General features: G+C 45.0%; 7 protein-coding genes and 1 long non-coding RNA gene across 8 annotated transcripts in view; all 8 read right to left on the reverse strand.

Moving 5' to 3' along the window:
* dnah9 (dynein, axonemal, heavy chain 9) overlaps positions 1–9,737 on the reverse strand; it is a gene marked incomplete at its 3' end in the record, with an annotated part of 115,670 nt that extends 105,933 nt beyond the window's left edge. Inside the window, exons 1-8 of the mRNA XM_079510771.1 lie at positions 9,689–9,737; positions 9,180–9,367; positions 7,962–8,102; positions 7,159–7,289; positions 6,620–6,831; positions 3,433–3,657; positions 2,318–2,485; positions 962–1,081 (exon numbers count right to left, since the gene is read on the reverse strand). Of these exons, the coding sequence (XP_079366897.1) occupies positions 962–1,081; positions 2,318–2,485; positions 3,433–3,657; positions 6,620–6,831; positions 7,159–7,289; positions 7,962–8,102; positions 9,180–9,367; positions 9,689–9,733 (1,230 nt within the window). The 5' untranslated portion in view covers positions 9,734–9,737. The remainder of the gene's footprint in view (positions 1–961; positions 1,082–2,317; positions 2,486–3,432; positions 3,658–6,619; positions 6,832–7,158; positions 7,290–7,961; positions 8,103–9,179; positions 9,368–9,688) is intronic.
* An 18,044-nt stretch (positions 9,738–27,781) lies between these two features.
* Positions 27,782–29,200, reverse strand: LOC306930033 (eukaryotic translation initiation factor 2 subunit 3-like; the record flags this gene model as incomplete). The annotated part of the gene is made up of 1 exon (XM_079510772.1): positions 27,782–29,200. The coding sequence occupies one exon, from the start codon at positions 29,198–29,200 to the stop codon at positions 27,782–27,784; it is 1,419 nt and encodes a 472-aa protein (XP_079366898.1).
* Positions 29,201–37,377: 8,177 nt separating this feature from the next.
* On the reverse strand, positions 37,378–38,796 carry LOC306929135 (eukaryotic translation initiation factor 2 subunit 3-like; the record flags this gene model as incomplete). Its single annotated transcript, XM_079509555.1, has 1 exon — positions 37,378–38,796. The coding sequence occupies one exon, from the start codon at positions 38,794–38,796 to the stop codon at positions 37,378–37,380; it is 1,419 nt and encodes a 472-aa protein (XP_079365681.1).
* An 11,100-nt stretch (positions 38,797–49,896) lies between these two features.
* Positions 49,897–86,879, reverse strand: LOC306929473 (cytosolic phospholipase A2 gamma-like). Its single transcript, XM_079510013.1, has 8 exons — positions 86,799–86,879; positions 85,828–85,939; positions 85,053–85,193; positions 84,894–84,938; positions 84,441–84,506; positions 51,397–51,542; positions 50,734–50,902; positions 49,897–50,045 (listed from the first exon to the last, which is right to left on the reverse strand). Exons 1-7 carry the CDS (start codon positions 86,811–86,813, stop codon positions 50,819–50,821), a joined length of 609 nt encoding a protein of 202 aa, XP_079366139.1. The 5' UTR covers positions 86,814–86,879; the 3' UTR covers positions 49,897–50,045; positions 50,734–50,818.
* Positions 51,945–56,002, reverse strand: LOC306928996. Its single transcript, XR_013790742.1, has 3 exons — positions 55,876–56,002; positions 55,705–55,749; positions 51,945–52,034 (listed from the first exon to the last, which is right to left on the reverse strand). It is a non-coding gene; the product is annotated as an uncharacterized lncRNA (long non-coding RNA).
* Positions 86,880–97,638: 10,759 nt separating the features above from the next.
* LOC306929472 (cytosolic phospholipase A2 gamma-like) lies at positions 97,639–108,597 on the reverse strand. The gene is made up of 11 exons (XM_079510012.1): positions 108,446–108,597; positions 106,007–106,111; positions 103,599–103,741; positions 102,950–103,136; positions 101,885–101,999; positions 101,469–101,609; positions 101,289–101,369; positions 100,371–100,445; positions 98,909–99,072; positions 98,404–98,569; positions 97,639–97,830 (listed from the first exon to the last, which is right to left on the reverse strand). Exons 1-11 carry the CDS (start codon positions 108,542–108,544, stop codon positions 97,658–97,660), a joined length of 1,449 nt encoding a protein of 482 aa, XP_079366138.1. The 5' UTR covers positions 108,545–108,597; the 3' UTR covers positions 97,639–97,657.
* A 5,805-nt stretch (positions 108,598–114,402) lies between these two features.
* On the reverse strand, positions 114,403–127,924 carry LOC306930034 (cytosolic phospholipase A2 gamma-like; the record flags this gene model as incomplete). Its single annotated transcript, XM_079510773.1, has 11 exons — positions 114,403–114,587; positions 116,205–116,373; positions 117,865–118,028; positions 119,400–119,474; positions 120,531–120,611; positions 120,705–120,845; positions 122,662–122,776; positions 124,088–124,274; positions 125,126–125,268; positions 125,684–125,788; positions 127,820–127,924. The coding sequence occupies 11 exons, from the start codon at positions 127,922–127,924 to the stop codon at positions 114,403–114,405; spliced, it is 1,470 nt and encodes a 489-aa protein (XP_079366899.1).
* A 4,968-nt stretch (positions 127,925–132,892) lies between these two features.
* Positions 132,893–144,179, reverse strand: part of LOC306930035 (cytosolic phospholipase A2 gamma-like) — a gene marked incomplete at both ends in the record, with an annotated part of 14,718 nt that continues 3,431 nt past the window's right edge. Inside the window, 8 exons of the mRNA XM_079510774.1 lie at positions 132,893–133,053; positions 134,696–134,794; positions 135,845–136,003; positions 136,170–136,391; positions 138,929–139,075; positions 140,164–140,280; positions 140,399–140,497; positions 142,663–142,783. Coding sequence (XP_079366900.1) covers positions 132,893–133,053; positions 134,696–134,794; positions 135,845–136,003; positions 136,170–136,391; positions 138,929–139,075; positions 140,164–140,280; positions 140,399–140,497; positions 142,663–142,783 — 1,125 coding nt within the window. The remainder of the gene's footprint in view (positions 133,054–134,695; positions 134,795–135,844; positions 136,004–136,169; positions 136,392–138,928; positions 139,076–140,163; positions 140,281–140,398; positions 140,498–142,662; positions 142,784–144,179) is intronic.

Consider the following 144,179-nt stretch of genomic DNA (forward strand, 5'->3'; position numbering starts at 1 on the left):
GTAGGAAAATATGCAAAATAATCGAAAATATGAAAAAGCTACTACTGTGGAAGGGATATCATGTATTAATTTACTTTTATTGATCCTATAAACAATTTAATATAGGGTGTAGTTTGCCCACCAATTTTGGAGCTCTGGCTCATGGACTAAGAACCAAAAAGAACTGAACCGGTTCCCATTGGGAACCAACCGGTGGAAAAGAACTGAACCGGTTCCCATTGGGAACCAACCGGTGGAAAAGAACTGAACCGGTTCCCATTGGGAACCAACCGGTGGAAAAGAACTGAACCGGTTCCCATTGGGAACCAACCGGTGGGAAAGAACTGAACCGGTTCCCATTGGGAACCAACCGGTGGAAAAGAACTGAACCGGTTCCCATTGGGAACCAACCGGTGGGAAAGAACTGAACCGGTTCCCATTGGGAACCAACCGGTGGGAAAGAACTGAACCGGTTCCCATTGGGAACCAACCGGTGGAAAAGGGGTCTCAGAGTTACAGACCTGTTATGGTCATTCAGGGCTAGATCTTTATCTGTATTACTTTCCGCTCATTTTGTATGTCCGTGGCAGCATTTTCATTTTGACAAAAAAAAAGTGTCCGCCACAAGCCTGCATGGCGATGACCCCTGTACAACGTCATTAGGATGTCATGGCTGGACAGACTCATCCTTAATTCCATCCATCCGTCCATCGGATGGACGGAAGGATGGAATTAACCCATTTTGACCTGAGATCAGATTCTAAAAAATGTCTTCTACATCCTGATTTCTGAAAAAGCTATGTTTCTATGTCAGTCGTTCTTCGATTTTTCACAAATAGCAGACCTACAAGCTCGTAGCGCGCCACTCGGTGGCGCGCTATGAGCTTGTAGATCTGCTATTTTTTCAATAGCTAAAGCATAACATAATGCTAACACCAAAAGGGATTCCCGCCCAGAATGGGTTAAGGATGTGTCTACTAACCCTGAAGGCGTGCTCCAGTCCCGAGGCGTCCAGGAAGAAGGCCTGGCGGAACATGGACCCCAGACGTCTCTCTGTGTCCTCCACCTTCACCGTGAACCTCCTCGCATCCTTCTCAAAGTCCTGCAGGGGGAGACATTTCCCCCCGTCAGTCAGCCAATTCAACCACACACACAGACAGACAGACAGACAGACAGACAGACAGACAGACAGACAGACAGACAGACAGACAGACAGACAGACAGACAGACAGACAGACAGACAGACAGACAGACAGACAGATATCCTTTTTGAGTGGTGCAACCACTCCAAGGAACAGCAATGTCCGTGTTAACCTATGTTTGTGTGTGACTATGTTTGTGTGTGACTCATGTGTGACTCATGAGTACCAGTAGGGGCGCTGTTGTGCCAGAAACAGAGAGAGAGAGATAGTGCTGCACTGTTGCCTGCTAATGAGAGAGAGAGAGAGAGAGAGGGGGGGGGGGGGGGGGGGGGGGGATTTGCACCACTCAGTTCACACAGGTGTGATTTTTATTATCACATCAAACCAGCAGTGGTGTAAAGTAACAAAGTACATTTACTCAAGTACTGCACTTAAGTACAATTTTGAGGCATTTTTACTTTACTCAGAAGAAAAACGGTATTTTGCGCAAACATATCAGCAGTCAAATCTGCATAAGAGTACTGCGTAGATTCAGTTCTTACCCTAACACATCCCAGCTAAGAAAACATTGGTGTATGCCAAAATCATCCTGAAAAGTGCATACAGTAAGTGGTTTTGGAAATGTGGTCCTATTAAGAACAACTTTCACCTTAAGAACGGTACTGTAGGTGAATGACGCCCAATGCCATCTCTGGCTAATGCTGTCCCATAGCCCAAGGGGATTGGACCTTCTGATTGGTTCAGAAACATGCAGGCTAACCATTTCAGACTCAAACTTCAAAATGAAACCCATAAAAACCCATTTGACCTTATAAGGACTTTAAATGTATATTCAGTGATTTGACTTAATTCAAATATCATTTATTTTTTATTTTTTTCTGGATCCTCCCTACTATAGAGTGTGTTGACCATATAAGGAGTTCCTCCCTGTCCCCAGTGAGCCCCTGGGGTCAAAAAACCCTAGTTTCAGTTTTGGTGGCGGGTGGCAAAGCCTTCATCCAATCAGGATGAGAGGGGCCTTCCTCCAATCATGATCGAGTGGGGGCGGGCCTTGGTGCACATGCTGTTGGCCTGTTGCACTTCCCCCCACTGTAGAGCGTGCATGTGCACATTTTGTTACCGGGGCGGACTGGGTGGTTTTCCAAATCACCCAAATCACTGAATGCTCCTTTAAGAGACAGTGTGCTGTTCTGTACCTGGTTGCTGACGTCCAGGCAGTCGTAGGTCTTCTCCGTCAAGGACCTGTAGGTTTCCAGGAAGTCTTGGTACAGACACTGGACCTGTTGGCCCAGGCTCCGCCCTGCCACCCCGCCCACCTCCACCTTCTCCAGCCTCGTCAGGTCCACCGCCGTGCACAGGATGTCCTGAGGACGCACGGGACAGACAGAGGACAAAATATACTGAGGACACAGTGTCTGAGGACGCACGGGACAGACAGAGGACAGAGATACGGAGGACGCACGGGACAGACAGAGGACAAAATATACTGAGGACACAGTGTCTGAGGACGCACGGGACAGACAGAGGACAGAGATACGGAGGACGCACGGGACAGACAGAGGACAGAGATACGGAGGACGCACAGGACAGAAGAGGACAGAGATACTGAGGATGCACGGGACAGACAGAGGACAGAGATACTGAGGATGCACGGGACAGACAGAGGACAGAGATACTGAGGATGCACAGGACAGACAGAGGACAGAGATACTGAGGATGCACAGGACAGAAGAGGACAGAGATACTGAGGATGCACGGGACAGACAGAGGACAGAGATACTGAGGATGCACGGGACAGACAGAGGACAGAGATACTGAGGATGCACAGGACAGAAGAGGACAGAGATACTGAGGATGCACGGGACAGACAGAGGACAGAGATACTGAGGATGCACGGGACAGACAGAGGACAGAGATACTGAGGACACAGCCTGGCAGGACTGTGACATGAATGAAGTGTATATAATACAACAATGTGCACATTTCTAAAGTGACAATTTATTTACGTGTGAGACATTTTTAATGCCGAATTTGGCCCGAAGAGGGCAGACATCATGAAAATAGCTGATCTACAAGCTCAGCTATACTTTCACAATATTTATCTGCGGAACAGAGTCAAATTTTTTCATTTAATCCAGTAATTCAAAATATAATTTTTAAATATATAAACACCTACATCCAACGTGCACGCTTAATAGTCCCTTTTCTCCTCAAAATGAGACAAACTGCGATCTTTGAGACCTTATGGGGGGTCGCGGTCTGAAAGGTTTGAGAACCCTTGACGTATGACATAATGGTGGTGCTCAGTCACCTTGATGGTGTGGACTCTGTCGACGAACCGGTCCAGTCCAGAGAAGACCAGGGTGGGGGAGAAGTCCCAGGAAGAGTGGTCCTGGTGGTTGAGGCTCAGGTGGGTTCTGGTCTGGTGGTACGTGCTCCTGAAGGTGTCCAGGACGTCCAGGCTGGTCTGGACCTTCACCAGGCTGTCCGACACCTCCCCCTTCAGAAGCTCCTCTGGGTTCAGGTAGACCCGCGCCTGTTGTTGTTTGTTGTGGTTCAAGAGGGAGCAGAGCATGATTTAAAACCCATTCTGGGCGGGAACTCCTTTTGGTGTTTTAAGGATTATGTTATGCTTTAGCTATTGAAAAATAGCAGATCTACAAGCTCATAGCGCGCCACCGAGTGGCGCGCTACGAGCTTGTAGATCTGCTATTTTTGAAAAATCTTGAAAATGTGGTGCAAATCTTTGAATATGTACTGTATTCTTTCAGAGCTTTTTAACTCAAATCTTTGCTTCTGGGGGGTCCCTGGAACGACATATTTTCAGATGTGGTCGGTGGCCAATTACATATATTTTTGGGGGTCCTTGACATGAAAATGTTTGAGAACCACTGACAAAGAAACATGGGTTTTTTCAGAAAACTTAAATGTGTTAAACCAGGGCTCCTTAGTTTAGAGCACTGGGTTGGGACCCAAGGTTGGGTCGCGGACCAATTTTTTATTTGTATGGGTGGGCCCTTTAATTTATATTTTTTGTTTCCTACATGTTGTTTTTATATTATTACTATTTCGAAAGATTAAAAAAAGAAAAAAAGCACCCCCCCCCCCCCCCCCCCCCCCCCAAAAAAGCTAACATTTTCATGAATTAAAAACAGAACGGAATAATTACAGGAAGAAATCAACGAAATTCCATACATTTGAAGTAGTGAAAATAGCCGACCTACAAGCTCACAACGGGGCACAGAGTGACGCGTTGTGGGCTTATAGATCTGTTGTTTTCGCTATAGTCTGGGTCCCGGGGAGACACGACATTTCTCTTTTTGTTCACGGGCTAAAAGGTTTGGGAAGCAGTGCTTTACAGAGCAGGGGATACAGTAGGTCAGGGTTCCCCAATAGGCGCTCCGCGGGCCATTTGCGGCCCGCGGAGCGCCCCCTTGTGGCCCCTGGAAGAATAAAACTAGGTAGACTCGTCTTCTGATGTGATGATTTGTGACCATGAAGTTGATTCAGCTGGAGTTTTTGTCCGATGTGAGGTATTATATAAGGTAAGGTATTATATAGCCTGATCAGCTCTGATCTGACGTAATGAAATCACACCTGGATGTGATTTCACAACTGGCTTTTTTTGTGCAGAGAAAATGACCACGGTTGCTACGGTCATCCAGTTCACCCGGGTGTGATTTAATTACGTCAGAAATTATTTTGAACATAGCAACCATGGTCATTTTTTTATGCACACAAAAGCCAGTTGTAGGAGTGGTTTACACCACTCAAAAAAACAAGATATAAATGGCATTAAATGGGGGTCAGTAGCCTATGCATGTCAAACTGGGCATCCTTTTCAAATGGGGTCTTGCCCTGAAAATGAATTTTCAGGGCAAGACCTCGACCTCGTGCGTGCGGACTCGGCCCCCAGCCTGGTACCCTAGTCAAAATATGGCCCTTGAGGAAAATGTATTGGGGAACCCTGCAGTAGGTCTTCAACGTTTTTCAGGCCAAGGAGCTGAGAGAGAGAGAGATGAAGTAGGGACCCCTCACTACATGGTGGATTCATGATGAAGCAGGGACCCCTCACTACATGGTGGATTCATGATGAAGCAGGGACCCCTCACTACATGATGAGCTGAGAGAGAGAGATGAAGCAGGGACCCCTCACTACATGTGGGATTCATGTCAAATCTGTTCAGACATTTAACCACTTAAAACCCCTAATACTTTGTAAACTTGACATTTGGCTATGTAGTTGGTCTGCTCCTTTTTCCTGTACACCAATCTCTTAATTCCTGCTAGCTAAAGCTTTTACAACAACACAAAATTACATCATTCATCAATTCACTTGTACGAGTTATATTAGTGTGGTGGTCTAACCTGTTGCATGAGCAGACTGCAGATCTTTACAGACGGGCAAGCATGGAATAAAGCAAATACAATCTCATGACTGAAACATTTTTTGGAGACAAGAGACACTTCCCTGGGGGTTTTTATGTGGGTAAAGGGCCTTGCAACGCACACGTTGTTGCCTGGATCAACGACAGGTCTGCTACAGGTCTGCTCAAGAGGGGCGCGACAACGCAAGCGTAAAAAGAAAAAGCAAAACCGAATCCAGGTCTGGTGAGTTGCGGGCGTGTGCACGCGTGCAACAAATTCACGGGACCGACCGCGCTCACGTAAATACGCTTGCGTTGTCGCACCGCAACTTCTCCGAGCAAAAACGCAGGTCTCATTGAAAATGAACTATAGGCGCGTTTTATCGCTCCCCGTTTGCAAGGCCCTTAATACATCGTCAAAGTCGCCCACCCCTGCAGTAGGTCACCTGTTGTACGAGCAGAGTGCAGATCTCTACAGAGGAGGGGCTATAGGTTAGGAGCTACAGTAGGTCACCTGTTGTACGAGCAGAGTGCAGATCTTTACAGAGGAGGGGCTATAGAGCGTAGCAGTCCCGCCCCCTTTCATGACGACGCCAGGACCAGGAAATAATTCCCAATGCATTTTTCCCATAGACATTTCAAAAAGTATTTATTTAAAGACGGTTACGCTGCAGACAAAGCCAACTCTTGTCGTGACAAATCATGACAATAAACACAATATTTTGGACCAAACAAATAATTACAAAGAAGAAGAACAACAACAAAAGTATAACCTTCCGTTTTCTTCTTCTTTCTAATTATTTTTTCGGCCCAAAAAATGGTGTTTGTTGTCATGATTTGTCACGACAAGAGTTGGCTTTGTACGAGGCTTAAAAGGTCTTTAAATAAATACTTTTTGAAACGACTATGAGGAAAATGAACGGAGAATAATTTCCTGGGCCCTGGTAGGGGGCGGGACTGCGACGCTCTATAGGTTAGGAGTTACAGTAGGTCACCTGTTGTACGAGCAGAGCGCAGATCTTTACAGAGGAGGGGCTAGAGGTCAGGAGCTACAGTGAGTCACCTGTTGTACGAGCAGAGCGCAGATCTTTACAGAGGAGGGGCTAGAGGTTAGGAGTTACAGTGGGTCACCTGTTGTACGAGCAGAGTGCAGATCTCCTTCAGCAGCGTGATGATGCGTTCGGGGGTGTTGTAGTGGGCGGAGTGCAGCCACACCAGGCGCAGCGCGTGCATCACGGGGCCCACGTGACCCTTGACCTCCGGGAACTCTGCGTTCTCCATGTCCTCGAGCAGACGCTGCAGCGGTCTGAGGTACGCACACACGTCCATGGCCTCCGCCAGCGCTGCGTGGCAACGACAAACACCGTTCGTTAGAACACCGACCGACACCAGTGTTGTTTTTGTCGACTAAAACTAAGACGAAAAATGTTCGTCGACTACCTTTTTTCACTGACGAAAACTAAATGGAAACTAAATGAAAACTAAGCTATGACGACTAAACATAAGACTAAATGTATTACAAATGTATAACAAATAAAAACTAGACTAAAATGTTAGGACGGGACTAGTGGACAAGAGAACCAGTATAAGTCATTTTACACTTGGTTGCATGCTGAAAATAGCAGATCTACAAGTTTCTAACTAAGGTTCTAACTAAGTGGCGTAGTCACCTGCAGAGACGTCCTGCTGCATCTTGCTGAAGGGCTGCAGGTAGCTGCTCTGGATGAGCTGCAGCAGCGCCGACATCTTTATCACCTCCAGGGACTGGAACTGAGCCTGGACGCTCTGCAGGTCAGCAAGTCTGCAGGCAGAAGGAGAACATACTGGACTAAACACAATGCTCTGCAGGTCAGAAAGTCTGCAGGCAGAAGGAGAACATACTGGACTAAACACAATGCTCTGCAGGTCAGAAAGTCTGCAGGCAGAAGGAGAACATTACTGGACTAAACACACAATGCTCTGCAGGTCAGAAAGTCTGCAGGCAGAAGGAGAACATTACTGGACTAAACACACAATGCTCTGCAGGTCAGAAAGTCTGCCGGCAGAAGGAGACACTCAACTATACATGTCTAGGGAGATGAATTACAATTTACAATGTAGGCATTTATTAAAAAGGGTATCTTTGAAAAACAAAGAAAAAGGTTGATTAGATCATCGGGTCCTGATGAAGGTCTAATCGACTGAAACGCCGACCTAATAAAGAGCAACATTTTGGTCTGTGTCTGACAGTGTGCGGGACCTTTTCTTTGTTTTTCAAAGATACCCTTAATGTATGCTCTATTGCCCTACGCACCTGTCACTAGCCTTCTGAGGTGTGCATCGGCCTTTTGCTAAAAAGCCAATGTAGGCCTTTAGCAGACAACTCTTCATCCAGAGCGATTTACAGTTAGCAAGGAAAACACAAGGTAATACGTTTATTTTTCTTTTTTTCTTTTTCTGAAACATCCCTTTACTAAAATGCTTGTCCTGTCACCTGTTCCTCCAGTGCAGCAGTTCGGTGGGTCTGCTCTCAGAGCCGTCTCTCTTCAGCACCGCGTGGATCTGGTGGCTCCACTCGATCACCACCGTCTCTACCGAGTGGATCACACTCTGATCCACTGACATCACATCCCCTCTGGAACCGTTCACACACACACACACACATGGAAAACAACAGGAATTTAATTATAATGCATCAAAAGAATGATCATTTTGCACAGTGTATGTGCCCCTGTTTTAACTGTGTAACATAATGATAGTATGCACGCATGCCATGCCCACACTTTAGTTAGTGGTTACTTTGTGGATTTTTATTATTATTACAAAACATACCGACTTCAGCCCTATACACATTTCAGCCATTTGAAAAATAGCCGAGCTACAAGCTTGGCTATTCACTATCCCTTGCCTAAAGCTAGATATTTTAGCCCCTGCCTGACGAAGATCCATTACCCATTTTGACCTGAGATCCGATTCTAAAAATGTCTTCTACATCCTGACAGTTTTCTGAAAAAGCTATGTTTCTATGTCAGTGGTTCTTCGATTTTTCAAAAATAGCAGACCTACAAGCTCGTAGCGCGCCACTCAGTGGCGCGCTATGAGCTTGTAGATCTGCTATTTTTCAATAGCTAAATTATAACATAATGTTTAAAACACCAAAAGGGGTCTTCGCCCCAAAATGGGTTAAGTCAAAGTCAAAGTCGTACGATTTGTCACACACGTTACCGCAGCGAAATTTACTCTCCGCATTTGACCCAGATTGAAACGTTGTAGTTTTTTCAATAAAGTAATCCTTTACCAAAAGGTAAATGATTAGGTAAGTTAGGTAATTAGGTAAATTAAAAGGTAAATTCCATGATTGCTTTATTGGCCCTGCACCCACTGTCGAGGTGCGTGTAAATAGGTAAGCCCCTCATAACATTCTCTACACATCCCTGGATAAGAGTTTACTGATTTGTAATCATAGACTGTCTACTCAGTGCAAACAAAAGCATACACTGTGCAAAAGGATCAATCACACGCACGCACACATGCACGCACACATGCACGCATGCACCCACGCATGCACCCACGCATGCATGCAGGACACACGCTTGCACACACACACACACACACACACACACACACACACACACACACACACACACACACACACACACACACACACACACACACACACACACACACACACACACACACACACACAGTGTACCTGTTGAGTGCAGAGAGCTCCAGTCGGTCCAGCCCCGGGGGAAGGGGCAGGACGGTCTTTCCTCTGACCCGTCCAGACACCATCGAGGCGTGTCTCTGCAGCGAGTGGACGTGACGCAGGAGGTCCTGGGAGACCACCTGGGGCGTGGCGCTGTGGTTCTGGTGGTTGGACAGCAGTGGAACCACCACCTGTAAGAAGGAACAATTCAATATATATGCATTATAATATGCATTTATAGCGTCTTTATCCAAGGCGCTTTACACACCCATTCACAAACACATTCATATACCAATGGCGGCGGAAACCATGCAAGGCTTTTGTAAATTTGAATAAATAAAATGTATCTTTTTTTTCTCTCTGGGGAAGCCCGGGTTCGAACAGTCACTCTACCCCTGAGCCACTGCTGCCCTGTGTGTGTGTGCGTGCGTGCGTGCGTGCGTGCGTGCGTGCGTGCGTGCGTGCGTGCGTGCGTGCGTGCGTGCGTGCGTGCGTGCATATACGTGCATTACCTTGTCAAACAGAGCCAGACATTGGTCCAGAGGACACGGGGACATGTCTCCGTGGACCACATGACTGTACTTGCATTACCTTGTCAAACAGAGCCAGACATTGGTCCAGAGGACACGGGGACATGTCTCCGTGGACCACATGACTGTACTTGCATTACCTTGTCAAACAGAGCCAGACATTGGTCCAGAGGACACGGGGACATGTCTCCGTGGACCACATGACTGCGCATGGACTCGGCGGTCAGCGCCGCTCCTCCTTTCTGCTTGACGAAATACACACACTTGTGTTTGTTGCAGTTGCTGCCGGCGGTGGAAGGGGGCGGCGCGGGAGCGGCCGGGAATCGAACCGCGGGCAGCAGGTGGTTGCCGCTGTCGTTCAGGGACAACACCAGCGTGGTGCGGTCGGCTCGGTCCAGGAAGTCCTGGATGAGACGATGGTTGTCCTCCACGGAGACGCACTGCTGCCACCTACAATTATACCGTTTAGACAGACAATTTACAATTTACAATCATTTAGCAGATGCTCTTAATCCAGAGCGATTTAAATTAAGCAAGAACAAAAAGCATGGCAATACATCACATACATAAAAAGTAGTTATCAGTTATCATGAAACATGCGTACATAATATGCTATACATCTGTATCAAATGCTATGTAAGTCTACAAAAAGTGCTATCTAAGGGGGTAGACACTTTAACCCATGGAGACTAAAGTGCTATCTAAGGGGGTAGACACTTTAACCCATGGAGACTAAAGTGCTATCTAAGGGGGTAGACACTTTAACCCATGGAGACTAAAGTGCTATCTAAGGGGGTAGACACTTTAACCCATGGAGACTAAAGTGCTATCTAAGGGGGTAGACACTTTAACCCATGGAGACTAAAGGCAAATACCTTCTGAATCACTAGTTCTTAAACTTTTTGGGGCCAAGGACCCCCAAAATGATATGTATATTTGGCCGTGGACCTCCCATCTGAAAACTTTTTGTGCCATGGACAGAAGAGAAGATTTGTGGGGGGGGGGGGGAAGCTTAAAGCTAAAATGAAATGGTTTCCCGGTTTTAATGGGTAAATTAAAAGTAGGCCTATCAATACTTGCAATGTAGAAACACTCGGAATTCAACGTATTGGTAGGTAGCCTATCAAAATGTAGGAAGTACCAAAAGTAGAAAATACTTATTATGCAAAATGTCACGTTTCAGAGGTTGTCGAATGTATACAAATCTTTTGAAAATACCAAGCTATTTTAAGCTAGCAACAATTGAATCTAGCAATAGTCAATCTACATTAAGCTTGCAATGTGTCGCATTGTGACGCATTGAGAGCTAGTGCTGCACAATGAATCAAAACATTAATCGAAAAAAGATCACAATCTAGATTCAGACCCCTATGCAATCTCATTTTGTAAAGAATCGTGCAGCTGTTGACTCTTATAATGTGTTTTCTACAAGAGAGGACTTTAAGAGAGGTTTAAGTCTAGCGTTGATGGTGTCTGTACCCATTTTGACCTGAGATCAGATTCTAAAAATGTCTTCTACATCCTGACAGTTTTCTGAAAAAGCTATGTTGCTGTGTCAGTCGGTCTTCGATTTTTCAAAAATAGCAGACCTACAAGCTCGTAGCGTGCCGCGCTACGAGCTTGTAGGTCTGCTATTTTTCAATAGCTAAAGCATAACATAATGCCAACACCAAAAGGGGTTCCCGCCCAAAATGGGTTAAAGCCACAGTATAGTTAGGTCCAGGTGCCACATTTTAATGTAGTAATGTTCAGCAATACAGTCAGACTATTAAAATACAATAAATATTTTCATGGAAATATTTTCTAAATAGCAGATGTACAAGCTTGCAGTTTTAGCGTGGAAGTGACGCGCTGTGAGCTTGTAACTTGTAACAAACGTATTGTGACGCTGTATTACCTACTTTTGCTGGTGACCCCCCTGGGTCCCCATCAGGTGGGCCCCAATCTTTGACCAATATGGCTGCTGTACAGAGCCTACGAGTACCTTATATTTATGTAGCCTATTTATTTATTTTTTTGCTAGAGTCCCTGGCACTCCCTGCGTATCGGTTTCCAACAACTAACAAGACATGATCATCACGAGGCCGCGTCTATAGGCCTACTCCTGTGTGGTGCAGACAGGTACAGGCTGCACCTGCTGCCATCTCTCATTCTCTCCATCACCTGGCAGTGCTGCCACTAACCCAGGTGGTGCATGCATCACCAGTAAGATTGACAAACATTTACACTTCACTGGCGCCATCCTGTGGCACTCTTTGGCAACTACATGTTTCTGTACCTTTTTACTTTTCCTGTAACTGTTGAGAGTGTAGGAATGGAACCAAATTAACCCTTCTTTGGTTCCATTTGTTTTCTCCAGAACATGGTGTGTAACTATATGATAAACCATGAGCATATCTGTCTAAACAAACTAGTCCGCCTATAGCTGTCATAGATAAATCGAGTCGGACATAAAATGTACTGTATCTAAGTCAGACTGAATTAAATAGTCAGTCTTTTTGATCCACCTACTGTAGGTACAGAATGAACGTCTGTCTACAAACACTAAACAAAGTTATGTAAATAACTTTCTGTAGCCTATAGCCTACATTGAAACTAAGAACTATTCAGTTCTCAACACAATGTGAACCTTCACCAGGCATTGTTTTCATACGACAGGGTAGCTCAGCCTCTTGACTTTAGTAACAAATAAATAATACACTTTCGCTACTCACCAAAACAAACACAGTTTTAAAGTCTTGAAAGCCTGCTGTCCTCGGTGGGAACCCCCTGAACCCCCACATGCTGTCTAAAACACTCTGTTTTGGCCAGAAAAGAAAATATTCCACCCCGGAAGAAAACATGTTTTGTTTTAGTTACTCCACTGCGCCCCCTACAGATCTGATCAATAGAATATTTCCATTGACTAGATCTATAACATCTGTCTTGACTGTCTATAAACAACAGCGCGTACTGCATTATATTATCTAAATTACTTTCTGTAGCCTATTGAGACGGCTAACGGTATAAACAATAACATATGCTGCATCTCCATGCATTGTTTCAGTGATTCTCTGAAAGTGCATTTTATTTGTAGGCTATTCACTCCTACTGTTGCAGTCTTAGTTTAGAGTAGACAACTAGACAATAACACACAGTGTGGCTGTATAGTAGCCTATAGGACGTACCGTTCACTAATATAATAAAATAATATAATCTATATTTTATGGATTCCTGTAGTTTTTTAGGACTTATTTATATTCAGAGTATTGTCTTGCACTTATAATATTATTATATTATGTCTTGCACTATATTTATTATTGTATGAGCCTGTGCTGTCTTTTAACTAGGAGAAACGTAATTTCGTTTTTTTCTGCTGCTGCAGTTGGAAAGAATGACAAATAAAGCAATCTTGAATCAATCTTGAATCTTGAATAATTTACTTCTGTATTAACTCTACCTGTCCTGTTGCAGTCTCAGTGAAGAGTATAGACAACTAGACAATTAACACACAGTGGCTGTATAGTAGGACGTACCGTTCACTAATATAATACAATAATATAGCTATTATAATCTACTTCTGTATGAACTCTATACCTATCCTGTTGCAGCCTCAGTGAAGACAGCACGCAGTCCTTGATGAACGCACAGCGCATGTCCACCTCCTCCTCCATGTCCTCCTGCACATCATCAGGATGGGAAGAATAGTCCTCCATGTGGTGGTCCGTCATCATCACCGTAACCGTTCAATAATAAATATGATCTACAATGTAATCTACAGGCATGAATCCATAGCGTCCGTCACCACGTCCAGGGATTAATCCATACCGTCCGTCCGTGATCGTCCGAATTAATCTACCCACCAAGTCAACTTTTAGCTACTCGTCTAACAGATCATTTGCTACTTTTGCCTAGCTATAAGTTATAAATGTTGAGTGACGGTCTGTGAGTAACTTCTTCCTCCTGTTAGTCTGTCTAATAATGCTCCTATAGCTGTCCTGTTGAGGAGCAGCATGTGTTAGAAGTGATTGTGTCCGCTGGTCGCCATGGTAACCCGTGTGGGGGGGGGGGGGGGGGGGTGTATTAGAAGTTAACCTCGCAGCCTTTATAAGTGAATGTGTCCTGTGCCCGTGGTATCCATGGCAACGCGTATACGGCTTAATTGCTAACAGTGGCTAACAACAGTAGCCTACTCAACACAACCCAGTAGCTGAAAATCAATAGGCTATACTGCTATACTCAACTATAGTCAGTGGTGAGCTGTGGATTTTTTAACTAAGGGGGCTATAATTTATGACGTCACGTGCACGTGAGTCAAAAGTACACATTTTCTTGTTCTGAAACTTAGACCCCCCCACACACACACACACGCACGCATGCACGCACACGCACACACACACACACACACACACACACACACACACACACACACACACACACACAATCATAGCCTACACAAAAATAATAATTACATACAAATAAATAGTGAAAATAACTAATCTACAAGTTCACAGCATGTTTTGTTGTGATGTCCACTGACTGCAGTCCAATATAGGCTACAACATGATTTATCTTTGAAATGGACCAGACTATAGTGCACGTATCTTATCTACCGCGCTGCGTCCTGAGCTTGTAGATCTGATACTATACTGCTTTTGTGTGATGCCGTAGTATGCCTATACAGCCAGGGAATTAATTTACAAAATAAATAAATGAATGAAATAAAATAAAAGATGGAGATAAGAGGTTTATATAACGAATATAGCAGGGTCTGTCTGTCTGTCTGTCTGTCTGTCTGTCTGTCTGTCTGTCTGTCTGTCTGTCTGTCTGTCTGTCTGTCTGTCTGTCTGTCTGTCTGTCTGCCTGCCTGCCTGCCTGCCTGCCTGCCTGCCTGCCTGTCTGTCGGAGGTGTGAGCTAGGTTTGTGTTGTTATTAAGTGATTGTCCTCTGGTTACCATGGTAACACAGTGTTTGCATTAATGAGCTTGTTGCTCAGAGGTAGTAGGTACATGATTGACCTCTCACTGACCCTGTCCCGTCTGAGGTCGCTCAACTTGGTGACCAAGTGCCAACCAAGGTTATAATAGTTTTGTTTTTTTCATTATAGTTTAGTTTTAGTTAGTTTTGGCTTTTTATTTTGGTGAAATGCTTAGTTTTAGTTTAGTTTTAGTTTTAGTTTTAGTTTTAGTTTAGTTTTAGTTTAGTTATAGTTTAGTTTTAGTTTTTTAAACTAAAAAACTATAACTAAAACTATAAAAACTAAAACTATAACTAAGGGTATTTTTTCTATAATTGTCTCCACCAGGCCGAAGGCATGGGGAGAGAGGATGTTTTGCAACCTCTGCCCCAAATATTCCTCAACGGCCTGTTATAGCGCCACCATGAGGCCGATTTAGGCAAAACACATTTCTGTAGATAACTCGTACACATTTTATCCATACATCACACAATTTGGTATACACTATCTCCATAGTCATGTGATCAACACGGATCTGCACAATTCCCCATCTTCCATCCTGATTGGCTAAGATTGGCTTCCAAAGCTCACATGATTGGTCCGTTTCGAACAAAATGCCACAAATCACAAACACAGTGTCCAATTTCCATGAAATTATACACACACATTTCCATTAGGCCGAGGACGACATGCCATTATTTTCCCCCCAAATCAGCCTCACGGTGGGGCTAGAACAGGCCAATTCCTGTTTTTACCTATAACTGCATCGATCTGTATACAACTTATGTATGCGCACTCCCTAGAGGCCATGGAAAAACATTTTCCATGCCCCCCACATCTGCCGGTTATAGCGCCACGATGAGGCCGATTTCTGCAAAACACATTGTTTATGTTAGTCGCACAGATTTCAACCAAATCTCACGCAAATCGGTACACATGATCTCTGTATTCTTGTGATCAAGACGAGCCTGTTGGATTTCTCAAATTCTACAATGATTGCCTAAGATTGCCTTCCAAAGTTTTCAGGAGTAGCCCGTTTTGTACAAAATGCTGCACATGTCCTGCTCATCCAGAATTCTATCCTCAGAGATGCTATGAGTGATCTGGCTCTGCATTTCCTCAACAAACAAACAAAAAAACATGTTTATATTACTCTTAAACATTTTGCCAAACATCTCACACAGTCCTATCCTCCTGGTGGAGACCTGTGCCCAGAAGGGCACTTTTTCTAGTTTCAGTTAGTTTTGTGAACACACAATACAGTTTCAGTTTAGTTATCGTTTTTAGTTAGTTTTAGTTAACTATTATAACCTTGGTGCCAACACATGCATGGTGGCATGGTGCCAACGTGTTTTAACTGAGTGCCAACCCATGGTGGCATGTGGTGCCAACGTACATGTTTTAACTGAGTGCCAACCCGTGGTGGCATGGTTTCAGCGCGTGTTTCCTTAATTGGTCAGGTAAATCAGGGGTGGGCAACTTTGAAGATGGAGAGGGCCACTATTTCCACACTCAATCCAGAGGGCCACGTTGCATGCATATTACTGTCGTAGCAAAAATAGCTGAGCGTCGCAATGCGATGCGTTTTGAGCTTGTAGATCAGCTTTTTTTGCTATAGGCCTGAAATCCTGAATATTTTTTTGCTATTTTTCAATTGGAATCCAGATTTTTTTAAATTTCAAATGCCTTTAATTAGGCCTATAGTTATGTTAACTTGATGAACTAAGTACAAATGCATTGGACATCAAAAAGCCAATAACCTTTTCATACTACTCATTAAGCTACTAAAATAATTAAAGTTATTAAAGTCATGTTTGCACGTTTGGAATTGTAACAGCTGAAATCAATAATATATCAGTATTCCGATATTAACCTGAGGGCCACATTAAGTGAAGGTGGGGGCCGCATGTGGCCCCCGGGCCGCCAGTTGCCCATGTACAGTATGAGATAAATGCAGTGGTGGATAAAGTGCTCACATATTTTACTTATATTAAGTAAAAGTACTATTGTCAGAGAGGCTTACTGTCGGTATCAGCCAGGGTGCGGGAGTCTATCCCCGTTTCAATGCGCTGCAAGAGCAGTGGTTTTCAGGGACGGATTAACCACCACCAGGGCCCGTGGGCTGGTACATTTTACAGGGCCCCCATAGTGCGCGTGCGCGCAACATTTTCGTGTTTTTATCATATTTTTTACTTAAATTTAACAAAATCAATGGACAATGAAGGGCCCCAGGAGCCCTTTTCAGGGCGTCAAACCCAGTACCGCACGGTTCAATTTCCCCGAAGGGCCCCTGAGAGCCCAGGGCCCCTGGGCCATGGCCCCACTGGCCCAATGGCTAATGTGTCCCTGGTGGTTTTCAACCTTTTACCATTATTTATTCTGCATTTGAGTCCATGCTGTATAGAGCGCCGCAGTCCCGCCCCCTACCATGGACCAGGAAATGATTCTCCGTTCATTTTCCTCATAGACATTTCAGAAAGTATTTATTTAAAGACGTTTACGCCGCGGACAAAGCCAACTCGAGTCGTGACAAATCATGACAACAAACACAATTTTTGGGGCCGAAAAAATAATTAGAAAGAAGAAGCAAACGGCAGGTTACAACACTTTTTTTGTTGTTTTTCTTCTTTGTAATTATTTGTTTGGTCCAAAATATTGTTTGTGTTGTCATGAGTTGTCACGACTCGAGTTGGCTTTGTCCGTGGCGTAACCTGGTCCATGGTAGGGGGCGGGACTGCAACACTCTATAGGTGTGGTAGGTGTTACGCTCGAAGTGTTAAGTAGCCAAATGTGCCGGGGACCCCAAAGGCAAAGACACGGAGACAGGAGTAACAAAAATGGAATTTATTTCAAACTTGATTTGTTAGGAGCATGAGGGGAATCCTGGAAGGAGCGGTGGAGCTGGGAGACACTGGGTTTGTGGAGGGAGCCTGGAACAAAACAGAGGAACAAGGTTAGCACAGAAAACAGCAGATCTACCACTGGAACAACTCAAAGCAAAAATAGCAGATCTACAATATGCACGCTAATAGTACGCTAGGAACTGGAACTAAACTGCCGGTAACACTAACCACAGTAGTCAACGTCCAAGCGTCGGGCGCCGGCTCTCAGCAGTTTATATTGGCAGCTTCTGATGTTGATTGTGGAGCAGCTTGGCTGATTGGAATCAGCCCCACCTGTGCTGGCTGCAAGCTGAGGAAGACGCCCGGCCCTTGCCCTATGATGTCGTGCAGGGGAGGGACTAGGAACGTGAGGAGCTTGTGGCACAACAGTACCCCCCCCCTGAGGGGAGGCACCGGACGACCGTCCCGGAGCACCAGGATTGTCCCGATAGAAGTCGGGGAGGGGTCCGCAAGGTAGGACCGGGGCACCCAGCTACGGTCTTCAGGGCCGAAGCCCTCCCAGTCCACGAGGTACTGGAAACCTCTTCCCCGACGACGGACGGCAAGTAGCTTCCGAACTGTCCAAACAGGGTCACCATCAGCCAGGACTCGAGGGGGCGGAGGAGCTGAAGCCGGGGGAGACAGGGCGCTGGAGGCCACCGGCTTAAGCTGGGACACATGGAACACAGGATGAACCTTGAGAGCGGGAGGGAGATCCAGACGGACTGCAACAGGGCTGATTATATGGCTCACGGTGTACGGGCCAACAAACCGGGGATTTAACTTGCGGGTAGACGTCTGGGAGGTCTGGAGGGGCAGGTCCCGGGCCAACAGCCAAACTTTCTGGCCAGGTTGGTAGACAGGGGCACGCACCCTCCGTCGGTTGGCATTACGCTGAGAACGCGCAGAGGCGCGGAGCAGCGCAGCCCGGGCAGCCTTCCAGATGCGACGACACCGGCGGAGGTGTGCCTTGGTGGACGGAACAGCCACCTCCAGCTCTTGTTGGGGAAACAGAGGAGGTTGGTAACCCAGCGAGCACTGAAAAGGTGACATACCGGTGGCAGAGTAGTTATCGTTTTTAGTTAGTTTTAGTTAACTATTATAACCTTGGTGCCAACACATGCATGGTGGCATGGTGCCAACGTGTTTTAACTGAGTGCCAACCCATGGTGGCATGTGGTGCCAACGTACATGTTTTAACTGAGTGCCAACCCGTGGTGGCATGGTTTCAGCGCGTGTTTCCTTAATTGGTCAGGTAAATCAGGGGTGGGCAACTTTGAAGATGGAGAGGGCCACTATTTCCACACTCAATCCAGAGGGCCACGTTGCATGCATATTACTGTCGTAGCAAAAATAGCTGAGCGTCGCAATGCGATGCGTTTTGAGCTTGTAGATCAGCTTTTTTTGCTATAGGCCTGAAATCCTGAATATTTTTTTGCTATTTTTCAATTGGAATCCAGATTTTTTTAAATTTCAAATGCCTTTAATTAGGCCTATAGTTATGTTAACTTGATGAACTAAGTACAAATGCATTGGACATCAAAAAGCCAATAACCTTTTCATACTACTCATTAAGCTACTAAAATAATTAAAGTTATTAAAGTCATGTTTGCACGTTTGGAATTGTAACAGCTGAAATCAATAATATATCAGTATTCCGATATTAACCTGAGGGCCACATTAAGTGAAGGTGGGGGCCGCATGTGGCCCCCGGGCCGCCAGTTGCCCATGTACAGTATGAGATAAATGCAGTGGTGGATAAAGTGCTCACATATTTTACTTATATTAAGTAAAAGTACTATTGTCAGAGAGGCTTACTGTCGGTATCAGCCAGGGTGCGGGAGTCTATCCCCGTTTCAATGCGCTGCAAGAGCAGTGGTTTTCAGGGACGGATTAACCACCACCAGGGCCCGTGGGCTGGTACATTTTACAGGGCCCCCATAGTGCGCGTGCGCGCAACATTTTCGTGTTTTTATCATATTTTTTACTTAAATTTAACAAAATCAATGGACAATGAAGGGCCCCAGGAGCCCTTTTCAGGGCGTCAAACCCAGTACCGCACGGTTCAATTTCCCCGAAGGGCCCCTGAGAGCCCAGGGCCCCTGGGCCATGGCCCCACTGGCCCAATGGCTAATGTGTCCCTGGTGGTTTTCAACCTTTTACCATTATTTATTCTGCATTTGAGTCCATGCTGTATAGAGCGCCGCAGTCCCGCCCCCTACCATGGACCAGGAAATGATTCTCCGTTCATTTTCCTCATAGACATTTCAGAAAGTATTTATTTAAAGACGTTTACGCCGCGGACAAAGCCAACTCGAGTCGTGACAAATCATGACAACAAACACAATTTTTGGGGCCGAAAAAATAATTAGAAAGAAGAAGCAAACGGCAGGTTACAACACTTTTTTTGTTGTTTTTCTTCTTTGTAATTATTTGTTTGGTCCAAAATATTGTTTGTGTTGTCATGAGTTGTCACGACTCGAGTTGGCTTTGTCCGTGGCGTAACCTGGTCCATGGTAGGGGGCGGGACTGCAACACTCTATAGGTGTGGTAGGTGTTACGCTCGAAGTGTTAAGTAGCCAAATGTGCCGGGGACCCCAAAGGCAAAGACACGGAGACAGGAGTAACAAAAATGGAATTTATTTCAAACTTGATTTGTTAGGAGCATGAGGGGAATCCTGGAAGGAGCGGTGGAGCTGGGAGACACTGGGTTTGTGGAGGGAGCCTGGAACAAAACAGAGGAACAAGGTTAGCACAGAAAACAGCAGATCTACCACTGGAACAACTCAAAGCAAAAATAGCAGATCTACAATATGCACGCTAATAGTACGCTAGGAACTGGAACTAAACTGCCGGTAACACTAACCACAGTAGTCAACGTCCAAGCGTCGGGCGCCGGCTCTCAGCAGTTTATATTGGCAGCTTCTGATGTTGATTGTGGAGCAGCTTGGCTGATTGGAATCAGCCCCACCTGTGCTGGCTGCAAGCTGAGGAAGACGCCCGGCCCTTGCCCTATGATGTCGTGCAGGGGAGGGACTAGGAACGTGAGGAGCTTGTGGCACAACAGTACCCCCCCCCTGAGGGGAGGCACCGGACGACCGTCCCGGAGCACCAGGATTGTCCCGATAGAAGTCGGGGAGGGGTCCGCAAGGTAGGACCGGGGCACCCAGCTACGGTCTTCAGGGCCGAAGCCCTCCCAGTCCACGAGGTACTGGAAACCTCTTCCCCGACGACGGACGGCAAGTAGCTTCCGAACTGTCCAAACAGGGTCACCATCAGCCAGGACTCGAGGGGGCGGAGGAGCTGAAGCCGGGGGAGACAGGGCGCTGGAGGCCACCGGCTTAAGCTGGGACACATGGAACACAGGATGAACCTTGAGAGCGGGAGGGAGATCCAGACGGACTGCAACAGGGCTGATTATATGGCTCACGGTGTACGGGCCAACAAACCGGGGATTTAACTTGCGGGTAGACGTCTGGGAGGTCTGGAGGGGCAGGTCCCGGGCCAACAGCCAAACTTTCTGGCCAGGTTGGTAGACAGGGGCACGCACCCTCCGTCGGTTGGCATTACGCTGAGAACGCGCAGAGGCGCGGAGCAGCGCAGCCCGGGCAGCCTTCCAGATGCGACGACACCGGCGGAGGTGTGCCTTGGTGGACGGAACAGCCACCTCCAGCTCTTGTTGGGGAAACAGAGGAGGTTGGTAACCCAGCGAGCACTGAAAAGGTGACATACCGGTGGCAGAGCTCACCATGGCATTGAGGGAATACTCCACCCAAGCCAGGTACTTGGCCCAGGAAGAGGGGTTGCTGGCGGCAACGCAGCGAAGAGCCGCCTCGACTGCCTGGTTGGCACGCTCCGCCTGTCCGTTGGACTGCGGATGGAGAGGCTGGCTGTGGCCCCAATTCCCTTGCAAAAGGCCTGCCACACCTTGGAGACGAACTGGGGACCACGGTCGGAAACAATGTCAGAGGGAATTCCGTGAAGGCGGACGACATGGAGCGTGAGGAGGTCTGCCGTTTCAGCAGCAGAAGGGAGTTTGGGGAGAGAGACGAAATGGACCGCCTTAGAGAACCGGTCGACCACCGTCAGAATGGTGTCGCAGCCGTGGGACATGGGGAGCCCTGTCACAAAGTCCATAGCTATGTGAGACCAGGGCCGACTCGGAATGGGAAGGGGTTGCAGGAGGCCTGCCGGAGGGCGATGGGAAGCCTTACTGCGGGCACAGACGGTGCAGGCGGCTACGAACTCCCTGACATCCTTCTTAAGGGTGGGCCACCAGAACCTCTGGCCAATGAACACTGCTGTCCGGCGCTCTCCGGGGTGACAGGCAACACGACTGGAGTGACCCCACTCCAACACCTGAGGCCGGACTGCATCAGGAACAAACTGCCTCTTCTGAGGACCATTACCCGGGTCTGGCTGGGCCTGCAAGGCCTCCCTCACCACCGAGTCGATGGCCCAGGTGACAACACCCACCACCCGGGCAGGGGGAAGGATGGTGTCGGAAACCTCCTGGACAGCAGGGCTTTCACCAGGGAACTGACGGGAAAGAGCGTCAGCCTTGATGTTCTTGGAGCCCGGGCGGTAAGTGAGAGTGAAATCGAAACGGCTTAGGAACAGGGCCCAACGGGCCTGTCTGGAGTTCAGCCTCTTCGCCGTCCTCAAGTAGGTCAGATTCTTGTGGTCCGACCACACGATGAACGGCAGCTTCGCTCCCTCCAACCAGTGTCTCCACTCCTTCAGGGCGTCGTGGACTGCCAGCAGCTCCTTGTTGCCCACGTCATAATTCCTCTCAGCGGGGTCGTAGCTTCTAGAGAAATAAGCGCAAGGATGCACCCTTTGGTCCTCCTCAGACCGCTGGGAGAGGATGGCTCCAGTGCCCGTATCTGAAGCATCCACTTCCACAATGAATTGCCTCGCCGGGTCCGGGTGGATGAGCACAGGTGCCGTAGTGAACAGGCCCTTGAGCTTGGAGAAGGCTGCATCGGCTTCGGGTGTCCAGGAAAAGGGCCGTGAGATGGAGGTTAGGGCATTGAGGGGGGCAGCGATTCGACTGAATCCCTTAATGAAGCGACGCACAAAGCCTGTGAAACCCAGGAAGCGTCTCAGCTGAGTCCGGTCAGTGGGACGTGGCCACTCCTCCACTGCCATGACCTTGGCAGGGTCAGCACGCATCTGTCCAGCTTCCACAATGTTGCCAAGGTACGTCACAGAGTCAGAGTGGAAGACACACTTTTCTGCCTTGACAAAGAGGCGGTTCTCCAACAGCCGTTGGAGAACCAGTCGGACATGCTGCTGGTGGTCGTCCAAGGACCTGGAGAAAATGAGGATGTCATCCAGGTAAACCACCACAAAGATGTTTAGCATGTCTCTTAGCACATCATTCACGAGGGATTGGAAGACTCCCGGGGCATTGGAGAGGCCAAAAGGCATAACCAGGTACTCAAAATGGCCGAGATGGGTGTTGAAGGCCATCTTCCATTCGTCGCCCTCCCTGATCCGGACTAGGTGGTAGGCGTTGCGGAGATCAGGCTTAGTGAACACCCGGGCGTGAGTAAGTGGCTCAAAAGTGGAACTGATAAGAGGGAGTGGATACTTATTCTTCACCGTGATGTCATTAAGCCCGCGGAAGTCAATACAGGGCCTCAGGCCGCCATCCTTCTTTGCCACAAAAAAGAAGCCTGCCCCAAGGGGAGAAGACGATGGTCTTATAATGCCTGAGAGCAGGGACTCTGCAATATAATTGCGCATCGCCTCCTTCTCCGGAAGGGAGATGTTGTAGAGCCGCCCCTTTGGATGGGACGCTCCAGGGAGCAGGTCGATGGCACAATCATATGGCCGGTGAGGGGGAAGTGACAGGGCTTTATCCTTACTAAACACCAGGGCAAGGTCATGGTAAGCAGGGGGGACACCAGTGATATCAGGAGGAGAGGACACAGGCCTGGGACCACTGGGAGGAGACAGGGCGGAGCGCAGACAGGTCGCATGGCATGCTGTGCTCCAACCCAAGATCCGACCAGAAGCCCAGGAGATGTGAGGTTCATGCCTCTCCAACCAAGGTCTACCCAACACCAGGGGGGCCGTAGGAGCGTGAAGAACGAAAAAGCAGATGGACTCAGAGTGGTTACCAGAAAGAGTGAGCGTGAGAGGCTCAGTAGAATAGGAAATGGTACCCAAGGAGTGCCCGTCGATAGCCCGGGGAGACAGAGTGCGGTCTAAGGGAACTAAAGGGATTCCCGCCTGGTGAGCTAAGGAAATGTCCATAAGGCTCTCGTCCGCACCAGAATCAATGAGGGCACTAACAGACAGTGTCTCTTGGTCCCAGGCCAGGGTAGCGGGGAAAAGACGGTTGGGGCTATTCTTGGGCTCAGGGGAAGTTGCTTTGCTCACCAGTATAGCCCCTACAGGCGAGCTGGATCTTTTGGGCGGGTCGGGCAGGTTCGAATGAAATGTCCTGACTCTCCACAGTAGAGGCACAGCTGGTTGCTCCTCCTATGATCCTTCTCAGCTCGTGAGAGCCGCGAACGGTCAATCTCCATCGGCTCCCCAGCCCCGGAAGAAGAAGGAGTCGGGGGAAACATAAGCACTTGAGAGTTAGGAGTAGCTGTGAAAGACGGTGAAACAGGAGGCACTGAAGCGGAGCGGCTGGGCATACGTTGGGCTCGGTCTGCATGGCGCTCCCGAAGTCGAGTGTCCATCTTGAGAGCCAGGGATATGAGCTCGTTAAGGGTCGTCGGGCTGTCACGGACAATGAGATCCTTAACAGAATCACTCAGCCCCTTGCGATAGACACTAAGGAGGGCATGGTCATTCCAACGGCTTTCGGCAGCAAGGATCCGGAACTGCAGCGTATACTGAGCCACTGAACGTGACCCCTGGCGGACAACTAGCAAACGGCTAGAGGCATCTTGTCCATCAGCAGGGTGATCAAACACAGCTCGAAACTCACTTCTGAACTGTGAGTAGTCAATGGCAAAAACAGGGTTGTTCTCTACTGCTGCGATAGCCCAGTTGAGGGCCTCGTCAACCAGGAGGGACATGATAAGAGCGATCTTCGACCCATCTGCGGTGTACTTGGAAGGCTGATGAGTAAACAGTAACTCACACTGTGCCAAGAAGCCCTTGCTCTGATCAAAATTTCCATTGAACGGCCTAGGAGTGACTAAGCCAGGCTCAGGCTGAGGTTGATGGGGGGCAGGAAGAACAGGGTTAGCAGGCAGGTTGGGAGAACTGGGGCCAGAAACGGGAACAGGATTAGGATTTCCGCTGACAGGGAATTGGGTCCTAAGCGCATCCAGGGACTGTTGTATGCCTGCCAAGGCCCCAGATATGGAGTTAACCTGGGCAGAAAGTGTAGCCACAGAACCGACAGTGGTTTGTGATGTCTGCTCAAGAATAGCAATTTGGGACTGGACAGTGGGAAACGCCTTCTTTAATTCCTCCTGCAGTACGGAAAGTTTAGTAGCCTGGCCCAACACTAGCTCACGTAACTCTGGGGATGTCTGCTTCTCTGCCCCTGGAGGCCCGGCTTGGCTCATTTTGGCTTGGACGTTCTGTTACGCTCGAAGTGTTAAGTAGCCAAATGTGCCGGGGACCCCAAAGGCAAAGACACGGAGACAGGAGTAACAAAAATGGAATTTATTTCAAACTTGATTTGTTAGGAGCATGAGGGGAATCCTGGAAGGAGCGGTGGAGCTGGGAGACACTGGGTTTGTGGAGGGAGCCTGGAACAAAACAGAGGAACAAGGTTAGCACAGAAAACAGCAGATCTACCACTGGAACAACTCAAAGCAAAAATAGCAGATCTACAATATGCACGCTAATAGTACGCTAGGAACTGGAACTAAACTGCCGGTAACACTAACCACAGTAGTCAACGTCCAAGCGTCGGGCGCCGGCTCTCAGCAGTTTATATTGGCAGCTTCTGATGTTGATTGTGGAGCAGCTTGGCTGATTGGAATCAGCCCCACCTGTGCTGGCTGCAAGCTGAGGAAGACGCCCGGCCCTTGCCCTATGATGTCGTGCAGGGGAGGGACTAGGAACGTGAGGAGCTTGTGGCACAACAGTAGGCCTACTATAGGAGAGACAACAGGCAAACGTTGCTCACAATATCAATTCTTCGACATTCTCTAATTCTGTAGACTTCTTGTAAATTAAGTAATGCAGATGTTTAACAATAATGTAAGTCTTGATATAGCGTAAAATGAAACCAAATGGACCCACAAGGGTCCATTTAGTTTCATTTTAGCCTGGTTTACCAGCTCCCCCTTGAAATCGCATTTTCATTCATTTAGGGCGGAGTCTGAACCCTGCTAATATGCATGGTTGGCTGCAGGATTCAGCGTTGACAAACAACCCCTTCTGAAGGGGTTGTTTGGATTGGATTGGCTGAAGGGGCCCTTCAGCCAATCAGCGTCACAAAAAAGTAACGTTATCTCCAGTCTCCAACCTGCTATTTACTGCAGTGTCAATTGCATGGTCTTCAGTGTTTCTATGGCTTATTGTGCACATTACCTATAGCTTTTTTTCCTTTATTGCTTTTATTTTATTTTTTTATTTTTTTATAATTTTTATCCCACGATTTTGTAACCCATTTTTCACCCCTGTGTTAATTATCTAATGTGATCCTGGGCTCTACACACCCTCCGCCAACCTAGTCCCCATATATGGGGGACATGGGGAGAGCAACGGATTTGAACTCATGCTTCCTTCAATGCCTGAGTGTCCAAGTTGCTCCTTTACACCTGACAGGGGGAGTTTCCCTGGTTGGACGTAGCGCGTGGAAGGAACACGTTATTCCAACCAGTTCCTTTCCCCTCAATCAGGCGCCCCGGCTGGCCTGGGGGAGGCAGTTTAGAGACCAGGATTACTGCATGTTTTTGTGAGGGTACCTACCCTAGAGGACATGGGAAGAACATGCAAACTCCACACAGAAAGGCCCTTTCGCCAACCCCGCCTCGGGTATGGGCACTTGATGACGCGGAGGAGGAAACACGCCGCCAGCACCCACAGCGCCCCGAGCGGGAATCGAACCCAGGACCTTCTAGCTGTGAGGCGACAGCACTACCAACCGTGCCACCGTGCCCCCCGGCTTGGCCCCATCTTATCGCTGCTTGCAGGCTGCAGCTATATTTATTAGGGGTTAAGCCCAAAGGGAAAAAGACACCTTATTGTTTTTGTACCGTTTTTTACCTCTTCCGCCATTTTTCGCAGTTGTGGCAGTTCTGTGCTGTCGCTACCAAATTGGTGGAAAGCATATATTGGCAATATGGTATAAAGGCTCATTGCTTTATTGCTTTTATGGCTTGGCCCCGTCTTCTCGCTGCTTGCAGCTATATTTATTGAGCGGCACTAGCTGAGCACGGAATGTGAAGTATGATTATGAGGATATAAGAACGCTGCTCACTTCACACAAGTGTGATAATTATCGAGGGGCGCTAGCTAGTTTTTTTATGTTTTAAAAACGCCATTGACAATGAAGGGAACATTTACATCAACTTGTCTCTAACACAAACATTAAATGCCATTAACAATAAAGAGAATGTAATGGTTTTTTTTGGCACCGTTTGTTTTACATTACCTAATCAACATGAGTTAGACTTTAATGTATTAGCACCCCTCACGTCACACAGGTGTGATTTATATTATTGTGGGCTATAGCGAGTCCATTATTGTTGGGAATGCACTTCTTGAGTAGCGCGCCCACCATTGATTTTTGCCTAACTTTTTGTGTTTGTGTGTACCAAATTTGAGATGGTTTGATTGGCTGAGCACGTAACATGTTATGATCGCAGTGTGTGATGTTTTATTTATCTAATAATCTGTTAATTGGCTACTGGGCTGTGACGTCATGTGGGTCAATACATCATCATTGATAACTAGCGAGCTACTCGAGCCCACACTGTTTCTTCAGGGATAGTATTTCCTAGTTATTAATATTACATTTTTTTCTTGCAAAAGAAAAAGGAAATCAGACCCGTCTGAACTGAGTGGTACTATACTGTACTAGCCCTCCTCCCTGGCCTGTGTGTGTGTGTGTGTGTGTGTGTGTGTCACGGCATCAGGCACAAAATTATTGTTATCGTTTCTTCCCTTGACTCCCTTCGGGAGCGTAGTGTTTGTAAGCATAACCGCACGCAGAAGCCTTGGGATTGAGTCTTAACCGACCACTCCACTCCCTTCGACCTCTTGTTCTGCATGAATAGTGTGGTGGGAGTGGGATCTTATTATATTTATATGGTCACAATGACATTCTCCTCAATTGTTGTCCACTGTTGGCGTGATAGTCACGCCTCTCCTGATCTGACCCCAGCCAATCAGACGCCAATGTTTCTCCACACGGCGACTCAGGGCGATGTTCTCGCCGACCTCCGTGCAGACGGGGTTGGTCAGGACGATCTTGGCCAGGCCGTCCTTGGTGGCGCTCACACGGCCTCCCGTGGACAATGAACCGATGTTCACCATCAGCGTCTCGTTCTTGGTTAGCTTCTGGACCATGGCGGCTTTCTTGTCTCCCTCGATGCGGACACCCAGCAGCCTCCGCAGGATGAAGCAAGAGATCTCCAGCTCGGAGAAGATCTCGGGCAGTGCTCCGACGGCGCCCAGCATCTGACCCACCATACGATCCGCTCGGCACAGCGTCGGGTCGATCTTAGTGCCCACGCCGATGAGGCCCCCCGGCACGGCATACTGCAGGTCGTTGTGCTCGGCAAACAGGGAGACGATCTTGGAGAAGAATGGCTTGCACATCAGCCTCCCTTGCGCGTCTTTGGTCACGATTCCCGGACGCACCTCCACCTCCTGACCCAGCTTGAGCACGCCCTTTATTATGCTGCCTCCGGCGACGCCACCTTTCAGGTCATCTACTTCGCACCCGGGCTTGTTCACGTCAAACGATCTGATGACGATGAGTCTGGGCTCCGAGGTGAAGTCTCTGATTGGCACTGGGATCTTTTTGACGATGTACTCGCACACCACGTCTATGTTGTACTTGAGCTGGGCCGAGAAGGGAATGATGGGGGCGCCCTCGGCCACGGTGCCCTCTATGAACTTGAGGATCTGCGCATACTGCTCCTTGGCCTGGGTCTCCTTCACCAGGTCGATCTTGTTCTGCAGGATCAGAATGTGTTTGAGCTTCATGATCTCGATGGCCTCCAGATGCTCCTGTGTCTGCGGCTGGGGACACGACTCGTTGCCCGAGATCAGCAGGAGGGCCGCGTCCATGACGGCGGCTCCGTTCAACATCGTGGCCATCAGAATGTCGTGACCCGGACAGTCCACGAACGAGACGTGTCTGACCAGCTTGAAGTTGCCCTTCGTGCCGGGGATGTCCGTGGGGAACTCGTCCGGGGTGCTGCTCCCGCACGACCTGTAGCACTCTGGCCTCGGACAGTCGTCCAGCTTGTACACCTTGGAGTTGGCATATCCCAGCTTGATGGTTATGTTCCTCTCTAGTTCGTTCTTAAACCTGACGGTGTGGACGCCGGAGATGGCCTTCACCACCGTGGACTTTCCGTGGGCCACGTGGCCAATGGTTCCGATGTTGATAGTGGGCTGCCTGCTGATGACCTCGGGAGAGAGAGGGGTCAGCTTTGATACATCCAGTTTATTTAAATCCTGTCTGAACAGATGAGGCTGTCCGACCCCGGGTGTCGATCCAGACTTGTTGCCCGCCATGTTGAATTCTGTCTCTCTCTCAATCTATGGTAATCTCTGATATATCTGTTATTGTGCGTCTGGCTTGCTCTGTGTTTCTCTGTGTCTTTCTCTGTGTCGCCATCTCTGTATCCAACGTTGCTAACTCTAAATCAATGCATCTTTCTTTAAACAATTAATTATCAGGCACAAACACGTCGCTCAGCTTCTTATATTGTCTCAAAAGGAGGCATGGTCAAATATGGGCATGGGCATATACTGATGACATCAGTGATCTCCATATATGGACATTGTCTCAAAAGGAGGCATGGTCAAATATGGGCATGGACATATACTGATGACATCAGTGATCTCCATATATGGACACATGTTGTCGGATGGATGTGTGACATGGGTGGCCTGAACCCTCTACTAGGCTGTAATGTTTGAAAACACTAGTGAGCCCTCTGTGCTTGTCCTCCTAAAATAGGCCAACCTAACAGCAAGGGCATCCCACACAACATCAGTATGTAATGTACTTCCTCAAGTGGAGGTTTTATTCAGGCCTGTTCATTGGGTGTATATTTTGTGTAATCTGGACAGCAAACAAACCTCTAAACTGTAACAGACATGGCGCTCGGGTGGGACAGTGGTAAAGTCCATGCCCTGTGGCGCTCGGGTGGGACAGTGGTAAAGTCCATGCCCTGTGGTATAAATTAAAGTCCTTTTTAAGTTTGTAGCTTGTGGCAGTGGCCATGATCGGCCCTCAGCAGCCGTAACTCAACACATGCGCATGATATCCCATAGCTTGTGGCGCTGTAACCATGGTGATGACAGATGCAAGAATCCCATAGCCTGCCCTGAATGCAGAATCTCCGCCGCTGTTTACCATGTTACACAAAAACGCTAAAGTCATGGTCAGGAGGTACACGCACATCCCGGGCTAATTCAACGGGTGCTCGAACAAAAAAGAACAGACTGCAGAAGAAAGAATAAGTCTGCACACCATTTTGAAAGCTCCCCAAACACTTTATTTACCAAGGCGGGGTAAAAAAACACAACGTTTCGGCCTCTGTGGCCTTCGTCAGGTATATTGGATAGCAGCGCATATAGGACAGGTATATATAGAGGTATAAGTAGGCAGACACAATGATAAGCCCTCACACCTGTGGACACAGTCCCTATTTGGGATTGAACTTGACAGAGAATGAAGCCATTAGGCCAGGGGTCGGCAACCTTTTTGACATGAAGTGCCATGTTTTAATTTTCTTGATAGTCAGTGTCAATGTGCCAAAATTTAAAATTTCCAACAGATTTTGTGTAAGACAACCTATATATTTCTTCTTCTTCTTTGGAAATGTGTTCTTTCACATCAAGATAATGATCATTAGATTTATTAACCCAACTATCTCCCAGACTCCCAGAGTTAGGAGTTTGAATGAATATAGAATTATGTGCAATTATGTGCAATTTGTATGTGAGGGGACTTCATTGAACTGACTAAACTTTATTGAATAACTCTCTCACACTTCTCACCCTCTCTTGTGCCAATGTTGCACGGGTGCCTTACGGCCGGGCTCCACCGGGCGCGTCAGCGTCGCGTCAGTGTCGCGTCTCCGTCACCGTCAGGGAATGTTCCCTTTTTAATCAATGAAGGGTGGCTCCACTGCCCGCGTTGCGTTGCGTTGACGGAGACGCGACGCGTGCATTAAAATTGAACCGGTGCGTTTTTTGACGCACACGACGGAGACGCAACGCGTCCGGTGGAGCCCTGGCGTAAGGTTGCCTACCCCTGCATTAGGCTATCCCTGTGTGGCCCCCAGGGGAAGAAATCATACACACATATAGAAACATCAAGAACCCATATCAAAACCCCATCCAAGTGTAGAAAAAGCTCCCTGAGCTATACAGAGAGTAGCCTACAACATTTCTATGTAATAACGTAGTTAAAAACACACTTAAAAAAGACAAGACCAAAAAATATTTACAGGAATGGTTTGATATCGAACTCTTCATTTACGACGCTCCCGATTTCCCCCTCTGGGGGGTTTGTCCACCTTTTCAATGCCCAGATAACGAAACTGGCTAATATTGTGGCCAGCTTGCTAAAAATGTATAGAGCCACAGGGTTACGCTCGTCCCCGCATCTAATATTAGAGCGATGCTCGCTCATGCGGGAACGGAGGGCTCGGTTCGTTTTGCCAACATATCCTAACCCACAGGGACATTTAATGAGATAGATCACATTAGTAGAACTGCATGTAATCACCCCACGGATCTTTAGCGATTCACCACTGTGGGGATGCGTGTATGTCTGACAAAACGTTAATACATAGCTTAGGCCTACATTTTGAAAAAGCTAAAAACAGTCCTGTGCATAGGCTAATTTAGGTCAATGCCCGTGTACAGGTTCAGATAAATTGATTGATCAAGACACTGAGGAGAGAACCCTGATAAACAGGTTTTGAAGATGACAGAGGTTTGCTGAATTATAATACATATCTCTGCTGTCTGGAAGAAACCACCTGACAAAATGTTAATTTTTCAGGAAATGAAAAAAAAACCCCACCCAGCTCAAGTGAACCTAACAAATTTAGTTAGGTGGTTTATTCTGTGTGTTTTAAGTTTATTTCATGGCAGGCAGACCGTCAGACAGACATACAATGATTGCCTAAGATTGCCTTCCAAAGTTTTCAGGAGTAGCCCGTTTTGTACAAAATGCTGCACATGTCCTGCTCATCCAGAATTCTATCCTCAGAGATGCTATGAGTGATCTGGCTCTGCATTTCCTCAACAAACAAACAAAAAAACATGTTTATATTACTCTTAAACATTTTGCCAAACAACTCACACAGTCCTATCCTCCTGGTGGAGACCTGTGCCCAGAAGGGCACTTTTTCTAGTTTCAGTTAGTTTTGTGAACACACAATACAGTTTCAGTTTAGTTATCGTTTTTAGTTAGTTTTAGTTAACTATTATAACCTTGGTGCCAACCCGTGGTGGCATGGTTTCAGCGCGTGTTTCCTTAATTGGTCAGGTAAATCAGGGGTGGGCAACTTTGAAGATGGAGAGGGCCACTATTTCCACACTCAATCCAGAGGGCCACGTTGCATGCATATTACTGTCGTAGCAAAAATAGCTGAGCGTCGCAATGCGATGCGCTTTGAGCTTGTAGATCAGCTTTTTTTTCTATAGGCCTGAAATCCTGAATATTTTTTTGCTATTTTTCAATTGGAATCCAGATTTTTTTAAATTTCAAATGCCTTTAATTAGGCCTATAGTTATGTTAACTTTATGAACTAAGTACAAATGCATTGGACATCAAAAAGACAATAACCTTTTCATACTACTCATTAAGCTACTAAAATAATTAAAGTTATTAAAGTCATGTTTGCACGTTTGGAATTGTAACAGCTGAAATCAATAATATATCAGTATTCCGATATTAACCTGAGGGCCACATTAAGTGAAGGTGGGGGCCGCATGTGGCCCCCGGGCCGCCAGTTGCCCATGTACAGTATGAGATAAATGCAGTGGTGGATAAAGTGCTCACATATTTTACTTATATTAAGTAAAAGTACTATTGTCAGAGAGGCTTACTGTCGGTATCAGCCAGGGTGCGGGAGTCTATTCCCGTTTCAATGCGCTGCAAGAGCAGTGGTTTTCAGGGACGGATTAACCACCACCAGGGCCCGTGGGCTGGTACATTTTACAGGGCCCCCATAGTGCACGTGCGCGCAACATTTTTGTGTTTTTATCATATTTTTTACTTAAATTTAACAAAATCAATGGCCAATGAAGGGCCCCAGGAGCCCTTTTCAGGGCGTCAAACCCAGTACCGCACGGTTCAATTTCCCCGAAGGGCCCCTGAGAGCCAAGGGCCCCTGGGCCATGGCCCCACTGGCCCAATGGCTAATGTGTCCCTGGTGGTTTTCAACCTTTTACCATTATTGTCTCCACCAGGCCGAAGGCATGGTGAGAGAGTATGTTTTGCACTCCGTCCGTGTGTGTGTGTGTGCGTGTGTGCGTCCTTCCTTCCGTCCGTCTGTTACCAGCTAATCTCCGGCACCGTTAACCCGGTCGATGCCAAACTTTGCACACACACTCCCTGGATGCCAACGATGAACCTCTGCCCCGCATTTTCCAGAACGGCCTGTTATAGCGCCACCATGTGGCAGCTTTTCACATTCTTTACCTAAAACTGCACCGATCTGCGTGAAACGTTGCATGCACACTCCCTAGAGACCAAGGACAAACCTTTGACCTGCATTTTCCGCATCTGCCTTTTATAGCGCCACCAGGAGGCCGACTTTTGTAAAACACATTTTTTGATATTACTCCTCCAGATTCTGTCCAAAAATCTCACACATCGTTACACAGTATCTCTATGGTCATGTGCTCAAGTCGGATCGCTCCGATATTTCATATTCCATCCTAATTGGCTATAATTGGCTTTCACAGTTTGCAAGATTGCCCCGTTTTGAACAAAAGCCTCAAATCATGAACGCAGCATGCAATTTACGTGAAATCTTTCACACATTTTCTTACTAGGCTGAGGAATATATCCCACCCTTTTCACATTGGCCTGTTATAGCGCCACCAACAGCTTGATTTTTGCAAAACACATTTTTGGAACAAAATGCCTCAAATCATCCAATTGCCATCAAAGGCAAACATGTTTATATTACTCCTAAACATTTTGCCAAACATCTCACACAGTCCTATCCTCCTGGTGGAGACCTGTGCCCAGAAGGGCACTTTTTCTAGTTTATTCTGCATTTGAGTCCATGCTGTATTGGTGTGGTAGGCCTACTATAGGAGAGACAACAGGCAAACGTTGCTCACAATATCAATTCTTCGACATTCTCTAATTCTGTAGACTTCTTGTAAATTAAGTAATGCAGATGTTTAACAATAATGTAAGTCTTGATATAGCGTAAAATGAAACCAAATGGACCCACAAGGGTCCATTTGGTTTCATTTTAGCCTGGTTTACCAGCTCCCCCTTGAAATCGCATTTTCATTCATTTAGGGCGGAGTCTGAACCCTGCTAATATGCATGGTTGGCTGCAGGATTCAGCGTTGACTAACAACCCCTTCTGAAGGGGTTGTTTGGATTGGATTGGCCAATCAGCGTCACAAAAAAGTGACCAGTCTCCAACCTGATTTTTACTGCAGTGTCAATTGCATGGTCTTCAGTGTTTCCATGGCTTATTGTGCATATTACGTATAGCTTTTTTTCCTTTATTGCTTTTTTTTTTGAGTGGTGCAAACCACTCCAACAACTGGCTTTGTTAGTACCTGTGGGTGTGTGTTTGTGTACCTGTCCCTCAAAATAATGAGCATGGTTACTATGGTCACTGACATTACGTCAGACCACAGCTGATCAGGCTATATAAGACCTTGCACCACTCAGTTCACATGGGTGTGATTTTTTTAATATATATAATTTTTATCCCGCAATTTTGTAACCCATTTTTCACCCCTGTGTCAATTATCGAATGTGATCCTGGGCTCTACACACCCTCCGCCAACCTAGTCCCCATATATGGGGGACATGGGGAGAGCAACGGACTTGTGTCCAAGTTGCTCCTTTACACCTGACAGGGGGGAGTTTCCCTGGTTGGACATGGGAAGGAAGGAAGCGCGTGGGAAGCGCGTGGAAGGAACACTTTATTCCAACCAGTTCCTTTCCCCTCCATCAGGTGCCCCGGGCTGGCCAGGGGGAGGCAGTTTAGAGACCAGGATTACTGCATGTTTTTTGTGAGGGTACCTACCCTAGAGGACACGGGGAGAACATGCAAACTCCACACAGAAAGGCCCTTTCGCCAACCCCGCCTCGGGTATGGGCACTTGATGACGCGGAGGAGGAAACACGCCGCCAGCACCCACAGCGCCCGAGCGGGAATCGAACCCAGGACCTTCTAGCTGTGAGGCGACAGCACTACCAACTGTGCCACCTGCCCCCCGGCTTGGCCCCATCTTATCGCTGCTTGCAGGCTGCAGCTATATTTATTAGGAGTTAAGCCCAAAGGGAAAAAGACACCTTATTGTTTTTGTACCGTTTTTTACTTCTTTATTTTTCGCAGTTGTGGCAGTTCTGTTCTGTCGCTTTCCACCAAATTCTGCAATATTGTATAAAGGCTCATTGCTTTATTGCTTTTATGGCTTGGCCCCGTCTTCTCGCTGCTTGCAGCTATATTTATTGAGCGGCACTAGCTGAGCACGGAATGTGAAGTATGATTATGATGATATAAGAACGCTGCTCACTTCACACAAGTGTGATAATTATCGAGGGGCGCTAGCCCCTCCTATATACAGGTTTAATGTTTTTTTATGTTTTAAAAACGCCATTGACAATGAAGGGAAAATTTACATCAACTTGTCTCTAACACAAACATTAAATGCCATTAACAATAAAGAGAATGTAATGGGTTTTTTTTGGCACCGTTTGTTTTACATCACCATTACATCACCTAATCAACATGAGTTAGACTTTAATGTCACACGGGTGTGATTTATATTATTGTGGGCTATAGCGAGTCCATTATTGTTATCGTAATTATCCCCAGGGCCGTGGGCTGTGATGTCACGTGGGCCAACCAATAGAAAGAAGACAGAGGGAATGCACTTCTCGAGTAGCGCGCCCACCATTGATTTTTGCCCAACCTTTTGTGTGTTTGTGTGTACCAAATTTGAGATGGTTTGATTGGCTGAGCACGTAACATGTTATGATTACAGTGTGTGATGTTTTATTTATCTAATAATCTGTTCATTGGCTACTGGGCTGTGACGTCATGTGGGTCAATACATCATCATTGATTACTAGCGAGCTACTCAAGCCCACACTGTTTCTTCAGGAATAGTATTTCCTAGTTATTATTATTACATTATTTTCTTGCAAAAAAAAAGGAAATCAGACCTGTCTGAACTGAGTGGTGCTGTACTACTGTACTAGCCCTCCTCTCTGGCCTGTGTGTGTGTGTGTGTGTGTGTGTGTGTGTGTGTGTGTGTGTGTGTGTGTGTGTGTGTGTGTGTGTGTGTGTGTGTGTGTGTGTGTGTGTGTGTCTTGTTTACACATTCCGTTGTCACCACGTGTGCGGAATGACATGAGATTGAAAGAAGACAGAGTTTATCTTTTAGTAAGGCTGTGGAAGTATTCACACTATTCTTTTAGGCTGCGCAACAGTGACACTCGGTGGTCAACAAATGCTATTTCCTGTTTCATTCTTGCCTCTCTCACTTCAAGAACGGACAATTAAAGCATTACTCAAGCTGCTTACACTATTCACATAACATATAACGTAGCATGTTTACAGTCTGTCTCTCTGTCACTCGAGCACGTTCACTCTGCTGCCCTGGTGTTACACTCTAACATGTCCGTGCAGAAACACGTAGCCAACTAACAATCATATTGTTACATCCTTTTTCTTTTGTTTTGAAGTGTAAACTCTTATTCAAATAGAAAAATGCAATAACATCAACAACATCACTTAACCGAAAATAATGTCACCTCATCTGTAAGTTCTCAACAACAGACATTAGTAAAAAACTATTTTGTTCATCAACAACTGAAAATAAATCATTCTCTGAGCAAGTTACTGTGAAAAATAACAAATATAAATGTTCCTCACCAAAATACTCAAAGGCAAAAAATTACAAAATATATTGAAATACTTCTCAAAGGCAAATATTACTCCAACCATATTATCAGGTACCAATCACTTTTTTTTCTTCCAAATGCAATATTCATTCAACATGTCAATACACCTTTTCCTTTTCCTTTTTTTTTTTTTTTTAGTCCAAAGTCACAAAAGCCACATCATTGTCCCTGTCCATTTTTTCTATTTTTTCTTAAGTCCACCCAAAGTCATTTGTTATAGCTGCGCATTGGAGTAACATATCTTATATTAAAATTGACTTAGCGCTGGCCAGCGGGCCACGTCGACGTCGTCACGTCACTATGACCATAATAAGAGTTCCCGATGCGTGTTGTCATAACCTCAATGTGGCCTCACGGCATCAGGCACACAATTATTGTTATCGTTTCTTCCCTTGACTCCCTTCGGGAGCGTAGTGTTTGTAAGCATAACCGCACGCAGAAGCCTTGGGATTGAGTCTTAACCGACCACTCCACTCCCTTCGACCTCTTGTTCTGCATGAATAGTGTGGTGGGAGTGGGATCTTATTATATTTATATGGCCACAATGACATTCTCCTCAATTGTTGTCCACTGTTGGCGTGATAGTCACGCCTCTCCTGATCTGACCCCAGCCAATCAGACGCCAATGTTTCTCCACACGGCGACTCAGGGCGATCTTCTCGCCGACCTCCGTGCAGACAGGGTTGGTCAGGACGATCTTGGCCAGGCCGTCCTTGGTGGCACTCACACGGCCTCCCGTGGACAACGAACCGATGTTCACCATCAGCGTCTCGTTCTTGGTTAGCTTCTGGACCTTGGCGGCTTTCTTGTCTCCCTCGATGCGGACCCCCAGCAGCCTCCGCAGGATGAAGCAAGAGATCTCCAGCTCGGAGAAGATCTCGGGCAGTGCTCCGACGGCGCCCAGCATCTGACCCACCATACGATCCGCTCGGCACAGCGTCGGGTCGATCTTAGTGCCCACGCCGATGAGGCCCCCCGGCACGGCATACTGCAGGTCGTTGTGCTCGGCAAACAGGGAGACGATCTTGGAGAAGATCGGCTTGCACATCAGCCTCCCTTGCGCGTCTTTGGTCACGATTCCCGGACGCACCTCCACCTCCTGACCCAGCTTGAGCACGCCCTTTATTATGCTGCCTCCGGCGACGCCACCTTTCAGGTCATCTACATCGCACCCGGGCTTGTTCACGTCAAACGATCTGATGACGATGAGTCTGGGCTCCGAGGTGAAGTCTCTGATTGGCACCGGGATCTTTTTGACGATGTACTCACACACCACGTCTATGTTGTACTTGAGCTGGGCCGAGAAGGGAATGATGGGGGCGCCCTCGGCCACGGTGCCCTCTATGAACTTGAGGATCTGCGCATACTGCTCCTTGGCCTGGGTCTCCTTCACCAGGTCGATCTTGTTCTGCAGGATTAGAATGTGTTTGAGCTTCATGATCTCGATGGCTGCCAGATGCTCCTGTGTCTGCGGCTGGGGACACGACTCGTTGCCCGAGATCAGCAGGAGGGCCGCGTCCATGACGGCGGCTCCGTTCAACATCGTGGCCATCAGAATGTCGTGACCTGGACAGTCCACAAACGAGACGTGTCTGACCAGCTTGAAGTTGCCCTTCGTGCCGGGGATGTCCGTGGGGAACTCGTCCGGGGTGCTGCTCCCGCACGACCTGTAGCACTCTGGCCTCGGACAGTCGTCCAGCTTGTACACCTTGGAGTTGGCATATCCCAGCTTGATGGTTATGTTCCTCTCTAGTTCGTTCTTAAACCTGACGGTGTGGACGCCGGAGATGGCCTTCACCACCGTGGACTTTCCGTGGGCCACGTGGCCAATGGTTCCGATGTTGATAGTGGGCTGCCTGCTGATGACCTCGGGAGAGAGAGGGGTCAGCTTTGATACATCCAGTTTATTTAAATCCTGTCTGAACAGATGAGGCTGTCCGACCCCGGGTGTCGATCCAGACTTGTTGCCCGCCATGTTGAATTCTGTCTCTCTCTCAATCTATGGTAATCTCTGATATATCTGTTATTGTGCGTCTGGCTTGCTCTGTGTTTCTCTGTGTCTTTCTCTGTGTCGCCATCTCTGTATCTAACGTTGCTAACTCTAAATCAATGCATCTTTCTCTAAACAATTAATTATCAGGCACATACACGTCACTCAGCTTCTTATATTGTCTCAAAAGGAGGCATGGTCAAATATGGGCATGGGCATATACTGATGACATCAGTGATCTCCATATATGGACATTGTCTCAAAAGGAGGCATGGTCAAATATGGGCATATACTGATGACATCAGTGATCTTCATATATGGACGGGCTAATTCAACGGGTGCTCGAACAAAAAAGAACAGACTGCAGAAGAAAGAATAAGTCTGCACACCGTTTTGAAAGCTCCCCAAACACTTTATTTACCAAGGCGGGGTAAAAAAACACAACGTTTCGGCCTCTGTGGCCTTCGTCAGGTATATTGGATAGCAGCGCATATAGGACAGGTATATATAGAGGTATAAGTATAGGCAGACACAATGATAAGCACTCACACCTGTGAACACAGTCCCTATTTGGGATTGAACTTGGCTTTGACAGAGAATGAAGCCATTAGGCCAGGGGTCTGCAACCTTTTTGACATGAAGTGCCATGTTTTAATTTTCTTGATAGTCAGTGTCAATGTGCCAAAATTAAAAAATTCCAACTGATTTTGTGTAAGACAACCTATATATTTCTTCTTCTTTGGAAATGTGTTCTTTCACATCAAGATAATGATCATTAGATTTATTAACCCAACTATCTCCCAGACTCCCAGAGTTAGGAGTTTGAATGAATATAGAATTATGTGCAATTTGTATGTGAGGGGACTTCATTGAACTGACTAAACTTTATTGAATAACTCTCTCACACTTCTCACCCTCTCTTGTGCCAATGTTGCACGGGTGCCTACGGTTGCCTACCCCTGCATTAGGCTATCCCTGTGTGGCCACCAGGGGAAGAAATCATACACACATATAGAAACATCAAGAAACCATATCAAAACCCCATCCAAGTGTAGAAAAAGCTCCCTGAGCTATACAGAGAGTAGCCTACAACATGCACTGTCATTTCTATGTAATAGCGTAGTTAAAAACACACTTAAAAAAGACAAGACCAACAAATATTTACAGGAATGGTTTGATATCGAACTCTTCATTTACGACGCTCCTGATTTCCCCCTCTGGGGGGTTTGTCCACCTTTTCAATGCCCAGATAACGAAACTGGCTAATATTGTGGCCAGCTTGCTAAAAATGTATAGAGCCACAGGGTTACGCTCGTCCCTGCATCTAATATTAGAGCGATGCTCGCTCATGCGGGAACGGAGTAGCCTGGCTAATAAGCCAGACTAATATCACACAACACTGTCGCGGTATATTAGTCTGGGCTGGCTCCACTTGGATTTCATTTCCCCGGGGGCGGGTTCAAACATTTTCTCTTTGACGCAATTGGTCAGAGCTACTGTCAGTCAAAAGTCTCAAGCATTGAACGTCACTGTACCAAAGCCCGCCCATATTGCATACCGTGTCCCGATTGGTCCGACCTGTTCTCGGTTGTAGGAAAGAGGCGTGCTACTGAGCCTCGCCAGACCGTAATCCGCTGGTAGGCAATTTTTTTTTGCCAACGGCTGATTCGGTCTGGTTTATTAACCAGGCTAGGAACGGAGGGCTCGGTTAGTTTTGCCAACATATCCTAACCCACAGGGACATTTAATGAGATAGATCACATTAGTAGAACTGCATGTAATCACCCCACGGATCTTTAGCGATTCACCACTGTGGGGATGCGTGTATGTCTGACAAAACACTAATACATAGCTTAGGCCTACATTTTGAAAAAGCTAAAAACAGTCCTGTGCATAGGCTAATTTAGGTCAATGCCCGTGTGCAAGTTCAGATCAATTGATTGATCAAGACACTGAGGAGAGAACCCTGATAAACAGGTTTTGAAGATGACAGAGGTTTGCTGAATTATAATACATATCTCTGCTGTCTGGAAGAAACCACCTGACAAAATGTTAATTTTTCAGGAAATAATAATAAAAAATAAAAAAAACACCCAGTTTAAGTGAACCTAACAAATTTAGTTAGGTGGTTTATTCTGTGTGTTTTAAGTTTATTTCATGGCAGGCAGACCGTCAGACAGACATACTGATTGTTTTATGGAAACAGTTGTTTGTGTTGAATGTGCTAATTGCAAAGAATAATTCACAATAGAGAAAATCTAGGAAATTACTTTGATTGCAAATTGTGTCATTGACAGACTAGAAAGCCTGCAGGCCATAAGAATGCACATTGCACTTGTCTTTTCATTAATGTAAAGTATCATTAATGTTGTCATTGTCATGGCCCCTTGCCATTTTTGTAACATGGCCCACTGTGATAAAGACAGACTGCTTATCACTTTTCCTCTTGAGCCCCATGTTTAATTGTATTTCATTCTCATTTTCTGTTTATCATAACCTCATTGCAATATATCCTCCTAACCTGTTATTATTTTCCACATTTTCTGTCAGAGTCACTGTTTGCTAACTATGCCGGCTAGGTTAGCAATCAGTTGTTCTAAACATAAATTGGACAGACAATTGGTTGGTCAAACATACTTTTATTTATTTCAAAGTCAAACAGTTTAAGTAGCATTACTATATTGTCAAACACACACACTACTCACACCATCCTCATTTCCTGTTTCAAGTTGCACAAAAGAGTCATCACTGAATCCACTGCTCCTTTTATAGGTGGAGGATTCAGATTGGGTTGCACCATTTTGAAGGGGTGCATGTGTTTGGTAATGCATACTATTTAGCATGATTACAAGGGGACGGGTTGTTTAAAACCTGGGTTGTCAAATTACTTTGGATTGACAATGTTATGGTAAAGGTTTGGAAATGTTTTCTGTGGTACATGTTCACTAGATTTACAAGTGAATACTTTGAGCAAACCTGTCACTACACAGATGGTTCGGGCCACTAGTCAGAGGCCTGGGTTTGGAATGTAGGTAGTCATTCTATTGTGAGAGAGGGAGGGAGAAGGGGAAGGAGCAACACGGCGGCTAGTTTGAATGCAGGTCGGAGTGCTGTCACTGTGACTGTGTACTGTGTAGTGAGTGACTGTCTGTGAGGCGTGTTGTCATCAGCTGGAGGGATGGCGGAGGACACAGGAGGTAGGCGAAAAGGGAGGAAGAAGGGGCGAGTGAGGAATGTGGCGGGGAACGAGGGGGGGTACAACCCATCCAGCCCCCTGCCGTCGAGGCACACTAGTCCGGTCTACAATCCGACTATGTCTGACGATGACGAGCTGGGACAAATGAGAGAAAGGAGGCCCACTAGTCCGCTCTACAACCCGACCGTATCTGACGATACGGTCGTCAGATACTGAGACAAACGAGAGAAGGGAGTGAGGAAGTGGCATCTTGTGAAGAAGAGTTGGAGTCGGACAAGGAAATGTCAGGTGCCGAAGAAAGTGAGGACAAAAGAGTGTATGGGAAAAGGCGGAGGAGCGAAGCTAGTGGGGCCAGGGATGACAACGACAAATGTGCTGTCGGAATGACAGCGGTGGCTCAGAGAGATGGCGTCTTCAGTGACCCACGTCAAGTGGGAAAGTTTGTGGAAGGAGCAGTCGTGAAGGTGGAACTAGTGAGGATCACGAGAACCGGAATGGTCATCATTCAGTGCAAGGACGAGGAGCAGGTGGGAAAAGCTGTCAAGATTAAAAAGTTTGGAGAGTGCCCGGTAAGATGCTTTCGACTCGAAGGAAGAGAAAGGAGAAGAGGAGTAATCAGCGGAGTGCCTACAACAATGAAGGAGGAAGTATTTTGCGAGGTCAGTGGAGTGAGTGAAGCTAGAAGGCTAACACGCTTTAGAGAAGGGGAACGGGAAAAATCAAGTCAGTACGCCTGACGTTTGAGGGGACTGCGCTACCAGAAAGAATCTACATGGACTATATATGCTACAGGGTCAGGCCTTTTGAAAGAGCACCTCTGAGGTGTTTTAAGTGCCAGGACTATGGGCATGTTGCGGCCGTATGTGGGGGAAGTAGTAGATGCGGGAGGTGTGGAAAGGACAACTGTTGCGAGGAAAAGTGCAACAGAGAAGAAGAACCCAAGTGCTTGCACTGCAGTGGAAAGCATTACGCAGGGACAGCGGCATGCCCAAGAAAAGTGAAGGAGGCGAAAGTGAGCAAAATCCAGGAAGAATCGAAGGGAGTACTGTCATATGCGGAAGCAGTGAGGAAAGTGGAGGGGAGCACGAGTGAGGCAGAAAAGGAGAATACAGAGGAGACTTTCTAGCGTTCATTGCTATGGTTATCAACTGTGCCGCGGATAAAAAAACAAAATCGGAGAGAATTAAAATGGTGCTGGATGCAGCCAGAAGGTTCCTCAATGTGGTGGATGTAACAGGAGAAGATCTGGACACTACGTTAAGGGAGGGATTCTCGTCCACTCCGGCGAGTGGGCCAGGGAGTGGTTGACCAACGAGAGATGAGAAGGGGGGGGGAATGGGAGCACAGATGGAGATGGGGTAACATGGGTGGACTAAGCCATTTTAAAGAATGAGATAAAGGAGTTTACTCCCGAACTGTGGAGGGCAGTAATACGCCTAGTAGCGTCTACACTGCCGGAAAACCTAAAAGAAGAAGAAGAAGAAGGAGGTAGAAGGGGCACCATGCGGGAAGCTCTGCCCTACAGTGTTAGGACTTGTAACGTCCAGACTGGATGCTTGAATTTAAGCATATGATGTAAGTTTGTTATTTTCATTTTGAGAAGTTATATTTTATTTTTGTGAAAGAATATTTTTCCTGAGAAAGTTTTTTGAACATTATTTTTTGGAAACTAATTATTTTTGGAGAAAATAAATTCTCGGCAACAATTGAGATTTCTGGTTTGTCATTTTTCTGTGCACCTAGCCCTCATCAAAGGGACTTATTTACATATGGTGGCAGTGGTGGGATGAGTGGCAGTCAAGGGTGACAGAAACCGACATGGCAACCAGATCCAAAGTACGTCAAGATGGCGGCAACCAGACCTTGTTTGCAGACGAGGTTGAAGAGGAACCCATTCTAGAGGAGGAGGGACTTGCCAGTTCCACCGGTGGTCAACCACCAGAGACGGTGGACAATCTGAGCAGAACCTTCCAAGCCTACCTCCAGAATCAACAACTCAGAGAGGAACAAAGGGAGCGTGAGCTGCAGACACAGGAGCTCCGGCTACGAACCCTCCAGCACCAGTTTGGCCAGCTACAGCAAGAAATCCAGCTGGACCGACTGGAGCGAAGGTCGCTGAGAGCCCCATCAACTGATGTCACCGCAGCGCCCCCTACTGGTGACCGCAGGGAATTGCAGCCTTCCAGGATGGCTGGTTCTCCTGCTGTCTCGGCTGACCAGGGGGCGGGGTCTCCATCGTCAGGCCACGCCTCTTCAGCATCACCACCAATTCATTGGAAAGGGCCGAAAATGCAGCCCTACAGGGAGGATGAAGACATCGAACATTATCTCGCCACTTTTGAGCGCATCGCGATGGCTTGTTGGTGGCCAGAGGACAACTGGGCTCTTCATCTTGTTCCCCTCCTTTCCGGCAAAGCAAGGGCAGCTTACATAGCCATGGACATTGATCTTGCTATGCAGTATGACCATGTGAAAGCAGCCATTTTGCAGATTAAGAGACTTAATCCAGAGACAAATGGATGAACCCTAGACAGATATCCAAGGAGGAGATTGGGGACGCCATTGTCAAGGAGCAGTTCTTACGCATCCTCAACCCGGAGCTGAGGGCGTGGATCAAAGAGCGTGACCCAGTTACGTCACGAGCAGCAGCTGAGCTGCAGAGACCTTTATTGCAGCCTCCAAGGGCTACCAGATGGGAAGGTCAACCACTACACCTCACTCCTCTCATGGTAATCCCGGGGGTGGTTCGAATAGTGGGTCTAGGAACTTTAATAGATCTCAAGATGCCAGGCCCCCTAAGAAACCAGATAGGAAAGATCCACCTGTGTGTTACAACTGTGGTCAGCCAGGGCACATTAAGGTTGAATGTCCAGTTACTGCTGTTAGGAAATCTCACTTAAGCTCTGTGTATGCACCTTCAGAACAGCCAAAGCCTACTGCCGACAGTGTGATTAAAGTGTGTCTAGCAGGTCATTTTTGCAAAGCTCTGTTAGATTCAGGAAGTGACCAGACTCTAATTAGAGAAGACCATTTGCCCAATCAGATTTTGATGCACGCAGGGAAGGTTAATGTAACCTGTGTTCACGGTGACTCCAAGCCTTATCCAACTGCTGAAACAGCCATTCAGATAGATGGACAGGAGTACATTCTCAGTGTAGGGGTGGTAGCACACTTGCCCTATCCCGTAGTGCTGGGAAGAGATTTGCCAATACTCTATGAGTTATTAAGTCATTTCCAGGTTTCTGACAGTTCTGGTGCCCCATCCTGTGTTTCAGACAGCCCCAGGGAAGTCATGGTAGTCACTAGATCCCAACGCTCAGATTCAGATCGGGGGTGGGAGGAGCTACCATTTGCTGGGGAGGGGGCCAAGCAGAGCAGGGTTAAGAAAACCCGGAGTCAGAAAAGACAAGAGAAGGTTTGGGCAACTAATTTATCAGAGTCCGAACCAGCAATGCCAGACATAGATTTTGACATTTTGCCAAGTAATGTCAGTGCATTGCAGAGACAGGATGAAACCCTCAAGAAACTGTTTGAGAAGAGTGTAGACGAGTCTACCAAGATTTCAGTTCTGGACAAGGAAATGTTTGTTGTCAAGGGACAGATTTTGTACAGGCGCACCAGTACAGGTGACCAGTTGGTGGTGCCAAAAGGTCTGAGGCCCACAGTGTTACACCTCGGACACTCGATACCTTGGGCAGGCCATTTAGGTCACACCAAAACCTATGCCCGCATAGCGGCACGCTTTTACTGGCCACTAATGTACCTGGAAGTAATAGATTACTGTAAAACCTGTGCAAAATGTCAACAAACAGCTCCAGGAAAGAAAGGTGACAGGGCCCCTTTAATTCCTATGCCAGTGATAGATGAACCCTTTTCACGCATCGCTATGGATGTTGTAGGCCCCTTAGAGCGTAGTTCATCAGGCAACCGCTTCATTCTTGTTATTGGTGACTATGCTACTAAGTACATGGAAGCTTTTCCCCTTAGAAAGGTTAAGAGCCGCCAGGTCGTTAACTGTTTGATACAGTTATTCTCAAGGGTCGGGGTCCCCCGGGAGGTAATTACAGATCAGGGTACCAATCTGACCTCTAAGTTTGTGAAAGAGGTTTTTCGCCTCTTAGGCATTAAGGGAATACGAACCACCCCCTATCATCCGCAGACCGATGGCATGGTCGAGCGGTTCAACAAAACCCTGAAAGCTATGCTTCGCAAGTTTGTGTCCGACACGGGTGCCGACTGGGACCAATGGCTTCCATTCCTGCTCTTCGCCTATAGAGAGGTCCCCCAGGCAACAACAGGATTTTCCCCTTTTGACCTCCTATATGGCCGTCATGTCAGAGGGCCGTTGGACATTCTGAAAGAGGCCTGGGAAGGAGAGCAGCCAGCCAAGCAGGTTGGAGTTATGTCCTATGTACTCAAGATGAGAGACAAACTGGAGCAGCACATGCCAATATTGAAAAGGCACAGTCCAGGCAGAAGAAGGGCTATGACCAGCGCAGCAAGCCACGCACTTTCCAACCAGGGCAGAAGGTGTTGTTGTTGTTGCCCAGCTCTGAAAGCAGCCTCCTTGCCAAGTGGCAGGGTCCATTTGAGGTCACTCGCAAAATGGGACCGGTGACCTATGAACTTTTCATGCCAAATCGTTGGAAGAAACAACAGACTTTCCACGTGAATCTTCTGAGGGAATGGAAGGACAGAATTCCTCTGTCTCAGCAGCTCCTGGCCAGAGTTGTCACAGATGAGGAAGAGTTGGAGGAGCAATACTTCCCTGCATCCTCTGACTCCTTTACACTTCCTGATGTAAGTCACCTTGCTCCTTCCGAACAGAATTAACTGACAGACTGTTTTCCTGATGGGTTGTTTAGTGAGCGACCAGGACGCACTGATTTGGTCACTCACGACATCAATCTATTGTCTCACGAGACGGCACCAATCCGTCAGTCCAGCTACCGAATTCCAGCCACCTGGACATGGGCATCATTGAGCCTTGCACCAGCCAATGGTGTAGTCCCATGGTGCTGGTGCCCAAGAAAGACACCCCAGACTTGAGGTTTTGTATCAATTTCATCAAAGTGAACAGTGTTTCTGCCTTTGACCCCTATCCTATGCCACGGGTAGATGAATTGATAGAACGGCTGGGGAATGCAAAGTATTTGACTACTCTTGACTTGTGTAAGGGCTATTGGCAGATTCCCCTTACTGAGAGGGCCAAAGACATTACCGCCTTTCGAGTGCCCTCTGGGCTGTACCGTTTCACTGTGATGCCCTTCGGCCTACACGGAGCAGCAGCTACGTTTCAAAGGCTCATGGACGATGTGTTGAGAGGGGCGGAGTCCTACTCGGCAGCCTACATCGATGATGTAGTAATTTTCAGCTCTACACGGGAACAACATCTCCAACACCTCTCTGATGTCTTCCAACGCATTCAGCAGGCCGGGCTAGTCGTCAATGCCAGGAAATGCCAGTTGGTAAAGTCGGAAGTCAAGTACTTGGGGTATATAATTGGGGAGGCCAAATTCGCCCACAGGTTGACAAAATTGAAGCTGTTCAATCCTGTCCACCACCCACAACCAAGCGTCAGGTCAGATCATTTCTGGGTCTAGCTGGGTGGTATAGAAGGTTCATCCCCAATTTTTCAGACAGAGCGGCCCCACTTACAGCACTGACACGAAAGTCCTGCCCTGTGAAAGTCAAGTGGACACCAGAGTGTGATGCAGCCTTCCAGGACCTCAAACAGTGTCTGTGTCAAGATCCTGTCTTACAGAGCCCTGACTTTTCATTGCCCTTTACCGTGCCGACCGATGCATCTGGGGTTGGTCTTGGGGTGGTGTTACTACAAGGGAGGGCAGGAGAACAGAGACCTGTACTGTATGTGAGCCGCAAGCTCTACCCAAGAGAGACACGTTATTCAGTCATCGAAAAGGAGGGTCTAGCTATCAAGTGGGCTCTTGACACCCTCAGGTATTACGTCCTGGGAAAAGACTTTATCCTCGAGACTGATCATCGTGCCCTCCAATGGATCCACAGGATGAGGGACACAAATGGCAGAATAGCACGGTGGTACCTTTCTTTGCAGCCTTATAAGTTTACTGTGAAGTACCGTGCAGGAAAGGATAATGTGGTGGCTGACTTCCTGTCCCGCAAAGACATGTGAGGGACAGGTCTTAAAGGGGGGGGATGTGTGATAAAGACAGACTGCTTATCACTTTTCCTCTTGAGCCCCATGTTTAATTGTATTTCATTCTCATTTTCTGTTTATCATAACCTCATTGCAATATATCCTCCTAACCTGTTATTATTTTCCACATTTTCTGTCAGAGTCACTGTTTGCTAACTATGCCGGCTAGGTTAGCAATCAGTTGTTCTACAGTTTGGTATACATATATTCATTCATTTCACCACATAAATTGGACAGACAATATTGGTTGGTCAAACATACTTTTATTTATTTCAAAGTCAAACAGTTTAAGTAGCATTACTATATTGTCAAACACACACACTACTCACACCATCCTCATTTCCTGTTTCAAGTTGCACAAAAGAGTCATCACTGAATCCACTGCTCCTTTTATAGGTGGAGGATTCAGATTGGGTTGCACCATTTTGAAGGGGTGCATGTGTTTGGTAATGCATACTATTTAGCATGATTACAAGGGGACGGGTTGTTTAAAACCTGGGTTGTCAAATTACTTTGGATTGACAATGTTATGGTAAAGGTTTGGAAATGTTTTCTGTGGTACATGTTCACTAGATTTACAAGTGAGCAAACCTGTCACTAGACAGATGGTTCGGGCCACTAGTCAGAGGCCTGGGTTTGGAATGTAGGTAGTCATTCTATTGTGAGAGAGGGAGGGAGAAGGGGCACCATGCGGGAAGCTCTGCCCTACAGTGTTAGGACTTGTAACGTCCAGACTGGATGCTTGAATTTAAGCATATGATGTAAGTTTGTTATTTTCATTTTGAGAAGTTATATTTTATTTTTGTGAAAGAATATTTTTCCTGAAAGTTTTTTGAACATTTTTTTGGGAAACTAATTATTTTTGGAGAAAATAAATTCTCGGCAACAATTGAGATTTCTGGTTTGTCATTTTTCTGTGCACCTAGCCCTCATCAAACGGACTTATTTACACCCACAGGTTCAGCGGCTTAGGTTTTACGTGACACTATTTTATCCTCTATTCTCTAAAATGAACCAGTCACACCATGGCATGGTTGCTGTTGCCATTGCCACTACCAATTTCATGAATAGTTACAGCTATACTTCTTTGATAGTTACTGGAATCAAATGTAATGGTATACTTTTTTACAGAAATGCAAGGTAAATCGAAGGTAAAATAATAAATGCAAACTGGTGTATCCATTTCTGCGGAGAGATTCCTGCACTATTGCTGTATAAGTCCATACCATCGGTCTCCCGCAGAGATAATGTCCCCAAACGCAAGTTCCTGGAAGCCTTCTTGCTTGTAAAATTCCTTCAAATCCACGATGTTGGCGATATCTTGAGGAGTCAGCTGAGACGATGCCGAGGTTTGTTCCACGTTACACCCAGTAACAGCCGACAGGGCCTCCAGACACAGCCTCATTCTGGAGTCGGAGAAATAATAAACAAATAATGTGTATTGCAAATCTTCTACTTGTTAAAGAGATTATTACTGTTCAAGTTAAACTATTAGACTACAAAGTCTATTGTGTCATTTTAATTGTCAAAGCTCCTTTCTAGAAGAATCACCAACGTCTCACATGTCACTCCAAGTGCATATCAGGGAGGGGGATTCAAACATGATTAGTTTGGTGGGTCGCCAGTTTAAATATTATTATTTTGGGGGGTCACCGCCTGAAAAGGTTGAGATCCACAGGTCTAGAAGCGACATCAATGCATTGTACCTTCTCTTATTTACAGCATTCCAAATCTCCTCCTGGAGCATGGATTTGGTGTTGCTCACATTTGCGGCGGCTCTTTCCATCAGCTCTTTGATCTTTGCAGCATCAAAGGTGAATTGGATGGTCTGGTATTTCTTTCTCATCTGTTCAAGATCATCTGATGCAGAGATGAGGAGAAAGTGGAAACACAAATATTTTACATTGTTCTAATTTCACACAGCAATAAAAAGGTTTTTCACTGAATTAAGGTTTCTACGGTAGGTATTTCCGGTACTATCAATCGTTTCTTTCCTTTTTTCATCACATATTTTGTGATGAAAGAAAAATGGATACAAAACCTCAAAAATGGTCTTTGATCCCCTAATAAGCCAGACTCAAATCACACTGTCGTGTGGTATTTGAGTCTGTAGATGCTGTGTATGGATCTTGTTTCCCGGGGGGCGGGTTCAAACATTTTCTCTTTGACGCAATTGGTCAGAGCTACTGTCAGTCAAAGGTCTCAAGCATTGAACGTCACTGTACCAAAGCCCGCCCATATTGCATACCGTGTCCCGATTGGCCACACCAGTTCTCTGGTGTAGGGAATGGGCGTACAATTGAGCCTCTCCAGACCGTAATCCGCCGGCAGGCAATTCTTTTTTTGCCAACGGCTGATTCGGTCTGGCTTATTAGCCAGGCTACATAGATGTAGGCTACTGTATATGTTACTTTCAATTCTGCTCGGGTGGGTATTAGTACCCGTATATTCCGCATTGTTCATGTTTATATTCCCCTCAGAATACAGAAGCTGGGGGTCAAGTGGTTTATAATCAGAGTCAGATTATGCTTATATATAGAACAGTTACCGGGACAGTTCACTCTGTTGAACAGAGGCATGTGGATCACTGTTGGGGTGTTGACGTCTCCTGGACACACGTAGAAGTCATTTGGTTATTTTCTGTCATCTTCTGTAAATTCAACGTGTGGGAAAGCTATACCCATATCCTTGGACATCCTATGAGCATCCTCAATTGTCTGTAGAAACAAAATGATAAAGACAATGTCTTGATTATTTGTGGTTAGGATTAGTTAGCCCAGCAGTGTCCAAACACTTCTCCAATCAAACTGTTCCCTATAAAACCGGACTCATTGCACACACTCAATGTAACCCTGCCTGCATCTTCAGTGTAAGATTTGCCAAATTTCTACATTATTAAATACTAGGAGTGTAACGGCACCAGTCCTACTCAGTAATGATGCCAACGATGCAAGATAGAATTGTCAGTGTGCTTATGGAATACCCGTTGTACTTGCTGTCAGAGTACCCAGTGAAGTACCCACTACCATACGACTGATTGACTAAACATGAGAGGATCCTGATGTTGTGTTGATGAAAATGATGGGCATAAAAAACAGAAACTCTGTACGCCGTGGCACCGTCAGGACTTAAAAGTGTGGGGACTTTATTTGGGGGGGGGGGGGGGGGGGGGGGGTCTGTCTGTATATATGTGTGTGCGTGCGTGTGTTACCTGCATAGGGTCTCCTTCGCTGAAGTCGAGGGAGATGATAAGGTCGACTTTTCTCTCTTTCCTGAGGACGGAGAAGTAGGGAGAGTTCAGCAGCAGTCCAGCGTCGATGTACTCCCTCGTTTCTGATTTAGAAAGACCCTGTAGACCTGTAGAAGAATTGTGGTCCAAAAATAAACAAACTGTCTCGGCGATCACGCGTCATTAAGTCGTGGCCAGTCGTGACAAGTTTAAAGCATTTTATACTGACTTACAGGATAAGATCAAGTGTCATAATACTTTATAATTACTGCACTCTTGTTTTTGCCAGTATCATAATAATGCATTATAATTGCATCATAATCACTGTTCTAATACATCTATGCAAGAACACATCTAGGAATGTCAGAATTATACTCTAAATACCCATTGACCACTTATGGTGACCAATACAACCCCCTTGTTCCAACCTTTAGGTTAGTGTGAGGTTAGGGATAGGGTTAGTTATAATGGGGCCAGTCGGATCAATAAGACTTCAGAAAAACATGACATTCCACCATAATTATGATCAGTGAATTGTGTCAGAGCTCTGGACTCACCTGTCGTGTTGTGCAGGAAGTTGTATGTGATTCCCCATTTGTGGTTTATGAGGGGGTTGAACGCTGAAATATGAGAGAGAGGTGGGTGGGCAGGTGGATGGATGGATGGAAAGAGGCTGAGCATCATTCATACAGTAGGTACAGTAGGTGGAGAGTACTACGGGAGTACTATACAGGATTAGATTACTATACGGCTATTGTGGCGGCCCTGTCCCCTATGCCTCACTAGGTGCGTTTACATGGACACCTTTCTTCCAATCTGATTAAAATAAACCCGATTGAAGGTTTTGGATCAAGTGTTTACATGGGGCAAATTCAATCCGATCAGGTGTTTACATGTGCCCACTTTTAATCAGATTAGCTGCTGTTTGTATAATGAAATCAGACCCATCTGAACAGAGTGGTGATGTACTCAGGGGCGGCCTTAGAGATCGGGAGGCCCCGTTCATGACGTCATCATTTTAATAATTAATAATTATTATTATAAAAATAAAAAATAAAAACTTGTTTTTGTCAGTGTCTCAGCGCTGCTAGTGCAGTGAGTGCACACGGGAGGCCACGTTCATGACGTCATAATTTTAATAATTAATAATTATTATCAAAAAAAAAAATGTTTTTTTTTTCCTCTTTTTTTGTCAGTGTCTCAGCGCTGCTAGTGCAGTGAGTGCACGCGGGAGGCCCCGTTCATGACGTCATAATTTTAATAGTTAATAATTATTATAAAAAATAAAAAAAAACCTGCAGCGATTATTAGCTGATGCCAACTAGTGGTAAGTGGACGTACAGGAGGAGGATGAATAATTGACTAGGCTGATTGGAAGGATGTGATGCAATGCAATACTACTACTACAAATAATAATAATAATAATAATTACATAATTTTTAAATTCAATTGAAATGATTGAGACATATATAAGGCCGCCACTGGATGTACTGTACTCGTTCTGTACTCGTACTGTACTAATACTGTACTTGTACTGTAGCCTACTACATTGTACTGTACTGATACCGTACTTGTACTGTAGCCTACTACATTGTACTGTACTGTACTGATACCGTACTTGTACTGTAGCCTACTACATTGTACTGTACTGTACTCGTACTGTAATGCACTTGTACTGTAGTCGTACTGTACTTACTTGTACTATACTGTACTCATACTGTACTACATTGTACTGTAGGGCATTCACTTCTAGTCAGTTTTACTAGTTGACTAGTTGCCTAGTTTACTAGTCGACTAGTTGATTAACCCTATTATTATTAATAGGCCTATTATTACTATAAAATGGGTCACCACATGTGTTTTCCCACTTTTACCCATTCTTCCCTCCCGCCTTTACACACACTGAATTTTTTGTTTGGGTTTTTTTTAATCGGGAGGCCCCCAATGCTCGAGGCCCGTTTCAATTGAAACGATTGAAACATATATAAGGCCGCCACTGGATGTATTTGGATTTGTTTCGTTAATGAAGCAGCAGATCAGTTTGACTTCAACTTTTCTGATGGGGGAAATGAGTGGAGAAGATGAGCAGAAGAACAAAGGGATTGTAATGGTAGGCCTACCTAATACCTATAGGCTATAGAGCGCCGCAGTCCCGCCCCCTACCATGGCCCAGGAAATGAATCCCAATGCATTTTTCCCATAGACATTTCAAAAAGTAAATAAATAAAATAAATACTTTCTGAAATGTCTATGAGGAAAATGAACGGAGAATCATTTCCTGGGCCATGTAGGGGGCGGGACTGCGACGCTCTATAGGCCTACTGTTACAACGCTGCTGTTTGTGTAGGCCTACAGGCTACAGCCCTACTTGTAGATGGGCTTGCCCACTTCCAACCCATGCCAGTTAGCCCACATGTAGACCATGTTGGAACTACATGGGCTTGCCCACTTCCAACCCATGCAAGTTAGCCCACATGTAGACCATGTTGGACCAATATGGGCTTGCCTACTTCCAACCCATGCCAGTTAGCCCTTGTGTAGACCACGTGGGACCTATATAGGCTTGCCCACTTCCAACCCATGCAAGTTAGCCCACATGTAGACCATGTTGGAACTACATGTTCCCAGTTCAAGCCCATTCCCACTTGTACCCATGTATCCCGCATTGAAACCACATGGGACCCAAGTGGGCGTGCTGAATGGTTTCCAGCTCTCCTCTCTCATCTCTGTCGAGAATGCAACTAGCCTACTTGGACTGTGTCTGTTTAGCAATGGTAGGCTACTGAATGGTAGAGCCTTCAGACGTCGGAGTTGATTGATTTCCAGCTTATTTTGTGGCTAGTAATTAATAACCCTTATGGTCTGAGTCGTCTCGTCTTTATACTATTTATTATTAATTCAGCTTTCACATTTACCCTACCCTATAGTTGCAATGGAAAGAATATTATATTAAATATCTATATACAATGAAAAATATTAAGAGTACATGGCATGCAAGCCATTTAAAATGTCAAATAGGCTAATGTGGAATTTTACGCAGGTGGCTCCAAATGATGAATTGATTACATCACTAGCAAAAGACGTGAAACTAGGTCAAATCAATTACTGTAGCTGCAGCGGAGCTGTTCCAACTCTGACTTGAAGCAGCGGAGCTGGTCCGACTCTGACTCACTTGAAGCACACTAAACTGACCAGCTTCAAGTTTAAACCATAATGGCATGTAGGCATAGTATTGGATATCAACTTTCTTCAGCCAAACAGAAACAGATAAGGCATCTGCGATCACAGAGGGGGGGGGGGGGGGGGGGGGCAGCGCATGCAACTTCAGGTAGCCTACGAGTGATTCTCATCATCCATTATCTCAGTGGCTGCAACACTTTTATTTATTTATACTTTTTATTTGCATGGGAGATTTTCGGCAATAGTGCCGTGTGTGTGTGTGTGTGCGCGCACGTGCGCTTGCAGAGAGAGAGGGGGGAGAGGGAACGAGAGAGAGGAATACCGCCTCATCGCACTGCCAAAAACAAGGAGGTTAAGCAACAGAAATTGCCGACGATTTTATGTGCAGAAAGAACATATCAGATTCTAATCGGGTTAAGGTGTATACATGGAAGAAATGTCCTCTTGATCGGGTCTAAAAAAAGTCTAGACCACCCCTCTGCACCCGATTAGAATTTAAATCGGGTCGGACTTGATCGGGTTTATTTAGGTGTATACATGGATATTTTAAATCGGGTGTATTTAAAACCTTGTTTTAACCCGATTAGAACGTGACATGTAAACGTGCCTACTGTAGGCTAGCCGGCAGCCTGGGTGATTAGGGCAGAGTGGAGCAGGCCGTCAGGCCAACTGTGTACACCTGAGAGGGGTGTGGTTTGGGAGAGTATATAAGTCAGCTCTCTTTCCAAGCAGTTGCATATCTTTTACAACACTCACACACAGCACACTCCATACATCCATACTCTGCATACATGACTGATTACTGACATTGTCACATCTCATACCAGTTTATTTGATTATTGCCTAACTTATTTTAATTTAGAATAATAAATATATAATATAAAAGGTTTGCCTTGTGTGTGGACTCCCTTTTTGTCATGTATTGCCCTAGAGTGCATGACACTATACCACTCTAAGGGCTATACGCTAAATAGATACTGTGGATTACAGTGCCAAACACAGCAAAACACACAATGTTGTAGTTTCTGACATATTAAAGCATGCATGCACGCACTCACACGCATGCAGAGAGAGAGAGGGAATGCTTGAATGAACAACCAATGAACCAACCTAGTTTTAAAAGTGATGTATCAGCTGCAGCACTACCACACAAGCCTGCCAATAGATCAACACAAAATGTGTAATTTCATTTCATTTCATTTCAATTGAATTGCAAATGTAATGCTTTGGAAGAATAAACCAACAGAACAAGTGGACTGACCGTGCATGGTGGAGGCTCACCTTGCACGTAGAGCATGTCCATCTCTGGCTGCTCCTTTATCAACGTCCCGTGGTCAAACTTACTCCCAAAGCGTTTCTGGTCCACGAAGGCCCCGGTGAGAGAGTACCCCGCCTCATGGGGGGTCATCTCAACCCACACGTCTGTCAAGGAAACATAGTAATGCTCTGACTGAACCATTAAAAAAAGAGACAAAAGAATCACACTTGTGGGAAGTGAAGGACGCCCAGATTTAAGCGAGAAGACGTTGCTGATTATTTACCCTTGTGGAAGTTGATAAAAGAGACGAGCAGACGGAGTATAGGGAGTCTCAGTACTTTACTTCCAAACAACATCAAGAACACACAGGTACAGGTACTTCCTTATATCACTTCCTCACTGCACCCCTAACCAACCACCAGTGTCCATTCTGATGTGAGACATCTCCCCTAGTGTCCACCACACAGGCCCCCCCCGAACACTCAGAATTGACAAGTGCAACACATTAAACCTCTATAAACCCCCCCAACAGTACACCCAGTGTCTTTTAGTCCCTTTTAGGATGTCTGACTGCACGACCATAACGACTGTATGTCACAGTAACAGGGGGCGTGGCAGGGGCAGGGTTAGAGGTAGGGGCAGGGGGACGTCCCCGCCGACGATGAGGCTTTGCCGGGGGAAAGGCAGGAGTCACAATGGCTGGAGGGGCAGGGGCAGTTCTGGGTGGCCGACCCCGGCGTGGAGGCTGAGCCAGCTGCACCGGCTCGTCTGGAGCCATATGAGCAGGTTTAAGGCGATCGACGGAAATCCGCTCCTTATTCCCCCCCATGTCCACTACAAAGCTCTTGGGGCCCACCTCGAGGACCCGGAAGGGCCCGTCATACGGAGCCTGCAGCGGAGAGCGGTGGGCATCATGCCGGATAAAGACGTAGCGGGCAGCCATGAGGTCCTTCGGGATGTAGGACTGGGGAAGGCAGTGGTGTGTAGGAACCGGGGCAAACGCACTCACGTCCCGGAAGGTAGAGCGCTGAACTGCGGTGGACCAAGGGCCAGAGGAACCAGGGAGAAACTCCCCAGGGACCCTCAGCGGCTGACCAAAGACCAGCTCGGCCGAAGAGGACTGCAGGTCCTCCTTTGGTGCTGAACGCAGGCCCAACATGACCCACGGGAGACGGTCGATCCAGTTGTGGCCCGTGAGCGTGGCGCGGAGAGCAGCCTTCATTGAGCGGTGAAAACGCTCACACATTCCATTGGCTTTCGGGTTGTATGCGGTGGTACGATGGAGTTTCACCCCCAGTCTCTCAGCCACGGCGCTCCACAGCTCAGAAGTGAACTGGGCTCCCCTGTCCGAAGTGAGATCCGATGGAGTGCCAAACCGGGCCACCCAGCCGGAGATGAACGCCCGAGCGACCTCCGACGCTGTCATAGATTTCAAGGGAACCACTTCTGGCCACCTGGTGGTCCTGTCCACCATAGTGAGGAGGTAAGTGAACTCCTGGGACGGGGAAAGTGGGCCAACTAGGTCCACATGGACGTGGTCGAACCGCCTCTCCGGAATGAGAAACGGCTCCAGGGGAGCCCTAGTGTGTCGATGTACCTTTGCCCGCTGACACGCCACACAGGAGGCCGCCCATGCTCTGACGTCCCTCCGAAGACCTGGCCAGACGAACTTTTCCCCCACCAGCTTAACTGACGCCCTTACACCCGGGTGTGAAAGGGCATGAATGGCGTCAAACACCCGGCGGCGCCAGTCTTTCGGAACCATGGGGCGGGGCTGGCCAGTGGAGACGTCACAAAGGAGTGTGGCGCCGCTGTCGTGGAATGCCACATCCTCCAGTCGCAGTCCTGTCACCGCCGTCCTAAACGCCTGAAGGTCTGAGTCGTTGAGCTGGTCCTCGGCCATAGCAGCGTAGTCCATCCCCAGGTGCACGGGACTGATGCGTCCCCGGGAGAGACAGTCCGCCACCTGGTTGTCTTTGCCGGCCACATGCTGGATGTCTGTCGTAAACTCCGATATGGCGGAAAGTTGGCGCTGTTGCCGACCGGACCACGGCTCCGTTGTCTTGGCCATGGCAAAGGTCAGGGGCTTATGATCCACATATGCGGTGAACTCCCTGCCCTCCAGTAGGAACCTGAAGTGCCGTACTGCCAGGAAAAGGGCCAGCAGCTCCCTGTCAAATGTGCTGTATTTTCTCTCAGTGTCCCGGAGCTTCTTACTGAAAAAGGCTAGGGGCTGCCAGGCGCCAGAGACCCACTGCTCACACACCGCACCTACTGCGTAGTCGGAGGCATCAGTGGTGAGGGCTATCAGAGCAGCAGGGGACGGGTGTGCCAGCATGGCAGCCTTGGCGAGAGCAGCTTTAGCGTCCTCAAATGACTGGACCCGCTCCGGGGACCAGTCCACAGCATCGTTGTCCTTCTTGCCCCTCAACGCCTCGTACAAGGGGTGCATGATTTGAGCAGCATGGGCTATAAAGCGATTGTAGAAATTAACCATACCCAGAAATTCCTGTAGGGGCTTGACGGTGAGTGGGCGGGGGAAAACGGTGATGGCCTCCACCTTGGCGGGTAGTGGAACGGCCCCCGCTGGGGAGACGTGGTGCCCAAGAAATTCCATCGCGGGCAGGCCGAACTGACACTTCGCCGGATTGACAATCAGTCCGTGCTCGTTGAGCCGCTCGAACAGCTGCTGGAGGTGGGCCTGATGCTCGCCTGCCGACCCGCTAGCCACCAGAATGTCATCGAGATAAATGAACAGGAATGGCATGCCCCGCAGCGCAGAATCCATCATCCGCTGGAATGTCTGCGCTGCCCCTTTAAGGCCGAATGGCATCCGCAGGAACTCAAACAGTCCAAACGGGGTGATCACAGCGGTTTTGGGCACGTCCAGCGGATGGACCGGCACCTGGTGGTAGCCACGCACCAAATCTATCTTAGAAAAGATGGTGGCCCCTGCCAGGTGGGCAGAGAAATCCTGGATATGGGGAACTGGGTACCGGTCGTGCGTGGTAATTTTGTTCAGGCGGCGAAAATCACCACACGGACGCCACTTTCCATCCGCTTTGGGGACCATGTGCAGAGGGGACGCCCACGGACTGTTGGATCGACGTACAATGCCGAGCCGCTCCATCGTGGCGAACTCCTCCTTGGCTATTGCCAATTTAGCAGCATCCAGGCGGCGCGCTCGTGCGTAAACTGGCGGCCCCACTGTTTGAATGTAATGTTCCACTCCATGCTTGGCCACGGAGGCAGAGAACGCAGGGACAGTCAGGGCCGGGAAATCGGCTAGGAGGCGCTGGTATACATCTCCTGTGGCGAGCATATTGGCCAGGGGAGGCGGCCCTGGCCCCCCCAGTGTGCACGGGTATGTGTCAAAGGACACAGAGTCAATCAGCCGACGATTTGCGACATCGACCAACAGTCTGTGAGCACACAAAAAATCCGCGCCCAGTATAGGCACCGACACAGAAGCAATAATAAAGTCCCAGGCAAACTGGTGTCCATTAAAACACACAGTGACATACCTGGTACAAAACGTACGGATGGCAGTACCATTAGCCGCATACAGCGGTGGTCCATGTCCGCTTCCCAATGCGTCCGCGGCAGACGCAGGCAGGATGCTCCTCTGCGCGCCCGAGTCCACCAGCAGGCGCCTACCAGAAGACGTGTCCTCAATAAACAGCAGCTCATTGGTGACGCCAGCACTCATAGCCGCTAACGAGCGCCGGCTCTGGCGTTTCCCTGGTTCCCAAAACAGCATGGTGGCGTGCAACGTTTCGCCTTGGTGCCAAAACGGCGATGATAATAACATAATCCGTCATCGTGCTGTCGCTCGGTCACCCGATCGCGGCGATCAGACACCGCAGCCACTGTGTACAGCTGTCGGGAAGCCAACAGTATCTTATCCGCTTCCTCGGCTAACCCACGGTAATCCTTGGTGCGCACCAGAGGCGAGCTGGCCAGCGCTGTGCGCACCGGAGTCGGGAGTTGGCGCAGGAAAAGTTGGACAAAAATAAACGTTGCGTCACCTGCACCGAGTAGCGCCAACATGTTTTCCATCAGCACCGTAGGTTTCATGTCCCCCAATCCATTAAGGGACAATAGGCGATCTGCCCGCTCCTCGTCTGACAGCTGGAACAAGCGCAGCAACTCTGCTTTGAGAGCGATGTATTTACCGTCTGCTGGTGGGTCCCTGAGGGATCCCATCACCCGGCGGGTGGTGGAGGAATCCAACGCCGCGACTACATGGTAGTATTTGGTGTCATCCACCGTGATTCCGCGGAGGTGAAACTGCGCCTCAATATGTTGAAACCACGGGGCTGGATCATGTTGCCAAAACTCTGGCAACTTAACTGTAGCCGCATACACCGGTACGGCAGCCGCGTCAGCGTTCATGTTCAAGTTCAATTCAACGTCAAGGTCACCACTGTGGAAGTTGATAAAAGAGACGAGCAGACGGAGTATAGGGAGTCTCAGTACTTTACTTCCAAACAACATCAAGAACACACAGGTACAGGTACTTCCTTATATCACTTCCTCACTGCACCCCTAACCAACCACCAGTGTCCATTCTGATGTGAGACATCTCCCCTAGTGTCCACCACACCCTAAACATTATTCTGAACTGCTTAAACAAGTCCCTGACTCCCCAGCTTTGGACACTCGAGTGTTGAATGGAAAGAAAGTCTCACACACACACACACACACACACACACACACACACACACACACACACACACACACACACACACACACACACACACATTCATTATACTGTTTATTTCTGGTCTTTGAACTCATTGTCAATCACAGTGTAGATGGGATAGGGATCCTTGTCATGCTTTCCTCTCTGCTCTGAAAGAACACGTTCATCTATCTGAAAAAAACAACAACAAATAATGCCTCAATTTCCTGTTATGACTCATAAACTTTTGTACCGCATTTCATGCTTTCATGACATTCTTTAGGTGTTTTTTGCATCATCTGTAGGTGGCCGTTTTCCATTTTTGGTTCAGAATATTTTGTGCACCCCTACTAGGAGGTTTTAGAATATGTGTGCCAAATTGTATGCTTTTTGGAGATAATGTTGGTGTCTTTTGAGTCAACTGTCAACAGTATAGGTAGGTGGCCATTTTGAATATTGTCCACAACTTTTACTCACTTCCTGTTTAAGATGTTGATGGGCACCCCTTCTAGGATGTGTTAGGATGACCCAAGGTCTTCTGTATAAAATATCATGCTTTTATCCGCCACATTTTTCACTTTGTGTAAATGATGTGCTGACCTCTTTCACGAACATGGTGACCACATGTGTAGACCACCAGTGGTGCTATTGTCCTCTGTAAGTCCACCATTTGTTATCAATGCCAAAAGGAGTCCACATCCACACTACACGGCTCAGCCTTGAAACTATTTCCTTGGTTACAGATTCCAGTTTGGAACTGGAAGACCTGCAGTTGGCGTCTTTGTATAAGGAGGCCATGGCCCTGTAGATGAGAAGAGAGAAAATATGTGATTTAATTTATTCCCAGCGGCAGAAGAAGAGTTCATCATTAAGTTTATTCACTGGACAACACACATGTGGCCCCACTGAAAATCTAATCAGGCTGAACAAGTAATATGTAACAGACATGCCATACGTACATGACTATGTCATAGATAGACAGAGTCTGAGGAAGAGCGTTTAGCTTGAAACGTCACAGCTTTATAGCAATAAATAAAGCATCTGTCACATTGGAGCCCTCAGTGTGCAACGTTTATTTATTTTCTCTTTGTACTGTCAGTCGCTCAGCGCCTGTGCTGAGGATGTGCAATTTGTGCATGTCGTTTTCCTATTTTTCATGATGTCAGACAAAGATGGACCACACCCGCATGAAAGCCAGACTGTAATTAAGCAATCTTGTTGCATTATAAAAACGGATAGCTTATCTGGATGAGATATTAAGCTAATTGCCTGATTGTAATTGTTGATAATCCATATTGTAGGGTAGAGCAGTGGTTCTCAAAGATGATTACCGGTAACTTAAAGGACCACTTCACCACCAATCCAAGCTAATAGAAACTGCAGGCTTTCTAGTCCTGAAAAGTTGCAATGCGAAAATGGAAGCCATCGTTCTCACGATAATAAAAATCGAAACATTTTTGTAAAAAACAAATCTTGTTTAAAAAAAATCTGCATAACAATGATGGACGAGTTTCTGAAGTGCCCGCAGCCCTCCTATAGAGGGTATCTCTCTCTCTCTCTCTCTCACTCTCTCTCTCTCTCTCTCTCTCTCTCTCGGCCTACCAGGTAGATCCAGACACTCCACTCAGGTACATCATGCAGTCCAGTAGACCTTGTTTCTTCAGTTCAAGCACAGAGGCCAGCAGTCCCACCATGGCTCTCTGTCCTCCTCCAGAGCCAATCAGAGCTATGTTGGGAACCAAGTCCTTTTAAGAGAAGCATCATACACCAGTTATTTTATCTTAAATCCTGCAAAACGCTCTGAATTATTTGTATTCAACATTGAGTTGAAAAACGGTCTTTCTCTTTCTCGCTCTCTCTCACCCCTTCCAAACACACACACACACACACACACACACACACACACACACACACACACACACTTGCTTGCTTATGGCAGTCCATCGTTGTCGATGATGACTTCATATCTCCTGGGGGTAGGGGGTGGGGGGTTTCAGCGCTTGTTGCGCTCATGCACCCTCATGTGGCTGTTTAGACCAATTCTTGATCCGCAACCTTGTCCACATGTGGGGCAGATGTGTGTTGAACCTGGTTGGACAGGTCTTGCAGCGCGCTCATGCCGCTGCCTGCGCTTCTCTGCGCGCCTCAGGTATGTCTTGGCCTCCAGGTGGGAAACACCTGTGAGGCAGAAAGAGCGCCAGGTGTCTCGGTCTGCTGCTGTCCTTTCCAGGTTGGAGGGTGGAATGTTGCAGTCCTTGAGCAGCACCTTCATGTGGTCCTTATAGCGCTTTCGCTGTCCTCCTGCAGACCTCTGGCCGGATTGGAGTTGGCCGTAGAGGACCTGTCGAGGTAACCGGACTGCAGGCATACGGATCACATGACCTAACCAGCGGAGCTGTCTGCGTACCAGAATCACCTCTATGCTGGAAGAGTACTTGAAGTGTGGTACCGTTTCCAGAGGGGTGTTGTCAATGTAGAAGACTGGTGTGGGAGTGTGTGTGGAGCTTGGTTGGTGGACTATTTGTGTCTTCTTGATATTAACTTGAAGACCGACAGCTCTGTACGTGGCAGCTACCACATTGAGGGCATGCTGAAGGGATTCAGGGGAGTGAGCAATCAGCGCGCAGTCATCCGCATACTGGAGTTCGTGGACTTGGAGGGCAGTAGTCTTTGTGTATGCCTGGAGGCGTCGGATGTTAAATAGATTTCCATCCAGGCGGAAACTAATGCTGACTCCATCCGTGTTCTCCAGACGTTTATGGGTGATGATTGTAACTGCTGTGAGGAATATATTGAAAATGACAGGAGCTAAAACACATCCTTGCTTTACTCCAATCTTGACGTCGAAGGGGTCAGATAGTTGTCCACCCATTCGAACCCTGGCTTGCATGCCATCATGGAACTGTTGGAGGATGGAGAGGAAGTTGGGTGGGACCCCAAACCGGCTGAGTATGCTCCAGAGAAGCTTTCGGTCTACTGTGTCGAAAGCCTTTAACAAGTCAATGAAAGCCATAAACAGATCTTGTTTGTGTTCTCTGGATTTCTCCTGTATTTGCCTGGTGGCAAAGATCATGTCTGTTGTGCTGCGGTCCTTACGGAAACCACATTGGGTTTCTGGCAAGATGTTCTCTGAGATGTGTGTCGCCAGGCGAGAGAACATGATCCTTGTCAGAACTTTGCCTGCAACTGCCTGGAGTGACACACCTCTGCTGTTGTCGCAAGCGGACTTATCACCTTTCTTTTTATAGATTGTGATAATGGTGGCATCTTTCCAGTCTTGTGGGACAGTCTGAGATCCAGATGGCAGAGATGAGTTGGTGTAGTCGGCGTTTGAGTAGGTAACCTCCACACTTGAATACTTCAGCAGGGATGGAGTCTGAACCTGCACTTTTATTGTTTTTAAGACATTTGATCGCCTTCTTAACTTCATGAAATTCAGGAACTTCATCAAGTTGGGGAACAGGGGGGAAGCTTGGGAGATCATCCAGGATGGTTGTGTCTGTGGGGTTGCTCTGGTTTAATAGGGTGCAGAAGTGCTCTGCCCAACGTTCTAGTATGTGTTGTTGATCCTTTAAGAGGGTGGTGCCATCGGCAGATCTGACTGGTGCAATGCTTCTTCTCTGAGGGCCATAGATGGTTTTGATGGCGTCATAGAAGCCGTGCGTGTTGTTGATGTCTGCGAGAGATTGGATTTATTCCGCCTTCTTCACCCACCAGTCATTTTCCATCTGCCGAAGGGCTCTTTGAGTTTCCGCTTTGACAGTTGACAGTTTTTTCCTGAGGGCTTCCGATTGAGGGTTGGCTAGAGCGATGGTATGTGCTTCGTGTTTTGCCTTGAGAAGGTCGTGAATGCCAGGTGCATTTTCATCAAACCAATCTTGGTGACGTTTTTTGGTGAATCCCACTGACTCTTCGGCAGCACGGTAGATGGATGAACGCAATAAGTTCCAGGCAGCGTTTGTGTCCTCGATGGTAGGGCTCTCTGGGATCTTGTACAGCTCATCTGCAAGTCGGCCTCTTAGGTGGTGGGTGGCTGTGAGGGATTTAAGGGCACTGCAATCAAGCTTCTTGCTGGAGGCCTGTTTGCGGTGCTGCGGGAGGATCTCCAGGTTGACTTTTGACCGAATCATCCTGTGGTCCGTCCAGCATTCTGCCCCCCTCATAGCCCTGGTGATCTGGAACTCTCTCTGGTCAGTCTTTCTGGTGATTATATAATCTATCAGATGCCAATGTTTGGATCTTGGATGCTGCCAGGAGGTCTTCAGTTTGTTTTTTTGGTGGTGTTGGTGATGACAATGTGGTGCTCTGAGCAGAGTGTTAGTAGTCTGAGACCATTGTCGTTCAGCTTGCCGATGCCATGTTTGCCAAGTACGCGTTCCCATAGCCCGTAATCAGAGCCCACACGAGCGTTGAAGTCGCCCATTAGCAGGAGTTTGTCGTTGGGTGGAGTCTTCTGGATGACGGAGTCCAGCGTGCTGTAGAAGCAGTCCTTCAAGTCCTCACTGGCATCCAGGGTTGGTGCGTATGCGCTGATGAGTGTTGCATGTCGACACACACACACACACACACACACACACACACACACACACACACACACACACACACACACACACACACACACACACACACACACACACACACACACACACACACACACAAGCACAGTATACATGTATAACATAGAAAGTGTAAAAGATTAGGCCTATACATAAATGGGGGTCTGGGGGAATCTCCACAACCTTTTTACTAAATTAGGTTACCATTCACCAATGACAGAATGGACCTTTCTAAAGGTAGAGTGAAATAAACTCAGGCTAAATAAAACAGGTGAAAGGTACATACCAGAGGGCAGTGGATTCTGTTTTTCTTCAGGCATTGATGAACTGTGCGTCTTCTTCTGGTGACATGCTGTTTCTCTGCCTCATTCAGAGTGTGACCGATACGGACCTTGATGTTAGGAGAAAAAAAAAGAAAAAAGGTTAAATGTTTACTTTTTCGGGTAAAATTATATTTCTTGGGTGAGGCGGACGTTTGTCGCTAAGCTCATCTATGACCAGCTCAGTGGCCTTGTGGTTAGAGTGTCCGCCCTGAGACTGGGAGGTCGGGGTTCGATCCCCGGCCGGGTCATACCAAAGACTCTAAAAATGGGACCCAGTGCCTCCCTGCTTGACACTCGGCATCAAGGGTTGGATTGGGGGTAAGTCCCTGCAACATACTAGCGTCATGTCCAGGGGGTGTACTTGTACATCAAGCTGCCTCACGCTACAGAAACAGGAGATAGTATTTTTTGTATGTGTATTTATTTATTCAGCACAGTATAAAAAACAACAACACAGTGAACATATAAATATAAGAACGACATTGTTTTACTGTCCGAAAGTGAATCTGATATGCAAAAAATGCTCTCTCATACAAATGAGTGGTGTAAACAATGGAGGATGTCTATTAATGACAAAAACAAATGTGATACATTTCAGAAGCTTTCTAACTCCCATTAGTAAATATCAGTTTTATTTTGGTGAAAAAAAGATTAACTATGTAAAGTCCTATAAATATCTGGGTTTCTATGTTGACGAGCATTTGAGTTTGGTTCACGGTTCCACAGTCCTCTCTAAGTCTGCAGGCCGAGCCTTAGGAGGAGTAATTGGTAAAATCAAGGTACTTAGAGATGTTGGGTTCCGCACCTATACAACACTTTATCAGGCATGTGTTTGCCCAGTTCTAGATTATGGTGCTGGAGTCTGGGGTCATTGTCACAATATCAGTCTGTGGCACACTTTTACTGTGTAGTGATGTCCTAGTGTTTCCTGTTTTCCCTAGTTACTGTTTCCTGTCTTGTCTCACCTCCCTGTGATTACTAGTTTTCTCCACCTGTGTCCTGTTAGTCTCCTAGCCAATCCCAGTGTTGATTGTTTGTTCTGTTCACCTGTGTATTGTGATCCCTGTCTACTTAAACCCTCAGTTCCTTATGTTCCCTGCTTGACTATAGATGTTGTTATGGTGTTCTGTTCCCGTTATGTTCACCTAGTGTTTTCAGTATAATAAATACTTTAATTTGACGTTCTCTGCTCCTGCCTGTCTGTTCAGCATTTTGGGTCCTATATTACTTGTCTTGAGTCGCACCGTGACAGTCATGGGAGATTCCCTAAGAGTGTAGCTGTACATAACCGAGCCCTCCGATACTTCCTGGGTGTACATAAATATGCACCAATGGCAGCAGTCTCAGGAGATATGGGATGGGAACCTTGTGAGGTCCGGTGGACGGTCTGCACTGCTAGGTTGTGGAACAGATTAGTAAATATGAATGATAATAGACTAACAAAAAAAGAATTTAACTGGGACAAACAGAATGGACCATGGATAGAGGACATGCATAACATGCAATTCAATAAATATTTCATATTTCAGACGCCAAACACATACAATAAACATGCAAAAACAACAAGAACAACCACCCCTCCTCCTCTACAGTGCTTGGCCCCTTCCAATCGAGTGTGTGTGTGTGTGTGTGTGTGTGTGTGTGTGTGTGTGTGTGTGTGTGTGTGTGTGTGTGTGTGTGTGTGTGTGTGTGTGTGTGTGTGTGTGTGTGTGTGTGTGTGTGTGTGTGTGTGTGTGTGTGTGTGTGTGTGGCACGGGCTGCCCTGTGTCCACGTATAATTGTAATTATCCAGTATAATAAACATACTTTTATACTTACAAGTAATTATACAATTCTTTATAATGTGTGTATATAGGCTTCATAAGAAGCAACATAAACAAATTTAAAAAGTGTTTAAAACACAAAACTAATATTTTATAAATAGCTTCCTGATATGTAAGAAATTACTTGAACATATGCTTTATAAATTGGCAATTAACAAAGTTTATCTCATTACCACTGTATTTACTATTTAACAGTGTAGTCGTATCAGTAGCAAACTATATTATTCTTATTCTTATTCTTATTCATATTCATATTCATATTCATATTCATATTCATATTCATATTCATATTAGTAGTAGTATACACCATTGTAAAATATATAATCAAGCGGTAACTTACAAAACGCTCCATGTTGTCTACTGAAAAAGACAATGGACCTGATCATGATCAACTTCACGCATGATTAACTTAACTGCTGACATATATAATGACATAATTCTCAACAGCAAGGGTATTCACGTTTTTCATCTAAATATAAACAGCCTTTATCCCAAACTGGCCGAAATTAGAGAATTATTCCTTAACGGCAAGGCAAACATTTTGTGTTTTTCTGAGACGAAACTAGATGAATTCATCAGGGACACTGAGATTGAAATTGAGAACTGCTCATTAGTCAGAAATGATAGAAACCGTAATGGGGGTGGTGTTTGCATTTATATCCACAAAGATACTGAATTAATTATCCGTACTGACTTGCAGCATGTTGAAATTGAAACTGTGTGGGTTGAATTCATTTTCAAAAATGCGAAATCAGTACTAGTTGGCACAGTATACAGACCTCCTGACCAGCAAGGCTTTTATGATATTCTTGAGGGATGCTTAGCTGAGGAGGAGGGTGCACAGAAAATCCTGATGCGGGCGATCTGAATACGTACAACGTAAAGAGGCGCCTGTTTTCAAATCATTTAGTAGGTTTTGTGATCTACATAGTGTCAGCCAGCTAATTACCCAACCCACTAGTGTGTGTTTCTACTCAAACTGTCATTGATCTCATTTTGACCTCGGACAAATCCAGAATCTCCATGAAAGGTGTTATTGTATGTGGGCTTAGCGACCATTTTATGATATTCTGTACCCGCAAAAAACAAACTGGCTGCCACAAAACAGTCATATCAAGGGACCTCAAAACCTACTCTAGTGAGGTCTTTAACCAATAATTCACTAGTAAGAAACCACACCACTGTTCAAGATTAGGAGTATTTATTTGCACAAGTGAGATGTGGGTGTAATGATGAGGAGCCCGGGATGGGGACGTAGTCTCGAGAGCTTGACGACCGACCTGCTCGCCCGGGAGCGGTCGGTCGCCTCTGCTCGGACGCTGCCCCCAAAAGTCTCATACGAACCGTGGGGGGGCCGGAGGATGGAGAAGGTCTCTAGGCGACCGGCGCGTGGAGCCTCCCATCCTTGGACCCTCGGTCGGGCGAGGAAAAACTCCCTCGAGGGGAGTGAGGGAGAAACCTCGGGAAGGACCGCGGAGGAGGGGACCCCCTTCCTGGGCGGACGGGCTAGGCGGAGTGCAGCCGTTATGGTCTGCCTAGCTGGAGATGGGCGTCGCGTACGTCGTGGAGGTTGGACCGGATGTATACGTGGTATGCCTGGGAGGACCATCTTCCCAGGACGCGGATGAGGTGGTCCGAGAGGCCTCGTCTGGAAGCGGAGGAGGCGGCGCTGATGCGGAAGGAGTGGCCGGAGTAGAGGTGAGGGGGGAGACCGGAGAGGGAGAGAACCTGTCGGAGGTGATGGTGGAACCAGAACCGGGTGGCGACGGAGCCGGACTCGGTGATGAAGAGCGGGTCTTGAGGGTTAGCGTGGCAGGATCGTCTCGTGGTGATGTAGCGGAGGAGGGGTTCGTAAGGACTGAGTGGTGAGTTTGTCTTGAACAGGTGGATGGAGGAAGAACGCCCTAGCTGGTCCGTCTTGCTCCGTTTGAGCGTGAAGGTGAGGGTTTCGGAGGAATGGAAGGTGATGTCGGACAGGCTCGGGTGGAGTGAGGGGTCGTACCGGGATGAAGAGGACGTGAACTCGGAACACCGCAGGAAGGCGAAGAAGGCGAGCAAGAACATGCACTCCAGCGTGGAGGAGATCTGAGGGGTGAGGTAGCCGGCGCGGAGAGTTTGTAGGCAGAGGAGGAGTAGGTCTGACGTCAGTGGATGGCGGCGTGGCGGGACTGGTATCTCCCGGTGCTGTAGGCCGCGGAGCAGCATGGAGAGGTGGGGATGAGAGGTGGCCGGGTTTGGAGATCCGTCCAGTAGACGGAAGAAGAAGTTGATGCCGCTGAGATAGACGTGCAGGGTGGAGGTGTGGAGACAGAGGCTTGAGTGACAGTGGGTGAGGAACGCGGCGAGGGTGGTGACGTCAGACGAGGGGAAGGGGATGCCGGTGTGCGAGTGAAACCTCTTGAAGGTGTTCCAGGCGGTGAGGTAGCTAGAAAGCGTCCGGGGTGAGAAGCCGTTGAGGGCGTGATGACGAGATTGCGTGATGAGGTGGTGTAGCTGGGGGTTCAGAGGAAGATGGTCTCTGAAAATGGAGGAATTGGTGCCGGGTGAAGATCTGCTCCGGGAGCCAGCTGACGAAACCTCTGAAAGGAGAGATGGGAGAGGGAATCAGAAATTAGATTGGCGTGCCCGGGGACGTGTGCAGCGCGGATGAGGAATTGGTGCGTGACGGAGGTCCAGGTGAGGCGGCGAAGGAAGGGCATAATTTCGGGGGAGTCGGATCGGCCTTTGTTGATGATGTGTACGGTGGCCTGGTTGTGTGAATGAGGATGGACTTCTGTGCCCACTCGTGACCCCAAATGAGCGCGGCCACCACTATGGGAAATAATTTGTGGAGTGCAGAGGAGGGGTGAGTGGTGGGGGGGGTGAACGCGAGGAATTCGGGTGACCAGGCGGACGCAAACCACCGACCTTGGTAGTAGGCGCCGAACCCGAGTGAGGGGGCCGCGTCGGTGTAGAGTTGGATATCGTCGGGGTTGGAAGTGAGTGTGTCGTAAAAGAACGTGATGCCGTTCCAGTGCGAGAGGAGGTGAAGCCAGAGACGAAGGTCGGTGTGACAGGAGTGGTCGATGGGGACTGTGTCGTGCAGGTTGGGGACGGAGGTGGTGGTGGAGAGGAGGTGGGAAATGAAGGGAGGGCCTTGGGATATAATGCGCATGGCGAAGTTGAGGTGACCGAGCAGGGCTAGGAGTTGCCGTTTGGTGCAGGAAGGGGCCAGGAGGTAGTTGTGAAGGAGGAGGGTAATTCGGTTCAGCTTGTCTAAGGGGAGGGAAGCCTTGAAGGCGACTGTGTCCAACGTGATGCCTAGGAACTCGAGGGTGGTGGACGGGCCGATGGTTTTCTCCTCGGAAAGAGGGACGCCGAGTTCTGTGAACACGTGTCTGAGTGTAGAAATGCTGTGTGCTGGGGGGGTGATGGAGATGAATCAGGTGGGGAATGCGGTGGTTATTTAGGAGGAACGTCGAATAGTTTTGGGATGCTTTTGCACCCGAACGTGAGCCTAACAGCGAAATAGTAGGAACCCTTCCAGAGCACTCCGAAGAAAGCCCAGAAGTCGGGGTGTAGGGGCAGTACCTTGAAGGCGTTGGTGATGTCCGCTTTTGACAGCTGGGCCCCGTGACCGGCGAGGTGAATGAGGGTTATGGCGTTGCTGACGGTGTGATATTTCATAGAGAAGTCGTGGCTGGGGATGGTGCTGTTAATGCTGGGGACGTGAGAGTTGTGAGGGGAGGAGAGGTCCAGGATGAGGCGCTTCTTCCCCGAATACTTCCTAGTGGCCACGCCGATGGGGTTGATGCGGTACACGGGGAAGGGAGGCGAGTCCAAGGGCCCCATCATGAACCCCTCCTCCACCTCCTTGGCGATTAGCCTGTCGACGGAGTCCGGGTCGTTGGTGGCGGACTGGAGGTTGTTGCAAGTGTGGGAGGTGGTGGGGGTGACGATTAAACCGGGGTGGAAACCGTGAGTGAAACCGTTAATTAGAAAGTTGACGAACGGCCGGTCAGGGTGGTTGCGGAGGGCGGTGGCGAGGGTTGGGATGATGATTGGTGTTTTGAGGAGGCTGTCTAGTCACGTGGTGGTGGGGTTGTGCGGGCAGGTGGCGCGTGCGTGAGGTCCCCCGCAGAATGAACAGATGTGTAGGTAACGGCAGGTGGAGACGACACAGCCAGATCCATTGAAGTTGTTGCCTCCCTCTGCCGTCTAGGGCATTGGAAGGCTGAATGAGGCGGGCGGGATCGGAGGAACGTGAGGGCTTGGGAATTGAGGGGGGGGGGGGGGGGGTGGGGCTGTCGAACCGGTGCGGGGGAACAGAGGTGGGGGGCGGGTGGAGATGTTGGCCAACTGAAGGGAGGACGTGTTGGCGGGGGGCTTGTTGGAGGTCTTGTTAGGTGCCTTGTTAGTGGCCCTCTGGACGGGTGGGAAGGAGCTCCGCACAGGTCACATGACAGAGAGGCCCTGGCTGCGAACACCCTGCAGTATAGCTCGTAATCCAGGACCTCCCAGTATGTGCCGAGGTTAAGTTGCTGCATGCGAGCCGCCGCCTGGGTTGCAAACTGGATGTGGTAGTTGTAATACCCCGTGCCGCCGAACCCAATGGACAGGTCCAGCACCAGGTACTGGTCCAGTTCGGCCCGACGGCCGGGGTAAACTACGCAGATCACGTCCCTGAGTAGGGAGAATGAGTATGCAAACTCTGATGGGGTGATGTCTCGGGAACGGGAGGGGAGGGACTGGCGAAACTCGGCTAGGAGACCGAATGGGGTGGTTATTTCCCTATTGCGGAGGGGGTCGGAGATGGAAGGCTGGACCAATTCAGCCAGGTCGACGTACGCACCGTTGATAATTTGCTGGCGGAGGGAAGCGGTGACTGGGGAAGGGCGGGTCGCTTCTGACAAGGGGGGAACGGCTGGGGTGACGGTGGCCAGGGAGTTGGAGGGGGCTGAGGGAGAATAATGGCTGAAAGTGCCGGGTCCCTGGAATGTGGGGAAAAGGGTGGGGAGGGGATGATGAGCAGATGCGAGTGCGAGTTGTGCCTGCGGAGCCTGGGAATAGAGGGCAGACAGCATGGAGAAGAGCTGAGCCGGTTCGGGGAGGAGTGCGGTGGGAGGAGCGGACTGGTGGGGGGGAAGTGGGGTGGCCTGAGGGGAGTGCTCTGTGGGAGCCGCCAGGGGACTGGAGGCGGAGCCGGTGCGAGAAGCCCGGGTGGGCGTGGCCCCGACGGTGGCTGGGGGCTCGGAGGTGAGCCAGGTATGCCTCGAATAAATCTGCCTTGCGGTCCGTTTGGAGGAACGGGACTCCCTTTGCCGCGAGTGTCTGCTGCAAGCGGAAGACCGTCCACTCGGATATGGACGGTCGGCCTGTTGATGAAGACGGGCGCCCCTGGTGCGATCCGCCGGTCGCGGAAGCGCCGTGACGAGAGGTGGACGGTCGGACTTTTTTCTCGGCATCGGGAGCGCTAGATGGCGGCTCCCGTGGCTGTGCTGGAGGAAGCGGTTCTGAAGCTTGAACTTGATGTGCGCTAGAACTGGATCGGGCGGAGGCGCTTGTTGCCGAGACTACCGACGCTGTCGTGGAGCATGGCGAGCCGAACCATTCCTCGTCTCCCGAGGCGAAGAGCTCGAACTCGTCGGACATGGTGGCGGCGGACAAAACGAGCGGATTAAACTTTGTACTGAAAACTCACTTGCACTGCTGGATTAGCTTTATATTTAACCGTATATAACAACAGTGCTGGGGATGTGACAGTATGGATCGAGGCGAACGAGGGACAATGTAACGTGAATGAGAGAAAAAAAAAAAGAACGAAGAGGCTTTACCTGACGGTTTGGTGGCACGGAGCCGTATCAAACGATTTGGTAGGTTTCAAACGAGTTTGATAGCACGAGGCGGTATCAAACAGGTAAGTAATGATATGAGGTGTGTATTTATGCTGTGGGGAATGTTACACGATTGGCTGCACGGCCGTGGAGACGCAGGTGAACTTAACGAGGAGATAGGGATGGGAGTGATTAGGTTGAGCAGTGGGTGGTATCTACTCCTGAATCTACGTTGAACACAACTACATTTGGAGAGTCTGGATTGGTCCGATGAGCTTAAAAGCACACTTGTCGAAGAAGCTTGGCTTGGCTTCAAAACCAAATTTACATCAGTACTGAACAACATGTCTCCTTTGAGAACCATCAGGGACAAAACCCGTTCGGAACCATGGATGAATTCGGACATACTGACTGCAATGAAAGCCAGAGACAAAGAATTCTCTGAATTTCTAAAATGCAAGTCAAAGCTTGCCAAGCGCTTCGACAGTGATCTCCAAGTTGGACAACCTAAAAACCCAACGAAACAAGCTAAGAAACATTGTAACTACCATGACTAAATCAGCTAAAAGTAACTTTATCAATGATAAAGCAGAGGAAAACAAAAACAATCCTCGTGAGCTCTGGAAGCAACTAAACAATCAACTAGGCTGCGGTCAGAAACTAAAAAAATAACTTTATTGGTCCCTGTGGGGAAAATTCAGATGCAACTGCTGTATTATGTGAAAGGGAAAGTTATCTGGCTACTGTAATGGGAAATATGAAATTGTGCATTCACACCACTAATTGTTAAACTGCATATTGGTCATCCTGACGTCTAGTCTAACTGGGTGTGGTATACACTGTGAGTAATAGGCCTCTCTCAACGTAATCAACCATTTACGCACACTGTGAGTAATAGGTCTCTCTCAGCGTAATCAACCATTTACGCACATCAATAGGCTTTTGTTAACCTACCCAACGATTCTAGACTTCGACCACTTGTCATTTTAATTAGATTTGTCCCATTGTCTGATGTGGAGGCTAACTGTCTGGTCATGTGACCGACAGTTACTCCTCCTCCTCTGAGTAAACTTGTATAAAATTGACACACATGTATTGTTCTGGGGTTCAATCATCCAACATGCTGGAAGATGGTTGTGCTCTAGAGATCTCTATTACATTGAACTGAATGCCTCATATCATCTTGTCCTCACCTTGTATTTTAGTCTAAGTATTAGTATAATTTCCGCCATGACAATTTTGGAGGTTCCACCAAGATTGATTCATCTGCCGTTTCCGGGCTCTGGTTTCCTGGGATAATCCATCGATGTTAGTTAGTTAGTTTCATTTATTGTCCACGTGTGGAAATTTGTCTTCGGTCTCAACAGTAAAAAAACAACAGTTACAACAACAGCAACAACACTTAACACAATTATTTCTCATGGCAAAAAAGTGCAGGACAACAGTGGCAAATACATTGGAAAAACAAACAAATCTAGTGAGACATGGTATCATTTAGTTTAGTGCCTTAATGGCATTTGGTATGAAGGAATTTTAAAAAATGTTACGGTTAGCTTTTGGTACTTTGTACCGTCTACCAGAGGGAAGTAGTTTTAACTCCCCGCAGAGTGGATGAGAGGGGTTGTTTGCTATCTTGACAGCTTTTTTACGAAGTACCTCCTTGTAGATACAGCCTAATTGTTGCTGTCTCTTCCCAATGATTTTTGATGCTAGGTTTACTATTCGCTGCAGCTTGCTTCTTCCTTTTACATTTAGATGTCCATACCACATTGCCATGTTAAAAGTCAAGATTCAGGTTTTTATAGACCGTTTCCATAATATGCTTGCTCACTCTAAAGGAGTTGAGCTTGCGTAGTAGGTGGATGGTGGCTTCGTAGTGGGCGATGGTGGCTTTCTAGCCAAGGCAAATCCTTGTATGCACAAAGCAACATTTGGGCCGGCCTACGGATACCAGAGCTGGGCCGGCCTACAGATACCAGAGCTGGCCTACGGATACCAGAGCTGGCCTACGGATACCAGAGCTGGCCTACGGATACCAGAGCTGGCGGACGGCAGGCGACATCAGCTGTTACTCAAATAAGGTGAGAGGATGTTATGATTCATTCTATAGAATTAGTGTATATTTAAACTGTATGGTAAGGGAGCGACCCTGTACAGTAAACTGTATATTGGGGAGAGTCCCAGTAGGCTACAGAATGTATATTTAAACTGTATGTTGGGGAGAGTCCCAGTACAGAATGTACTGTATATTTAAACTGTATATTGGGGAGAGTCCCAGTAGGCTACAGAATGTATATTTAAACTGTATGTTGGGGAGAGTCCCAGTACAGAGTGTATAGGGGAGGGTCCCAGTACAGAGACACTGAGGAGAGAACCCTGATAAACAGGAATAAAAGCACAAGAGTTCTTAAAAAGTTCTATACCTTGAGTCAATGTCACTGTGGAAGTATAAGGTGGCGAACTTAAAAGAGGGTCCAAGGCAGCTCTGTCCAGTAGAAGTAGAAAAATCCTTTATTTCATTGATTAGTTTAGATATTAAAAACAAGGGTTTAAAAACACGACCAACGCGTTTCGGCCTGCATGGGCCTTCATCAGGGTCAACTAAAGATGACTGTTTGACACGTCATTAAGTAGTGCCAGTAATCAGCATCTCATTAGATCACATGACTACATCATCATCAGAATAATGCAGAAACGACAAACACCTGGGTGTGCACACCTAACTATTACAGCTCATTAGCAAACTGAATTTTACGTACAAAAACCAGAGAATAATCACATGTAAATACAGTATATAAATGGAGAAAAACAAAAAAGGAAAAATAAAAGTATAAATGTTGGTATGTAGTACTATGTATGAGGATGGAGGAGAGGAATAGAGAGAAGTCACTGTAGTAAGAACGGAATTTTTACAAGAAGGGAGAGAAATCAACATCATCATTTAGGCCGGGGAGTACTGTAGCTTTCAGAGTGACTATCCAAAATGTCTCTCTTTTTGATAAACAGGTTTTGAAGATGACAGAGGTTTGCTGAATTATAATAGATATCTCTGCTGTCTGGAAGAAACCACCTGACAAAATGTAAATGTTTCACAAGTTAGGTGGTTTATACTGTGTGTTTAAAGTTTATTTCATGGCAGGCAGACCGTCAGACAGACAGAATGTGCTAATTGCAAAGAATAATTCACAATAGAGAAAATGTAGGAAATTACTTTGATTGCAAATTGTATCATTGACAGAATAGAAAGCCTGCAGGCCATACGAATGCACATTGCACTTGTCTTTTCACATGTTATGTAGTGTTAACACAAATAGAGAGAGAACATAAGTTAAGTATCATTAATGTTGTCATTGTCATGGCCCCTTGCCATTTTTGTAACATGGCCCACAGGTTCAGCGGCTTAGGTTTTACGTGACACACTATTTTATCCTCTATTCTCTAAAATGAACCAGCCACACCATGTCATGGTTGCTGTTGCCACTGCCACTACCAATTTCATGAATAGTTACAGCTATACCTCTTTGATAGTTGGAATCAAATGTAATGTTATACTTGTTGTATACTTTTATACTAGTCTGATTACAGAAATGCAAGGTAAATCGAAGGTAAAATAATAAATGCAAACTGGTGTTGTCCAGAAAAAAAAACCCTACATAGGCCTACATCTTGTCCGTCTCATGGGACATGAGCAGACTCCACAGCTTTAGGTTCACTGCAGCTGTTTCAGCAGCATGCAATAGGGGCGGAGAGATTCCTGCACTATTGCTCTCGTCTGTGCGCCATCAGTGCCGCGGGGCACGTAGACCACCCAGTAGCCTTCTCTCTGACACCGCTGCCTCTTCTCCGGGTTGATCCGGTTCTGAAGGACCACCTTGTAGGTGTTCCCGTCTACCTGGGACTTAAACGTCTTGCAGTACTTCTCTGCCATCTTGACGTCCGGCGTCGAGTACACGCCCCTGCCCCGCCTCGTCTCTCCGGTGGTGAGAGAGGCTGCAGCCGATGCACCTAAAATCCCTGGCTCCTCCGCGGCGCTCCCCTGGCAGGGGAGGATGATTCCGGGCGTGCCGTCCATGTCGTTGCCGTGGTAGGAGACTGGCCAAGCGCCGCTCCCGGTGCCGAGCCACGCTTCTCCACCGTCGTACTTTCCCACCACGCGCAGGGCGACGCGTCTCCATCCGCAAGGACGCACGTACTGCTCGCTGCCCCGCGTGAAGCTCTTGTCACCATCCTATAAGATTGAAGGAACAGTTGAGAGAATTAACTACTTAGTTATGTATTAGCAATTTGCCATCAACAAAACATATACCAGCTCAGTGGCCTTGTGGTTAAGAGTGTCCGCCCTGAGACTGGGAGGTCGGGGGTTTGATCCCGGCCGGGTCATACGGGATTCAATAGGTCACCACTTCTGGTGTGACACCACAGCTCTTGTTTACACATTCCGTTGTCAACACGTGTGTACACGACATGAGATTGAGAGAAGACAGTTTATCCTTTAGTAAGGCTGTGGAAGTATTCACACTATATTTTGATTTATTGTGGAAATTGCTGAAGCGAAGCAGCAGCTCCACTCGTAGGGATAGGCAGCATTTTTTTCTTCGCAAGGGTGGGTTTTAAGCGTCGGTAACGCAATTTTATTATTTTTTTTATTTTTTTTTAATTGCTCAAATCCGGTGTCCAAGTGACGACAGTGCATGTCGTGCACAATGGATTTAAATTTTCTTTCTTTTTATTATAATGGGCTTTTGTGGCAACGAGGGCCAAACCTGTCTCCAGGTAGCACTGAATGAGTTAAAGGCCTATTATAGTTGCTAACTGCTGACCCGCCAACTGGAGAGTGTTGTGGTTAAGGGTTGAAACACTTGGACCTCTCTTCCAGGCCAAGGCTTTATCCAGTTGAAATGGATTATAATAATTGCATCTTTGATTACACTGTCAAGCTTAAATATTTTGAGGAAGCACCAATACTGCTAATCTACTCCTACCGTAACATCGGTGAAGTCGTAGTCATACTGTGGGTCGAAAAATTCTTGCGGATTAATTTTCACCGTTGTCCTCATGCTGGCATCCGGACCTGCCGTAGATGGTCCCTCCTTTAAGGCAGGCGGGGCACTGTACAAGTCCATATCATCTGTCTCCCGCAGAGATAATGTCCCCAAACTCGGGTACTCCAGTTCCTGAAAGCCTTCTTGCTTGTAAAATTCCTTCAAAGCCACGATGTTGACAATATCTTGAGGAGTCAGCTGAGACGATGCCGTGGTTTGTTCCACGTTACACCCAGTAACAGCCGACAGGGCCTCCAGACACAGCCTCATTCTGGAGTCGGAGAAATAGGAGAACAAATAATGTGTATTGCAAATCTTCTACTTGTTAAAGAGATTATTACTGTTCAAATGAAACTATTAGACTACAAAGTCTATTGTGTAATTTGAATTGTCAAAGCTCCTTTCTAGAAGAGAGAAGCAGAATCACCAACGTCTCACATGTGCTCTGAGCACTAACAAGTTTATTTCACTTTTAGTTGCTCTCAGTTTAGTCATTGTTGTATAACCGCAGTAGGGACTAACACTTCTTTATGTCACGGTGCGGGGCAGAGAGGTGTAGGACCCAAGCGCAGACAGTGAAGCAGAGCAGGATGGTTCAAATGCAAGGGAGTTTATTAACTCAAACAGGGAAACAGGAACTAAGACAGGAACACGAGTAAACTAGGGAACACTAGGAGCAAGAAAATAACACTGACAACAATTTACGAACGAACAAGGAACTGAAAACACAAGGGCATACTTATAGACATGGGAGAACTAGACACAGGTGAACACCACTGACAATCAACACTGGGATAGGCTGGGGAACTAAGGGGACACAGGTGGAAACACTGGCAATCACAGGACTAGTGAGACAAGACAGGAACAGAACTACAGGGGCAGACACTGGGACACGGAACCAGGGGCTAGAAAAAGGACTGGACACAGGACTAAACACTTACTGGCAGGGACTGGGCAGGGCAAAAACAATCAAAACACAGAAACAACTACACAAGGAATCACACAGACAGGCAGGCGGGCAAACACACAGACAAGCACACAGACAACAGGTGGGACAAACCAAGGGACAGACAGATCAACTGACAGACAATCAGGCAGGCAGACAGACATGATGTTTGACACAATAGGCGGGTAAAGGGGTCAGAAGGGCGACAGGAGGACTGGGGGGTTGAAAGACGGACAAACAGACAGGCATTCACACTAGCAGACAAGCAGAGGGGGAGACAGGCGGACAGACAGACAGACAAAAGGACTAACGGGTTGGTAGGTGGGGAAACCAACGGGCAGGACGTTCCAGAACGGAACAGAGGTGGCTGGGGATTGGACGTAGCAAGGGGAAACTGATGGCCTGAGACCTGGGGGACAAAGGGGCTGGCAGACGGAGAAAGGGAGCTACGCTGGGAACCTGGAGGAGTAGAAGGGCATGGAGACAGGGGAACCTGGGGACAAGGAGACACAGTCACTGGGAGCGAGGAACAGGGGTCAGGTAGCTGAAGAACACCCCCGGGGTCCCGCTGCCGTAGTGCAGGCCTGGACGGACGTGAAGGGGCTGCAGGCGGGACTGCAGATGGACGTGACAGGGCTGCAGGCGGGACTGCAGATGGACGTGACAGGGCTGCAGGCGAGACTGCAGATGGACGTGACGGGGCTGCAGGCGGGACTGCAGATGGACGTGACAGGGCTGCAGGCGGGACTGCAGATGGACGTGACGAGGCTGCAGGCGGGACTGCAGATGGACGTGACGAGGCTGCAGGCGGGACTGCAGGCGGACAAGTGCTGGGGAGCTGGGACTCCTGGATGCCGGGCGGCGGAGGCTCCTGGATGCAGTGTGGAGGCTCCTGGATGCTGGACGGAGGCTCCTAGATGCCGGGCTGAGACTCCTGGATACCGGGCTGAGGCTCCTGAATGCCGGGCTGAGGCTCCTGGATGCCGGGCGGCGGAGGCTCCTGAATGCCAGGCGGCGGAGGCTCCTGAATGCCGGGCTGAGGCTCCTGGATGCCGGGCTGACGCTCCTGATTGCCGGGTGGCAGAGGCTCCTGAATGCCGGGCGGAGGAGGCTCCTGAAGTTGGCCAGGATTGGGGCGTGGAGCATGCACAGGAACAGAAGAGGCAGGAAGTGTAGAGGAGGTTGGAGAAATCGAACCAGGAGGTGCCCACTGAGGATGAGGGGCACCACGACTCTCCCACCGAAAAAACGCCAAATACTGGGCGAATTCAGGGTCCCTCCTCCAATATTGAGCAAGTTGCTCAAGGAACTCACCGTCTTCAAAAAACACCGCCCTGGTCACCCCAAAGTTCTTCCAGGCAAAGGGCAAGCTGGGATGGTGAGCAGACAGGGAAGCAGATTGAGGGCTAGCAGGCTGTAGAGCAGGTGGTGAAGCATGTCGAAGGCTAGCAGCCCGAAGGCTAGCAGGCACATTGCCTATGGCAGCCCACAACCCCTTAATAACCCCATCCAGCTTGCCTGCTAGGTCGGGCCTGGAGTAGGCCACACGGAGAACCTGTTTCACAGACTCAATCTTCTTCTCTGCACTGGTGGACGGACGAAGGCAGTCTTCCATTATGGAACTCATGGAGAGTAGCAGTTTGGCAAACTCGTCCACCTCTGCATTGTCCGCTGGGTCCATTTTGGTTCGTTCGTACTGTCACGGTGCGGGGCAGAGAGGTGTAGGACCCAAGCGCAGACAGTGAAGCAGAGCAGGATGGTTCAAATGCAAGGGAGTTTATTAACTCAAAAACAGGGGAACAGGAACAAAGACAGGAACACGAGTAAACTAGGGAACACTAGGAGCAAGAAAATAACACTGACAACAATTTATGAACGAACAAGGAACTGAAAACACAAGGGCATACTTATAGACATGGGAGAACTAGACACAGGTGAACACCACTGACAATCAACACTGGGATAGGCTGGGGAACTAAGGGGACACAGGTGGAAACACTGGCAATCACAGGACTAGTGAGACAAGACAGGAACAGAACTACAGGGGCAGACAGGAAGGCACAAAACAAGACTACAAAATAAAGGTTCACAGTGTAAAGCAAAACAGAAACTAAGAAACAAGGAAAATACAATACTTCAAAACCACAGGAACACAACAGAAAGGTAAAACAATAACAAAAACCAAGAACAGGGTACACAAGAAAACATAACACGTCACAGACTGTGACACTTTATGGCTGTTGATACATTACAACGCAAGGCATTGTGATCTTGTAGGTCTGCTATTTTCCCAATATTTATCTGTGGAACTGAGTCAAACTATTAACTAAATGTAATGACTTTCCTCTACACTCCAAGTGCATATCAGGGAGGGGGATTCAAACATGATTCGTTTGGTGGGTCGCCAGTTTAAATATTATTATTTTGGGAGGGTCACCGCCTGAAAAGGTTGAGATCCACAGGTCTAGAAGCAACATCAATGCATTGTACCTTCTCTTATTCACAGCATTCCAAATCTCCTCCTGGAGCTTGGATTTGGTGTTGCTCACATTTGCGGCGGCTCTTTCCATCAGCTCTTTGATCTTTGCAGCATCAAAGGCTAATTGTCTGGTGTGGTATTTCTTTCTCATTGGTTCAAGATCATCTGATTCAGAGATGAGGAGAAAGTGGAAACACAAATATTTTACATTGTTCTAATTTCACACAGCAATAAAAAGGTTTTTCACTGAATTAAGGTTTCTACGGTAGGTATTTCAGGTACTATCAATCGTTTCTTTCCTTTTTTCATCACATATTTCAGGTGCATAGCTTTATTAGATAGTGTTATTGTTTTCATTTCCATTATGGGTCTCCAATGTTAGAGAACATTTTAATTATCTAATTATCCAATACCATAAAGGAGTACTTCACCAATTTTCAACCTTATCTTCATAATAATTGTTAATTTGTTCCTCAATAATGCTCATTATACGATCTTGACTTCTTCTGTTGCTGCCCCATCGCTGTTGAATGCACTACATAGGCCTACCATCAAAGAAGCCCCCACCCTACCTTCCTTGAAAACTGCAGTCAAAACCCACTTCAGTATACACACACACAGAGATCATCATTGATGAATTCTGTACCTATCAAATAAAGTAATAACTCGGTCGGTCTCGTCTCCCGGCGGTCTCGACTCAACCACTCCAACACTCGGTCTTGACTCGCACTCCCACCCCCCTCGGACTTGGTCTTGACTTGGACTCACGTTAGGCGGACTCGACTACAGCACTACTACAAGTACAATGCAAACAGAACAGTTACCGGGACAGTTCACACTGTTGAACAGAGGCATGTGGATCACTGTTGGGGTGTTGTCGTCTCCAGGAAACACGTAGAAGTCCTTTGGTTCTTTTCTGTCATCTTCTGGAAATTCAACGTGTGGGAAAGCTATACCCATATCCTTGGACATCCTATGAGCATCCTCAATTGTCTGTAGAAACAAAATGATAAAGACAATGTCTTGATTATTATATATTTGTGATTACGATTAGTTAGACTACTCCCACATTCCATTCCATCTGTCAGTCCTAATGTAGGTATACACCTGTCCCCACTCCCTCATCTGCCCAGCAGTGCCATGTCCAAATTTGTGAACACTTCTCCAGTCAAACTGTTCCCTATAAAACCAAACTCATTGCACACACTCACTGTAAAACCGGCCTGCATCTTCAGTGTAAGATTTGCCTAATTTCTACATTTTTAAAGACTTTAAAAATCTGCTCCGTTTGCTGTGACTTTGCATTTTGGGTTCAACTCGCTCTGCATGCTGACAGTGAGATGACTCGGACAATAATTGCATGATGGCAACACCCTGGTGGTTATGATGCAAACATAATACCAATTTAGTCGGGAACGATTGTGAGTACGGCTTATGGAATACCCGTTGTACACGTTCTATACTTGTTCATATTTAGTCAATCAGGCGTTTGCTGCAGTGGATACATCACTGGGTACTCACTGTGAAACATGTTGGGATCGTGTCCTGATGTCGTGAAATCTGCATATATTAACGGCTTTCAGTGAAAACACTTAAAGGGATTGTGACCTTATAAAAGGTTTTGTAATTTTTCTTATTTTCTTTAGGTTTTCTGAGCTCAATTGCACCCTGAACATTTACCATTCAGTAGACTTTCTGTGGTCTGGGTTTCTGGCTCAAACAAGTGCTCTGATTTGCCTGTGGACTGTGAGGTAAGAGTTCACACATCCCATATATGGCATTTGCCAGCAGATGTCACTGTTGAGGGATTTTGCCTGTTTTCATTGCAGCTCAAGGCTTCAGAACACACAGAGAAAACACCCCGCAGACCACAGAAAAGCCGGTTCAGGTTGTGTGGGTATAATTTAGGTCAGAAAACCTGAAAGAAAAACAATAAATAAATGAAAATTAATGTCACAAAACCTTTAAACTCTGTGGGCAGTATTATGCGTGTCTTAAGTACCAGGTCTTATGACTTAACTTAAGACCTGGAGGCGTGGTCAATGCTGTTTGGCCACTCAGAATAGCCAAATGACATTGATCACGCCTCCAGGTCTTAAGTAAGTAATAAGACCTGGTACTTAAGACACGCATAATACTGCCCTATACGTGTGTGCGTGGGGGTATGTGCTACCTGCATAGGGTCTCCTTCGCTGAAGTCGAGGGAGATGATGAGGTCGACTTTTCTCTCTTTCCTGAGGATGGAGAAGTAGGGAGAGTTCAGCAGCAGTCCAGCGTCGATGTAGTCCCTCGTTTCTGATTTAGAAAGAACCTGTAGACCCTGATTTTGGACATCAGGGTCTTCTTCTCTTGCTTCTTCAGCTGTATAGAAAACACAATACATTACAAAACACAGTAGAGCACTGTCTATAGAGTGCCGAAGTCCTGACGTCAACCCCTGGACGTCAACCCCTGGTTCCTGGTTCTCTATGGAGAATAACATGGGGTCATCTTAAAAATCGTCTCATATAAGAATTGTGGTCCAAAAATAAACAAACTGTCTCGGCGATCACGCGTCATTAAGTCGTGGCCAGTCGTGACAAGTTTAAAGCATTTTATACTGACTTACAGGATAAGATCAAGTGTCATAATACTCTGGTTTTGGCCAGTATCATAATAATGCATTATAATTGCATCATAATCACTGTTCTAATACATTAGAGTGTGATTATTATTAAGTAACTGTACTGTAAGTGTAAAGTGAGCAAAACATCTATGCAAGAACACATCTAGGAATGTCAGAATTATACTCTAATACCCATGTTTGACCACTTATGGTGACCAATAAAAGCCCCTTTAGGTTAGTGTGATGTTAGGGACTTCAGAAAAATGACATTCCACCATAATTATGATCAGTGAATTGTGTCAGAGCTCTGGACTCACCTGTCACCATGTTGTGCAGGAAGTTGTATGTGATTCCCCAAGTGGGGTTTATGAGGGGGTTGAACCCTGAAATATGAGAGAGATGGAGAGGGGGGTGGAGGTGAGTGAGTAGGTAGGTGGGTGTGCAGCTGGATGGATGGATGGATGGATGGATGGATGGATGGAAAGATGAAAGAAGAGGCTGAGCATCATAAATACAGTGTGTAGTAGGTAAAGTAGGTATTTTCATAGGTGGAGAGTACATACGGAATTACTATACGGCTATACGCTAAATAGATACTGTGGATTACAGTGCAAAACACACAATGTTGTATGCCATATTAAAGAATGCACGCACACGTACGCACACACGCACACGCACACACACACACACACACACACACACACACACACACACACACACACACGCGCAGAGAGAGAGGGAATGCTTGTATGAACAACCAGTGAACCAACCGTGTTTGAATTGTGATATATCAGCTGCAGCACTACCACACAAGCCTGCCAATAGATGAACACAAAATGTAATTTACCGTAATTTCAATTGAATTGCAAATGTAATGCTTTGGAAGAAACAAACCAACAGAACAGTGGACTGACATGGTGGAGTCTCACCTTGCACGTAGAGCATGTCCATCTCTGGCTGCTCCTTTATCAACATCCCGTGGTCAAACTTACTCCCAAAGTATTCCTGGTCCACGAAGGCCCCGGTGAGAGAGTACCCCGCCTCATGGGGGGTCATCTCAACCCACACGTCTGTCAAGGAAACACAGTCATGCTGCTGACTGAACCATTAAAAAAAATACCAAAAAATGACACTTGTGGGAAGTGACTAGTGAGGGACACCCATATTTAAGTGAAAAGACGTTGCTGATTATTTACCCTAAACAAACGTCATTGTGTCAGACAGACAAGGGTGCAAAACATATAGTCTCTGCCAAGCCTTTCGGCCTGGTGGATACAGCTAGAACAATTAGCAATATTACACAAGAGAGGGTGGTTTAACGTCATTACAGTAATGCACACCTGCAATGCTACAGGGCGAGTACCAAAAGTGTACAACAGTTACCCTTAAATAGTACTTAAAAAATTAATTGGTGTATTGTTCAGAACAATTTTTTTATTTGACACAAGCATGTACTGCATACTTAATGTACCGCTAAGTAACATTATGCAGACGTAAAAAGCGTGCATGCGCTCCTAGCAAATGCATGTGAAAACATGTACAAGTATGTCCCTGACTCCATATGGCTTTAGACACTCGAGTGTTGAATGGAAAGAAAGTCACACGCGTGCATGTGCACGCGCACACACACACACACACACACACACACACACACACACACACACACACACACACACACACACACACACACACACACACACACACCTTTTAGCCCTGTTTCTTTCTGGTCTTTGAACGCATTGTCAATGACAGTGTAGATGGGATAGGGATCCTTGTCATGCTTTCCTCTCTGCTCTGAAAGAACACGTTCACCTATCTGAAAAAACACAACAAATAATGCCTCAATATCCTGTTATGACTCATAAACTCACTTCCTGTTTAAAACCTTTTTTGCATCCCTTTTAGGATGGATTAAAATCAAGGAACATTTGTACCGCATTTCATGCTTTTATGAGATTCTATAGGTGTTTTTTTGGCATCCATTTAGTCAATAATGAACTCATTTCCTGTTTCAGAATATTTTGTGCACCCTAGCTACTAGGATGTTTTAGGATAACCTTAAGTGACATGTGTGCCAAATTGTATGCTTTTTGGAGATTATTTTGGTCTTTTGAGTCAACTGTCAAAAGTATAGGTGTAGGTGGCCATTTTGAATATTGTCCACAACTCACTTCCTGTTTAAGATTTTGTTGGGCACCCCTTCTAGGATGTGTTAGGATGACCCAAGGTCATCTGTATCAAATGTCATGCTTTTATCCGCCACATATGGATTTTTCACTTAACCCATTCAGGAGGGAACCCCTTTTGGTGTTTTAAGGATTATGTTATACATTAGCTATTGAAAAATAGCAGACCGTACAAGCTCATACGAGCTTGATTTTTTAAAAATCGTGAAAATGTGTCGCAAATCTTTGAATATATTATATTCTTTCAGAGCGAATGTTTTTAACTCAAATCTTTGCTTCTGGGGGAGTCCCTGGAACAACATATTTTCAGATGGGGGTCCGCGGCCAAATACAGATCATTCTGGAGGTCCTTGAAATGATAAACTTTGAGCACCACTTGACATAAAAACATAGGTTTTTCAGAAAACTTTTAGGATTCAGAAGAATTTATTTTAGAATCGGCCTCAGGTCTAAATAGGTTAATACCCTCTGTGTAAATGATGGGCTGACCTCTTTCACGAACATGCTGACTATAAGTGTAGACCACCAGTGGGTGTAATTGAAGTTCTCGTGTTTTTCTCTGTAAGTCCACCATTTGCTATCAAGGGCCCAAGGAGGCCACAACCACACTACGCGGCTCAGCCTTGACACTATTTCCTTGGTTACAGACTCCAGTTCGGAGGACCAGTTGGTCTCTTTGTATAAGGAGGCCATGGCCCTGTAGATGAGAAGAGAGAAAATATAACATGTGATTTAATTTACTCCCACTGGCAGAAGAATAGTTCATCATTAAGTTTATTCACTTGACAACACACATGCATGGCCCCACTCTGACGATACATGTATACTTTTTGTAATCATATAAGAGAGCCTTTCACGTGTATATTATCATTGATAGTGAAAATCCGATCAGGCTGAACAATTAAAGATGGAGTGCCGTGACTTTTGTACATTTTCTGTTTTGCATGCATGTGTCTATGGAGTTAACATTACTCTAATAGACCCCCAGGTGTTTTGCATGTGTCTATGGAGTTGACATTACTCTAATAGACCCCCAGGTGTTCTGTATGTGTCTATGGAGTTAACATTACTCTAATAGACCCCCAGGTGTTTTGTATGTGTCTATGGAGTTAACATTACTCTAATAGACCCCCAGGTGTTGTGTATGTGTCTATGGAGTTAACATTACTCTAATAGACCCCCAGGTGTTTTGCATGTGTCTATGGAGTTAACATTACTCTAATAGACCCCCAGGTGTTCTGTATGTGTCTATGGAGTTAACATTACTCTAATAGACCCCCATGTGTTGTGTATGTGTCTATGGAGTTAACATTACTCTAATAGACCCCCATGTGTTCAGTATGTGTCTATGGAGTTAACATTACTCTAATAGACCCCCATGTGTTGTGTATGTGTCTATGGAGTTAACATTACTCTAATAGACCCCCAGGTGTTCAGTATGTGTCTATGGAGTTGACATTACTCTAATAGACCCCCAGGTGTTCTGTATGTGTCTATGGAGTTAACATTACTCTAATAGACCCCCAGGTGTTTTGCATGTGTCTATGGAGTTAACATTACTCTAATAGACCCCCATGTGTTGTGTATGTGTCTATGGAGTTAACATTACTCTAATAGACCCCCAGGTGTTCTGTATGTGTCTATGGAGTTAACATTACTCTAATAGACCCCCAGGTGTTCAGTATGTGTCTATGGAGTTAACATTACTCTAATAGACCCCCAGGTGTTCTGTATGTGTCTATGGAGTTAACATTACTCTAATAGACCCCCAGGTGTTCAGTATTTGTCTATGGAGTTAACATTACTCTAATAGACCCCCATGTGTTGTGTATGTGTCTATGGAGTTAACATTACTCTAATAGACCCCCAGGTGTTTTGCATGTGTCTATGGAGTTGACATTACTCTAATAGACCCCCAGGTGTTCTGTATGTGTCTATGGAGTTAACATTACTCTAATAGACCTCCAGGTGTTCAGTATGTGTCTATGGAGTTAACATTACTCTAATAGACCCCCAGGTGTTCTGTATGTGTCTATGGAGTTAACATTACTCTAATAGACCCCCAGGTGTTCAGTATGTGTCTATGGAGTTAACATTACTCTAATAGACCCCCATGTGTTGTGTATGTGTCTATGGAGTTAACATTACTCTAATAGACCCCCAGGTGTTTTGCATGTGTCTATGGAGTTAACATTACTCTAATAGACCCCCAGGTGTTTTGCACGTGTCTATGGAGTTAACATTACTCTAATAGACACCCAGGTGTTTTGCATGTGTCTATGGAGTTAACATTACTCTAATAGACCCCCAGGTGTTTTGCATGTGTCTATGGAGTTAACATTGCTCTAATAGACCCCCAGGTGTTTTGCATGTGTCTATGGAGTTAACATTACTCTAATAGACCCCCAGGTGTTTTGCATGTGTCTATATGGAGTTAACATTACTCTAATAGACCCCCAGGTGTTTTGCATGTGTCTATGGCGTTAACATTACTCTAATAGACCCCCAGGTGTTCTGTATGTGTCTATGGAGTTAACATTACTCTAATTATTAGAGTCTAATAGACCCCCAGGTGTTTTGCATGTGTCTATGGAGTTAACATTACTCTAATAGACCCCCAGGTGTTCTGTATGTGTCTATGGAGTTAACATTACTCTAATTATTAGAGTCTAATAGACCCCCAGGTGTTTTGCATGTGTCTATGGAGTTAACATTACTCTAATAGACCCCCAGGTGTTCTGTATGTGTCTATGGAGTTAACATTACTCTAATAGACCCCCAGGTGTGGTTATAATATTCAAATAAGTCTTCTCTGTGTATTTTTGGTTTCTTCCTGAAAGCTGAAAGCCTTTGAGTCAAAAGGCCCAATTGAAATAACACAATTGTAGTGACATCATAACCCTAACCCCTTCCACATTATCATACTGTACCTACAACAACAGCTGTGGGCGAGGCTTAAGTTCAGGTGGGTGGTGCTAAGGTGAAAACCAGGTATAGCCTACTTAATGAACTGATGAGTGTGGCCACATAAGAACATCATTTTAACACTTTCTGTACACTTTTTTTTTTTTAAATAAATCTTCCTCCTAGTATAATCATTATACCTGAGGATCATGTTTTAGGGGTTGGGGAGGGGAAATCACGGCACTCCATCTTTAATATGTAACAGACATGTCATACATGACTATGTCATAGATAGACGGAGTCTGAGGAAGAGCGTTTAGCTCGAAACGCCAGCCATAAATAAAGCATATGTCGCATTGGAGCCCTCAGTGTGCAACGTTTATTTATTTTCTCTTTGTACTGTCAGTCACTCAGCGCCTGCCCAAGTTTTGGTGAGGATGTGCTTGTCGTTTTCCTATTCTTCATGATGTCAGACAAACATTCACATGAAAGCCAGTAATTAAGCAATCTTGTTGCATTATAAAAACGGATAGCTTATCTGGATGAGATATTAAGCTAAATGCCTGATTGTAATTGTTCTAAAAAAAATTGTAAAAAAAAAATCTTGTTTAAAAAAAATCTGCCTAACGATGATGTCACTGGTGGGTTTCTGAAGTGCCCACAGCCCTCCTATAGAGGGCCTCTCTCTCTCTCTCTCTCTCTCTCTCTCTCTCTCTCTCTCTCGGCCTACCAGGTAGATCCAGACACTCCACTCAGGTACATCATGCAGTCCAGTAGACCTTGTTTCTTCAGTTCAAGCACAGATGCCAGCAGTCCCACCATGGCTCTCTGTCCTCCTCCAGAGCCAATCAGAGCAATGTTGGGAACCAAGTCCTTTTAAGAGAAACATCATACACCAGTTATTTTATCTTAAATCCTGCAAAACGCTCAGAATTATTTGTATTCAACATTGAGTTGAAAAACGGTCTTTCTCTTTCTCGCTCTTTCTCTCACCCCCTCCACACACACACACACACACACACACACACTAGGGCATTAACCAAACGTGATTTTTGATAGTCGACACGACTACCATCAAAATCGATTAGTAGTCGATTAGTCGGCGGTAAAATATGATATTTGTTTCCATCCAATGAAGCATTAAAACATCGTGTTCTGAAACGGCCAGCGCGAGTGAAGGATTCACTTCAAAACAGAGCCGGTGAATGCAGGCCGAGTGGAATAGTAAGAGAGTGGCGACACGCTTTGATCTCACCACAAAGCGGGTGCCTTTGGGCTATAGTTCCAAACATTGGAACTATCCCATTGAGATAGAATGAGCACTTCCGCATTCCATTGTTACAATGGGAGTTAATGCTAGTGTCGCCACTCTCTTACTAGATTACGCTGAATGCCGCGCTCTGATTGGCCGAAATTCACATCAGCTGTTAAAAGTCAAGTCAAAGTTGCAAGTCCACAATGACTCACGGATGGACGCGCTGTGAGCTTGTAGATCTGCTATTTTTGATGCGCAAGACTTTTCTACGGCGCAGCATAGCATGTTACGTTGTTGAAAATGTTTGTTCTGTTGGAGAGTGGAGGAGGAGGAGGAGGAATGAACGATGCAATGTTTTTCATACAACAACCCTAAATGTTCAACAACAAGTTACAACCACAGTTCCTTTGGTTTTTAGAAGGAGCTACAAGCTAGGAGGAGGTTATGATTACATACTAGGCTTGCTAGCTAGCAGGCTTGCCAGGCTATGAATCAGATGATCAACTACTTCACTATGATCGCGCGGCATAGCTGTTTGTTTTTAATAATGCCGCACGCCTGCACTTTTGTTGGATAAGCATGAAGAAAGATGAATAAGAAAAATAAACATGAAATCACGGCAAGAACTACTGTAGTTTGACTGTCACCAAACTGGATATTATTGGGCAGAGTGAGGAGGGACTCCTGCTGTACCGGACGAAACGACGACACGTCTCCAATCTAACTTGTTGAACAAACTACAGTAATAAACTCACCAATAGTAAAAGTATTTACACACTGTAGTTGTCCCCATTGAGCGTATGAGCCTATGAGGCATATGCTTATTGAAAATCTCTCTTAAATGCTGCCAGTGCCACCGCCGCCCACCGCACCTACACGAGTGACGGTGACGGTAAAACGAATACGAGACATCTCACCCCGGTGATTTGTCTTCACTTTTTGACATGTCGGGGTGAGTTGTCCGGACAGCTCACCCCGGACAGCTCACCCCGGAAAGTGAAGACAGCTCACCCCAGAAAGTGAAGACATCTCACCCCGGTGAGATGTCTTTACTTTCCGGGGTGAGCTGTCTTCACTTTCTGACATTGCGGGGTGAGTTGTCTGTACTTTCCGTGGCACCCATTACAGTAGGCATAATTCAATTTCGGATCTAACTATCGGTTCCTACAGACGTGCGCAGTCACGGCTAATTATTTATTTATTTAACAGTAAAATCCGGTGAAACACTTGTAAGGAGTAGAGCGTCTCTCTCTCTCTCTCTCTCTCTCTCTCTATGCAGCATTGAGGGGGGGGGGGGGGGGGGGGGTCGTTTGTGGATAATGTTTGCGCTTCAAAGGCAGAGTCTGACGGCTGTACAAAGTTGCTAATTAGACGCACAACGGACGCATGATCAATCAATCACAGTTCTAATAGGCCTATACTGACTGAATTACATCTGAATAGCAAAGCAATATCGATGATGATCTTGCTACTGCTAGTTACATTAGCATGTGAGAAAAGTGACAGCCATCTGGAGTAACCAAATTGAGAGGGGTTCAGTTCACATTTCTTCAGAAGTTTGCGCACACACACACACACACACACACACACACACACACACACACACACACACACACACACACACACACACACACACAAGCCTTGAATTCATGGTGATCTTTTGTTTAAAGACGTTTTCAACAATTTAAGATCTCCATTTTGGCAGGAATATGCTTGGAAGATGGAAACAATGTTGCACATTCATCTAATCATATGGGTAGGCTACTGGGTAGCCTACATACAAACAATAATGTTTGTATTTGTAACGTTTATTATGCATTTGACCGTGACATACTTAAAGGCGAATTCGACATTTTACTGTGTCATAAATATATTTACATCTGTAGCCTGTAGTTTCTATATTTAAACACCCCTAAAAAAGCAGGGGTGAGATGTCTTCACGTTTAGGGGTGAGTTGTCTGGACAACTCACCAAAAGTGGCTTTAGGGGTGAGTTGTCTTGTTACCCGGTAAAACCCATGTACAGTAGGCTTGTATGTGATATGAAAACAATCAGCCAGGAATGGATTAGTACTTAAGTTGGAGAACTACCAACAAAACAACAGAGCTCACAGCTGCATGTCTGCTGAAAAATTTTTTTACAGTGTCGACTACCGTTTTGCTAGTCGACTAATCGACTAATCGATTTTATGTTAATGCCCTAACACACACACACACACACACACACACACACACACACACACACACACACACACACACACACACACACACACACACACACACACACACACACACACACACACACACACACACACACACAGAAAGATTAGGATTAGGCCTATACATAAATGGGGGTCTGGGGGAATCTCCACAACCTTTTTACTAAATTAGGTTACCATTCACCAATGACAGAATGGACCTTTCTAAAGATAGAGTGATATAAACTCAGGCTAAATAAAACAGGTGAAAGGTACATACCAGAGGGCAGTGGATGCTGTTTTTATTCAGGCATTGTTGAACTGTGAGTCTTCTTCTGGTGACATGCTGTTTCTCTGCCTCATTCAGAGTGTGACCGATACGGACCTTGATGTTAGGGGGAAAAAAGTAAATGCTATGTACTTTTTCGGGTAAAATTATATTTCTTGGGTGAGCGAACATATGCCAGGCAGGGGAGGCGGACGTTTGTCACTGAGCTCATCTATAAATGAACCCGCCTAATACTGAACAAAACGACATTCCAAAAATAGGAAACAGAACTTAACAATAACAGCTACACTTAAGAAAACAGCAAACAGGAACTTGAGAATACTGCTAATAGGCTATGCCTTCAAGGCCTCAAGTCAAACTGATTAACTGATTATCTCCTCAGTCCTCACCTGCAGCATCTCCAGCATGCCTGCTCTTAAACAGGTGGGACAAACCAAGCACAATCACAGTCTGTTACAGGCAAACCATAAGGCCCCTGAGCTGTTCTACAATTACATACTGCGTGTGTGTGTGTGTGTGTGTGTGTGTGTGTGTGTGTGTGTGTGTGTGTGTGTGTGTGTGTGTGTGTGTGTGTGTGTGTGTGTGTGTGTGTGTGTGTGTGTGTGTGTGTGGGGCACGGGCTGCCCTGTGACCACGTATAATGGAGAGTATGCGCGTGTCATCATCATCAAACCCGGAAGTTATGCAGGAATGCCTACTAAGTGGCAAAAAACTACTTTCTGGCCTTGACAGCCCATGCATCCAAACAGAAAAGTCCTGTCTGATTGCATTAAACAACATTAAACAATGTTAAACTCACTTTGCCTGTTGCTTTGCCACTCGATGTGCCACTCGATGTGCCATTCACTTTAAGCATGCGCATACCCTCTATTGTAATTATCCAGTATAATAAACATACTTTTATAATCTATATTTAAACTTACAAGTAATTATAAAATGATTTATAATGTGTGTATAAAGGCTTCATAAGAAGAGTTGGCAAAAACTCATTTAAAAAGTGTTTAAAACACAAAACTAATATTTTATACAACTTCCTGATATGCAAGTAATGACTTGAACATGTGCTTTATAAATTGGCAATTAACTAAGTTTATCTCATTACCACACTGTATTTAACAGTGTAGTCGTATCAGTAGCAAACTATATTATTCTTATTCTTATTCTTATTAGTAGTAGTAGTATTATACGCCATTATGAAATATATGACTGCATGAGACTGCTGCTCAAAGCCCCAAGATGCTGTAGTGCCAGTCAAATGTTTGTAGAAATAAATGTACCCAACTTGCCCTGCTGTGCTACGAAACCTGATGTATAGATTTATGTGCAGGTTAACAGACTGTGAACAGCATCATTGTAGCACTTTCTAACCCTGCTAAGAGCTCTGTCAGGCTGTCATCTAAGCTGTGGCGTCACTGGCGTTCTAGCCTGTATGTACAGAGATAAGTCCCCCTGTTTGTTTATGCTTTGTTTATTTATAGTTTGTTTACTTTTGTGTTTTTGTGTGTTTTATGTGTGCCGCCCTATGGACCCCCCTGTGAGCGTCTTGAATAAAGTTTGAATTTAATTGATATAAGCAAGCGGTAACTTACAAAACGCTCCATGTTGTCTGCGAGCCGTCAGTCCAATGAATCATGCAAGTACAATATTAGGAGGTGCTGATATCACAACAGATCCACAACTCATTAAACAAGGAGCTTGCACAACTCGTAGCCGAGTACTATTTTATTTCAAGATATAGAAACCAACGTTTCGACAGGATGGTCTTCCCCCAGGGTGTTGACAAAACTGAGTACAAATGTCATAACCTTTTTTTTATAGGGACTGGGACACAGATGAGCTTGTGTCCTCCCATCCAACTATCCCTTAGCAGGGCTGGGATAGAGGTTAGTGTGTGGACTTTGCTTTTACGCAGAAAGATATTCTGTGTAATCATTCTGTGTAATTCTGTGTAATCATGGTCGGTTAAAGTGCAACAAATGTAATGTTTAACACAAACAAATGCATTGACCATGTGTAGTTGATGTCATAATGATTGACAACAGCTGTAGCAAGTTGAAAGGGTGTAATGGAAAATGGAAAAGCACTATAGGGACAACATTGTGAGACTGCAACAATAAAGTACAATCTTGAACACAGTCTTGCCATACCTTTAATACCAACCCTTTCACCAAACAACACAGGTCCTGACAGGACAATAAAGACCATATACAGAGAACATACAGGTCCTGACAGGACAATAAAGACCATATACAGAGAACATACAGGTCCTGACAGAACAATAAATACTGCATCATTGTGAAAAAGGACTATAATTTTCACTACAATTGAAGGTTTTAAGTAACCGACACCATTAACAAAACATAATTTATGACGCCCATTTGTTTTTTGTTAAAGAGAACAATGTTTGTGATAAATCAGGGCGGTCCCCAAATGATTGTGGGGGATCCCCAGATCATTAGCTTAATGTGCAACATTGTTTTCTTAGTCAACAGTAAACAAAACACAATCATACTGTACGGTATGTGTACACTGGGTACATTTCTAAAGTTCAAGACTTTTTTAATACCTCTAAAATGAAAAAAATAAATTCATAATAAACTAATAATAAGTAACTAGTAAGAATAATAACAAAAACATTGGCCACATTGTCAAATGTTCCATAAGAACGAACCAATGTTTTGTCTGTGCAACATCAACTCCTAGTCAGGGTGGGGGGTCCCCAGTTAAATGATGATTAGGGGGGGTCATGGCCTGAAAAGCTTGAGAACCACTGCTCTAGGTCAGTGTTTCCCAAACCTTTCAGCTCAAAACCCAAACGATACAAAACACATTATGAACGTGTGGCTTGTGGTGGAAATTTGTCTAAATTATATGTTTGCCACGGACATACAAATTAAGTATACAAAGAGCTAAGCCTAAATTACTGTTACAGGTCTGTAACTTATTTTGGGGGGTCCCTTTTTTTTGAATGCAACTGAATGGCTGGAAAATGGAAATGAAGAGTTTACATAATAAGTACACACTATATGTACCCTTCCCTAATGATTATATCTGGTTTCAGTATTTATTTATGGTGTATTGTCTCTATTATTAAGGTTATTGTAGCAGTCAATTTATATTGGGGGTCGGGAGGGGGCGGGGCGGGGGTCCCGAGACGTTGCCAAAGCATTTTCGGGGGTCCCCGGCCAAAAACGTTGAGAACCCCTGTCCTAGTGGACTCATAATGTCCCACGGTCTCATAATGTCCCACGGTGCCATAGTAAATCAGTCTCATACATAATATTATGAAGAAAATCTGGGGACTTGCACACAGTAATTGGGACTAAGAAAATAAAAACATTATAATGCTCTGTAATAACAAAATCTATAATTTGCCACGCACAGTACGAGGCCAAGTCTTGCCATGGACACATTTGTCCGTGTACACCGGGCATATTGATGACCCCTGATTATGAATAAACTTAAATGATTCCTATACTTATTGATCCCAAATAACTTTCCATGGGTCTGTTTTGCAGAAATACCACTGTCCTCTCTCCCTCTCATAGCCGCTATTTATTACGCTTTTCATTTTTCTTCTTTTTTTATCAGCGTGCAAAGCTGATCAATGATAGCCCCGAGTGCTAGTAACAATCAGAGCCTTAGATTGGCTCTGGTAACTAACAATGTAGTGGCGAGATGTTCATGGTTGGCTGGCCTCTAAGCCAATGGGAGACTAGCCCTATACGGCCAATGGGACACTAAGCCCCACAGCCAATGGGACACTAAACCCGCTCTCCTTGTCCCCATCGCACCATGACTGAGACTGCAGATGCGACTACAGAAAGTCCTAAAGGTACAATATGAATCATTTCTTGTTTTTCATGAATACAAACACATCCATGCCTTGGTTGTCCCACACAAGCCGCTAGAGGCTCGTAAATCATGTTTTGGGGTGAGTTCGGCACAACTGCCAATCAAAGTGACTGTAGGCCTACTGGCCAATCGCAGCGCTTCTTTTCTGTGACTTGGCAAAAACACAGTAACAGCATAACATCTGTTTATCAGACTGTGGTGGCTCGTGTGGGACAACCAAGGCATGGATGCGTGTGTAATGACAACTAACTCTGTGTGCCGACTTCTGCCAAGTAAAAGATTTCTTGTCTTTTTCATCCAAGGCTCAGCAACAGAGAAAGCGGAGATTTTGTGTTTTCAGTGTCAACCACTAGAGGGTGCTCGTTGCCACCATCTGAATGATCCTTGGTTGCTAGAAGACACACATTACAGGCAGGACATGTGATTCAGAAATGTGGATTCATCTCAGATTTTTTGGGGGGTCAAAACAAGCTTTTTTTAAGCAATGGTCATGGTTGATTTTTGTTGATTTTTGTTAGTGTGAAACGCTGAAAACACTGCATGGCACTGGCGATTGAATTCATTAAATCATGAATCAATTTACAATTTAGCTTTACATAGATTGTGCATTACATTCACCCATTCACTCACACATTCATACACCGATTGCAGCGGAAGCCATGCAAGGTACCAACCAGCACATCGGGAGCAATTTGGGGTTCAGTGTCTTGCCCAAGGACACTTTGACATGTAGACAGGAGGAGCCGGGATTCGAACCGCCGACCCATGGATCATTGGACGACCTGCTCTACCTCTTGAGCCACAGTCGCCCCGGTCGGATGACGGGGGCTTAATTTCTGAAATGCATTTTATGACCTTTTTCTATTGACGGCCTTCCGAATCTCCTCCAGCAGCTTGGGCTTGGTGTTGATCAAATTTGCGGCGGCTCTGTCCATCAGCTCTTTGATCCTTGCGGGACACAGCGGTCCTTGAAAGGTCCTGTATCTCTGTCTCACCTTCTCAATATCAGAGTCAGAGTCATCTGACACTGTGATGAGGAGACAATAGAAACACAAATAGTATTAATGTTTTGAATTCACACTGGCTAAATGTTGACAGGTTTCTGTCAACATTTAGCACCTTGTTTTGAGGGTTATAGTATAATGTAAAAAATATATATTTGAAGCTTTCGGTAACTCATACATTTTGAAAAGTTAGTAAGTTGTTGGACACAGGCACGCATATCTAATGTGCGCAAGACCGCAAGTGTGTGTATGTGTGTGTGTATGTGTGTGCGTGCGTGCGTGCACGTGTGTGTTAATCGAGCATTTCAAATGTATTTTCAGATTGAATGAGTCACTCTTTACTTGTCTGAGGAGATTCAGACCTTTATTCCTCGAATTATTAAGGTCTACTAAACGATTGTTTAAAACTAATTAGTTAACATGAACAAATACTGTATGGTAACTTTTAAATCAGTATGCTCTTTCAACAACTATATTGCTGCTGTTGGTCAGAAATGTTGTATCTCCATATTTCAACATTGTTATACCATAATTCGTTAATCTTTACACAATGTATGTTCATGTACAAATTGTGCAAATGGAACAGTTACCGTTACAGTTCACTCTGTTGAACAGAGGCATGTGGATCACTGTTGGGGTGTTGTCTCCTGGAAACACGTAGATGTCCTTTGGTTTTTCTCTGTCCTTTTCTGGAAATTCAACGTGTGGGAAAGCTATACCCATATCCTTGGACAACTTATAAGCATCTTCAATTGTCTGTAAAAATGATAAACACAATGGCTTGATTATAATATATTAGGACTAGTAATGCCCTGATGAGTAAAATATAAAGGAAGTGGAGCCTCCTCCCCACTTCCGTTTCGTCTTTACAGTCGCGCAAATGTATCCTAATATAAATAGAAATCACCTAAGCATATATAGGCCTATAGCTTACTGCTTAGCATAAAAGTAATTACAAAAATAAGCTTAATATATTTAAATATATTTCCGTGAACGGAAATGCCAGCTTCCTTACTCGGATTTCGGGAGGTGTAGTTCCAGAATCTATATAGTATTCGGAGATTGTGGAATAGTTATCTGGCTACTCGAGACTACCTTCATAGGGTCTCCTTCGCTGAAGTCGAGGGAGATGATGAGGTCGACGTTTCTCTCTGGTCTGAGGACGGAGAAGTAGGGAGCGTTGAGCAGCAGCCCAGCGTCGATATAGTCCCTCGTTCCTGATTTCAGGATACAAGGGTCTACTTCTCTGACTTCTTCAGCTGTACAAAATACAGTGATTTCAGGATATAAGCGTCTACTTCTCTGACTTCTTCAGCCGTACAAAATACAGTGCAGTATATTACCAAATACATGACAACTTCTTTAGATAGCCAGAGCACTTTTGATGTCTATGCAATATGACAACAATAATAATTTTTTCACAGCAACTTGCCATATGCCTGTCAAACTATATATACTTCAAATGAGTGAGAGGCACCAACAGACGGGCACAACAGTGGAGGGAGCTCAATCAATCCCCTTCTCTCTCTGCCTCCATGTTGTGTCGCTACAGGCTACACTGTTACAACTATCAACTATCATGCATAAGATCTGGTCATCGTAAGTAAAAATGTAAAATATTAAAGTAAAAATATTTAGTACGACCGTCGAGACGATTCTACTATATGGCTCTGAGACATTTCAAAGAAATTAGAGAAATGGCTGGATGTCATTTACACCCGCCTTCTAATGAGAGCGCAAAAAATCTATCTTGGAATCGACTCATCGACTAATCTAACATACGGCAACCTTCCCTGTGTTTCTTCACTAGACCGATCCAGAAGAACACAGTTTGCCGGCCACTGCTACAGAGCTGATCATGAGGTTATATCCACGCTTCTTCTCTGGAATCCTGCCTCAGAGCAGACCAGAGGTAGAAAACCGTCGTTTCCTGATGTCATCGCTAGCCAGGGACGCTTGCATCAGTAAACAGGAACTGGGGATGGCAATGAAGGTGGGAAGTCTGGCGTGGCATTGTGAAATCCATGATCTCGACCGCGAACGAAAAATGATGATGTTACTATCAAATAAAAGCTACAAGGGGCCCCAAAACAATCAAATATTTACTTTATTTTCAATATGCAATAAAAATGTTTTAGTTTAGTTTTTAACACATATTATGAAGCCTATAATGCATTATAAACAGTCAATGCATACAATCTGCTTGTAACATCACTGTAAGCAAAATATCTTTGCAAGAATACATACAGGAATGTCAGTATTGCACTTAAAGCATGACCATACATCCATCCATCTTCAACCGCTTATCCGTAGTCGGGTCGCGGGAGCAACAGCACCACCAGAGTGTTCCAGACGTCCCTCTCCAGAGCAACATTAGTGACTTCCTCCTGGGGGATCCCGATTCCCGAGACGTTCCAAGGCCAGTGAGTCGATGTGTTTCCTCCAACTGCGCATTGGTCTGCCCCGGGGTCTCCTCCCAGTGGGACGTGCTTCGAGGCGCCCGAGAGGCATCCTTAAAGCATGTAACATATGAATTGTGTCCGAGCTCTGGACTCACCTCTCATGTTGTGCAGGAAGTTGTATGTGGTTCCCCAGGAGAAAGTGGGTTTCATCAAACCCGCAAATATATTCCCTGAAATGTGACAGAGATAAATACGGAGGGGGTGAGTAGGTGGTATTGACAGATAGACAGATAGATAAATGGACGGACTGACTGATGATATATGATAGACGGAGAAAGAAATTCTATGATTTTTCAAAGGTTAGCGAACCATTGCCCACCACTCCTGAATGAACTGTCTGGTGCTGGGACTCTGGTGCAACGCACAGGTCCTGGGCCTGGTGAGAGCAGGAGTGGACCTGGTGAGACGTAGGAGTGGCCCGGACAGGAGACAACCCACAGAGCCTAGTCCTTCCATGCACCAGAAGTGTACCTCCCAGCCCTGGCAGAGTAGTCCTGGAGTAGTTCCAACAGATTGTGTGGCCCTGGTTTTGCCCTAGTGGGACTGATTGAGGGTAGCTACTGGGACGTAAGTCGGGACTTGATCACCCCGGCTGGGTCGCCTGAGTGAGGGGTATGATGTTGGAAGACCCGAAACCCTGTTGACCTCAGGATACATCACTGAGGATACGTCCCAATGCATCTACTGCTAGACAGATGTTAAGTTCTTATAGCTTACTTAAGATCCTTGGGGCTCCATTTTCGTCACCGCTAAACCCCTTTTTTAACTATTTTGCAAAACATTTTTGAATAGTTAAATGGCCAGTCTACAAGCTCACAATGTGTCAATGTAGATTGGCTAGTTGAACTATTAAAAAAAAAATCAAAATAGTAAAAAAGGCAAAGAAGTTTAGGGATAAGGGGTTTAGCGGTGACAAAGGGATCCTGATGCGTGCGTGCGTGCGTGCGTGCGTGCGTGCGTGCGTGCGTGCGTGCGTGCGTGCGAGAGAGAGAGAAAATGCTCAAATGACCAACCAAGCAAGCAAAGCATGTTCCTCTTCACTACTGACCACGCAGCTGATGGCGATAAATCAGCAGCAATGCTACCGCACAGGCCTGCCAACAGAGCAATTAACACAGAATTAAAATGTAATGCTTTGGAAGAAACAAACCAACAGAACGGAAGTGGACTGACCGTGCATGGTGGAGGCTCACCTTGCACGTAGAGCATGTCCATCTCTGGCTGCTCCTTTATCAACATCCCGTTGTCAAACTTACTCCCAAAGTATTCCTGGTCCACGAAGGCCCCGGTGAGAGAGTACCCCGCCTCATGGGGGGTCATCTCAACCCACACGTCTGTCAAGGAAACACGGTCAGGCTCTGAAGCAGTTCAATGTGATTTTGCATCAATACATAATTATTTAATTCATAATTTTGTTACTCTATATATTGGTATAAAAGGGACATGGACTGACCATTTATCCTTTTTAACTGCAATGATGAGTTTTTCACCCACCTTACTTGTAATGTGATGTGAGATTGAGTCTGATTCTGATTGATTCTGATTCTTACAGATACAGAGATATCGATCCATATCACAGCCCAACACAGATGAATGATACTTAATTTACCTTTTAGACTTTGAATTTGTCGTCTGTCTAGGATCTCTTTGTCAATCACAGTGTAGATGGGATAGGGATCCATGTCGTGCTTTCCTCTCTGCTCTGAAAGAACATGTTCATCTATCTGAAAAAAACCAAAAACAAATAATGGATCAATACTTCCAGTTTTCACTCATGTTCTAACATTTGTACCTCTGCCATAGCTAGAATGTCCGGTGCGGCGCATATAGCGAACAGTCTTCCCAATGAGCACAAACGGTTTGCAATTTAGGTTGTTCATTGCCACTGGAGAAGTTGAAAAACTGCAATACAGAAAATGTGCATTCTGTATTATTATCGGCGAAAAAACAAGTAAAAACACATACGATCAAACTGCCAGCTTCAAACATAATACTGCACATGAAATGTATCTGTATGTAGTTTCAATAGTATTTGGATAGCCTGCTGAAAAAACAGAAACACCTAAACAACAGTGATTATTGAAGTAGTTTTCAGCTAGTATTATGCTGTATTTAGCTCTGGTCCATATGGAACTGTTCTTTTCGTACGCTCACATAAATGCAGACCAGCCTCTCGTCTGTAGCGTAAATATAAAAAATGTTTTACCTACTCACCAAAACAAAGGCGGTTTGTGTAAATAGAAACTCTTTCCTTAGTGGACGCACTCTGAGCCCCCCACACCAGAAAGGGATATTTGTCTCTTGGCAATATCGGTAGAGGGCGCAGTGAAGTAACTAAAAGTATTTATTTTCCGGTGTAAAAACAATCCCTTTCTGGCCAAAAAGTGATTTTTTTACATGTTGTGGGGGGCTCAGAGTGTGTCCACTAAAGAAAGTAGGCTTTCTAATTACACAAACCGCCTATGTTTTGTTTTATATTTCCGCTACAGAGGAGAGTCTGGTCTGCGTTTCATGCGGCGGCTAGAAGCAAAGAGTGGCAGAGCCTTAATGCAACGGCAGCAAGAGCAGTAAGGCTATTGACCAGAGACGTAATGCAACGGCAGCAAGAGCAGTCAGGCTATGGACCAGAGCTATGCTGTATTAAGATGGTTTTCTGTGTAAATGCTTGGCTGACCTCTTTCACGAAGGTGGTGACTACATGTGCAGACCAGCCGTGTGCTTGATTGAAGTTGTCGTATTGGTACCATGTCTCAGGATACCGCAACAATACTCCGCAACCATCCAGCCTTTGAACTATTTCCTCGGTCACAGGCTTCGGATTGGAGGACCAGTTGGGATATTTGTATAAGGAGGCCATGCCCCTGTAGATGAGATGAATGAAAATACATGATTTAATGTTTTCCCAGTGGCGGAGAATAGTTCATGATGTACGGTAATTGAAATTGAAAAAAATAATGTATACTTGAAAACGAGTGCTATATTGAAAGATGAATCCCTAACCCTAACACAAAACAATATTTTAAACATGCAGTGTTTACATGGATATCAATGCATAACAAGTCAGCTATGAGGTGGGGTGGGGGGAATATGAAAATGTATAAAGTTTGAGTATGCTATAGGCTGATTTATATCACAGGTCAAATCTGACCCGCTAACCACAAATGTGTTAGCCGGGTTCTATCACAATGCAAGGGTTAATACCAAATTGGCCAAATTGTCAAATATGAACGTACATTGACTGCCAGAATTAATTATTCAGCCACTGCCACAGTCTTTTATGTGCAGAGCCTTATTTTGAAGGCCAACGGATCCTGTAGGCCTACCAGGTAGATCCAGACACTCCACTCAGGTACATCATGCAGTCCAGTAGACCTTGTTTCTTCAGTTCAAGCACAGATGCCAGCAGTCCCACCATGGCTCTCTGTCCTCCTCCAGAGCCAATCAGAGCTATGTTGGGAACCTTGTTCTTTCAACAGAAACATCATACATACATACATCATACATACATACACATCATACATCAACAGCACAGCGTTAAAATAAAACAGGTGAAAGGTTCATACCAGAGTGCAGGGGATGTTGTGTCTCTATCTCTAAATAAAACAGATGAAAGGTTCATACCAGAGTGCAGGGGATGTTGTGTCTCTATCTCTAAATAAAACAGATGAAAGGTTCATACCAGAGTGCAGGGGATGTTGTGTCTCTATCTCTAAATAAAACAGGTGAAAGGTTCATACCAGAGTGCAGGGGATGTTGTGTCTCTATCTCTAAATAAAACAGATGAAAGGTTCATACCAGAGTGCAGGGGATGTTGTGTCTCTATCTCTAAATAAAACAGGTGAAAGGCTATAGAGTGCAGGGGATGTTGTGTCTCTATCTCTAAATAAAACAGGTGAAAGGCTCCTACCAGAGTGCAGGGGATGTTGTGTCTCTATCTCTAATTAAAACAGGTGAAAGGCTCCTATAGAGTGCAGGGGATGTTGTGTCGCTATCTCTAAATAAAACAGGTGAAAGGCTCCTATAGAGTGCAGGGGATGTTGTGTCGCTATCTCTAAATAAAACAGGTGAAAGCCTCCTATAGAGTGCAGGGGATGTTGTGTCTCTATCTCTAAATAAAACAGGTGAAAGGCTCCTATAGAGTGCAGGGGATGTTGTGTCGCTATCTCTAAATAAAACAGGTGAAAGGCTCCTATAGAGTGCAGGGGATGTTGTGTCGCTATCTCTAAATAAAACAGGTGAAAGGCTCCTATAGAGTGCAGGGGATGTTGTGTCTCTATCTCTAATTAAAACAGGTGAAAGGCTCCTATAGAGTGCAGGGGATGTTGTGTCTCTATCTCTAATTAAAACAGGTGAAAGGCTCCTATAGAGTGCAGGGGATGTTGTGTCGCTATCTCTAAATAAAACAGGTGAAAGGCTCCTATAGAGTGCAGGGGATGTTGTGTCTCTATCTCTAAATAAAACAGGTGAAAGGCTCCTATAGAGTGCAGGGTATGTTGTGTCTCTATCTCTAATTAAAACAGGTGAAAGGCTCCTATAGAGTGCAGGGGATGTTGTGTCTCTATCTCTAATTAAAACAGGTGAAAGGCTCCTATAGAGTGCAGGGGATGTTGTGTCTCTATCTCTAAATAAAACAGGTGAAAGGCTCCTATAGAGTGCAGGGGATGTTGTGTCTCTATCTCTAAATAAAACAGGTGAAAGGCTCCTATAGAGTGCAGGGGATGTTGTGTCGCTATCTCTAAATAAAACAGGTGAAAGGCTCCTATAGAGTGCAGGGGATGTTGTGTCTCTATCTCTAAATAAAACAGATGAAAGGTTCATACCAGAGTGCAGGGGATGTTGTGTCTCTATCTCTAAATAAAACAGATGAAAGGTTCATACCAGAGTGCAGGGGATGTTGTGTCTCTATCTCTAAATAAAACAGATGAAAGGCTCATACCAGAGTGGAGGGGACGTTGTGTCTCTATCTCTAAATAAAACAGGTGAAAGGCTCCTATAGATTGCAGGGGATGTTGTGTCTCTATCTCTAATTAAAACAGGTGAAAGGCTCCTATAGATTGCAGGGGATGTTGTGTCGCTATCTCTAAATAAAACAGGTGAAAGGCTCCTATAGAGTGCAGGGGATGTGTCTATCTCTAAATAAAACAGGTGAAAGGCTCCTATAGAGTGCAGGGGATGTTGTGTCTCTATCTCTAATTAAAACAGGTGGAAGGCTCCTATAGAGTGGAGGGGATGTTGTGTCTCTATCTCTAAATAAAACAGGTGAAAGGCTCCTATAGAGTGCAGGGTATGTTGTGTCTCTATCTCTAATTAAAACAGGTGAAAGACTCCTATAGAGTGCAGGGGATGTTGTGTCTCTATCTCTAAATAAAACAGGTGAAAGGCTCCTATAGAGTGCAGGGTATGTTGTGTCTCTATCTCTAATTAAAACAGGTGAAAGGCTCCTATAGAGTGCAGGGGATGTTGTGTCTCTATCTCTAATTAAAACAGGTGAAAGGCTCCTATAGAGTGCAGGGGATGTTGTGTCGCTATCTCTACAAAAAAACAGGTGAAAGGCTCCTATAGAGTGCAGGGGATGTTGTGTTTCTATCTCTAAATAAAACAGGTGAAAGGCTCCTATAGAGTGCAGGGGATGTTGTGTCGCTATCTCTAAATAAAACAGGTGAAAGGCTCCTATAGAGTGCAGGGGATGTTGTGTCTCTATCTCTAATTAAAACAGGTGAAAGGCTCCTACCAGAGTGGAGGGGATGTGGAGTTTCTTCAGGCATTGTTGAACTGTGAGTCTTCTTCTGGTGACATGCTGTTTCTCTGCCTCGTTCAGGGTGTGACCGATACGGACCTTGTCCTTGATGTAATGGAGAAAAAAATATATATATACAGTATATCATTATATACACAAATATATATTGGACCCGCTATACACCAGAGGTTTTCAACCAGTGATCCGGGGACCACCAGTGGTCTTTGAGGGGGTTCGATCAGGTGAATGGTTCCAGCTAAATGATGGAGAGTTGGTAACCAAATGGACCCTTATAAAGCTTTACTCTTGAGAGCCTAAAATGAAACCAAATGGACCCGTTTCATTTCACGCTCTCAAGAGTTAAATTATTGCATTACATAATTTACAAGAAGTCTACACAATTAGAGAAAATATGAGAAGAATTGTTATTTTGATCAAAGTTTGCCTGTTATCTATCCTAATGGTACCAACATCAATACAGCATGGACATGAGGACATATATTCTTTAGTTTTTTGGGTCTGCAAGGCTCATCAAGTCTCATGAAACGGTGGTCCGTGGCTCAAATGCAGAGTAATTTATAAATAATGGGCCTTGCCATGAAAAGGGCTGAAAACCACTGCGCTACACGACCGTCATACACTGCTCTCAACCATGTGCGTCTGTGTGGATATGTTTTATCCTTGACGTTTCCGTGAGAAGCACTTAATTGACATGTAATTATTATGTCTAATAAATCAAATCTAATAAATCATACAAAATGTGCATGCTTTGGATTTACATTTGCCCAACAGAACAAGTCTAGCTGGTTCTGTCTTCACGTAACACTGTCCTTTGAAAAGCCGGAAATCTCTATTAATAGCCATAAGTGTAATACGCATGCACTCACTTTTGCAGCTAAGTGGCCCTTTTGCGATAGAATAACTGATGAGACTCAATTATATATTATCCAAATTAATTAGGAGTTTTTTCTTTTTTTTGTGGTTAAAGCTGCTATAAGCAATAATATCTCAACATTTTAATGACCTTTTTATTTTTTATTTTTTTGGTATTCAGACAGCCAGCAATAGGTAGAACGCTCCCCCCAAAAAATGTGTCTCTGTGACACATCTAGGAGACGCAATCTGCATTCAAAGATGTTCCTAGAAGCTTTGTCATTGGTCGAAAAAAAATAAAATAAAAAGGTAATTAATATTTGGACATATTGTTGAGGGGCACTAGCCCCTCCTATGTTTAGTTTAGTTTAGTTTATTTCGATCAATTCAACAGTAGAACATAAATCATTACCTAAAATATTAACATTCTCTTATAGTTGATGGAAAAGGCATAGGCTGAAGCTCAAAGCTTATTGATGCCTATCCTTTGTACATGTCATATTTTCTCTAACATATTTTAAACTCACATAACGAATAATCCCCCTATATAATTATACATTGTTTTACATTCACAATCACATTCCTTGTTCACAATCACACATTCCTTGTTCACAATCACAATCACATTCCTTGTTCGTTAAAACGAACACTCAACATTATTATTATTCAGTATTTGCCCTCGAAAATGCATTCTTATACCTCCACCATGCATATACATACACCATACACATATTATACACACATAGATCCATCACTTATCATGTCTGTATTTCTCCAAAAGCCACATCTTGTAACTTTTCTTATATATAATTAAATGATTGCACTGCTGGACATTCTCTGGTAAACCATTCCATATATAGCTTTACTCCACTGACAGCTCTTGAAATTTTGCTCCCTTCTTAGCATACGGTATCTCCCCTCCCTTTCCATGAACAAGTTCTGAATATTTCCTGGTAGTAGTTTGGCTTCAGTTCTTTTTTCTTTTTTTTTTCACAGTTTTGTTTATTCAAGATTTCAGGGTATACAGTAAATCAAATCAAATAACATCAAAGAGTATAATATGTTTACATATAAATGTCATATAACCACCATATAACCGCAAAATAGTGTGGTAGCATAAAATAAATTCAATTGTATAGTCCTACACTAACAGGGAAGTGACACTGACAGTACGACAAGACAACACAACACACAACATGGCATGGTCACCTCTCAAAAACATAATGGACGTAGCAGTGCACTGTGGACCCACACAGCTCCTCATAATAAATGTACTGAACAACCCAGATGCGTCGGAGATCACGTCTAGCATGCTCAGATTCAGGTTTAAACTCATTCAATCTGGAATAGCTTGGAACTGTAAGTTATTTACCAGTGCAAGGAAGGGAGCCCATGTGTCCTCAAACTGGGATACCGAGCCTCTCAAGGTATACATCAATTTTTTTCTAATTTCTGAACCAACTTTTAGGGCTGCCCTGATCCAATTAATGTGGTTCAAACAGGAGCAAAATAACGGAACCGGTTCAACCCCGATGGAAAAGGGGCCTATAGCTGTCTCACCTGGGTCAAGTTGAGGTCCTCAGGAGGGCTGAGGATGGAGCCGCTAGCCAGAGTATACAGCAGAGCAGAGACAGTCATCATCAGAGGAGTGACCTTCATGGCTGCAGCTTGAAGTGGTCCGTGTCCGTGTGTCCGTGTGTGTGTGTGTCTGTGTGTGAGGAGCAGGTATGGACAGAGGTTATGTCTGTTATGTTACAAGTTACATAACAGATTCATTCTTTGAAAGTCTCTCCGCCCCTTCTCCTCTTCCTGAAGAGCACGCACTCACACACACGCACGCACGCACACACGCACGTACACACTTTGTGTGTGTTACACACCTGGCACAAGCACCTTAGTTTGACACAAACACGCACACAAAACGCAATAAAGTCATTTTGAACTCAATTTAAATTGGAAAAGGCTGTGTTTTGTCATAGTGTTGTCCCTTCAGCCATTGCTGCATTAAACAAATTCATGATTTGAAGACCACCGCAAAATAGTCGGAAAGACGGAAAAGTGAGGACGCAAATTGTGACTGCCAGAATGAGGTGATGTAAGATGATAAGAGCCCCCGTCACGTCACACGGGTGTGATTTTTAACTTAGGGTAGTGATCCCAACCTGAATCTTTCCCTAATTGTAAATTAACCTAACTCCCCCAAATCTGTCGAGAATATTATTATTTTAAGGCCAGCCTGTAATGACATAACCAAAATGGGGATGTTACTTAGAGGTCAGGAGGGGATCAAGTTCTACCAGTTCCACCTTACCGAGGACACGTAGCTTTGTGAGTCATCTTTACCTTGCATAGTTGTCATGCATTCCAATGGAAGTTTTGGCACGATGGCAAATAAAGATACCTGTAGGCTACGTACATGATGAGAAGTAGTAAGAGAAATCTATGAAAATCTGGGAACTAAATCGTTACCAAGAAATTTCTTCACCAATGTGTTTCTAAAGGTGTCTAATAACATATACTAAAAGTTTGAAATTCAACTCCCGTGGGAAATTTTGTTATTAGCATAATATGTGACCATACCCTTAACATCCTATAGAAGGCAAAAAAGTCCAAATTTCATCATTCTTTAAGTAGCATATGAAACTATAGGGGTTTCATGATTCTGAATCCATTCCAAGCATTAGTTTTGCACAAAGAACACTCCTTGGGAGGAAAACGGCCTCACAAACGTGATGAGGTCAGCACATTTGGTCAAGTGGATATGGCCTAATTTAGCCCAAGGAGTGTTTTTTGTGCAAAACTAATGCTTGGAATGGATTCAGAATCATGAAAACCCCCTAGTTTCATATGTCACATGCTACTTAAAGAATGATGAAATTTGGACTTTTTTGCCTTAGGATGTTAAGGGGTATGGTCACATATTATGCTAATAACTCAATTTCCCACGGGAGTTGAATTTCAAACTTTTAGTATATGTTATTAGACACCTTTAGAAACACATTGGTGAAGAAATTTCTTGGTAACGATGTAGTTCCCAGATTGGTCAAATACCTGATAAAATGCCCTTACTAAAGGGCATGCCAGGATTTAAAGGAATGCAGTGGCACAACTAGTTTCATGCAAGCGCTCCTAACTTAACTTTGATCAGAGGTGAACGGTGAAGTCACTTACAATATCATACATCAATCATAATCTGTTTCCACAGATTTGTGGAGTGTTATTTATAGATCAAGGTTAAAGATTGCTTTATTTGTCATTTGTTTTTCCAACTGCAAGCAGCCTCAGAAAAAATAAAAGACAAACTCAATTGTGTTTCTCCTAGTTAAGACAGCATACACTCATACAAGAATATAATATCAAGTGAAAAACAATACTCTGAATTAAATAAATCCTAAAAACAAAACAAAACAAATCATATCATAACATGAATATTAATATCATGAATATAGAGGTCCGAAAGTTAAGTCAAACTCTCAGCAAGAATGACATGGGCAGGGCTATTTATGGCTTCTGGAGGCACCGGGCCCAGCTGCTCTCCAATCACTCATTAGGCTGGAATGCCCCACCCATGCTCACCTATAGCATGACAATTAGGCAGGTGTGGGCAGGCACTCCCTGTGGTGGAGAGTGCTTACTCATATCTGTATGGGTCTATAGGGCTCCAATTTTGTCGCAGCCTTTACCCGCAGCGCGGCCCGCAATTCAGCCGCTGCCCGAGAATTACGAATATAGGAGCTTTCTCTGTCCCTTAATGGTATTTTCGTCCCGCGTCACCCGCTATATCTTTTGCCGACACCGGTATTTGCGCCTAGAGGTGTGGTCATGGGCGTGTTTGCACGCTTTCCCCTAAATTGCTATTTTGGTCAAACACATTTGGGAAAGCGATTTCCATTTTAAAAGCACCCGTAAACCGTTTGCCAAATTAGTTTGGTAAAGAGCGGCGCGCACCGCGCCTCAATGGAGATGTCCGCGGAGTGCAGGGCAGGCTGCGTCATCTCTCCTTATTCTCCTATGCATCTCTTTGTAATTTTCCTACAATCAGCAGAAGTGAGTGCCTGCCACTTCCTTGTGTCCATTGTGTTTATATAATTGTATAGTCAAAGAAGTTATTTGTGCGCGATTCCATTTGCTCATTCAGTTCATCACCCCATAGCAGCAAATGGGGTTTAATGATGTCTAAATCCGAACTTTCCTTTTCGCTTCATACCGTTCCGTAGAGACGGCCTACACGTCTATACATCTGTATACCAAATGAAAGCCCTAATCTTGTAGTTTACATAGAACTTTATTTTTTTTAAATGAGCAAGATTTGAGCGAGTTGTGACTCAATGAAAAGACGAGTGTTCTTGGCTCTTTGTGTGTGGAGAAAAAAAAAGGGGGGGGGGGGTGCAGCGGCTATGAAGCAATATAGCACTAACGGGCGACGGGTAAGGGATCTATTAAAGGGATCTCTTAAAGCCAAGACTGGTGATTGGTTAAATCTGCTTTAATTATTGCAACGCCCAAACCACACCTATGCATAATATAACGGGTAACGGAGGTGTTTAAGGGATTTAGACAGGTAACCAAAATACCAACTTTAGTGGGGGAACACCCTTTCCCCACTCCTAAAACCCCAAATAGTGGCTTTAGAGAGATGAGACAAAAATGGAGCCCTATGTGCGTGGGGCATCACAACTTATTGTCAGAAAGAACGGTGTCGTGAAATGATTTGCGGTTTGTCATGAACTGTCTTTCATGGTTCCCTTTTGTAGCAATTTGTAGCAATTTATATAGTATGCAGTATAGAGCACCGAAGTCCTGACGTCACTGCCCTCTACTGTCAGTAGAGGGCGTCAGTCCACAGGTTCATGTACTTTTTATTTGCATTGTAATATCCATAGGGGGATTTTAGATCGCCTCATATAAGAACTGTGTTTGAAAAATAAACCGATCACCTCGGCCTTTTCACTCATATGGATATGAAGCATCGACTGAAGGTGGAAATGTACAAATATACCCAAAGAGTAACAAAATAAGTGTTAGAAACAAGTCAAACAACCCAGAGACTACATTTCCGGGTATGCGGGGTGGCTGCATCTGTCCGTCGCACAACAGAAACTGAATGTCAATTACGTTTATTTTTATTTTATTGATATTTAATGTTTCGTGGTTAGTACGAGTCGAGTCACCACCAGCTGAGCTTACGTCAACGAGGAATCTCAGGAACGCAATGTGTTGACAGCTGGACATGACGTATATTAGCAGCAACATTGCCTTCATATGTAGTTTCAAGGCTTTTGCAGCCACATTAATTCCATTTTCTCCAGAAACTGGCTGTTTCAAATATGAATGGACATCATTAACGACGCACAGCCACTCCCCTGACAGAAAGGCCGGGGTGGTCGGTTTATTTTTCAAACAGTTCTTATATGAAGCGACCTAAAATCCCCCTATGGAGATTACAATGCAAATAAAAAAATACATGAACCTGTGTGTTGGTGCCCTCTACTGAAAGTGACGTCAGACTTCGGTGCTCTATAGCTTCACACTTGAGCACACCGTATAGATAGGTGGGTCTAATGATTACATCCTGAATCTGATATAAAATATGTGACAACTCAGCCATTGGATTGGATTTTTTTAATTTTCGTTTTTTCATGTCATATGAAAGCAGGGAATCTAAGGTTCAAATTGACATATTGGTTGTTCAGTTTGACCCACCAGTTTTGGAGATATGGCTTATAGAGACATGCTCTAGTATGTGTCTGCCTGTGCTATTGACTATTTTTTTGAAAAAAGACAAAAAAATAAGTTTTTCTCCTCTGGTGAAAAGCTGGAATTTGCGCGATGGCAGGCGCTCAGTCAAATCTGGTCACATATTTCTAAAGAAGAAGAAAATATGTACTGTATGTACAGTATGATACAGACAGACATGAATCTATGCATATTGTGACAGAGGCACAATAAGTTGCCTCGAGCAAGAGCACGGGGAAAGGCTCTGCACACTGCAGGTAATTTAACCCATTTAGGCTTGACCTCGAAATTAAAAAAAAATCTTCTAAATCCTCCAGTTTTCGAAATAAATATTTTCACGATTTTTCAAAAATAGCAGACCTACAAGCTCGTAGCGCGGTGGCGCGCTATGAGCTTGTAGATCTGCTATTTTTTAATAGCTAAATTATAACAATGTTTAAAACACCAAAACGGGTTCCCGCCCAAAATGGGTTAAGGATGTTGTCTATACTAGTATATCACAATATCTAATAAGCATATTTATGACAAAATGATAACATATAACATGTTTGATTGATTGATTCAATAGTTTATTAGGCAGAAATGTAATAGTATAGTTTTGCAGTAAATAAAATATGGATAACAATGAATTCAGCATTACGTATAATCAGTACACGTACCAAGAAGACTTATCGGCGCTCAAAGGAAATGCCGGGAGTGTTAAACACACATCTCAGCATTAGGCTATATATTTAATCAGTAAGCTATACGTTGGTAACAGCTATTTATATACGCCGATATACAGACAGTGGAAGAATATTATGTCTTTGCTACAAATAAGCCAGCTGCATGCATGCATAGCTATTATTGTTTCAAAACGTCAGAACGTCGGACACGTATAGTTAGGGATGGAGCTCGTTAATGTTTTATTGATAACGATCATCTTATCGATCAAGCTTATCGAGCCGGGTTCTTATCGAGCCCACTATCGAGCATTTTCTATTATTTTGTGGAAAGACAGGAGACGATAAATTCTGAACAGAACCAGTATATCTTTTACTAGGGCCTTCAAATACAGTACTTTTCTAACAGACAGAAAGGCAATTGACCTTTTTACCAAATTAATTATATTAAAGAAACTGTTAACTGGTTAATATATGTACTGCCACTTTAAAAGCGTAATTGTGTATACCCGGACAGCGCTAGTTGGCATTTATTTCTTGATCGCCTCTTGTCTTGATTGTTTAAACATGACCGGGCCACTATGCCGCTATGCTCAATAACAAGCTTGATAAGCCCAACGCTTATTGATAACGGGTACTCAATACGCTTCTTATCTGATTTTTTCGGGTATCGGTTATCGAGCTCCATCCCTACGTATAGTGTTACTCCAACCCGCGATACAACTACATAGAGACCGCCAACATTTAGTCTAAATGTTGTCAGTCAATGTGTCATGTACGTAAATAGTGTTTACTCTGTCGCCATCACTACCAGGAAGCCATAAAGTTATACATGTAGGCCTATAACCGCATTCCGTTGTTTGTGTAGCGCTTGCGCTTGTATTTGTCATAAAGAATCTCATATATCGTTACCATGCAGTTACACAACAAATTACGTAGGTATGAGGAGGGATTAGGTTGGAATGTATCATATTTAAAAGACAATGGCAATGAAGTTGCCAATGACAAACACAAACATTGAAGACCAAAAGTGAGGACGCAAATTGTGATTGGCCGGCGTGATTGGGTGGGAGATGTGCCATTGGTTGAGAATGAGATGATGTATGATAAGAGCGCCCCTCACTTCACATGGATGGGATTTATTTTACTGACGGCCTTCCGAATCTCCTCCAGCAGCGTGGACTTGGTGTTGATCACATTGGCGCCGGCTCTGTCCATCAGCTCTTTGATCTTTGCGGGATCTAGCGCTCCTTGAAGGGTCTTGTATCTCTCTCTAATGTTCTCAAGTTCACAGTCATCTGACACTGTGATGAGGAGACAATAGAAACACAAACAGTATTAATGTTTTGATTTCCCACTGGCTAAATGTTGACAGGTTTCTGTTCCGTTTAACAGTTCAAATGTCTTCAGTTTTGAGGGTTATAGTATTATAATGTTTACTATCTTTATTACTACAGAAGGGTTGATATTCAGTTTGAAGCTTTCGGATAATTCATACATTTTGAAAAGTTAGTAAGTTGTTGGACACGTGTGTGTGTGTGTGTGTGTGTGTGTGTGTGTGTGTGTGTGTGTGTGTGTGTGTGTGTGTGTGTGTGTGTGTGTGTGTGTGTGTTCATCAGTCATTTCAAATGTATTTTCAGATTGAATGAGTCACAATGGACATCCTACATGCTGTAAGCTTCTGAAAGGTTCGGGCATAAAACAGTCACTTCTCTTGATACGTGTCTAGATTAAGACAATATAGAGGAGGACACTATTTGGACCTTTATTCCTCTAAGGTCTACTACACAATTTTCCTTTTTATTAATTTGTTAACATTAACAAAATTTGGTAACACTTTAAATCAGTAAAATCATGCTCTTTCAGCAACTATATTGTTGAAACCAGCTCGTATCTCCCTATTTCAACGTTTTCTACCATACTTTGTTATATACAATGTATGTTCATGTAAGGATAATGAAGGATAAGGAAAACTTTATTGTCCATTACATTACATTTTGAATTACCGAAACGTTGTCATCTAATAAAACTACTGCTCTATAAGTGAAAGCCAGTGTGCCAGTGGACCCTTTTCTTCCCATTCAATTTACATAAAATGGAAATTTGTCTTTGGCACACCGGCAGTCAGTTACAACAATAAAACATTACATAAAATAAACACAGATGCATTAAAATGCTATATAAAATACATTCACATAAACACAGCAACAGTGATCATGAACAGTGGGTGTTAGGTGAACTATTTAAAAATGTCCACAGCAGTTGGCACAAACAAAGTTTTGTAACCCTTCTTTTTTATTTATTTTTTTATTTTTATTTTTTTCCTAATTTTTATCCCACGATTTTGTAACCCATTTTTCACCCCTGTGTCAATTATCTAATGTGATCCTGGGCTCTACAGACCCACCGCCAACCTAGTCCCCATATATGGGGGACATGGGGAGAGCAACGGACTTGAACTCATGCTTCCTTCATACCCGAGTGTCCAAGTTGCTCCTTAACGCCTGACAGGGGGGAGTTTCCCTGGTTGGACGTAGCACGTGGAAGGAACACGTTATTCCAACCAGTTCCTATCCCCTCCATCAGGCGCCCCGGCTGGCCAGGGGGAGGCAGTTTAGAGACCAGGATTACTGCATGTTTTTTGTGAGGGTATACCTACCCTAGGGGACACGGGGAGAACATGCAAACTCCACACAGATAGGCCCTTTCGCCAACCCCACCTTCGGGTATGGGCACTGATGAGGAGGAAACATGCCGCCAGCGCCCACAGTGTCCCCAGCAGGAATCGAACCCAGGAACTTCTAGCTGTGAGGCGACAGCACTACCAACTGTGCCACCGTGCCCCTCTGTAACCCTTCTTTTTAGCTAGTTTTGCCCTAAGCCTCCTGCTGTACAATGTACAATACAAACAGAACAGTTACCGTTACAGTTCACCCTGTTGAACAGAGGCATGTGGATCACTGTCGGGGTGTTGTCGTCTCCAGGAAACACGTAGATGTCCTTTGGTTCTTCTCTGTCCTTTTCTGGAAATTCAACGTGTGGGAAAGCTATACCCATTTCCATGGACATCTTATAAGCATCTAGAACTGTCTGTAGAAATAAGCAACAGAATGATGCCCACAATGGCTTGATTAATAATATAGTTATGGTTATAGGACCAGTGTGAGATGGCTATAGGACATTGATTGATTGATTGATTGATTGATTGATTGATTAACAGTTTGCAGAATTACAGTACATTTCAAGTACAACTCAATACAAAAACTGTTAACAGTGAGTGGACGACACCATAAAGCATTACACTTGTTTACAATAGGGCCCACCATTTTCAATTCATCAAAACATTTAGAGACGTACGGATATACACAACTATATAGTCAAAAATAAATCATCATAGGAGGTAAAAAGGGAAAATAAATATATACAGTGAGGGGAAACAGGGGTGGGTGGGGGATTCAGATTTTACGGGGGCCAGTTTCGAATTGCAGACATGAATTGCATGATGGCAACACAGTGTTGATTTCGTCGACTAAAACTGACGAAAAAAATGGAAACTAAATGAAAACTAAGCTATGAAGACTAAAACTAAGACTAATATATTGACAATTTCGTCAACAAATTAAAACTAGACTAAAATGTTAGGGAGGGACTAGTGGACAAGAGATCAAGTCATTTTACACTTGGTTGCATGCTGAAAATAGCAGATCTACAAGCTCACTGTGAGCTTGTAGATCTGTGAGCTTGTAGATCTGCTATCAGATCAGCTGTAGATTTAGTCGACTAAAATCTTATGATATTTAGTCGACTAAAACTAGACTAACACTAAATCATTCCAGGTGACTAAAACTATACGAAAAGACTATGACTAAAATTAATAAAATATATTTTTGCTGCCAAAAACAACACTAGTGGCAACACAGTGGTTATGATGATGCATACAGTAGGCTTCTCTGGACATGTGGGGTTCCATGGTACTTCAGTGGAGAGAAAAGGGAATTCTCCTTTTTATTTTGACTGAGGGCCTCAGGCCTCAGGCCCTGGGCCTGGTCAGATTTAACCTGACTGAGGGCCTCAGGCCTCAGGCCCTGGGCCTGGTCAGATTTAACCTGACTGAGGGCCTCAGGCCTCAGGCCCTGGGCCTGGTCAGATTTAACCTGACTGAGGGCCTCAGGCCTCAGGCCCTGGGCCTGGTCAGATTTAACCTGACTGAGGGCCTCAGGCCTCAGGCCCTGGGCCTGGTCAGATTTAACCTGACTCCACCTGATTGAGGCAGTGTTGAGTTCACATTCAAGTTCCCTCCTGAGGAGGAACTCACTGCTGCCACCAGCTGGCGGAGTCAGGTTAGGTCAGATTGTCAACAATGATGAATCTACCACATAGAGATGAGATCAACTCACTGGCACTCTGGTGCCCGGGAGAACAACAATCTAAGGCTGAAAACCCTGAAACTGTGTGTGTGTGTGTGTGTGTGTGTGTGTGTGTGTGTGTGTGTGTGTGTGTGTGTGTGTGTGTGTGTGTGTGTGTGTGTGTGTGTGTGTGTGTGTGTGTGTGTGTGTGCGTGCGTGCGTGTGTGTGTGTTACCATCATAGGGTCTCCTTCGCTGTAGTCGAGGGAGATGATGAGGTCGACGTTTCTCTCTGGTCTGAGGACGGAGAAGTAGGGAGCGTTGAGCAGCAGCCCAGCGTCGATATAGTCCCTCGTTCCTGATTTCAGGATATAGGAGTCTACTTCTCGGACTTCTTCAGCTGTAGAAAATACAGTGCAGTAGCTATATTACCAAATACATTACAACTTCTTTAGATAGCCAGAGCACTTTCGACGTCTATGCAATATGAGTCATATTGCATATTATTATTATTGCATATATTATTGTCATATTATATGACAACAATATTTTGTTATATCATTATTCAGCCTAATGTGCTAATAATCTGGGGACAGCCAGTCCCCAGATTACTTGCCAAGCAATTTGCTGCAAGGCTCTGGGCAGACGACAGAGCATACAGTACAGCAACTTGCCATGTACCAGGCTGCCAAACTACTTCAAAAGAGTGAGAGACACCCACGGACGGGCACAACACTAAGAGGGAGCTCCAAATCCAGCACAAAAATGTGGATGAATTAATTCTACTTTTATGCCATCAACAACCACCACCCTGGCTTAGAATCAACCTGGGGACCACCACCCTGTCTTAGAATCAACCTGGGGACCACCACCCTGTCTTAGAATCAACCTTGGGACCACCACCCTGTATTAGAATCAACCTGGGGACCACCACCCTGACTTAGAATCAACCTGGGGACCACCACCCTGGCTTAGAATCAACCTGGGGACCACCACCCTGGCTTAGAATCAACCTGGGGACCACCACCCTGGCTTAGAATCAACCTGGGGACCACCACCCTGGTTTAGAATCAACCTGGGGACCACCACCCTGGTTTAGAATCAACCTGGGGACCACCACCCTGTCTTAGAATCAACCTGGGGACCACCACCCTGTCTTAGAATCAACCTGGGGACCACCACCCGGTCTTAGAATCAACCTGGGGACCACCACCCTGTCTTAGAATCAACCTGGGGACCACCACCCTGTCTTAGAATCAACCTGGGGACCACCACCCTGTCTTAGAATCAACCTGTGGACCACCACCCTGTCTTAGAATCAACCTCGGGACCACCACCCTGTCTTAGAATCAACCTGGGGACCACCACCCTGACTTAGAATCAACCTGGGGACCACCACCCTGGCTTAGAATCAACCTGGGGACCACCACCCTGGCTTAGAATCAACCTGGGGACCACCACCCTGTCTTAGAATCAACCTGGGGACCACCACCCTGTCTTAGAATCAACCTGGGGACCACTGTTGTGTTGGGTTAGGATATTGGCTAAGGTCACCAGGTCATTCAGTTCAGTGGAAAGAAAATGTTAAAAATCTTACATTACTAAATGCATGGTCAGGGACCACATGTAATACCTCCACGGACCACCAGTGGTCCACGGACCACCTGTTGCAAAGTGGCAAAATATCTATGCAAGAACACATCCAGAAAGGTCCGTATTATACGCAACCCAATAATTACGATCAGTGAATTGTGTCCGAGCTCTGACTCACCTCTCATGTTGTGCAGGAAGTTGTATGTGGTACCCCAGGAGAAAGTGGGTTTAATCACACCCGCAAATAGATCCCCTGAAATGTGACAGAGATAAAGACGGAGGAGGTGAGTAGGTGAGTGTGGATGGATGGATGGATGGATGGATCAAGGTTCAAGGTTAGCTTTATTGTCCCTTGCGGGAAATTGAGTAAAAAATCACACCCGTGTGAACTGAGTGGTGCAACTCCGTGTGGGGGTCCCCGGTGGGTCCCCGGAACTTCCAGACCCACAGGAACCCGCCCAGGGTGCCAGCCCGGTTCCGGCGAGCCGCCCCACGTCCGAAACGGTCGAGAAATGACAGAGTTACTGTCTGGAGGAATTAGCATTTAGCAGACACTTCTCAAGTTTCCTATCTGTATTGTGCATTTGAATTCGAAGTTTTTTATGTGGACCCCAGGAAGACTAGTTGGTTGCCATAATCAATTCCCAACAGATCTACAAATCATCCTAATCATTCTTCCTCCACACTGGGAGAAAAACAGAATCTGAAAGTTTGATGGGGCATTTTTTATACGTGAGTGCAGCTAGAACTTTTCCATTGCATCTTATGAGAGGCAGGGTTCTTCTGCTGCCGGTACATGCTGTTTCTTATCAGTGTGACGTCGTCTGTTAAGGCGTCTATGGGGATCCTTAACAAGGTAACAGCCACCGTGTGGCCATAGAGGGTAGTTAGATGCGCAAGCCAGAATTGGGCAGATTACAATGTTTTCACATCCGGTTTGCTCACTTGCAGACCTCCTTTGTAAGAAACGGCTTACAGTATGTTAGCATTAGCTCGCACTGTTTATCTTTCGCCAGAAACGTTAAAGGGACACTTCACCCCTTTTGAAACCACATCATTATTTGAATTATGTTTGGGAGACAATAAACACTTTCCTGGGGTTTTTATGTGGGTAATATGTGTTTTTAGATATTTTAGGATTGCAAAGTGGACACTGGGCTCACTTACTTCCTGGACTACATGTTGTGTCAGTAAGACAGCCCTCCCCCTATCCACAAGGAGGAGCAGTGCACCAAAGCATTATGGGAATTGTGTGTGTGCGCGTGAGAGAGAGAGAGAGAGAGAGTAAATATTTGCTCAAATGACCAACCAAGCGCACAAAGCATGTTCTTCTTCACTACTGACCACGCAGCTGATGGCGAGAAATCTGCGGCAGCACTACCGCACAGGCCTGCCAACAGAGCAACACAGAATTAAAATGTAATGCTTTGGAAGAAACAAACCAACAGAACAAGTGGACTGACCGTGCATGGTGGAGGCTCACCTTGAACGTAGAGCATGTCCATCTCTGGCTGCTCCTTTATCAACGTCCCGTTGTTAAACTTACTCCCAAAGCATTTCTGGTCCACGAAGGCCCCGGTGAGAGAGTACCCCGCCTCATGGGGGGTCATCTCAACCCACACATCTGTCAAGGAATCAATGAATTCAATGTGATTTCGCGTTAATAAAGAATGATTTAATAAATAATATTTTGGACATGTTAAAAAGTAAACAAATGAAAACAATCCTACAGTATATATTCTATTCTATGACTCAGCAGTATAACCATATAGGCCTAAAAAGAGTTCACAATGCAGCCACGCCCACATATGGAGTGTTGTCTGACCACAATGTGTCGTCACTCGTCATGGCATCAGCCTCAAACAAATCCGTCAGCTCCATCTACGCAGGACCTGAATGGAAACAAGACCGCAAGGACTGTACCCTGTACTGATTACTTTTCTGTTTGACTGTACCCTGTACTGATTACTTTTCTGTTTGACTGTACCCTGTACTGATTACTTTTCTGTTTGACTGTACCCTGTACTGATTACTTTTCTGTTTGACTGTACCCTGTACTGATTACTTTTCTGTTTGACTGTACCCTGTACTGATTACTTTTCTGTTTGACTGTACCCTGTACTGATTACTTTTCTGTTTGACTGTACCCTGTACTGATTACTTTTCTTTGACTGTACCCTGTACTGATTACTTTTGTTTGACTGTACCCTGTACTGATTACTTTTGTTTGACTGTACCCTGTACTGATTACTTTTCTGTTTGACTGTACCCTGTACTGATTACTTTTCTGTTTGACTGTACCCTGTACTGATTACTTTTCTGTTTGACTGTACCCTGTACTGATTACTTTTCTGTTTGACTGTACCCTGTAATGATTACTTTTCTGTTTGACTGTACCCTGTACTGATTACTTTGCTGTTTGACTGTACCCTGTACTGATTACTTTTCTTTGACTGTACCCTGTACTGATTACTTTTGTTTGACTGTACCCTGTACTGATTACTTTTCTGTTTGACTGTACCCTGTACTGATTACTTTTCTGTTTGACTGTACCCTGTACTGATTACTTTTCTGTTTGACTGTACCCTGTACTGATTACTTTTCTGTTTGACTGTACCCTGTACTGATTACTTTTCTGTTTGACTGTACCCTGTACTGATTACTTTTCTGTTTGAATGTACCCTGTACTGATTACTTTTCTTTGACTGTACCCTGTACTGATTACTTTTGTTTGACTGTACCCTGTACTGATTACTTTTCTGTTTGACTGTACCCTGTACTGATTACTTTTCTGTTTGACTGTACCCTGTACTGATTACTTTTCTGTTTGACTGTACCCTGTACTGATTACTTTTCTGTTTGACTGTACCCTGTACTGATTACTTTTCTGTTTGACTGTACCCTGTACTGATTACTTTTCTGTTTGACTGTACCCTGTACTATATCAGAGCACAGCACAGGTTAACGCTACTTTAAGATGGAGTGCTGTTATTTTTGTATTTTTTCCCCAGTTTTTCATGTGTTTATGAGGTGACAGTACTTCATTAGACCCCTTCATGTGGTTGTTATATGCTGATGATGTCTTCCCTTTGTATTTAGGGTTTCTTCCTGGAGGCTGAAACCTTGACAGTCAAACATGCCAATGAAAAAAGAAAACAGTGATATTGTGACATCACAATATCATCCCCTCCCCTAACCCATCCCCCTTTATCATACAACAACAGCTGTGGGTGTGGCTTCAGTTCAGGTGGATCACCACCCATCACCACCCACCAGTCAAAACCAGGCATACTTAATGAACTAGTGGGCGTGTCCACATTAAAACGACATTTTAACAAATACTGTACACTTTTTTTTTTAAATGCTTCCTCCTTATATAACAATAATACATGATGATCATGTTTTATTGTGGAAATAAATCACGGCACTCCATCTTTTACCTTTCAGACTTTTGGTTTGGTTTCTGTCTCGGATCTCCTTGTCAATCACAGTGTAGATGGGATAGGGATCCATGTCGTGTTTTCCCCTCTGGTCTGAAAGAACATGTTCATCTATCTGAAAACACAACAAGTGTTATGACTCAGCCAAGTGTTCTAACAGTTTTATACCTCTGCCATAACCAGAATGGCCGGGGCATTGTATTCTTAACCTGACTCCGCCAGATTGTGGCAGTATTAACCCATTTTGGACTGAGTTTGATAAAAAAAGGCTTCTAAATCCTAACATCTTTCTGAAAAACCTATGTTTCTATGTCAGTGGTGCTCAACCTTTTTCATGTCAAGTACCCCCAGAATTATCTCTATTGGGCCACAGACCCCCATCTCCAAATATGTAGTTCCAGGGACCCCCCAGAAGCAAATATTTTAGTTAAAATTTTCAAAAATAGCAGACCTACAAGCTCGTAGCTAAAGCTAAAGTATAACATAATGCTTAAAACACCAACAGGGGTTCCCGCCCAAAATAGGTCAAGTTCACAAGTTCCCTCCTCCTACCTTGATCTGGTCTCTCTCAAGCAGAAACGATGAACCGGAAGCAGCGGGACTCAAATCTGATAATTATGATAATCTAATAATTTTCGAGTTGTTAGCTTGTGTTTACATTTGCGCTGTGGCACAGCTACAATATACGTCACCAGTCTCGCGTTGATCCCGCCTCTAGCGGCCGCATACGGCCACATATCGCTCCGATCAGATTTTGTTCGGAGTACATCGTCTCTGCCCGAGAGAGACCAGATGGGAGCAGGAGGAGGAACTGACTGCTGCCACCAGCTGGTGGAGTCAGGTTAGGGTATTCTGCCCTCCCTAGGTAAGCTGACTGGCTAGTTTGGCAGATAGCGAACAGTATAGTACCCAGACCTATATGCAAAATAGGAATTTCATTCATTTTTGTCCCTATTTTTTTCTATTGGAACATTTTAAAATGTTCATAATCCGGATGCTCTTGAAACTTTGGAAAATCCTATAGGATTGTCCCAAAGTTCCAAAATAATTCTATTGGAACTTTGGAAAATACTGTATATAGGATTCTAATATTTTCGAAATCCTATAGGATTCTACTAGAAAAGTATACTATAGGATTCTTATAGGAATTTCATTATCCTATAGAAATATATATATTTTTGGAACATTTTAAAATGATCACAATCATAAAGGATCCTATTAGAAATTTTGAAATCCTATATGATCTTTTGACTAGGGTACACTATACAAATAAAGTTTATTCTTCTTATTGTGGGAAGGGAAACAGTGAATATTGTAGTAGTTTTCATGTAGTTTTCAGCTAGAATAGATTAAGCTGTAGTTTGTCTTTGTCTTTAAAGAATGCTCCACAACTGAAGATGGTTTTCTGTGTAAATGACTGTCTGACCTCTTTCACGAAGGTGGTGACTACATGTGCAGACCAGCCGTGGACTTGATTTAAGTTGTCGTATTGATCCCATTTCTCAGGATACCGCAACACCACTCCAAGACCATTCAGCCGTTGAACTATTTCCTCGGTCACAGGCTTCGGATCGGAGGACCAGTTGGGATGTTTGTATAAGGATGCCATGGCCCTGTAGATGAGATCAGAGAAATTACCTGTAAAGGCTCATTCATAGTCTGGATTTTCAGAAAATCCAGACTATGAATAACGCTTAAGTCACTTGACAAACACTGACAACAAATGTATGTCTCCACTCTGACGATCATACTTTTTTTTATGTGGTTTAATTATGAGAGAGCCTTTCACGTGAATTATCATTGATAGTGAAGCTATCGTAATCGAAATAATCATAATAATATTGTCACGGTGCGAGGCAGGAGGTTTAGAGTTTAATAACAAAACTCTACACAGGAACAGAACACTAATAACAATCTGACGAAGGAACTGAAAGAACAGGGGACTATATAAAGGCAGGGATAACAGGACACAGGTGAACACAACTGACAATCAACACTAGGATAGGCTGGGGAACTAAGGGGACACAGGTGGAAACATTAACAAATCACAGTACAGTGGTGAGACAAGTCAGGTAACATGAGCAACACAGGGAAACCTAACAAACAAACTACACAATAAAAGTACACAAGTGTAAAGTAACACTCAAACTGCAACTAGGACACCAGGAACACACAATACTTAAAAAACCAGGAACACAACAGAACAGTAAAACACTAACTACAACTAAGAACAAGAAACACTACAAAACATAAAACATGTCACGGACCGTGACAAATATGAGCACGCATGGCAGCACACACGCACGCACGCACGCGCGCATGCACACAGTCCAACTAATTAGTGCAAATTGGCCAAATTGTCAAATATGAACACATTGACTGACATAATTAATTCTTCAGTCACTGCCACAGTCTTTTATGTGCAGACCCTTATTTTGAAGGCCAACGGATCCTGTAGGCCTACCAGGTAGATCCAGACACTCCACTCAGGTACATCATGCAGTCCAGTAGACCTTGTTTCTTCAGTTCAAGCACAGATGCCAGCAGTCCCACCATGGCTCTCTGTCCTCCTCCAGAGCCAATCAGAGCTATGTTGGGAACCTTGTTCTTTTAACAGAAACATCATACACAAACGTAACCTTATTTTGCACACAAGTAGGCCATGTATGGCCTACTTGTGCGCAAGCAGAGCGCTCACTATGTCTTGAACACATGACTATAGAGATACTGTGAAACGATTTGAGGATTTTTTGGACAGAATCTGGAGGATTAATATAAAAGAATGTGTTTCACAAAAGTCGGCCTCCTGGTGGCGCTATAACAGACCGTTCTGGAAAACGTTGGGCATCGACCGGGTTAACGTTGCCGGAGATTAGCTGGTAAAAGACGGACGGACGGACGGACGGACGGACGGACGGACGGACGGACGGACTCACACACACGAACGGACGTAGTGCAAAACATAGTCTCTCCCCATGCCTTCGGCCTGGTGGAGACAAAAAAACAGGTGAAAGGCTCCTACCAGAGTGTAGGGGATGTTGAGTTTCTTCAGGCATTGTTGAACTGTGAGTCTTCTTCTGGTGACATGCTGTTTCTCTGCCTCATTCAGAGTGTGACCGATACGGACCTTGATGGGGGGAAAAAGATGGGGGAACAAAGATTATATATTCTTTTTTTGTTGACAAAATCAACGGTAGATTTAGTAGACAAAAAGCTTATGATATTTACTCGACTAAAACTAGACTAAAACTAAAACTTTTCAGGTGACTAAAATATGACTAAAACAAAACTAGAAAGGTTGCAATTCTACGAAATTGCAAAGTTTCACTGAAGAGAGTCACGAGGAATCCACTAGTGGGAACTGAATTATGTGAAGCATGACAACAGTGACAACGATGTGTGAAGCATATGACCAAATTCAATTTTCTGTTCTGCAAAGTTATAAAAAAGCAGGTTCACTTTTCTGTTCTGCACAGTCATAATAAAGCAGGTTCACTTTTCTGACAAAAGGTTCTCGTACCGAGAACAATAGTGTGTTGCCTACAGCAACCGCACTAACACACACACACACACACACACACACACACACACACACACACACACACACACACACACACACACACACACACACACACACACACACACACACACACACACACACACACACACACACACACACACACACACACACACAGAGAGAGATGGAGATAGAGAGGGAGAGAGAGAGAGAGAGATGGAGATTTGTCTCAAGTTTCCTTGTTCCAGTGATCCATTGTCATTTTATCCTTGACATTTCCGTGAGAAGCATTTGACATGTAATTATTATGTCTAATGGCGGAGTCCATTAGTATACATTTAGGGCTATAGTGCGCGTCATGTCCCATGGCAAAAAAATAAAAATCACACCGGTGTGAAGTGAGGGGCGCTCTAATCAATTGACCTCATACCAACCTTGAAACATACCTTAGTTACGTGACGTCACCAAGAATGGTGGTCCCTTATTGGCCAAGGTTTTCCACCGATTTGCTCAGAAACATATAACGTACATTCTCCATTCATTGTCAATGGGATTTAATGTTTGTGTTAAGACAGAATCTACACTATACAGTAGCTGTTAAAATATATTGATGAAAATGCCCATCACAGTGATGACCCCTGATCAATCAAACTCTCCCAGACCCATATTCCACCAAAATAACTTTGGTTCTGGTTCCGTTCTTTATTTTTCATGATGGTTTAGAACACCTCAGCATCTTCCAACGTGATTTGTGACACAGCCACTTTGGTTCCCACTTCAGGGCAAGAAGAAGTTTGCAGTCAGAACTGCAGCATCACTCCCAATCTTCCGCCGCAGTCTGAAAACCCACCTTTTCAGACTCCATCATGGCCCATAGCACTTACCCTACCCCCTTAGATAGCATCTTTGTAGACTTTGATAGCATTTGATACAGACTTTTAGCATGTTATGTAGACAGCACTATAATTGCATTGTATGTAGTCATAGCACGTCATAGTACATATGTATAGCTTAGTATAGCATATATGTATAGTTTATATGTATAGTTTCATTATATAGATATTCCACTGTTACGTTCTTAGCTTACGCATGTTTCATGATAAATGCTTTTTATATATGTGATGTATTCCCATGGTTTTGGTTGTTGCTTAATGTAAATCGCTCTGGATTAAGAGCGTCCGCTAAATGCCTAAATTGTAAATTGTAAATTGAAGAAGTATTGTTTTTTTGGCTCCAGTTCAACAAACTTTTAGGGATCCCCTGAACCAATTAATTTGAGGTCAAAAGTTGAGGTCCTCAGGAGGGCTGAGGACGGAGCCTCTGTCTCACCTGGGTCACGTTGAGGTCCTCAGGAGGGCTGAGGACGGAGCCTCTGTCTCACCTGGGTCAAGTTGAGGTCCTCAGGAGGGCTGAGGACGGAGCCTCTGTCTCACCTGGGTCAAGTTGAGGTCCTCAGGAGGGCTGAGGACGGAGCCTCTGTCTCACCTGGGTCAAGTTGAGGTCCTCAGGAGGGCTGAGGACGGAGCCTCTGTCTCACCTGGGTGAAGTTGAGGTCCTCAGGAGGGCTGAGGACGGAGCCTCTGTCTCACCTGGGTCACGTTGAGGTCCTCAGGAGGGCTGAGGACGGAGCCTCTGTCTCACCTGGGTCACGTTGAGGTCCTCAGGAGGGCTGAGGATGGAGCCGCTAGCCAGAGTATACAGCAGAGCAGAGACAGTCATCATCAGAGCCTGAGGAGTCACCTTCATGGCTGCAGCTTGAAGAGGGCCTGTATGTGTGTCCGTGTGCGTGTGTGTCTGTTTATCCGTGTGTGTCCGTTCGTGTGTGTGTCATGTGTGTGTGTGTGTCTGTCCTGTCCGTGTGTGTGTCCGTCCATGTGTGTGTCTGTCCGTGTGTGTGTGTGTGAGGAGCGGGACAGGTGGACAGAGGAGCTGACATAAAATAACCGCCTCACTCCGCCCCTTCTCCTGTGTGCACACAGGAGAGCGCACGCACGCACGCACACACGCACGCACGCACGCACGCACACACACACGTGCACACACACACACACGCACACGCACACGCACACGCACACACACACGTTTTGTGCTTATGGTTATGCGTTATTCTGTTGGATGCTGTAACAGACTGTGAATATATCCCCAAGGAGAGTGTCCCGGGGCAACCCGTGCCCTATAGACACTAAAAAGACTCCACAGTGTAAAACCGAACGTGACAAACACACTGCACAGCTGCTTCCATTAATTAATGGAAATTAATGAATCAAGCTGCAGCTTGGAGGTGTGTCTGCCAGGGCTGTTTGTTGCCTGTAATGTTATCTGTGTTGCCTAATTCTTCATTTCTCTCAACAGTGAAAATCATTTTTAGCAAACTCTACTTGCCCAGTTCTGCCCTCCTTTGCTTTTGTATCAAATAAGTCTTTCTGAACATCTGTTTTTGATCTTTTCCTGCACCCATTTTTCACTGTAAATAATGACTACAGTGAGATGGACATATACAAGTCTTGCCAAGGACACGTTTGTCCGTGTACGGATATGTTGATGACCCAGGCAAGGACCCCCCAATTAATATATATTAAACAAATTGTGTTGCTATTAAATGTTTTAAAGTGCTCATGTCATATATGGCCTATGAAAATGGTTGCTTATTTTGTGGTTGTTTTCATAGACCTGGTTGCTAAATTTCTCTCGCAGATTCTGACAACACTGATGAGACTCTTCCCTTCCATTAAAGGTATGTATATTCAGAGATTTCACTTAATTCAAATAGCACTTATTTTTTTGTTTTGTTGTGATAATCCTCCCTACTATAGAGTGTGCTGACCATATAAGGAGTTCCTCCCTGTCCCCAGTTAACCCCTGTTTCGTTTTTGGCTAGGTGGCCCTGCAGCCTTCATCCAATCAGGATAGAGAGGGGCAGACCTTGGTGTCGTGTGTCTCCCCACTGTAGTGGGTGCATGTGCACATCTTGTTACTGGGGCGGACCGGGGGGTTTTCAAAATCACCCAAATCACTGAATGCTCCTTTAAAACAAACAACAAAATAAACAAGAACGTCTCACAATAGATCCATGATACTTAAAAACGTGCAGAATCATTTTTGTAGGTTACATAGTAACGCTTCAGTATTACACATGATGCACTTAAAAATAAACAGGTTTTCCTACCTTTAAACGCCCACAGATGGTTGGCTGCGGAGACTGAGAGTTTTACAGTACAGACACACACAGTTTTATAGTACAGACACACGCACGCACGCACGCACACATGCACGCACACACACACACACACACACACACACACACACACACACACACACACACACACACACACACACACACACACACACACACTAGGGCAGCAGCGTACTAACATGATATTCATGTGAACAGGGTCTTACATTGTCCTCATAACAACAGGTGTTTCTTTAATCTGTTTTCATTTGGCAACTTCCAGGCAACGTGTGCCATACGGCCATCAGAGACGAAACCTCATATGTCTATGAAAATGAATCCGTTTTCTGTGTCGTGAGTTTATTGACCCATTTAGGAAGGAAACACTTTAGTTTTTTTGTTTTTATGCTAATTTCCATCCATAGTCACCGGACATTGAACACTAAACAAAACTGACATAACAAGACAAGAGAGGACAGCATACGAAAACATATATTTGTGTTTGGCTTATTCCTTCAGACAACAATCTAGCGGCATAGATATCGTAGCATTCAAAACAACAACAAAAAAACAGGTGTGTCTGTAGCAAGACACAAGAAGGTTTTGTTTGTTGCCTGTGATGTTATCTGTGTTGCCTAATTCAATTGTTATTTTTTGGACACTTTGAAACATTTTCTCTCAACAGTGAAAATCATTTTTAGCAAGCCTTACTTGCCCAGTTCTGCCCTCCTTTGCTTTTGCATCCAATACGTTTTTTATTTCTGAACATCTGTTTTTTTCCTGCACCCATTTTTCACTGTAAATAATGTATACGGACATATAAAAGTCTTGCCACGGACACGTTTGTCCATGTACGGACATGTTGATGACCCCTGACCCCCCAAATTAATATAAAAGATTTGTGTTGCTAAAATGTTTCAAAGATATTAGGCTACACATTTATCACTTATTTCTTTTACAATATATTTTTGTGAAAGTAGGAGATCTACAAGCTCACAACTGTAAATCTGCTTTTTCCCCCCCAAATAGCCAATGAACAGTTTTTAAGTGCTCATGTCATAGCCTATATGGCCTATAAAAATGTTTGGTTATTTTATTTTGGGGTTGTTTTCATAGACCTGGTTGCTAAATTTCTCTCGCAGAATCTGGCGACACTGATGAGACTCTTCCCTTCCATTAAACAAACAACAAACTCAACCGCAGAAAATCTCACAATATAGATCCATGATACTTAAAAACGTGCAGAATAAGTGTAAAAAGTAGAGTTCTAGAAGTTATCAATAAATCACACCCGTGTGAACTGAGTGGTGCAAATCAACCCCCCCCCCCCCCCCCTCTCTCTCTCTCTCTCTCTCTCATTAGCAGGCACACATGAGACACACACAAACATAGGTTAACACGAGTCACAAAGTCACAGACATTGCTGTTCCTTGGAGTGGTTGCACCACTCAAAAAGTTTGGAGATGCCTGAAAGAGGTGGGCTACAAAACCAAAGTAAAATCTAAATGCTTGAGGTCAATTAAGGTAACATCTGATAAAAAAATAAAACTAAATTCTTTCCACAATTGCTAAACAGCAGGTAGATAAGCTCGCCGAGTCGAGACTTACTGTATGGTACAGAACATATAATTCTGTAGAGAAAAAACATCAGACCAGGCTCTTTTGGACTCTCTTGTGATACTGATGTGCATGGCTACTGAAGTTGATCTTCTAGACCCTCCAGAAAAACATGGGCAAAAATGATTGATTATACGGCTTAAAAACTCATGTACTGATACTGACCATGATACTGACATGATACTGACCATGACACTGACCATGACACTGACCATGATACTGACCATGATACTGACATGATACTGACCATGATACTGACATGATACTGACATGATACTGACCATGATACTGACCCTGATACTGACACGATACTGACATGACACTGACCATGACACTGACATGTATACGTTAAATAGATTGTATTATTATTAAAACATCTATGCAATAATACATTAAGCCTTATTTTACACTTCTATTTGAAAATAGCGATCTGCAATCTGTTCTATTTTTGTACGATTTTGATAATATATATATATATATATATATAAATATAAAGTTGACATGGCAGTGACATTAAATTCAACAAGCCACAACAAAATTCCATGATCTATTCAGACTTTATTCAAAAATCATCTTGCACCTGTACAGCAGGGGCAGTATTTATACCCACACATCCTGTAGAAAACACCAATGATAAAGGACATTTATATCACTATACACTATACATGATTATTCATAGATTCATATGCATATTAAGTATTGTGTTTCAGCAACAGGATTATATGACCACCAAATCATCATAGCTGTAATCATGGTTTATATGATTTTACACTAGGCCTAATATGATCTTAATCTACTGTTTGGGAACCAGTAGATTGGGTAGTCACAAAAACAAACAGTAATCCTGGTCTCTAAACTGCCTCCCCCTGGCCAGCTGGGGCGCCTTTTTTGATTAATTGAACAAGGTGGACCCTCTTGTAAACAAGTGTAAGGCTTAATTGGGTTGTCCACTCACAGTTAACAGTCTTTGTATTGAGTTTGTGCTTGAACTGTACTGTAATTCTGCAAACTGTTAATAAATATTTCAATCAATCAATCAATCAATCTGATGGAGTGGAAAGGAACTGGTTGGAATAACGTGTTCCTTCCACGCGCTACGTCCAACCAGGGAAACTCCCCCCCTGTCAGGTGTAAAGGAGCAACTTGGACACTCATGCATGAAGGAAGCATGAGTTCAAGTCCGTTGCTCTCCTCAGGTTGGCGGAGGGTGTGTAGAGCCCAGGACCACATTAGATAATTGACACAAAGGTGAAAAATGGGTTACAAAATCATGGGACAAAAATGTAAAAGAAAAAAAAGAAAACACCAATGATAAAGGACATTTATATCACTATACACTATACATGATTATTCATAGATTCATATGCATATTAAGTATTGTGTTTCAGCAACAGGATTATATGACCACCAAATCATCATAGCTGTAATCATGGTTTATATGATTTTACACTAATATAATCTTAATCTACTGTTTGGGAACCACAACTTTGGTTCAAATGAAAGTTGTTCTATGTGCGTGTCCTTATCCTTATCCTTGTCCTAGAATCTTTATTTAGACCAGGGGTTCTCAACGTTTTTGGCCGGGGACCCCCGGAAATGCTTTGGCAACGTCTCGGGACCCCCGCCCCGCCCCCTCCCGACCCCCAATATAAATTGACTGCTACAATAACCTTAAACCATTTTGGGCGGGAACCCCTTTTGGTGTTTTAAGCATTGTTATAATTTAGCTATTTAAAAATAGCAGATCTACAAGCTCATAGCGCGCCACCGAGTGGCGCGCTACGAGCTTGTAGGTCTGCTATTTTTGAAAAATTGTGGAAAAAAAATTAAAAAAAATATATATATTTTTTTAAAATAATTTGGGGACCCCCCAAAATAATTTGGCGACCCACGGGTTGAGAACCCCTGATTTAGACCATTGCATTTTAGGACCTTTTTCTTTGGAAGGCCTTTTTAATCTCCTCCAGCAGTATGGTCTTGGCGTTGATCACATTTGCAGCAGCTAAGTTCTTCAGCTTCTCCATCTTTGGACCATCGTATGCTCCTTGGAGGAGGTTAAATTCCTTTATCATCTTATCGTAATTATCTGATGCAGAGATGAGGGGAAAATTAGAAACAAAAATATTTCACATTTTAAAAAGGTCACACAGTAACATACACACATTTCACCCACACTCACCATTTGCACTCAGGTGATAAATAGATAGTTTATGATGATAGAGCCTGAGTAATTGTTTTTCACGTTTATTTTATTTTTCTTTCTTTCTTTTTTAAAATATTTTAGGTCTTTACATTAGATACTATTATTTGTATTTCCATTATGGCCCATTCAATCTGAGATACCTGATGAATGTACCAAACCAAGAAGAACTTTACCAAATTTCAACATCATCTTATTATTACTGTTCCTCACTAATGCTCAGAATGAGATGAGCACAATTGCGTCTACTCACTCTCTGTCTCATTGGTGAGCTGTGGACAGTTCAGAAACCTGCCTACCAGGGACATCATCTATGGCAGGGGTGGGCAACTGGCGGCCCGGGGGCCACATGCGGCCCCCACCTTCACTTAATGCGGCCCTCAGGTTAATGTCAGAATACTGATATAATATTGGTTTCAGCTGTTTACAATTCCACAACATGCAAACTTGACCCGCTTTAATTACTTCAGTCTAAATTAGTAGCTCATTGCTTCAACACAAGTATAATTAAAGGCATTTGAAATGACATAAAAATGTTAATTTTCAGGATTCCAATTAAAAAATAGCAAAAAAATAATTCAAGATTTCAATTTGAAAATAGCAAAAATAGCCGATCTACAAGCTCAAAACGTGTCGCAGCGCGACGCGTTTTGAGCTTGTAGATCGGCTATTTTTGCTACGACAGTAATATATGGCCCTAGTGAGTGAGTGAGAAATATAGTGGCCCTCTCCATCGTCAAAGTTGCCCACCCCTGATCTATGGGAATTCCAAGCTAATGAAAACGTCAGCCTGCCTGGAAATAAAATTTGTAGGAAATTATCAAACCTGCCTACCAATGATGTCACTGGTAGGCAGGTTTCTGAACTGTCCACAGCTTTCCTCTGAAAGACTGACATGGTGACAGCTTAATGACCATTAGTGTTACATCATTTATAAACTTTATAAGGAATGTATTAGTTAATTATGAACAAATGTAAAATCATGCTTTCATCAAAAAGGGTCTCTCAGTCTCCGGAGAATGGCACCCCCCTGATCCTACTGGGTGATTCCAACCTACCTACAGCAGAGAAGTATCTTCCCGTTACATCCCTTCTAGCCTCATGGCCCATAGCACTTATCCTACCCCCTTAGATAGCACTTTTTAGACTTAGATAGCATTTGAAACAGACTTATAGCATGTCATGTAGACAGCACAATAATTGCATTGTATGTAGTCATAGCACATCATAGTACATATGTATAGCATAGTATAGTATATATGTATAGTTAATATGTATAGTGTCATTATATAGATATGTTCTAATTACGTTCTTAGCTTACGCATGTTTCTTGATAAATGCATTTTATATATGTGATGTATTCCCATGCTTTTGTTCTTGCCTAATGTAAATCGCTCTGGATTAAGAGCGTCTGCTAAATGCCTGAATTGTAAATTGTAAATTGTAAGACCCCCTGTGTTGACAGTATTTGGATGGACAGACATTACAAGTACAACGTTCGTGTGCAATATACAAACACAACCGTTACCTTGCGAGCCACAGTTTTGTCTGTTGAATAGGGGCATGTGGATCACTGTTGGCGTTGTTTTATCTTCTGGATCCTCTGGTCGGTACACATAGATGACCTCTGGCATGAAATATGGTGGGTATTGAGGAACAGGTGGGAAAGGTATACCCATCTCCTGGGCCATCCTGTGAGCACCCTCCACCGTCTTCACAGTAGAAATAAGCGGCGGAAAGAAAATCACAACGTTAAAGGAGCATTCAGTGATTTGGAAAAAAACCTGGTCCGCCCCGGTAACAAGATGTGCACATGGACGCTCTACAGTGAGGGAAGTACAACAGGCCAACAGCACGTGCACCAAGGCCCGCCCCGCTCGATCATGATTGGAGGAAGACCCCTCTCATCCTGATTGGATGAGGGCTTTGCCACCCAAAGCCCAAACCGAAACTAGGGTTTTTTGACCCCAGGGGCTCACTGGGGAAAGGGAGGAACTTTAATAGAGGGTATGCGCATGCTTAAAGTGAATGGCACATCGAGTGGCAAAGCAACAGGAAAAGTGAGTTTAACATTGTTTAATGCAATCAGATTTGACTTTTCTGTTTGGATGCATGGGCTGTCAAGGCCAGAACGTAGTTTTTTTGCCACTCGGTAGGCATTCCTGCATAACTTCCGGGTTTGATGATGATGTCACACGCATACCCTCTATTAACCCTCCCAGCCCTCCATGCCAGAACGTGGCGCTATAGTGCCAGAGAAATCCACAAAATAAGCATAGAAGACGGTCACTTCCGCCCGCCCGCCGGAAGTGATGTAGTGTTGTATCTGTAGTGTAGTGATGGCCCCCAGAGCAGCCATGATGATCAGCGCGGCTCGGATTAACGTTTTAACCCATTTTGACCTGAGATCAGATTCTAAAAATGTCTTCTACATCCTGACAGTTTTCTGAAAAAGCTATGTTTCTATGTCAGTCGTTCTTCAATTTTTAAAAAATGGCAGACCTACAAGCTCGTAGCGCGCCACCGAGTGGCGCGCTACGAGCTTGTAGGTCTGATATTATTCAATAGCTAAAGTATAACATAATGCTAACACCAAAAGGGGTTCCCGCCCAAAAAGGCTATACACATGTACAGTATCTACAGTACAAGCGTGTAGGGAGATGATGGGGTGTGTTACCTTCATAGGCTCCCCCGTGCTGTAGGGAGATGATGGTGTGTGTTACCTTCATAGGCCTCCCCGTGCTGATAGGGAGATGATGGGGTGTGTTACCTTCATAGGCTCCCCCGTGCTGTAGGGAGATGATGGGGTGTGTTACCTTCATAGGCCTCCCCCGTGCTGTAGGGAGATGATGGGGTGTGTTACCTTCATAGGCCTCCCCCGTGCTGTAGGGAGATGATGGGGTGTGTTACCTTCATAGGCTCCCCCGTGCTGTAGGGAGATGATGGGGTGTGTTACCTTCATAGGCTCCCCCGTGCTGTAGGGAGATGATGGGGTGTGTTACCTTCATAGGCCTCCCCGTGCTGTAGGGAGATGATGGGGTGTGTTACCTTCATAGGCTCCCCCGTGCTGACGTCCATGGAGATGACAAGGTCGACTTGTCTCTCTTCTCTCAGGACGGCGAAGTAGGGAGAGTTGAGCGCCACCCCAGAGTCCATGTAGCTCCTCGTTTCCGATTCCAGGATAGCGGAGTCTATGTCTTTAAGGTTCCCGAACTTCCCGTTATCTGTACAAAATACATTGCAAAATATATTAACATTTCTTTACATATACTGTAAAGGAACACAATAACTATGTTCATGCTATATGCATAGCCAACAATACATTTATACCTGAGGCCGTTTCTAAAAACCTGACAGTTTTCTGAAAAAACAATGTTTCTATGTCAGTGGCTCTCAAACTATTTCATGTCAAGGACCCCAAACATTATATGTAATTGGCCGCCGACCCCCATCTGAAAATATGTTGTTCGGAAGCAAAGATATGAGTTAAAAACGCTCTGAAAGAATATAATATTCAAAGATTTGCGCCACATTTTCACAATTAAAAATAAAATAGCAGATCTACAAAAAAAACAAAAAAACAAAGACATCAAGTCTCAAAGTCTATCAATCCTACTTTTGTTTGATTCTTCAGCGATCATTTAATTGGAACACTGGTACTGTAACTCAGGGGTTCTCAACGTTTTTGGCCGGGGACCCCCGGAAATGCTTTGGCAATGTCTCGGGACCCCCGCCCCGCCCCCCTCCCGACCCCCAATATAAATTGACTGCTACAATAACCTTAAACCATTTTGGGCGGGAACCCCTTTTGGTGTTTTAAGCAGCTATAATTTAGCTATTGAAAAATAGCAGATCTACAAGCTCATAGCGCGCCACCGAGTGGCGCGCTATGAGCTTGTAGGCCTGCTATTTTTGAAAAATCGTGAAAATAAAATTTAAAAATAAATCTTTTTTTTTTCTTTTTTTTTTCGAAAATAATTTGGGGACCCCCTAAAATAATTTGGCGACCCCCCGAGGGGTCGCGACCCACGGGTTGAGAACCCCTGCTGTAACTGAGAAGAGTCTGGGTTCAAACTCAAAGTATGGTTGCCACCGATGTCAATAAGGCCATCCATGGCAATGTCTGTTTCTCACCTGCAGGCATATTGTGCAGGAAGTCATATGTGGTTCCCCACTTCCACTGCACTATGCTTTGCGCCGTGGCTCCGATTATTTTCAACCACTCTGTAATTAGAAGTAGACCGTACGTTGGTACGTAATAATGTATTATGTAATAAGGTGTTCACAAGCCCTTCTTTTTGGTCAATGCTGGTGATGTAGGTTGTAGCGCACTTTTTTTGAGTGGTGTAAACCACTCCTACAACTGGCTTTGGTAGTTTACGTGTCTGTCTGTCTGTCTGTCTGTTCGTACCAAAAAATGAGCATGGTTGCTATGGTCACCCAGTTCACACGGGTGTGATTTCATTACGTCAGACCACAGCTGATCAGTCTATATAAGACCTTACACCACTCAGTTCACACGGGTGTGATTTTTTTTGTAATAGAGTGGATAATATGGACATGGATTATCTTGTTCAAGTTGAGCAGATATAGGCCTATGGAAATAAAATCATATTTTTTCTGTTAAATTATGGAGGGAAAGAACATGAGAATTAACATCATTGCAGTCAAAAGGATTTAGAACAGCAGTTGTAAAAACAACATTTAGCAGTACTTGCACGCTCTGCTCGCGCACAAGTAGGCCATGGCCTACTTGTGTGCAAGGCGCAAGTTGGCACCTCGACAGAATGCATTTCTAGTTAATGTTATTAATTGTGTCAAAAATTACTTTGGGGGTTACGTTTACTGGAAGTAATTTATTTGGCAAATGTAATAGATAAATATTTTAGAATGCCAAATAGATTGTCAAATATATGTATTATTCTGTATTTGTCAATCTGATTCAGCCGCTTCAATTCATTTTAACTCTACTACAGCTATCAATCTAAAAGCTGACCTCACTTCTCCATGCTTACTATCACTCGTGTAATTTGTGACCAGGTCTAGCAAAATGGTCCTCATCTCGCCTATAATGAAAAGGCAGAAAATCTCAAATAAACTTGATTTTCTTTTTTTTGTGATTTTCATTTTTTTTCATATTAACAGTTTGAATGTTGAAGAAGGTTTTCATTCCAACAGATTATTGATCTGGGCAAATTAAATGTATACATTTATAAGTCAAAGTAGGCTAGCCATAGGTGTTTTTTCTCAGTTTTGGGTAAAACGGCACAATCATTTTAAAATGGTCATATCTCCTTCAAATATTTTACTCTGGTCGAGATGAGGGCCTATTTGCCAGACCCGGTCACATTTGTGTAGTTAATTGTGTGCCAATTTGGGCGGAGGGAGGCTTTTGTGCCATTCGTCATGCTCTTCATGTGCTAATGGTCAATACCGGCTATGGTCCATTTGCAAAATTCAGATCAATTGGTCAACACACTGAGGAGAAAAATAAGGACCAGACAGACATGGACAGAGGTTCCTTCATTTTATATAGACGATCAGGGAATAGCTACATTTGCATTTAGCTGCATTTAGTCAACTTAGAAATCTATTCATAATTGTCATCATAGTCTAAGTCTTATGTCCACACATAGTTTGAATATATGAATGAAGACGAACAAATACACAGAAATGGCCAAAAATATCGATACAATATTAATGAATCTGTTGTTTCTGAATTAGTGCTATTTCCATGCTGAGATAATTCTGTACAACTCACCGCCGTTTAACTTCGTTTCTAGCTCGTACGAGTCAGACAAAGAGTCACAGGCCGACAAGGTGAACCGCTTGAGCTCCTCTTTTGCAACAGTCTTTTCCATTTGGGTTGTGTCCAGAAACACTGGCCGGCCCATCTTGTCCAGTTTGCCTGCAGGCAAAATATATGGATATAATTACATCAAACCGATTCCACAGATCTTCAGGAATTCAGTCAAATCTAATGGATTACCATTGGTTCTCTGAGACTATAAGGCAGATACAAACAGGTCCTTCCAGAAGCAGTCTGATACATATACTCAATATAGGCCTATACACTGACACCACGCTAGACAGGAACGCCCAAAAACGTCACATCCGGGGTAAGAATTTACCCCGGAATTTTCTATGGGTGCCAATGCAACTTGGTCCAATCCTTAATCACATACGGACAAACATCTATGCCGATGCTATCTAACTTGCGGAGGTAGCGTGCCTTGTCCACGGGCAACAGATCTTTCAACGTATGGCATTGCAAATACGTTTGATAATCGCTACTCTGCTCAATATTGTTTTGAAAATGCCGCAAATTGCATTGCAGTGAACGAGCGGAAATCACAACTTCCCCCGTTTGTGGGCGGAGTCACAGTTTGAGGCGCTGTTTACGCGCTGTGGTGTCAGTGTATAGGCTACTCTATGGAACTTAAACTCCACAAAACAAAGTTTTAAACTAGTAGGTGTATATTTGGATGTAATCAAGATTGAGCAACTTCATGCCAAATGTATCGACAAGCTGCTGCTTGTGTTGCCTGAGGCTCACGCTGCTGGACCACAACTCACTTATCAATCACCATACATGTATCAATAGATCTGCCCTTAAATGATAGGGGGGATCATTTATTGGGAGAAAATACAACTATGGTAGGCCTACATATACTCTATGCTCTTTAAATACCCTGATAAAATTATACAGTGTGCTAAATAAAAATCAAAGAACAACGAGTGAAGTTATAAAACGATTACTTGACAAAGATAGTCTTTATTATTACGCGCATTGACTTCCATCACTATCACCTCGCTCCAGTTAGCTCCCCAGTGCCAGAACATACAATCTGTGACTGTCATCCTCTCTCCCTTCAACAAAATGGTACATTTAGGTGTAAAGCACTATATATATCTTCCACCTCCACCATTACACAAAATATAATTGACTAGTGCACACAATGACTTCCAAACATGACTGCTACATTCAAAGTGTACCTTCAAGCAGCGTGTTCATTTTGGGGGTAAGATCTGAATAATCCTGGTCTTCTGCGGCCCGATGGTTTATCTCCACCAGGGTCAGGAGCACTTCACACACATTGCATGGCTTCTTAGCTAGACGGATGCATAAACAACAATAATAGCATTAATGAAATCATTAAAACATGTGCATAGAGTAAAATGCTTGAATGTATACCAATGACATAATGAATAAAATAGTATACTTCCGTACGTCCGTAATGAGGCACAAAGTGCTTGACGGTTTCCTTTAGTGAGTTCCATAGAATTTTCACAATTGCGTCCACATCAGCGAGGGCGCTGCCACACATGCCTGCCAAAGAACACATTATAATCTCTGGAGATTACATGCCAACATGCCTACTGGAGTACCGTATGTCTGTGTTAACAGTAAAGTCACCTTGTAAGTAGAGCATGTCCATCTCTTGCTCGCTCTGTGTGAGTTCCCCTTCGTAAAACTTACTCCCAAAGTTGTTCAGGTCCACAAAGGCCCCAGCCAGACTATACCCCACCTCAGGGTAGGTTATCTCAACAAACGTGTCTGCCAAGAAAAACTCAGTTACCCTGTGAATGTATCAGTCCAGTTCAATGTGAAAACTCAGTTACCCTGTGAATGTATCAGTCCAGTTCAATGTGAAAACTCAGTTACCCTGTGAATGTATCAGTCCAGTTCAATGTGAAAACCCAGTTACCCTCTGAATGTATCAGTCCAGTTCAATGTGAAAACTCAGTTACCCTCTGAATGTATCAGTCCAGTTCAATGTGAAAACCCAGTTACCCTCTGAATGTATCAGTCCAGTTCAATGTGAAAACTCAGTTTACCCTGTGAATGTATCAGTCCAGTTCAATGTGAAAACTCAGTTACCCTCTGAATGTATCAGTCCAGTTCAATGTGAAAACTCAGTTACCCTGTGAATGTATCAGTCCAGTTCAATGTGAAAACCCCGTTACCCTCTGAATGTATCAGTCCAGTTCAATGTGAAAACTCAGTTACCCTCTGAATGTATCAGTCCAGTTCAATGTGAAAACCCAGTTACCCTCTGAATGTATCAGTCCAGTTCAATGTGAAAACCCCGTTACCCTCTTAATGTATCAGTCCAGTTCAATGTGAAAACTCAGTTACCCTCTGAATGTATCAGTCCAGTTCAATGTGAAAACTCAGTTACCCTCTGAATGTATCAGTCCAGTTCAATGTGAAAACTCAGTTACCCTCTGAATGTATCAGTCCAGTTCAATGTGAAAACTCAGTTACCCTCTGAATGTATCAGTCCAGTTCAATGTGAAAACCCAGTTACCCTGTGAATGTATCAGTCCAGTTCAATGTGAAAACTCAGTTACCCTCTGAATGTATCAGTCCAGTTCAATGTGAGAACTCAGTTACCCTGTGAATGTATCAGTCCAGTTCAATGTGAAAACTCAGTTACCCTGTGAATGTATCAGTCCAGTTCAATGTGAAAACTCAGTTTACCCTCTGAATGTATCAGTCCAGTTCAATGTGAAAACCCAGTTACCCTGTGAATGTATCAGTCCAGTTCAATGTGAAAACTCAGTTACCCTCTGAATGTATCAGTCCAGTTCAATGTGAGAACTCAGTTACCCTGTGAATGTATCAGTCCAGTTCAATGTGAAAACTCAGTTACCCTGTGAATGTATCAGTCCAGTTCAATGTGAAAACTCAGTTACCCTCTGAATGTATCAGTCCAGTTCAATGTGAAAACCCAGTTACCCTGTGAATGTATCAGTCCAGTTCAATGTGAAAACTCAGTTACCCTGTGAATGTATCAGTCCAGTTCAATGTGAAAACTCAGTTACCCTCTGAATGTATCAGTCCAGTTCAATGTGATTTGGCTCCAGTGAAGGACAGGACTAACCTGACTCCGCCAGATGGGGCAGCAGAGAGTACACTGGGAGAGTACACTGGGTTCCCCCCTCCTGAGGGGGGAACCAAGGGGCCAGTGAGGCGCTCCAACGTTGAAGCACTGGGCCCTAGTGGTAAGAGGAAGGACTGCAGGCGGACCTGTGCTTTAACACGTAGGACCATCACTCCCTACGTCACCCATACGTCACCCCGGTCCTCAAATTTGAGGTCCGGAGGAGGTACTTCCGGCAGTCTTCCGGGTGCTTCAAAACGCCACTGAGCAACTTCATCGAAATGAATGGCTTGGGGCTAGTGCTCCAGTTCGGTCTCTATCCTTTATATACTCTATGGGGGGAACCCAGTGTACTCTCTGCTGCCCCATCTGGCGGAGTCAGGTTAGGACAGGACAGCACAGCCACACTCCACTATAACTGTTTATGTTCATTTTCCAAAATGTTTTTTTTCCCCACAATGTTGTAAGTCAGTAATGATTAAACTCCACCGTATTTTTTCTTTCAATCAATCAATCAATCAATCAATCAATCAATCAATCAATCAATCAATCAATCAATCAATCAATCAATCAATCAGATGATAATGATACTGATAATGATATTTACTTCTTAGCGTAGTATTGGTTTGTTGTTTTTGTTCTTTCATTCCCTTGTCAATCAGAGCGAAGATGGGATAGGGATCCTTGTGATGCTTTCCTCTTTGAGCTGAAAACAATGTTTCATCTATCTGAAGACACAACACAATTGTTAGAATAAGCACGACAAATCTTTAGACACATAGCCATAATACCTGGAACAGTGCAGTCCTTGTTTACGTAACTCTGCAATATGGCAGAGAGCTCTGCCAAACGGCAACTTTATAGTCATGAAACTCACAACCATTGGCCAAAGGGTGGCACTCAATTGCCACAATTTAAAAAAAAATCAATTAAAAAATGCAAACTTTAACCCATTTAGGCCTGGCGTCAAATTTTTTAAAAAATCTTCTAAATCCTGACAGTTTTCTGAAATACCTCATGTTTCTGTATCAGTGGTGCTCAATATTTCATGTCAAGGACCCCAAAAAATGATATGTAATTGGCCGCCGAAGTAACCTGACTCCGCCAGATGGGGCATCAGAGAGGAGGGCTGCCCCATCTGGAGGGCGCGCTATGAGCTTGTAGATCTGCTATTTTGCAATAGCTAAATTATAACATAATGTTTAAAACACCAAAAGGGGTTCAGAATGGGTTAAACAGACATAGCTCATGGACAATTTGACCAACACTACAGCCATGAAACTTCAATACTATAAGGAACACATTTGTCACTTTGACTCATGATAAAAAATAAAATCCATCTCCTCATGGGATCTCCGAACAAGCACGTAACTTTCTACAGTGGCAGCGGTGGCCGAACGGATAGCGGCACGGTCTTGATACCGGAAGGTTCCTAGTTCGAATCAGCCGTCCGACACGTTAAAATTACCACCGCTGAAGTGCCCTTGAACAAGGCATTGAACCACTACGATGAAATGTGTTCTATGAGCAGGGCCTGGCTGGAAACAAGTTATTGAGCTTAGCCCAGATACCCTGGGTAAATATAGATTTCATTTCATTTCATTTCATTTCATTTCATTTCACACATGAAATTTGGACTTTTCAACAAAACAAATGCCACTGAAATGTTTGAATGTTTGAAATGGCTCATGCAGTCGATACAGTGTCTACCAGGTTCAAACGCATGGATTTAATAATTTGCCTAACAGAAATCATGACTTTATTAATTACTAAGTATGTGCACTTTTTTACAGTATTTTCGGTTAGATGTTGTGACGTAATGTTCTAGTGAAACATGGGCGCGGTGCATGACAGAAGGAAAAACATTGTGCTTTCCAACCAGTTCAAACAGGACTGTGGTACTTGATTGGCTAACCGAGTGAGATGAAAAACGGTTGGTCGGTTGGTTACGTCTCCATATATGGTCACGCCTCGTGACATCACTCCTCCATATACGGTAACACCTTGTGACATCACGCCTCCATATATGGTCACGCCTCATGACGTCACGCCACCATATATGGCCGTCTCCATATATGAAGATCATGACACTGACCTCATCAAACCCTGGATAGCCATACATGG

This window comes from Electrona antarctica (genome assembly GCF_951216825.1).
Source record: "Electrona antarctica genome assembly, chromosome: 9".
Taxonomy (NCBI): Eukaryota; Metazoa; Chordata; class Actinopteri; order Myctophiformes; family Myctophidae; genus Electrona; species Electrona antarctica.

Bases quoted from the DNA above. Each gene is read 5' to 3' on its own strand.
- LOC306929472 (XM_079510012.1), bottom strand. From the start codon at position 108,544: ATGAAGGTCACTCCTCTGATGATGACTGTCTCTGCTCTGCTGTATACT. The intron at 101,370-101,468 runs GTGAGCCTCCAC...CTCTGTTGGCAG, and splicing joins GGACATGCTCTACGTGCAAG to GCCTGTGCGGTAGCATTGCT. The intron at 100,446-101,288 runs GTTGGTCATTTG...GTCACATTTCAG, and splicing joins GAACATGCTTTGCTTGCTTG to GGAATATATTTGCGGGTTTG.
- LOC306929473 (XM_079510013.1), bottom strand. The intron at 51,543-84,440 runs GTGAGTCCAGAG...ATTCTTCTACAG, and splicing joins CCTGCACAACATGGTGACAG to GTCTACAGGGTCTTTCTAAA. The intron at 50,903-51,396 runs GTAACACACGCA...TTGTTTCTACAG, and splicing joins GCGAAGGAGACCCTATGCAG to ACAATTGAGGATGCTCATAG.